Consider the following 144,179-nt stretch of genomic DNA (forward strand, 5'->3'; position numbering starts at 1 on the left):
AGAATTACTATTTGTTTTGAACTGTAGTGTTGAACTTAGTTTGCAACATCTGGTGCTACGAGCAATCTTGTAGAAATTGTACAAAAAAATATATTACGTTTCTTGATGTGAACCAGTCAACTTGACACCTAGCATGTAAGTTCTGATAAGAGTGATCTTATATAAGAGTGCTATCTAGTGCTAAGTAGGTACCTATTTAATCTTTTCGAAATAGTGACGACTCATGAAGATATAAGGCTGGCTGCGCACTGGTGAAGTTTTCAGAATAATATGAACACGTTATACTTATATTCAATTAGCGGCCCATTCCGGCTTCGCTAGGGTAAAACTATGATAAATTATAAACCTAAATCTTCCTCGGGATTTACACTACATATTGCTGAAAACCCTAAAGAAAGTTTTTCACGATCATACCGTCTGTGCCCTAATTCCTGTACTCAAAATGACTAATCTCATTCAAATAAAGAAAAAGAAGTTAATATGTTTATGATTTTTTTTTGTTAAGTTGGATCATGGTTTTATACGAACATTCAACATAAACTCACAAAATAAACATTTGTCTACTCGAAATCCAATGATTTTATAAATATATTTTCACAAAAACTTTCTTTGAAATGAACGAACATGTCTAAAATACACATTTCATTTTTCATTTAAGTGGCAGCTGTACCACGCCTAACAATGAATGCTCTGTTTTATTTTTATTGGTAATTAAACAATTAACCCTTTGTGATACAAAGGACTCACAAAGGACCCAATTCTCTGGCTCCCCTCCGAGCGAAATTTTATACTCGTTGAAGGCGTATAGTGGTGATTTTGGGTGTTTGTTCACGAGGTGAAAAGAATACAGGAACCCCATTTAGTGAATGAGGAAGTTTCGCATCTGGGTACTAAAATGGAGGCTTAAATTAGGTGTAGATCTTTGTACCGCCGAGATATTTTTCATTTTGTGCAACCCTTTGTGAGCTAACTGGATGGTAATGTTCGCAGAATGAGCATTAAATATGATTCCCTTTGTGGCTCGTTTATTTGCTTTTGTCTTCAATATATATTAAACTAGCTTTACCCGCGGCTTCGCACACGTGAATTTCCTAGGGGAACGTTTATTTTTTCTGTGATGAAATTCTTTCTATTTCAAATAATAAAGTAATAAATTCTCATTTCTTACCATAATCGTAATCGTAACGGGAAGTCGATAACTAATATATAACGATCACATGTTTTGGTAGCTTTGACACATTTTTTTCAGAACTGAAATGTGATCGAGTTATTTCTATACATTCCAGAGAATCTGTCTATCTGTCCGTCTTGACAGACGGATAGATATTTTCTATCAGAACAGTATTTTCTATTCTATTCTATATTCTTAAAAATAGTAATAAAACAGTTAGATCTGTATATTTTATGATTTATTTGATAAAAATCTCTTTTGACTTGAACACGATCACTAAATTACAGACAAAGAAATAATTATTTCATGTAACATTGAGATTATTTACGTTGCGTATCAGTCATATAGTTTAAGAACAGTAAAAATTCAAGTCGACTGTACATTATGATGTTGGTGGCCTGATTTTATTTTTATTTTTTGACATTTCTGGGTATTTGCTGGAAATATTTTTTGCTTGAAAATGGAAAAAAAAAACCTGTCAAAAAAGGTTTATTTTCATAATTATTAATGTATTGATAATTCAGTGCTACCAACACCCCATGATTTCGCAAAAGACTCCAAAAACACAATGTATCTAAATCGTTACCATGTCATGCGAATAATTTGAAATGTTGTACACTATATTTACATAAGTTTAATTGAAAATAGAGTAGAGTAGGCCATACAGATCAATGTGTACAGACAAGTGCGACGAATAACAATAGAATTATTAAAATTATTTTTTCACTTCTGACTAGTGAATGTATAACAAACGCACGAGCATTTGAATCTGGAGGATTGACAGATGTTCCACACTGTAGTTTACCTATAACGTGATTTACTTGCCCCGTGTAAAATATTTCGTTACGACTAAGACGAAAAGCAAAAATCAGTATTAACTCGCGCACTTGCAGTTATATCGGTGAAAAAGTAAATTAATTTCTTTTCATTTCAATTTGTTCGAAAATAATATCTTCAGTTAATGATTTATTTTATATTAATTATTAAGTAAAATGATTTTATTACGAAAACCACGGCGTGAATCACCTGTCAACTTTTTCTACAACCTGTAGATATTTCAAGTTAAAATGGGCCCTATTTTGCCAAGACAGCGTGAATGTAAAATAAGATTACATAGAAGAACATCGTCGAAATGAAGAAATAGGGGAGGGAATATTGTGGATGGAATACAGATCAGTCTGGGTGTCTGTCAGATGTTATATTGGGAAGAATTTATTGAGAATTGTCTCTCTCCAATCCATGGGGTTTTTGGCTGCATACTTGGCTATCTTATCTAGGTATCTTACATAGGTCTTTAAATTTTTAAGATCAACTCAACGTTGGCGTCAACTCTCTTTGTCAACAGATTGTTGATGTACGAACAGATTTCCGCACGCCGCAACTCCACCATTAAAAACTTACCTATATAATTAAAAATGTCAGGAATAATTTGAATTGTTTTATTTAATGTGCAGAAAATGAACAATACACACTTGTCTACGAAGATCTACGTAGGTTAGCAACGTATGTTCTCAACAGAGGTGATAAAAAAGTGACTATGAGCAAAAATATTATTAAAATGCAAACGAAAGGCTTTTACACTGGTGGTCCCGCGGTTGTTATAGAATGCGCAAACGAAACCGACAATAGAGCGCGACGAATGTCACTTGCTTTTCATCTAATTCAATAGATTTACCTCGCGGATTTACCATTGAATTATTTTCAAAGAACATTTTACAACAGAAAATATCTCTTTCTACATAGGGTTTGTAAAGCGGTTATAGGTATAGTTGGAGCTTACACGAAGCTGTAGATAATGGCGATATTTTGTTGAAGGTTTGTTTTGTTTGATAACAGGTTTTATTGACATACCTTAAGTAATGTCAGTTTTAATGTTTTAAAGGAAATTTTTACGATGAACATTTTCAGTGTTAAAGCCCAAGATTTTCTTGGCCTTCACACTTCAGATCAGATAGAAATTGTATTTAATGTAATGTTAGAATTATATTTGCTAAATGCAGTAAGGTAGTTGGTGTTATAGCGACATAGCTGGAAAATGTACAAAATTTAATTTGATAAGAAAATTAAACACGAACGCAGAGAAAATTTCATTTATGTAGTATCTATTCATTCAAGCTGTCATGACATTTAGATCAAATTAAATTTATCCTATTTAGCGGTCTATGAAACGAATAATCAAGCGAATTCAAATGTGACTACGTATATATATTACTGATCAAGTAACATAAAAAAGTGCACCATGTTTTTTTCAATAGATATTTACAAAATATACAACTATGTACTAACAATTATTAACATTTGCGTTATTTCGATGAATAACATTTTATTTATAAAACAAAGTTTATACACGGTTCCTAAGAGGTATTAAAAATAAATAGGTTGGACCATCTATATAATTATCAAATACATCAATTAAATACAGAATATATTTACTCAGTGAACATTGCGATATTTTTGTATATTTCACTATTGAAATTCGATAACAACTTTTTATATTCGACTGGCCGGTGAGATTTAAAATAAAAATAAATATTGTGGTAAAATAGTATATTCAAAACTGACTTGCTATCTCTAAACAACGTTATAAAAGGATGCTAATCTTTAACTGACCAAGAGTTTACTTCAATACATCAACAATACCATAATAGCAAACTTCATTGAACATCTAAAGTGTAATGAACAGTTAATTAGCTAAAATGGCAGCATTTATCATGTACAAAACCTGATTCAAATTATCAGCCTTTTCATGTACCTATTACTACTAAAAATTGATAAGTAACAACAACTTACTCCTTACGTTTCTATGAAACGATCCCAATAACAATACAAATTATTAATTAGGCTTTTCTATCACTTCACCGTATACACGCCTCATTACAAAAGTCATTTTGTTCCACCGCACACTTCCACACACCTGTTTGTCTTTGAGACTCATAAGGGTGTCGTCACACTGTAATTTATCCTCACAAAGTCATTTGGAATGTTTCCGTTGAAATGATTTACAAAGTTCTATAGTGATTTATGCAACTATTTTTGTATTTATCGTTGTCCCTTCGTGTTTAGCAGTCCCTCTGAGGAGTTCGAAGCGGGGATGGCGAGGGGGCTGGGCCCCTCAGCTCTGGGCTAGGGAATCCAACGGCACCACCAGTTTTCCGTTGGAGTAGCTGTAACAAAAGATTTTTTTCTATTAGAACATATTTTTTTGGCGTAATATCTATTATTGTTAATTAGAGAATTTAAATCATTAATTAGTTAGTATACAAAAGTGTAAAATTATGCAATAGATAGTAACCTGTATGGTATAGTAGTAGTTCTGGATTTAGCTCGGCTTGGCCTACAGGCTTCATCTGCAACCAAGAGATTTCAAATTCAGCCAACTGAGATGAACATTAATTTATTCTCAAAGTAGACGTTTGTCTTATCGACTCATCTAGAACTTCCGCTCATAACGTATCGACGAGACTTAATTAAGTGGTAGCGCATGCTTTTGTCTCGGTTCTTGCGGAACAAAACTTATCTCGAGTCAAAGTTTGCAGAAGTAATATCTGCAATACCTTAATGAGGCAACTTTGTATCGACTTTGTTAATCGCTTCTGACCCAGCCGCGGTGCGTTGCTTGTTATCGTCTCTCAGTATTTCGGATGTCTCGATCGCTTTTATTATACAAAAGATCTCATTATTGTGTTTTGTGGATAGTGATTAATGTGTAACATAAATCAAATGAATTGGGATTTTTAAACCCATAATGATAAAAAATTATTTTTTTTATGGACGCGCCAACGCCAATTGGAAAAATAATATAAAATAAAATAATGTCACTGTTTTGAATTTCACGAAAATAGTCTTAAATTGAAAGTTGTTTGAATTTGGTGTGTTAAGGGCCTTACCATAAAGCGGCTAACATCGTTGTGAGAGGCACGCATCGCATTTGACGGGCTCGGAACGCCGCTTGCCCTGAGAGCCCTGCGAGCCGGACTTACGCCGGAAAGTGTACCTAACGAGCAGACCTGCAATGCAAAACGCCGTACCGTTAACAAAATAAACAAAATAACCAAAACGAAAACAACAAATACAGAGCAACGCGCGCGTCCATCTGAAAAACGCCTATGGGCGAACGAAAGCGGGCGAAATAAAAAAGGGATGGTACTCCCAGAGTTTTCACGACTTGATACCGCTTGGATTCATTCACATTTTATGTGAGAAAAGATCTTTATACTTCGTGCAATTTTGTACTAAAAATATATTTTGTTTTGTGTGATGGCTGTATAATGTTTATAAGTATTGTCTGAAAGTTTTTGTTTGAGCTAAATACAGAAGTTAAAAGTTATTTTTGTAAAAGCAGCGCTTGTAATGCTAAAATGTTTAAAAACTTTTCATGCAAGTGAACAACTACTTGAATATAATATGAGCTACATTAGACTGAAAACAAAGTAAAATGCTCCATTCACTTACCAGTTAGTCCTGCTTTGTTGATGCTATTAGAGCTTGAAAACCCAGATATTTTCTTCCATGCCTTTTTATTCCAAAAACCACTAGCTTTAGCATCTCCACAGCTTGAACTTCGTGGAGAAGGAGCATCTCTTGGACCTCGCATTCCGCATTCATCAGCACCAAGTATACGGACACCAGCTCCTCGAGTTCCATATGCCACAGCAGGTAAGTGAGGTACCGATCCAGTTGGCTTGCGTCGAAGACTGCCTACATAACTTGCTCCACTACTACTGCCACTAAATCCGCTATCTAAGTCTGGGGGATTACAGCTTGCTGGTGATAGTAATTCATCAGTTGGACCTACTCGTAATAATTCTTCTATATTGTCTCTATCTTCTGCTCGTTCCGAATCTGGTGATTCACATTCGGGCATTAACATGGCCTCAACGCTAAGATTTAGTTCGCCTAAAATTCTTTTATGCCTGGACTCTACCCTGCGTACTTCTTCCTCTACCACACTTCGATCTAATGAGACCAGAGATTGTCGGGGTACATATCGGTGTTTTGGACACGTCCTGGAACCATCTGTAATTTCTTCATATATATTTTCTTCTGTTCCATATCTAGTTACATAGTTATGTCTAGCGGACCGATCTCGTGGTATTCCGCCTCGCCCACGTTGGCGATTTGCTTTCCTAGATGACGATGGCATAGATAAATGATGATCATAATATGCATAAGAATAATCAACTGGTTCAAACCGTTCCATCGTAGCAGCAATATTACTTCTATTCCAAGTCTGAGGTGGAGGCTCTCTAGACAAATTGACAGCTGCCAATCTCGCCGGTAAAATTTCATCCAAATCTCGAGCACACCTTTCGTCCAAAGACTGTGCACCATCATCTTCTTCTCTTCTATGCTTTCTATGAGGGCGCCTAGCAGTTTGTGACCGTGGATGAGATCGATCACAGTCTGAGCCATGGCCGTGGTTATAGTCAGGTGTGTGACTGCGATTATAATCAATCGGGCGATGTTTACAGTCTAGAGTATGGTGATATTCAGGTGTATGTCTCAAACTGTAACTTGAGTTGCCTTCATAATCAGATCTATCATAAGAAGGACTATCGTCAGCATTACTCATGTGTGGATGAGGACAATCCGCTGCGATGCCAGACTCAGAAGATGGGTAGTCATGTACTTCAGCAGTGATGAGGACGCGATCATCGGGTCGTGCAGGCTCGGAGGCCGCATGGCGGTGGTGAGGCCGAGGTCTGGTAGTTTCGCGGCAACTGGCAAACGTTCTCTGAAGAGAAGGCGTTGGATACCGCCCACAGCGGGAATCATACACCGCCTCCCCCGACTCGTCGGGGCTTGGCGGCGCACTTCGTGATTCCATAGTTCATCCTTTCATCTCCAATCAGAATCTGTAAATAATAAAAAAGGAAAACTGTAGCAATAAATTGCGAAACACTTTGTTACTAGGTAAATATTGCGAGTGAGCGCGTGGTTCCGTCTTCATGGATTTGTGGCAAATAACAAAAACGAATGTTACGGTAAGTCATATAGATAATACCTATTAATAGATTATGCTGTGAGGATATTGTGTATGAAATATTTTACTTTTAATAAAGGTCTCCGAGACGGCCTCGTTGCCGGAGTTGGGGGCAATGAATCCGAAATTACATGGTCCGTGATAAGGGTAGGGTGAGTGGCGATCAACACGGCACCCGACGTCGATATATCATCATCAGTCGTTGTTATAAATCAGGAGACGGGACCATACAGTTATTTACATTACATAACCGACTGGGATATAATCAGTGGCTCGTGGAGGTTAACTTAAGTTCGAGAGTTTGATATGCAGTTGAGTGAATAATATTTTTTTTTCTGGACTATAGAAGGACTGGAGAAGTTTTTTACAAAAATATCATTTTTGATAAGCGTTCATTTTGAAAATAATAACGAGATGAAGAAATTCATGACTCGGACGGAAATCAAGATTCTCAAATTTTGTTAAAAAGCGTCACACAAAACATGTGTGACAAATTTTGGGATAAACCATTTTTGACACAAGCTTTTGTAAAATAATGTCCATGCAGTAATTCTGGTGAGCTGATTCTGGTCCTCTTTTTTACAAAGCCTGTTTATGTATAACACTGCTGGGTGCCTTGTCCCCCCCCCCTCCCCTCCTCGCCACCCCTTTTGTTTTCCATAGGTTTATCAAAATATGAAAGATCCAAGTTATTCCAAAATATTGTTCGCAACAATTATAAACAATATTTATCAAAAAAATAATTTTCTTTAAACAATGAATGAATTTTTGCGACGAGAGCTTTTTCATCTCAATAAGTACAGAAATATGACTTATCATATCAAACAAATGAATGCAAGTATGCTGAAATTTTGGTATAATAAAAACAAATTACTTAAATTTGAAACATTGCCACAAATTCATAGTGAGATAAGCAATAAATCCTCCGTCGCGCCGCATCGCAATGAATATTTAAGCAAATCTGATCGCATCTGTAGTACAAAATTCCTCTGCAATTTTTGTTGCGAATTCTCTAAGCAGAAGAATTTCAGACCAATTTATTAGGATAACGATAAGTGTCCGTGAACTAGAGTGTCGCATGGCAAGGGCGGGACGCGATCCACAATAACGAAGATACAGAATCCACCCATCGTGAGTACGTTTTTATATTTTTATGCGATAGGATTTAATTTTGATTACATACAACGAGTTAATAGATATATTATAAAACAATTTCAAATTTCGTATTGAAATTCAGAGTTTAGATTTCACTATAAAACTTTTAAAAATCAGCCTTTCAAGAGTAATTTGGCGTAGTTGCAATAATGAACGTTATATTATACGTAATAATTTTCTATTTACATATAAGCTATTAAAATTTAGAAAATATGTGTGCCAATTGCGTAATCATGTTTATAAGAATAAATGTGACAACCGGTCGGTGGTCCCAGATACCGCTGGAGTGATGTAGTTAGTACGAGAGACCTGGTTGCTCTCCAAAGACCCAACTGGCATTGGCGCAGCATAAGAAAAAGTGGAAAGTTCTACACCTTTAAATATATTTATTTTATCTATGTTCTACATGGGGTTCTAGTACGAAAGAACGAGGTTCTAATCTGTTTCGTTGTTATCGCGTGTTCATTCCCCACGGTTGCCATGGCAACGTGTCGTCCCGCTTTATCGCGCTTCCGCCCAATATTCCTCGCATGTAAATCATCATCAGGCGAGCCTCGTAAAGGGCCGGTGACCGTCCGGTCGACGTAATTTGTTAGCCCGCAGTCTAGTCCCTCCCCTACGATTGCTCACATTGATTTTGTTAGAGATCATAGAATGGTTTCATTGAATATTTCATATTCATATTCATTCATGACGTGATATTAAAATACTGGTAGACGTGAAAAATGATGAAGAGATCCGACCTCAAAAGAAATGGTCGTCGCAAAGTGATAACAAACTCCCTCAAAATAGCGTATAGTAACTAGTTTTATAATAAAAGTAATCGTGAGCCGTGAAAAATATAACTTTTATTTTTCACGGCTCGCACGATTTTTAGGTTAAAAAGTTATCTTAATGAAACATATAAAAAATATTATTATATTTTAGGCAAGAAGAAAATTGACGACTTCTTTTAAATGCAAGAGAACGTGTATGTAGAACTCGTAATAGACAGTTTATTATTTCTATAAAGCTATTAATCATACTCATTACAATTATATAGGTATAATAAATGAACTGACTAACAAATAGGGCTTTTCTCCTTTCATAAGTTGGATAGGAAATCTATTTAAACCAACGAAAATAATTTTGACACGCCGCGTGATATCAGCACTTTTCCCCCTATCTTTTCACCCTCGCTATAGCATTAGAATATATTATGAGGGTGTAAAAATCACGCAATGGTCCTAATACTTTTGTAATTGCATTGAAATTTATAACTTAACCTTTTTTAATATGACTTAATTCGATTTTTTAACGGGCCATGAAGCGTTATCTCGTGATAATGGAAATAACAGTTTTATAACTTTATGTTGAGATTTGTTTAACGTATAACATTGGCGAACTTGTAATTTTTTTAACTTCAATTTCATTGGAACTGTGAGAATGTATCAAGTCATTCCTTCTTGGTGCTCCATCCTTGAAGCCATTAAATGTAATGTACGAAACAATGTCCCTTTTTAATTAAAAAATAACTTTGCTTTATATTCTTCTTTAATGCGAGACTCCAATAAAACGATCAAAGACATTGGAATTCTTCGACGGAGCAATGAAATCAGTATATTATGTGGGGGTCAACTTTTATATTTAGGTGGATATTACTTATACGAAGAATTTGATCCTGACATATTTAGAATGTTAATTCTATCTAATTTATTGACCAAGTATTTGCAAAATTCTATGTTGTGTATTGGGAAATATCCGTTTCATGTTTTGTTATAAACAATTCGTTAAATCTATATAAGTAACATGTCCTTGTCATTTAAGGGGAGGTCGGGGGAAACTGGAAAGCCTAAATAGCGGGTCTAGGTGGAATTGAGATGAAATGATGATACTTTGCTACTAAGTCATCGCTTCTGAAAATAATCACTTATAAAATAAATAACCCTATTCCTTGATTGACTTTTACAAAGTTTAAATTATGAAATATCGCTCACAGTACCCAAACGTAACTCACGTCGCTATTTTTCTCCTATCACACCAGTCCACAACAAAAATCACAGTTTTGACGAAAAAAATAAGGACAAGCAAACACAATTCCACATGCATAATTATGAAGACGGTATTATGGATTGTCGTAACTTTTTTATAGTTGGATTGAAAAAAAAATAAAAGCTAATAGTTTCGCACAAAATTGATTTCAAAGATGGCGTCATTCCCTTGATATTGCGCCATTATAAATAATCATCATCCATCATGAAACGATAAAATAATAAGTGTTTCATTCTCCATGCACCCTCGTGTCCATTCATTATAAATAATAGGTTTTTTGTGGCGTGGACACATGTGTTGTGCGCGTACTAAGTAATTGCCATCAATAGTGTATTGGGCACTGATGTAGCATTGAAATTATATGAATTATATGCTGTTTTGTATTTGCAATGTCTTATCTAGCAGGGTAAAAACATATTAATTAAGCACCTAAACCTTACTCGGAAATCATACTATCTATTGGTGAAAACCGCATGAAAATCCATGCTGCAGTTTTCGAGTTTATCGTGAATAAATATACAGACAGAAAGTCGCCGCAGAGGATTTTGTTTTATAATATGTAAGGAAGGATTTCAATATGAAAGTGTGTTTGTTTATTTTTCTTTATTTCACGCGAGGTCAACGTGTACTCGTATTTTGGTGTGGAGTTAGTTGGAAAATTGGATCATACGGGCTATTTTTAGCTAGTGAAACTATTTATGTAACAAACTCGGATAAAATATACACCTACGCATGTTTGTAGACTAAGAATATATTCTATTTAGATTTAAATCTTAAAATATTCTTGCCTGACAGTATGGATTTCTCAAATATGTACTATGACCAAGAGTAAATATATACTTAGATGATATGTGACTAAAAGTAAATAATCAGGAATGTATGACTGAAAAGGGGAAACGTTATACCACATATAACTAATAATAGAAATAGAAATAACTAATACTAACACTCGTAATAGAAATTAACATTCAAAACCTTTCTCAAATAGATAAAAAATAATTACCAATACAATAATGACTCCATTTGTGTGACAACAAAATTAACTTAATGACGAACGTGATTATTTGTATCAAAAGTTTAAATAGAATCAAATGCTTTCACACTTCACACAATCTCACAAGGGATTCAAGGGTCGGTTCATTAAAATTCAGTATAAACTGAGGGCGCATTAGGAACGAATAGGTGTGCTTCGCCTTAACAATTATCCCTCGGTGTAAACTTGGTTTATTGCAGAAATTAGACACAAGAGTGGAGGCGTGATGTCACGTGATACTTATAACTACGTGATCTTAGTTTAATATGCAAAACACACACAGAATCATGATTTATTTCTTCAAATTACAACATGAAAATAAGGGTATTAAGCACATGAATAGATCTTTTATATCGGGATAAATATAAAACATTGTGTTTTGTACTATAGCGAGAAATATGTCTATAGCGATATAATGAAACATGCTAAGAAAGTAAAGCCGGTAAGACATATTCCTTGGAAGTGATCCCGGAAATATGGCGAGGTTACTTTCAATAACGCATTTTTAAGGATTTGTGTCGGGATCATTTTGTTACAGAACAGGGAATATTTTCCGAAGTGAACGATGGAATTAGCCTTTACGATGACCTTCCATTTTAGCAACGAGTTCGTCCAAATTGTTATGACGGTCTGGTACAGGTGTGTAGCGATAGCGTCTCGCTTATTGAGAATGAAAGGTAAAAGTTTTTACAGCGTTGCATATCCAATTCTTTTTTCCTCTATTGGTTCTCTCTACAGAGCTCACTACTATCTGTGCTCTAAAACCGATTATTAAATAGACATGTATTTGGCATTTGCAGAAAATATTTTTATAATTATGTAACATTTCCTTTATTAAAATTTAAAATGTTAAGCACGACTAAAATCGTTTCTATCTTCAGAGCAAAGTAAATACAAATGTTTATGTTATTCCGATCCGTTTTAAATTTCACCGATGTAATCCATTTTGGACACTTAAAACGCTCGAAATGCTGTCGTAAACATCTTGTTATTTCAGTTAAATGTATAAATGATAAAATGCCGCTAAAATCGACCGTTTCTAAGTGAAAATTTGCGTCGACTGAAGGAAACGAGCCAACGAATTGGCTACCAACCCATAAAACGTAATGTCACATTCATTTGCAATTCCAAGAGTCCTCAGCCTGTATTATGCCTAATAAAATTTACATATTTAAATTAAAGTGCAAAATAACAAGATACTGAAACCATCGGTAAGACTGTCCGGGGTTTTTTTTACGCATTTTCTTATTTCATGATTCGTTGTTCTTTATGTATCTGATATTATTAATTAACCAATCATGGGTGTTTCAAAATCTATGGTTTTTAGGTATTACTTACAAACATAGTACTTCATTGTATTACAGGACATTTTATACTTATTTATAGAGATTAACCCAAAATATTGTATCCCATGAATAACAGAAAAAGATGCGAACGGACGACCGATATTTGTTTATCTCGAAAAACCGACATAAACCAATGATTGGGCGTTATATACACCGATAAGGATACCAGACAATGTGGATAGAAATTGATAAACGATACAACAACCCAACGAACTGAATCATAATTTGATTTTTTCGGATCCAACTTGCAACTAAGATACTCTGCATACGACATCACTAGCGGCCGTCCCGGCTAAAAACTTATTAATTAAACAAGAAATCACACTATATATTGGGGAAAACCGCATGAAAATCGTGCAGTTGTTTTTGAGTTTATCGTGTACAGACAGACAAACAGACGCGGCAAAGGACTTTGTTACATACAGCAAAGCCGTAGGATGCTTTGCTTTATGAAACTGTGTTTGATATTAGCATAGATAATGAATTTACATTTTTGTATTGATAAAATAAACGGAAAGCTGAGTAAAACGTCAATTTGCAGAAACTGATACCATATCTACATCGCATGTACCGAATGGTGTGAAAACAGTCAATAGGGGGATCAGTAATGGTACAGTCACCGCCATGCTCAATTTTTTGTAAACTAGCACTTATTACCACGGAAAATTTGTGCCTATTGGTTAACTTGACATGATGATGACTGTACCGTGCTGATAAAGGTTGGATTCACACAAATACTTCCAATATTCAATACGCACGTACATTACGGGAACTGAACGTTTGACATCAATCACTGCACATAATGCTGGTGATCTGTTCGACATGTTTATTATCAATATATTTCACACCGTTGCGTGTTATGTATCTGATTTTTGAAAGAAAGAGGTTCAGTATTGAAAAAATATTCGTTCACATGATTTAGGGTACGAAGTTATCAAATGTTTCGCCTTTGTATAAAAAGCTAAAATTTTATTACATAAGTATACAAAATAATTATATACTTTAGATTTTAATGAGAACAATAACCAATTAAATAAAAATTAGCTTTAAAATAAAGGTAGAAAGAAGAAGAGATCCAGGAAGACCAGAAAGGAAGCAGAGAGAGCAATGGAAGGAACTCTACCGACATGAAACAAATTGTCTAATAGACTATTGATAAATAATTGAGATATATTGAATTATCATTATTTTTGTTAATTGTCCTTCTCGTAGTATATTTAATTCGAAAAACCATTAAACCTAGCCCTTATTGAACATAAAGTATGGCAGCTTGAGAACTACGAAACTACAGGTAGTAACAAATTTTATGATTCAATTACGGAATGGTGTGATGGGGTGCCTTTACTGCTGCGTTATCGTTGATGTACTCATTTGACTGATAAGGTTCTTGCTTATTTAAACTACTGTGCTACTATCGTAACGAATAAACAAACAATATTGATACATATTCCATGATACCACCTCTGCCGCGTCTGTCTGTCCGTTCGCGTTAAAATCAAAAATTGCTGCACGGATTTTCATGAGGTTTTTCTTGCTCAAGTAGTAAGTAGTTACATTAAAATGTATTATTTATTCAATATAAATATTTATTATTATTATTGTAATGTAATTGAAATAAAATGAAGAAGAAACCAGTTAAATGCATTAAAGTAATAGGGTCTCACTTTGTATTTAATAACGGTGGGAACTAAGTAATAAAAGCTTAAATATCAATTTTATACGCGGTAACCATATAATTACCATATCATTGTTTATTTTATGTTGTTATTAATTAGGCAAGAATTTTTTATCGATTTACGATTTCAAATAGTTAACTACTTTTTTATGCAGTTTATTGTGCCAGCCATAATTTTCTAATTGCCTGAATACATTAAAAGATGAGTATAAAACGTAATTACACTAATTAGTGTAATGCATCCAGTGATTTGAGCCCTGGGTTTAGAGGCTGTAAAAAGGGCGTGTTGAAACAGGGTTGCCACTCGTAAAATATTAATTGGAGGAATGTGGTGTACAAAACGTTTTTCATGTAAACAAAACAAAACAAAACATTAGAAAGTTCGTTGTTATTTTTAAAAATTGCCATATGCGAGACTTTTAATCACTTTTAATTTATTTTTATGCTGAGGATTAGCTAGAGTACCATGTTACGTTAAAAAAATAACGATTAACATATATAAGGACGCTATACAAAAATTGCTCCAGACGTATTTTAAAGCCTCTCTCTTATTCCATGTTCCCGGTAGCAATCTGGTATAATAACGACACGAAGTACTTACGCGTAAAAAAGAAACCTTTAAAATTTCAAGATCATGCTATTATTTAGCCTGATTGATTCGTGTCAAACTTCTTTGGGAATGCTATTGGTACCTATAACATCTGTCAATTATGATAGAGGATATTGTGTGGACGTCTCCATTTTTTTTACTAAATGGCGGTAACCCTACTTCAAAGCAGGGAGTGTCCGGTGACATACGACTCCACGTCTGAATTGCAAGTCACCTGTACTAATGAATACACTCAATGTGGGCCCGGACCTTTGTACGTAAATTATTTAATCAGTCCGCCTCTTTTGACGTAACAAATTAAACTTGAAAGGCTTCACGTCTCTGTTGACAACTTTATACGGCCAACAGAACATCAACTTACATGAATCCACTCCAAATTCGATTTTGTTACAGTTACATTAGCGTCATTTGATATTTGGTTACCTACTGTAAAAGTTGCGAGGGAAATTTTGTTGTATTATCGAACGGAATTACGAATTCAAAGCAAATTAGAGTAAACCGATTGAAGGAAATATTTTTTTAAATTTGTTGAAATGTTTTATGCAAGATTCAAATAAACAAATATGCTTATAGGTACATTTATAGGTATATTGTTAATAAGTATAAAAAAATCCTAATAAATCCTAAAATACATAAAACTTTTTGGTAAACTAGGGTCAAATAAAAAAAAACACTTTAACATTAAACTTATGCCAATTTAATGTATTAGTTTATTCGAATCTTGATTTTTGGTTCTATTATGACGTCTACAAATCCATTTTCTATTCATAAACATGACTGTCAGTCAACATTTAGAGACGCGTATCCCGATCGTTACTTCAATTAGAGTAGTATATTTAAACTACCATAATATAATTTACACACAAAGGTGTGTCCGACCAACCAAATGCACGACGTAAAGGTAACATATCCACTTATATCCCTTAGAGGATTAACACGGGTACTCTTAACTTATTTACCTTTTCCTGTGAGCTTTCAGGTCAGTGTGACATATCATATGCCGTGTTAGTCTCTTCTGATTTAGTTAAGCTACTCATTAGAATGGGTTCCTCATTTTTATTAATGAGTAAAGAAATTTAATAATATTTCGCTAAACATATTAAATTATTTATTGTTATATTAATATATTTATTTAGTGTTTATTTTATGAGGTGTGTGTTTATTTCCTTCTCTGTATTTTTTCTTTCCTTAAGAGCAAAATGTATTTTCAGATATGCCAATTATCTACAGGACAATTTATCGAGAATCCGAAAATACTTTTAAGCACTTTGATCTTTGATATATATTATACTTACCATTTTCGAAGTTTCCATGAAAAACATTTCACACAAAAGTCGAAATAAGATCGCTTATTTATTGCAATACTTTCGCAGTAATACCAATTTACGCGTTTACTTTTCCCTTGAATAGCAATATAATACGTATGAGTCAACTTTAATTCTCTACAGAAAAGTACTTAGTTGCACCAGTTGATTTTGACGTTAATTTAACCTGGCACAACAACGCAAAATTCTCCATTTTATGTACGTGGTGGCACGATTGAAGTTAACGTTAAAGTTAACTGGTGCAATAGAAGAGGCTTGGTTTTATTAAGAAAATAAAGTATTATTTAATAAAGAGTTGTAATAAATTCAATTTTAAAATAAATTCATTTCGCCATTGCAGAACCAAGATCGTACAATACAATATACATTAATAAAATATACATCAGTTCCTTCTAACGAGAAGAACTCAAAGATGAATACTAATGAATGTTAGGGATTCATCAAATTCCAAATCTTCGGGGAATAAAAGCGTAGTTTCTTCGCCACTAAAGAAAAAAGTGTCTCCACGGTGAAAGTGTATCTCTCACCTATCCTGAATGATGATTCAATATCAAATTGTTCTTTCATAAAGTTTTTGCAAGATTTACATGTGACGGGGACATGGACGATAAAGTCAGAGCAAGTTCATACTATATCCATCATCGTAACGCTGTGGCGTGCTCTGCAAGATGCAAGTCACTGGACTAATGAACGTTTAGTTTTTCTACTCGACATTACTCATAGACATATTGTTTAAAAAGTAGGAAAGGGGTACTAATGAACTTTTCGTGAAAACAGTAAAATGTAAGAAACTATCTGATTATTTTTCTAGAATATTTAGGAACATTTTAGTAATCGAACTCTTTTAAATTTATGGTTCTATTCTAAGTATTTATGGTTTTTATTTATCAACAGAAATGTGAGCTCAGATTAGGAAAGGTTTTTCTCTTATAGAATATATATAAAGATATACATAGATAGGGAAACAGATACATCAGGTGTAGTGTAGGTATCTGTTTCCCTATATAGTGTCAAAATCTGGCCTGTACTTAGTTGTTTAGACATACAGGATAGATTACACGCGTAATATAGTCGAGTTTCTCCTCCAGGTCGACAACCCCTTACATTTAATTAATGAATAAATTCCTCGGTGGTCTGTCCATCCAGAGATATTTTAAACTATAGAAACAAAGTCCTTATTCCTTTTATGTTCCGTCAAATGTCTTCAAAGTTACAGCCCGGTGATGGACACGCAGATAGAGCGACAGAAAGCAATTGATTCTAAAATAGGCAGAGTTGAAATATTAATAGCAATATGCTCACAACGAACGTTTGAAGAGATGAACGGAGTGACGTCTTCTTTTTATTTATGTCAATGTTTAAATTTGAATTTAGAATGTAAAATTTTTTCGTTTGAAATTTTTGTTTTACTTGTATGAATATTAATTCTGATTGACCCTCTTTGAAGAAGTAATAACATAAATAATTACGGAAGGTAAATTATATAATATAATACAGTTAAGTATACTGATATTTCTAATTCAAATGATGCACTCCGTCGTAAATACACCGGTTTAGTGAAATTAGTCATACTCATTTATTTATAAGTACGTACAATTTCGATTAGTCGAGAAGCGGCATAGCTACTGGCTTTTGAAAATGGTCGAGGCATTAATCATTTATATATCAACTTCAAAATTTGATATGGTATGATTGATTGGCTGTGTTGTCATCGTTCCTCAAACCTTAATACATCACAACTAAATGAATTTCCGACATAGACTATTACCATATAAATCGTAAAGATCGTCTGAAGTTACGTTGACAAAACAGAGGAATCACGTCTAAAAAGTATTGAAAATACGTCTTGCTTCTATAACTTAAGGGTTGGGGACTATTTTTAGACAATTCAAATCAAAGAATGCTTCGCCACGACGGGAAATACTTGGAGATGTGTAGTGAATTGTCTATTGTAGTTCTGCATAAAAAAGAATGGAAGTTCAAAGTTCATAACCAAATCGAATTTTATTCAAATCGTCTTTTTCCGTACTTTAGTTTAATTTATTTTTTATAGCTAAAAACCAAATAGTGTGTTACTTTCAAACACAGACTGAAGCAATTCTTAATAAAAATATAGGTAACCGGTTTGCAACCATTAAAGATGAAGTATTATTTAATCACACTCAACTATATAGCTATAAGTAATAATGTCTATTATAAGAAACAATACAGTATTTGTAAAAGTACAACAAAATATGTACATATATCACACAATTTATTTGTATTTTATGAAATACAAAAAAGTAATATCTTTGTGTCTTATTTCGCAAATATGCTGGCAATTTGTTCAAAAAGAATTGTTCAGCTGGCGAAATCAAGTATTTGGCGTACAGTCGCGTACACAACGGTCAATTACGCATGACATAGTTGTTGGTTTTGTTCGTGTAACTCGCACGATCGCACGTCCCCGCGGAAAAATGAAGCTCTCATGAAATTTAATGTGGAAATGTCTTGAAACGACGCCAAACCCACGACTGAATTATTTATGACTCGCTATTTTAATGGCGTCCCCGGCCGTTCATTATAGTAAGAGTGTTTCTTAATTTTGAATGCGGAGTTGCCAGTCTCAATAATAAAGAATACATCGCGCGGAAAATTAATGAGTTTATTTATTGCATTATTTTTATTAACAATGTTTACGGCATATTTGAATATTACTTGTTAGATTGTGTTAGCATCAATCCAAACAAATGTACGTTAATACAGGGTATTATCTTATACCGCACTAATGTGTGCAGATACTTATTATGGAACTGAGTCTGTATCCAAAGAAATCGATGTAAAAAAAATACAAAAATATTTTGATTCTCATATAATTTGGCTGAACGGACTTAGTTACATAAGTATGTTGAAATTTTACGTTCTTCTTTCACTGTTTATTTTTTTCTGAAGTCGTAGTATTTCGTGAACTAACTATAGGTATAGCGAAAGTTCGCGCACTGAAACAGATACTTCGTGTAAAATGACTCCAACTAGACTACAATATAGGTGAATCCACTCTGCAGTACCATAAGAGTCCTGAGAAAAGAAACAGAAGCATTTGTGGAATCCATAAATGGCCAACAATATTTTTAATTTTGAAAATACAGTGTAACAGCATTCAATTTACAAAACAAGTTCCGACAAAGTGCGCGTAGAAACTTGTTGCAGCCGCCGCCCCACGGTATTAAGTTTCTTAACTCTTCGCAGGAAAACTAAAAAGTAATTCAACTACACGACTAATACTCTTTTCTAGATCTTTCTGCCACAACTTCTATCTCATCTAACCGTTTTTCTGGTTTCTTCCTCTGCCCTGAGATTCTTACTTCGCATTAGATTTTTCCATCAGTATATTGATATACATTTTCTGTATAATCATTTTCACGAAAAATGGAATTGAATAAATACATGTTAATATAATTTGATATCAAAATATAGCTTCGCCTAAATAATTACGTGGAAACGTCTATACATCAACAACATCATTTATTTGTGGCTTAGAATAAGAAACCCACACAACGAAAATATATATTATGTCCTCCTTTGTACTTTTAACTATATGTATGCTAAATTTACACAAAATTATTTACGTAGATAAAGCGGAAGTAACAAACAAACTAACTTTCGCATTTATAAGAATAGCAGCGGCCGGCCCGGCTTCGCTCGCAAAAAATATAATAGATCGCATGATCTATTATATTTTTTGGTTAAATTCCTCAGGAATCACACTCCATATATATGATTGTACCATACTATAACCACCCCTCTTCGATTACATCCACCCCTTAACTTTCACAGACAATGTCCACACCGGACAGTATACAAGTCATTGACACCAAAAAATCAATATTTCAGTTCTATTTGAAACTGATTTGCGGCCGTACATTCAGCGGTTTATGTTGTAGTACTATTATTTAGAATAATGTAAAGCTATGGCCGGCAATATATTGAGATTTGACGTAACAAGCGCAGACTGTGGGTTGCAAATGCGTTTCGCGTAGGATGTGTTTGTATTTTCGCGTTTCAAGTGCGGATCCCACTTTCTTCTATAATTTGGTATACTTTGACATTTTAAGAGAATAAACGATAGCAAATATCATAATTTCTTGATTTAATTCGCTTTGCTTAGAATTTTAATTGTTATGTAATATAATAAAGAAGGGATTAGGATAAAATGCAGTATTTTACATTGTCTCGATTTGAATGAGAGCAGAAAACACTGATCTAACCATACGATATGTATGGATTATGAATTTTGGAAGGTTTTTAGATGATAGTAAAGATTTCCATATAGCATGGAATCAAGGTCAAGATGTTGTTTTGAAACTTAAGATAGTAAAACCAGTAGAACAGTCACCTGTTTGCGCAAGTGCAATAAGAATTTTAGTAGCGGTGGTAGTTAAGTGGTTAAGACCGTCTGCCTGTGGGACAAGATTCGAATCCTACTCGTGCCTACATGAGTTTGTATACCAGTCTGACTCAGATATAGTAGTTGTCGTTTACCGCCACTTGCTTGCAGTGAAGGAAAACATTGTGAGGAAACTTGCACACTGGTTGACAATTGAAGTTACTAGTATGATGCGTCTTCTTGCCACCAGATGTCGGTGGGTAGTCGTAAAAGTTATGACAGATGGCTATTTAATCGTCAATTTCAAGAAAACGTCAAAGTCGACTGCTGCAACCAACTCTTACATTGTGAGATAAAAATAAAAAATAGATAGAAAAAGAGAATTCTAAGAATTCTTATTAAATATAATCAGTATCCGATCGAATGTTGTGAATCAAGCCCACTCGTGGCCATCCGAATGTCGGTAGGCTCGCATAACTCCTCACTGGCTGCAGGACTGCGCGGGCGTTACACAATAAATATAATAAAATAGCTTTCCTTATCTTTCGCGCACACTCTTGACTCTTATGCCGATCGATGCTATTGTGCTAATATATACTAAAAATAAATATCGGTGAAAAGTTTAAGATTTTATTCTTGAAAATTGATTTAACATCGTTTTTTTGGTATGTTGTAGCATATAAAGTTACTTCGAACAGTTATAATAGTTACATATTACAAATAGATCATTATAATGCGCCTATAAATTAATACCAAGAAACCTGATCGCAATTGTTTTCGAAAAGAAATTAATACGCTTTCAATTTCGACCAATTTATAATTTTTTAAATTGAGTTTGTCTGCAAACAATTCATAGTTAAAAAAATGCCCTGAATATTGGTATTATTTTGTTGTAATTCCATCAGGAAAAATCCTAAAAATATAGTTTGTTGTCATTATTTTTTTAACATAAAACTAGCCATGTACCTAACTAATATCTGACTTATTTTTTTAATTAATGTCAAAATTTTCAAACAAGGGTTACGGAAGACAAGAGTCTATCTTACAATTGTGCGCAAAGAGAAATGACCCTTGAGTGTTTCCAAGAATAGCCGAAAAGCGACAAAGGAACTCTTAAAGAGGGTCGCGAAGTATGACATTTCGCTTCCTAAATAAATATGGAGTTAATAAATTCAGTTAGATTCGGGAAATATCGGCTAGTCAACGCTCCGGCGCAAAATGTTACGTCAACAGAGTATCTCTAGCCCCCGGACCTATTGAATAAATAACGTAAAGCAAACTCAAACAAAAGCAAATTTATTCACCAAATACGCCGATTAATACACGATCTTACGACAGATTTATATTTGTGTTCGACAACTGCCAGAGGCACGAAAGTGTACCTATATAATTTATTACGCAATTTTCGTTATACAAACATTGAATAGTAAAAAGATTGCTGTTTTATGCCCTGACTGTAAAGGCAAACCAAAAACGTACTAGATGTCGTAAACCTAACAAATTTAGGATCTTGAAGATAGCGCAAATTGAGTGAGTGAGTGAAGTAGGAACTTTCTTCTCCGCGAGGACTCCAACGCTTTATTTTCAAGAAGACAGGTGGAAGCAGCGGCCAATTTGACACATTTCATATACGATATGTGGGATTGTATTCGCCATTTCTGCAAAGCAACTACTTAAATAATTGTAAACACACATCGCTCAACGTAAACGCTAACAATATCCAATAGAAAAGTCTTAGATATTTCGCCAATCCAGCGTAAATTGAGACCATCGTCGGCAAAGGACCAACTTGGAGATTGTACATACCGTTAAATGGGGCTATTTGGTACAAGATTTGGTAAAAAACAATTTTTTTAACGACTTTATGTTTAAATAATCCTGTTTTGATGATTAATTTGGACAGATTTTGAAGTGGCGTTTCCGGAACTATTATTTTCAAACGTATATTGATTAAAATTCCGAAGATAGCCTGTTTTATAAGCGCTGTTCCAATTTTCGCAATTTTGGGGCTATCTGGAAATCGACACAAAATGTTTAATATTTCAGTAAAATGTAGGCCAGTTTTAATTTGAATCAGTTTGGCGATAATCAGAACATTGATAGTGTGTACCTGGCTATATGTCTATAGTGCTCTTGTTCAATTTTGTTGTAAAATCTTGCACTATAAAACTATAGTGCCACTATATTGGGGTTATTTGGAAGTACGATGATTAATCAGTTGGACTAAAGGAGAGAATGTAGGATATATTTGGAACAATTTAAGGGGAAGTCATTATTTAAATGAAATTGTTGAATGTACTTTAAGTATGTTTATTTAAATGAAAAATGTGATACAAAAAAGAAACATCAAATAAGAACACTGGAAGTTTACCATATTAATTAAGTAGGTAGGAACTTTAATAATAAAATTGACCCGGTTAATAACACTTAAACTTTCATAAGTATCAAATAACTGTACTTATTTATCTAATCAGTTCACTCATCATCATCAACAGTCTGAGCAATTTAAAAACAATTTAACTTTTACTATACTAGTAATAAGGCACGCATATTATTAAACAACGTGTAAAATAACTAAAATCACAGTCGCAAAAGGGCAACTCACCCAATTATTTCAAACAACTTAATTATACTATGGAACCAATGTTGAGAACTCAACAACAATCACTAAAATAAACATTACAAAAATAAACCAATTCTCAAAATTCCAAAATGTACATAAAAAAACAAATAAGAACATTGGAACTGGAAGTTTACCATATTAAAAATTCAGTAGGTAGGAATTCTGATAATAAAGTTAACCCAGGTAATATAATTAAAACTTTCAAAAATATGTATCAAATGTCTGTACTTATTTATCTAATCAGGTCTCTCGGTAACTATAATATGTATTAAAACAACAATATTTTCTAGACATCAGCGGTCTAATTCAAACATAAACAAATACTTAATCAACTATCAAAGTTCTCATCAAAGTTTGTAAGAAGGTGAATGTCATTGCGGTAGGTAAACATTTAACAAAAAATAAGGCACAATATTTGGCATTGATACTTCCTTAATTATAATCATAACATTAAATCAGTCTTAATCATAGTCAGTCTAAAGACTTCGAAAATAAAATTTAAAATACCATAAGTCAAAACAGTTAAACCTATTGTACGTTGTAATTACTCAAATCAATATCAAATATGATTTGTCCTCGCCGAGAGATGTTGGGCTCTGGTAATACTAGAACAATATCATCCAAATGTCTCATGGTACAAATGTCATCTACTGTAGGATAAGTAAACACCGATCCTCTGTTAAATTTTGATTCCTTTACTTTTCTCACAAATTTGACATCAGGAATGTTGTTTTTTATTAATATTATCTTTCCTACGAAATGTTTAACGCTCTTTTTTGTAGCAAATTTTGCTAAAATCCAGGAATCAATTTTTAATGTATTATTATCCTCTGTAAAAAATTCAATTTCAGAAAAGCCAAAGGGAATTGATGGTTCTATATTTTCTTGTTCTTCTTCGTAAAATTCCGTGATTAAATCATCCATTGTTTCATATTCTGAATCATCAGAATCAGCCATACACATTATAATCTCAGATGAGCTGGAATCACTACTAGATCTCCTCCATTTTTGTTTTCGAGAAATGTGTTTCTGCGTCCTTTTTTTCACTTTAGTAGCTGTCTCACTTTTTATTTTTTTCTTAGGTTTCACATTATCTATTATTTCTTTTAATTCTTTACTTTCTTGTGTAATTTCTTCTACGACTTTTCTTTTTTCAGTTACTTGTTCTTTATTTTCTATATTTAATTTCATATTTAAAGCAAACTGCGTAATTTCAACATTTTCTTTTTGTAGTATAGCGTTTATTTTCTTACGATTACGAATATTTTGGGAAGATCCTGCTTCAAAAATAACTTCTGATGTAATTATAGGTTTAGATCTAGTAGTGGGTCTGCTATTTAGTAGGCATTCTGGTAATTCACCTATAAATGGCACGTTAGCTTCATAGTTTTTGGTTTCGTACAAATTTTGAATAAATGATCTTTGTCCGGATAGTTCATTGTTTTGAATTAAGTGAGTATTGACCCATCTGATACATAAATTTTTGAGGCTTTCGGGATTTTGGAGAGATGACTGTAATAATGAACCAGAGTTAACTAATGTATCATTTAGAGCTGTTTCTGTTACATTCTCACTTTGTTGCTTCTTATTAATCAATATTTTACAAGGTTTTGTTTTTTTACCGATCCCTTTTCCCATGCCCTTGTAGGATGTTAGTTTTGACTTAGGCATAAGAACAGACGCAATTTGATCATCGGAATTATCACTATCATGATTTTTATTGCTCCTTATTTGATGTAGTCCAGAAGGACCTGGAACTGAATCAATAAATGGGTCTGATAGGATGTTTGAAGTAGACTTCTTTAATTCTTTTCTTTTTCCGGACACCTTTAATCTTGCACTTGTTTTTGACTGATTTTGTACTAAATCGTCGGAAGATACGCTCTTTCCCGGTTCAACCACAAATCTCTTTTTCCGTCTCATTCCCGTCGGCTCATCGGGACATCGCAATTCCATCAACATATCCTTTATAACTGAAGTACTACTTGTCTCTATTTCTTCCTCGGACCTTGGAACATGAGATTGGGGTAATCGAGATTTGGGACGATTAGGATCAACAGGGTAAAGTCCGGATTTATTAAAACCTGCTATTAAATTTCTGGATTCGGCATCATTTTCGATTAATTTATTTTTAAGTTTTTTCAACAATTTAGGAAATGCACTCTTAATTAAGGTTTTGTGATGTCTTCCCTCGGTAATTTTCCATTTGGTAAGAATATCTCTCCAGTATACCTTCAAAGGAGCAAAAAACGCGACGTCCAGAGGTTGTAATAAATGTGTTGTTTTAGGTGGCAGACATACAAATGCAATATTCAATGTCTCACAAGTTTTTATTACACTTTCCGAAAAGTGTGATGATAAATTATCACCTATCAACACCTTCCGTCCAGGCTTATTACGAAAATAGGGAACTATAATGGTATGAAACCAATCTTCGAAGCAGGTTGAATCAAACCATCCGCTCTTGGAACGATTATATCTCGTCCCTTCTGGTCCTCCCTCCATCCACGTATCCCAAAGATTTTCCGATTTGTAGACAACGTAAATAGGTAAGAGATGTCCTGATGCAGTGCCCGAAAACATGAGCGAAATTGCCGTTTTCGAGCTATTTATGATCCGCTCTGGATACTTGCATCCTCTTTTATAAATATATTTTTTATTGCCGGGATCATCTGTTAAATTCGTTTCATCATAGTTAATGATGTGCGCTGCAGGAACACCCTCAACCGTATTAACATAATTCTCAAAAAAGGCATCAATATCATCTGACCTAAATCTGGCTCGGTCACTGGAAATATGTGCAGATTTACGGTTTGAAATTTGTAATCTATGTCTTTGAAGAAAGTTTCTGGCCCAATCATAACCTGGCATATTATCTTTTAGATTATACACATTTTTTCCAAGTCTGTCGAGATATTTCTTGGCAAATACACGAAGATCTGTGGTATCAAACGGAAACCCCCATTCCCCTACTATTAAAACAAATTTAATGAAGACTTTCTCTTCTTCAGGCGTAAATAATGTTGGATGGCCTGCTGTCTCTTGCGTACAGTTAATATTTCTTGTCTTTCTACTTAAGGTACTCTTTGGCACACCAAAAGTGTCTGCGGCATCGGTAAGACTCATTCTTCCTTCTTTTACACTCTCTATTGCTACTTGTAAATTTTCCGCTGAGTAATTTTGGTAAGGTAAAAAAGATTTGCCATTTCTGGAATTTGTATACTTCCTAGTATATGTACGCACCATGATCAATTGCACTGGAACAAAACAGAAGAACTTCGCCTTAATTACTCGAAAGTTACGTTTGGGGCTATTTGGCACATCACCTTAAATCGTATACAAATCTGTCATCGGACATAGAGGGGGCTATTTGGAATTATGTTTTAAATAGCCCCAAAACTGTACCAAAAAGCCCCGTTTGATAAATCAAAACAAATATGGCGAATCAACGTAGTTAGAAAAAGCCTATAGAATCCATTAAAATCACAAGGAAACATAAGATATAATACAAATATCATGTTCAACTTACCTCAAAAAATAACTAGTTACCAAATAAAAGTATGAGAGCCATAAATTAAGCAATATTTTTAATATTTTTTGCAAGCCCCTTTTGCAGCACACACATGTCATTTCTAACCTCAAAATTTCATTGCGTGGTGACAGCTTTAGAGTGAGTGTTGCCAGACGAAAACAAAATATCCAATTAGTAGAAAAATAAAATGTTATGAGGTTCCAAATATTTTATTTTTATAATTTCAATTAGCCCCATGAATTTTAAATAGCCCCGTTTTACGGTACTCGTAATTAAGCAACCGCACGCTTCATTCGTACGAACATAGAGATATAATATGAAATACGTGCGGTCGGACTCTGTAATTATGTAGGCAATATACAGAACTTGTATGTGGGAACATGAGCAAGTTTATGTCTCAAAAATACCATAATATATAATAGCTGTAGACTGAAATATAAAGAATTTCTACACTCCGTTTTTTATTAGAGTCCTAATATGTAAAGAGTAGTTGAATTTTGTAGAAAATAAATAAAATATTAGCTCAAACCTATGCATTCTAAAGTAAAACATTTATAAAAGACTTCAAAAAATCATAAAAATAATTTTCACAGACAAGAAAATACGGAGTTTATTTGAAAACATTGACAATACGACTCCTTTCTTTTGACGGGGAGTACCAAATAAGTATATTTTTATTCAAGTCAATATAGTCGGAAGGAGAAAAAAAAACTTTTCCTATTTTCCAATCCAATTACGAACAAACTAGCAAGTTAGCATAACCTCATCAATAAATGTCTTCGTTAAGAAAAAAACGGTGGCAGTGTTGCTGTCGTAAGAAAAAAAATCAGCTTCAGAACGGAAATTGAAGTTCCGTACCCGCGGGCACTGTTGCCCCTCTATTACCACAAGAGATGGGCAAAAAGACTGGCCACAATTATCTATTTTTTAATGTCCAATTTCAGCCCCTTTTATACCTAAAAGACCGGTTATACACTATGGGCTAATAGTGCCTAAAACTTTAGCGGATTCGTCATACATTGCCGATTTTGATTAGGTTTAATAAACAAACTACACAAAGTTCAATCATTCATACAAACTACACAATGTTCAATCATTCGCGTCGGCATCTGTCTGAGTTCGGCGATAGTGTGTATCCGACATTGGGATGATATTAAAAGGCCCGACTTTTACCCATTACTGAAACGACCACTGAATTTATACTGTCGATCATCTATTATGTCCATTGACTTAATGCAATCCCACTTATGATATTGAAAATAGATGGCGCTTTTGAATGACAGCGGTGTATGATTGATGGGATGGGACCATTCGGTTCGTTTTCATGTACCAGAAGATTCATACTATGTTAAATTAAATATATTAGGACAAATCACACAGATTGAGTTAGCCCCAAAGTAAGTTCGAGACTTGTGTTATGGGATACTAACTCAACGATACTATATTTTATTTTAAAAAAACATGTATAAATAAATGTCCAAGACCCAGGCCAATCAGAAAAATATCATTTTCCATCATGACCCGACCGGGATCGAACCCAGGACCTATCGGTTCACAGGCAAACACTTGACCACTGCGCCACCGAGGTCGTCGTATGTACTATGATAATAAAGAATTTATTCCAAGATAATAAAAAACGTACAATTATATTTCCAATAATAAAAAAATTTCGATAATTAGACATGTAGTATTAATTAATTAGTCCACACACGCTACCGCAGGGTTTCACACAAAGTTTTCCCACATATTTTTTTAATGATTGTAAAAATATTCATTACTCAGCCAACTCGACGATAATTTTGTTTATTGTTTTAAAAAATAAAATAGACAGTGATTCTAACCTAAACCGTCGGGTCTGCTGTTATCACACAGATAAAATAAACATTTTTTTAAGTATCTTACACCTCGAAACCAACATCTGTTGTTTTGTCTGTTTGTCATAATATAAATTATACTTTCCAGGAATAACACATGTTGTTATAGGATGTAAAATTATATTGCTTAACGGTGTATATTTATTTTTAATGATATAGATACAATATACTGTTTTGTACACAGCAAATAATCTTGTACTGGTTACATGAATTATACATATATACATCTATCGAAGTCATTGTAGATTAGTGCAAAATGGAAATACATTTGGAGTAGGTTCGTAAATACGATGATACGGAATTGTTAATCAACCAGTCGAAAATCTTTATATAGCGTTGCACTGTTGTCGTACCTAATAATGTTGCCATGATAAAGTACCTATGCCATACAATTGATTAATCAATAATCGATTACATGATATACTCTAACAAGACTCTTAGCTGTTTGATACAATGCAACGTTGTTTATATTGATCGTTAAAATATTTCTTAACTTAATGTAGAAAATAATCAAATAGACGAAAACATAATCAGTCAAATAAATACAGAAAATTAATCTCATGTAACTCAGAAATTAGATTTCTTTTCTTAAAATTTCGTTTGAAAATGGAATTGCATTTTTAGATATCAACGGAGTTGGGATATTTTAACGCTCAACTTTCCGGTTGGACTGTCAAAACAGACTTAAGCCGCACTTGACAGGCTTTCCAGCCAGCATTACTACGCTTAATACTGGCCTTTGTGATATTGCCTTAGTTTATCGAGTAAATCCTATGCTGAATAGTTTCACTACAGTTAAGTAAATTATTTAAATTGACAACGATATCATTTTATATTTAATTCAAAACAACAAACTACTAATCGATAATCGATATTTATTAGTTAATGAGTTATTAAGCGATGGTACTATAATTATTAATAATACTATTTTATATACTGTAATCTATCCACTTGTATTCATAAATTATTCAGTAGTAGTATTTAGTCAATTTTCTATGAAGACACATTCTGTTAATGTAAAAATGATTTAACAAGGCACGTCTTAACAATTATCAAATTGTGTGACTTTAGCACAAGATAAAAAAAATCTGAAAATTCCAAATCCAAATTGATTCAGCCAACTAAGTCCAACTGAACTCTGAAACGAGTGACTTAGGCCCAAAGCGCCAGATTACCGGTAATCTTGGAGCGCTGTGCGCAGACACGCGCCTCGCTCCGGCCACATTAAACCCACATTAGCTCTCCATCGATTACCACTTGTGACGTTTTGGTGAGGTTATCTCAAAAGGTACGTTTGACTCGAATGTGGATGAAATAAAATTGCCTCTTATCTTTACCGTTGTATTTAGTGCGCAGCAAAATGGGTGTGTAGTCTACACACCCATTTTTTGGGGATAAAAAGGTTCTGTGTCAGTAGTTTTTGTTTGAAGAAGTTCTGTTCCTTTCACATGTGCTATAACTTGAGTAAAACAATAAAAAGTTAAATACGATTTAAAAAGACAAGTCACCTTTATCGCTCTATTTAGCGAAATATCGTAATTTAACTTCTCTATATAACATGACAAATAAGAACGTAACTAGTTAATCATAGGCTTAGTGTACACGTGTGATGGCCTATGAAAACAGATTTAGGGCGCACTTGACGGGCGTCGTATTCTCAGCACAAAGCTATGAAAGCAGCTTAGTCCACAGAAGGGGATTATGCTACTCGTATAATCTGTGGCACAGTGGTTGACGTACGCCCAAGTCTGCTCGCTCGTTTGTCTATGGCAAATACACTCCAGTTTTTTGAGAATCCCAACGTGTGGTTTGTTCTAAATTTAAAATCACCTTTGAATAGCTTTAGCCTTAAACCTATACTAGGATCATTTTCAACAAAAAAAAAAACTGCAAATAACAATTGAATTAAGAATTATCACTGGTAGGTATGTCAATCAGATTTTTTCTTATTTTACATTGCGACGACGAATACAAGAGATTTGCATCATATTTCTATATTGTTTAAGATTTATGAACAGTGAAAGAAGACAGCATGATAAATGTAAAGAGTGTATCATAATTAATTGTGTGAACTAGGCTTTATGTGAGCCACAATCTCCATTCATATCTACGTAATGACACGTTTGAGTTACTAAGTGTGAGTAAACATGCTTGGTTACGCTTATAAAACGTATTTAAAAAGGGATTATAATTTTCCCTCTAATATTTTCGTACAATTTTTTATGAAACTAGCTGTTGCATGCGGTTTCGTCCACGCTAGAAAAGTGACCAATGTCACTTCCCATTGTTCCGTTTTAGCGTAAAAGAAGGATAAACAAACAAATACATACACTTTCACGTATATAAAATTAGCATGGAAGTATATAGCCGTCAGGTTATGGACGTTGTAAGTAACTAGTAATAGGTGTTGTAACTATAATTATATATTGAGACCAATATAATGTAATTACCTTACGACATTTTCAAGCAGTTGTAGTTTTCGTCCTGTAACAAAAAATATATGACATTAAAATCACAATATTAAATTATTTTTAAATCAAACACCTATTAAATTCTTATTCCAAACTAAATTTCTTGAGAACAACTCTAAAGGAGGTTTCATATTATTTAGCGTTTTTAACATTGTTCTGCTATTTGGTGCAAAAAAATGTCTAGCATCAAGCCCACCTATTAACCCACCTTTAGTTGTGTGATAAAATTAAATAAAGATTACTGATTGTGTAAATAATATGTATAATCTAGATAAAATAGATATATTTATATTATTATAATTTATATATTGATATTATGATAAATCATAGACTGTAACAATGCAGCTGTATCTAAATACGAAGATTTAAAGTTGGTTGGAAATGGTCCATTTTCAAAAAGTATGAAATAGTCATTAAATCAAAATATTGGCAACTAGCCTATTGTAGATATTGACGTTTATATTCTATTTTCGATTTTTCAAAATTAAAAATAATATACATATAAAAAGGAAGCAACTACTTAGATATGTGCATAACAATAGGATCATAAAATAAATTGTATTAAGCCTGTGGACAATGTTGCATTGGTCAGTACCCACGGCCAGTTGAGTGTCAATAAAAATGCTATAAAAATAACAAGTGCATTCGTCAATGCGACAGGGAAGGCGTGCCCCGAGCATTGTGACGATCACTGCGGTTACAGAATGAAGGAGTTTGCATTTTGAACATGTTTAATCGATTAGTAGTTTGTAGCTTTGAGAATTTTAACAGTAGATATTTTAAGTGTCTGTGGTGGTAGATTTCTTAGTAAATATTGATTTTGATTTTAGTATTTAAGATATCTGTACGCGATAAACTCAAAAACTGCCGGACGGATTTTTCTACAGTTTAATTCCTGAGAAAGGTTTAGGTTTATTATTTATCATGGTATCGAACGAAGCCGACCCAGGGCGTTAGGTTTGGATATATTTTTTTTTAAATCGTTATAAAGAAGATTTTGTCAAATTATCTATATATAAATTATACATTATCAAACACTTACAACGGTACAACGGCAAAGCAATTTATAAATTGTATCTCTTTTTATCTCTGACCTAAGACCGTGAGTCACTCAGTATTCACTTGGTCACTTGCAGTGACCAAATTAGTCGATAATGGTGCCTACATGCGGGCTATTGACTTCTTAGGGTTGCTATTCACGTCCAAGCTACAATTATAGAAAATATACAATTAAAAACAATTGCATTTCTTTTCTTATGTTGTAAAAATATCATTTCAACTTCATTAGCGGGCGATAATGATAAAAGTTTATAGACATTTGAGAGAATTACTTTAAAGCTAGTGAAAACAAATAAAATCTTAAGCGAGCCATGTCATGGACTAAAATATATAATTTAAAATACCTGTCATATTAGAGAGAGACAGACAAGTACCTCCTTATTGTATAGTCAACATCAAGTTACCCTGCATGAACATGTATGGCGCGGTAATGGGGGTAATAGTTTGCAATGAATTTGGCTAGGTTAATGTACTTTTGACTGTACCTATGGAATACATTCGAGGCGTGACTATAGCAAATATAACAATTACTTATTATCAATAACTTTCTTGTATGTAGACGAGCAGTAGACAGCAGTGAGTAGACAACATCTTAGGAATACTGCTATATAGACGTAGTCGGAAACCGGAAAGTACATACTTAAATATTCAAACAACATTTTCCGGTGTCACGCCAGCCCTGCTTACAATGCGCGTCAAATATTTCTCAATATAAACACTTAGGGAAGTCAATTGGGCAGTTGCGACACGCACCGTCTATTGTAAATACAGAATGTGTGCACCTGGGTTATATGAAATCCACTTTTTTATGAATACGAATAGACAACGGCAAATCAATATACTCATATTAATTGCAAAGTCACCGTTGTTTTCATAGTATAGAGATAGTGAACAGTAACTTAAACTTTCTAAAATTCAAATTCAAATCATTTATTCCGAAATTAGACCTTCACAGGCACTTTTTCGCGTCAATTTTTATATTTATAGTTATTTCTCACAAACTACTAACATTTCGGAACGACCACTGCTGAGAAGAAATGCCGAAAGAAACTCATTTGAATAGTGTTGGTCCCTATCATGCCAGATCGGCTTACCATTATTGTTTCTTACAATGTTTTTTTTAAATAATATATATAGAAGCACATAATGCACATAGTCAAAAGGTATATCAAAACAGGTTATGATTATGATGATATTCTACTGAGTTGAATATACTTAAGATTACCTACTTAGGGTATGTTGTTATACTTTAACCTGCGCAGAAATACGCGAAGTACCTACACTATTTTGTCTAAATGAAACATAACGGCAAAGTTGACTGTTGCGATTCACCCTTAAAATTTATCAGATGAGGGAAGAATTAATGTGCCTTTTTGAAGCCGTTAGTTATTACTCATTTAGATTAAGTCATAACATATATGTAGGCTTTATATATATTAGTTTTTTTATTATATTTTGTTCTTTATTCGTTTTAAATGCAAAATATATATTTTACATTTCTGTATACCCATACATATTAAATAAACTAAAGTGTTGCGTAAAGCGACCTAGAAAGCAACTGGAATAAAATTTAGTTTTTCGTGCATTTCGAAGAGAGAGAGAAGAAAGAGATAGATAATACTTACTAAGAAAGTAAGTAGAAATATGGTGCTTATGTGATTTTTTTTTCCAGCAGACCCATGAAACGGGAGTTCAAAAGAGAGGCAGACAAGGGTATTACAGAAAAATATAAAATGAAAAATAAGATTAAGTTAAATAAAACCTTAGTTACTCATAGATTTCTTATCAGCATTAAAAATGGAGGCTTTTTCTCACGTATGGCATGAACAGCGCCGTCGAGTGGATTACACCCACACGCTGTAGACTTTAATCGCTCATTGAGATTACAATTATGTGGACGAATATGTATGAGACGTTGTGGTATGTTCTCTCCGGTGCTTTGAAATTAAAGCTGTTCTAAATTCAAATAACATTTGGAATAAAATTTATTTATTTTGCTGTTGATTTCAAAATTTTGAAATTAAAGCATTTTGGAACATTTTTTGACGTTAATTTCCAAAGATACATTAAGTAACTGTCCTTTAATGATCGTATTCATTATGGCTTGGTTTATAGCAAATACGTGGAATAAAACACACATCATAACCACTGGACTGTTAGTACGAATGCGTTATAAAAAGCCTCTTCTATATAATAGAAGCGGTGGTGGTGTAATGGTTAAGACGCCCGCCTTTGGATCGAAAGGTCCCAGGTTCGAATCCTACTCGTGCCACATGAGTTTGTATACCAATCTGACTTATGTATAGTAGTTTTCATCGTCCACCACTTGCTTCCGGTGAAGGAAAACATCGTGAGGAAACTTGCACACTGGTTGATTCTTATTAAATGTCTTATTAAATCCATTGTAATGGCAAACCACTCCATTAATAATGCCAAGAAAGTTGTTGTGTGTGTGTCATTCCACGTAACAACCACGACCCTCAGCCATGAGGAATATGACTCATATTCGAAGAATATAATATAAAAATACATTTAAATGTAGGTTATAAGAACCAAAGTAGACCAAGTAGGAACACACCAATGGCATCACACCATTGGTTCAGAATGGGATTAATGTTGAAAGAAATAGTTTAAATTACCATTGAGGTGACTAAACTGTGTTGTGTGTGATAGATCGCCTATAAAAACTATTTTAAGCTGGGATTATACAAATCACTTTTGCTCCGGTGAGTTTACTAAGGAATCACATTACCAATATCTATCTCGATAAAAGTAATAACAGACTATATTCAGTTTGGTAAACTTTCTTTACAAAATTACATTATAAAGTTAGTCAAGTCAGTGCAAGTGATTTTTATCTCATAAAAAGCAGGCGAAGCGAGCGGTGGTGGTTCAGTGGTTAAGACCTTCCGCCTGTGATCGAAAAGTCCCAGGTTCGTATGTATTTGTGCCACAAGAGTTTGTATACCAATCTGACTCATGTATAGTAGTTTTCATAGACCACCACTTGCTTCCGATGAAGGAAAACATGGTGAGGAAACCTGCACTCTGGTTGACACGTACAAGTCATGTCAGATGGCTTTAGCCGACTTCAATCTAACACCAGTGTTAATAACAACACATACGATATGAAGATGATCTCATATTTTAGTTTTAAATCTGTGCTTGACATCGAACAATTACAAATACTTTCTAAAATATACCAGATACATAGATCCTTTCAGAATGGCTATTGTTAATATCAGTGACAACTTACAGAGGTTCTAATAATAGGAAGAACCGAATTGAACCGTTAGTTCCCATTAATCATAAGAGAACAGGCTTCAGGCGCAGATCTTCGCACAAAAGGGTCTGGTCATAGATGAGTTACGCCCTGTATTTCACCCAGTTTGTTCCCAAAAAGCCCGTGCATAAACCCACCTGTTAGTTGGGCTAGTCCCGGACTGTTTAGGAAGAAATTGGGAAAATACTGGACGCAAAACCATTGATTGGCTCCGGCTACAATGTGGACCAACTGAAGGGCCAACAATGAAGGGAAATGCCTGCCAACGAAGATCTTAAATGACACTGTTACCAACCGAATCGGAATAATTATACTGTCGTTTGTGTATATGAATGGTTTGATATTCAATCTGTAGCTGTGATTTCTAGATATTCAGTCACAAAGACAAGTGTTATTTCTACGAAAAAATTGCAGTATTTAAAATTCACTATTTTAAAATTTGAGTCAAATACCACATTTGGTCGAAATCAAAATCAAATCATTTATTCAGAGATTAGGCCTTCACAGGCACTTTTTCACGTCATATTCTAAATTAAATGATGTTTACCAAAGTTACAAACTACTAGCATTTCGGAACAACCACTGCTGAGAAGAATTGCCGAAAGAAACTCATTCAAACAGTGTTAGTCCCTAGTATGCCAGAAGAGCTTACCATTTTTTAAATATTAATTTATGTATAATTTTTTATCAGTAATATGACAATGTAAGTACAGAATAAAGTACATGGTCAAAAGGTATACTGAAACATATTATGAAGATGATTCTGTTTCGAAATGAATGTTTCATTGATAAATAATACAGACATAAATAACAAGCAGAGCTATTATACGTTAATTCTATGATATATTATGATAAAGTAATTCCTAACAATAATCGTTAATTCTCAGGTGCTAATGTTTAAGCTATAATAAATACTTACAAAGATCGTTATCATAGTATTTACAAAACGCTATAATTTAGCTAAATGGTCTTTGTTTATAACAAAGCTTTTAAGTAAATACAAGAATATATAAAACATGTATCGTCTAACATAAAGTATAAATAAACATTGTCGAAACGACAGCGGCGCGCAGGTTGCACTTAACGTCAAAGTTGACAGTTTAAAACCATTTAAGATTTTTTCGCATTCAAAAAAATTCATATGTTAAAACACATACGTGTTTTAAAGCCTTTTTAATGATTGTTATATTTGAGTTAGTCGTTGTGAGTCCGAGCACAATATATCAGAGTGCGTGACAAAAATCAGTAACGCCATTTTTATTTCAATTATGGCCGAAAGGTATAAAAGTAAATCTTACTGCGTCTTAAGAAAGTCACTACCTACAGTTATAATGATGTTGAGTGATTTTTTTATGAGTAGAAAGTTATAAATCGAGCCATATAAATTCAACAGTGTAAATTAAAATGTTACAAAACACATATATTATCATTTCTTTCATACTGGTTATTTTATCCCTACAATATTATTTCGAAGAATATTTTTAAAGAGAGCGTATTGTACTAGACTAGGACTTAAGTAATAGGAAATTTCTCATGATCCTTTCGATCTAAACTATCTTTTAATGAATTACGGTTCTTCATCGTCACAACGCATGTTCTTTGTACTATCTCTAGTGCGATTTTTATTTACCTAGATCGGTAGTGCGATTTTATTAACGGTTAGCCGTTAATTTCGTAGATCTCGGTATAAATACATTTAATAAAATATATTAATTTTCTAATATAGTGTCTTAACAAAATATGTTTCGAAATATTTTTATCATGTGACGTGAGTCTCACTGTTTTCATTTCGATTTATGCTATTCAAAAAATATAACATAAGGAAATTATGTATATTTTTCAGTTTAATCCAGTTTTCGTTCAATTATGTATGTATTACTATTTTAGAATATTAATACTAAGTACTACCAATATCAATATTAAAACACTAGTAACCATCAAAGCTGCAGACATGTTTATAAGCTCAATAAAAGCTTATTTTTATGCTAAACTCTTTTAACGACTCGTCTCGCCTACTTGGCTTTATGACAATTTTTATATCAGTTAAAACCTCAAAGAAAAGCTCGAGAGATAGCTTGTTAAGAAGCTTATAGCGCGAAACGATCGTCGATCTAATAGATAAATACATAATGTACAAAAAAACAATTTATTCTTGTCTATCAGTGTTCTTAGAAAGTTCATGAGAAGGTATAGTTTTTATTAAACAACGTACTAGAAATAATGTAGATAAATGATTAATAAATTAATTAATTATTTTCAATCGATTTTTGTCATTATGCATCCCCGTCCCTATTTCAAAACTGTCACAAACACTGTACAAGTGGTAAGGCGTATTACAATGTCCACCAATAAGGAGTGACCTCATTTTGAGAAGTGGATGCCTCGAGCCAATAATAAAACCTGAGTCACATCACAGCCCTTCGTCGAGAGCCCTTTACCTTGATGATGAAACAAAACGAAACAAAAAACGCATATTACCCTCTTCTGTTCGAGAGATCATAAAGGCTTGGCATGAAATAAAAAATAAGTACAAAAATAAACCTTATACTGAAATCACCTTTGTTTATTAATCTTTGACGGCTTTTGATATGGTAGATATAATGGTAATCTCGAAGTCTGGATCTTTCTTTTTTTTATTTAATGTTGCGCAGCTAATAGCGCTCGTCGACCCAGAAATTATTTTATTCCGTTCTAAGCAAGCATTGTTAAATTAAATTGATATTTAAATATGAAATAAAACGACTGGCCTAAAATAGTGTTACAATAGAAATAATTTAATTAATTGTACAGAAATGTACATATAGGATACATCTTTTATACCTATGTATACAAATCCAATATATAAAATATCACACTACATTCCGGTCAGTTCTCAAATTTGAATGACAATGTTGTATTTTATTTCGCGTTCCACCAGCATCTGATGAAAAAGAAAGTACAAATACAAAACAAATAATCATTGTCGTTTATTCCGTGCAATGTGTTATAAAAAAATATGGGAATCAGGCTCCTTCCAGTAGACAGAGCTATGGAAATATTGCATAATATAAAAATGGTAGGCTTGTCAAATTCCTAATTCAAATGCGTAAAGGAACAAATGAACTTAGGCCATACAATCGACATATAAATGCGTTTCCCACAGGATCAAACGTAACAGATTTAAAATATTCCGTGTAAGCATCGGCTCTCAAGGAAAAATGTGTATCCAATTTGTCACACAACTCACGTCGCGTACAATTTGAGTTGGATACGAGGAGTGCTGGTTTCGGGCATATGTTACTGTAAAAGCTTCGACGGTAAAGAATTCCGAGTTTCCCAACATCCTCCAATTTTTAATAATGTGACATGAATATTGGATTCACTATATCCATACCGTATAATGATTTAGATTTCTTTTTGTAGTTTTTCAGCTTCCATTTATAACTAGCGACCCGCCCCAGCTTCGCACGGGAACAACCATAATAAAAATAAAACATATTTACTCCTGAAAGTTTCATCTATCTCTGTGCTTAATTTCATCAAAATGAGTCCAGTAGTTCTTGAGTTTATTCATTACAAATAAAGAAAAAAATATATTTTCTCTTTATAGTAATCTTTTTAACATTTTTTTGGAATAATATAAAAATTAATTAGGATACTAGGCAAATATGCTTGAGTAGGCTTGGCAACCCTACATTCATGAGATCTTTGGCTCTGACGAAGACTTGGCCAAACAATATTGAATAGTCTCTCAGCTTGTTGTGTTATTAAGCATAATAACACAAGCTGAGAACCTATTCAAAATACATTTTACTTACTATTCTCACCGCAGGAAGCGCCCACAGTGAGAATAGATAGTGAAGTGTATTTTGTTAACTGTGTTAGCGATTACACGGAATAATTGCACGCAGCTTGTCGGCTTTTCATGACGTGGAATTTAAACTCAAGAAACAATTAGTAATATATAGAGAAGAGTTCACATGTATAAATAATATAATCTAATATTGTAAATGCGAAAGTGTGTCTGTCTGTTCCGCTTTGACGGCTAAACCGTTGCAACGATTTGGTATGTATGTAGTTAAAGACCACCGTTCAAACTTGGACTACTTTTTTTCAAGTCAACCCACAAAATACTATTGGAGGGTGAAAGTTTGCATGAAACTCATGTCTGTTTCGCTTTCGCACAAGTTAATAAAATAATTTGAGTTCACAAAAATATCACATTAGAAACATGAGTACATACAAATTAGTGTTTATAATTTAGTAGATTTTTAGTTTCAATTTTTAAACTTGGTCTTGGGGATCTTTATGGTGAAACATGTAGAATAAAGTTCTTCTTTTAACACCACATTGTAAAAAAAATTAAACTCATGTTTTTGCAAATAAAATCTTTGTCTAATTTAACTTACTTTTTTTATTATTATTACAATGTTATTTAAATTAGTGTTAAATGATTGACATGTTTTATCAACGGTGGGTATGCAAAAATATTTTTGCTTACCCATTTAGTTTCATCATGATAAAATATCACAGTATAAAATTTTGTCAAGTTTGTTTATTGCGAATCTCTGTAGACTAATCTTGACGTCTCGCGGCGATACTAACCGTCTTTACACTGACAGTAATTGTTTTATATTAAGAGTTTATTCAAGAAAATGTCCCGAAACAAATTATAATTTACGCCCCCCTAGGCGGAGGTGGGTGTTTTAAATTAGGGGTCAACTGTGTACCCTGCGAAGGGCACTTAGATGGAGTAAAGAGGAAATGAAGTTATTCACTGAATAAACTGCATTCAGCGTTTTCTTTGATGTCGGGAAATGCGTTTTTTTTTGTGAATACACAAATGACGGAGGCAGTTAGGCTAATGAAGTTAAACATTTAGGAAACTTTAAAAGGTATTTACAAATGTATTTATATGAGTATAATATTTTAGAGTATTTAAGCTACTTACTACTAACATTTTATATGTGTAAATTTGAGTCACTTTGAAATGATCTCGATTAAATTTTGATACAAAGGTAGAATAAACCTGGAATAGCCCGAAGGGTACTTATTATCCCAGAATACTGCTATTCCTCTTCACTATCATAATTATATTATTCGAACATGTGTTATTGAATACAAATTGTCGCTACTCTGCAGTTTAGCGATATGTGACTGAGTTTACACCAAATGTACCTACTCAAATATTTCGACTGTCTAATGATAAATATTTAAAATTAATATTATTCACTTTTAAAAAAAATTAAAACGTCACTTTATATAGTCAGTGCACTGAATTAAAAATAAAACATAAAAATATACTTCATAAATAAATTCAAATTTGGAATATTAGTATAACATTAGGGCGCCTCTACACAAGAGGTTTGGTTACAAGCGATGGACGCGATACGAACAAAACGTTTCCTGCTTGCGACGACCCAGTGCACAAGCTAATTATGATCTACATTCAGCCAATGTTAGATTGAAAGCAGATTAGCTATGATTAACTGCCCGCTGTTCACTTTAGTGATAGGAAACACTAGGTTTTTGACTTGATTAGGCCGTGTCGACGACATTTTCGGGTATTAATTTGATCATTTAGAGCTGCCTTGTAAATGAAAAATCTAATAAAAATAAATTAGGTACTTCCTAATTAAATGAAATATAATGGCAAATATGTATTAGTAAATATTTTAACTGTATTGAACTGTACTAGTAATAACTAGCTAGGATGAAACATTTTACTTTTTTAATCAGCATAATTATTATTGTAAATCATCTTCGAATTCTACATAAGTAATATAATTATATTATGATAATCTATCTTAAAATTAACACCATATCGAATAACCACCAAAATTGTTTGCTTCAGCTCTTTTTACATGTGTTCACAAAAGTACAAAATAATCCTACCAAATTCGAAGACGTTGTAAAACACGTCTGGACTATTAATCCCTATCGCAAAGTACTCAAGGCGCGTCACTCCTGAATCAGGATTACTTCCCAGCGAAGGCTGCCTTCTCAGCTGTTCTATTCGCTTTACATATTCGTTTAACCCCCGCATTAAGGCCCGATGATTAATGAACCAACCCCTACGGCCTCCAGCCCCTTTTTCGCTCATAAATAAACAGAAGCCAAAATTATAACGGTAGTCGTAATTTTGTAAGTCTAACCGCGTAATATCAGACTATTCGTCACAAGTAATAACGTTATTTTTGTCAGCGTTATTTGATTGCACAAAATCTGTTCAGTTTTGTAAAAAATGGTAGGCGTTTAGTAAAATATTAAGTAAGAATATGAATATACATAGAGAACTAATGTCTTATCAAATCTTTATAAATTACCTAGAAACAAATGTAGAATATCGTATTTCTATTTACTAATTATTGAAAACTGCAAAAGTATGTCAGTCTTTCCGTTTTCACGTCTAAACCACTGGACCAATTTTAATAAAAATTTGGAATAGATATAGTTAACGAAGAGTCAAGCATAAACATAGGCCATCACGGGTAGAGCTGTGGGCAACAGCTAGTAACTAAAGGTATACTTTTGTTTCTTAGGCATTCCTAGGTCTATTAGTAGAACCAAATAGGAAATATATTTCCTAGATATTATGATATCTAACTGTTGTAATTCATTTGATCAAACCGCATTCCTGACCTACTACGTCATGATCAGTGTTGTGCCAATAAAATATGGTAAGCTGAGACGTACACAATTAGAATGAGCTACACTCTTATGCGTCTCGTATAAGAATTGTTTGTTTGTTTGGTTACGGCGAACTTATCTCATGAAGGGATATCTCCGGCAAGCGAAAAAAAAAATACTTAAAATTAAAACAGAGTGATGAGGCACCCCATAAAAATAAATACATTTAAAACTGAAACTATTTTAAAATGGATTTTGAAAATTCTAAACTTCAAAATACTACTAATTTAGGAAAAACGAAATTCCTAACGAATGAACGATATTCACGCAGATGAATTCGCTGAGAAGGTGAAATTATATGTATGTAAATATCTAGAAATAAATGACGAAAATAAATAAGAAAAACACAAAAATTATAATAAAAATACACCTAGATTACATTTACTTTACTATAACATTTTCTACTGAATACGTCTCATTTGCCTTAATTTTCAACAGATCTTATGTACTTAGTTAGAATCAAAAATATAAAACTACAAAATAAATATAAAAATAAGAAAAATTACCTTGCACAAACCCGTGTAATCATATTTATCGTGGAAAGAAATATTTACTCGCTGTAAATAGGCCTTTATTTTAACCACACTCCGGCATTAATACCCATTCATATCGCGTGCATTCTAAGCGTAAGCATTTGTAACCAAAAGCTTTTCCTCCGTCCCTGTCAGCCAGCAAATTGAATTCAATATATCATGCAATACAACAGTTCAATGACCTTATATTTTGATACGACGTTTAGTTAGCTGATGATAGTAACGATTGATGTGCTCACAGTTTGCGGCGGCCTGTTTTAATCATTACTCATTTCAAATTTCGAAATTATATACTTGATAGTAATTTTATCTTTTTATGATTTGTAAAGTTCATTTTTGGCCAGAGCTGTTATTCATAGCCTCTTTGATGTCAAAATAATTTCGCGTTTATCATAATATGCTTTTATTTATTTACAAATATTTTATTTATTTCCTTTTTGACAAAAACATAAGGTGCTTTACAATATTTTAAACTGCTTAGCAATTTAACGGCAACCTGGTCTATTTATTTAATTAACTGCTGCTATATTTGAGGATTAAAATTGATTTCGAATCTGATTTTAAGTCTTTCAATATTATTAAGAACTAACATCAAATTTTATGTCCGCCTTCAGCACCCAGAACGTAATTAAATCGCTTTTGTTCTCTGTAATAAAACGAATGCACGGACGAATACGATAATTTTGCTCTTTTTAATTAAATTGAATCTCATAAGGAGATGTGAGTATCCATTTTAAATACTGTTTTATGGCGTTTTATAATATGACTATTTCTTATTGTTTATTCCCATTGCTACTGAGCAGAAGTATCTTTTTTTGCTAGTATTACACTTATATTACCTACCCAGGACAACCTCTCATGACTTTTGATGGATATAAATACTAGCTTGTAATACGGTTTTTGACTAAACATCTTAGTAAAAACTCAACTTGAAAGAGAACGCTAATAGAGACTCTTCTAATGCATTACCCAACTGCCGGCAAAAGGAAGTAGTTCACATTATGTCTATGTGACACTTAACCGCAACATTGAGGTCTAATGGGTGCAGGCCCTTAACACATTCATAAAAACGCAACTTTCGAAAATGTATTAGCCATTTTTACAACTATGTACTTTGTTTTATTTTATATTTGAAAAATTGAAGTGAAAACTTCTTTAGCAGCGTTGTGCATTTTTTGTGATGGGTAAAAAATGTTAAACTCGAGTCAGGACACGTGATTGATCTAAAATTCGTAAGACATCTAAAATGCACAACGTTAATATTCAAGTTTTCACTTCTGCCGGTACTCCCAGAGTGCAACCCGTTTTTTTTTTAAATTAAAATGGGAAAAGGGTTAGCGGATGAAGATGTATTTTATTAGGTCCATAAAATATATGCAATTAAATATATGTTGTTATTACAAATTACAATAAACATCTTAATGATCACATTATAAAACTATGTCCTTAACTATAATAACTGGTGGCTGTCATGAGATACCACGAAGATGTATGCATTGTAAATCTACAGTGTGTAAGTTAGGTATCTGTCGATTCATATTATAAAGCTTTAAAATATACTAAATAAATATATAAAAAATGAAACAGCAACATTTCTTAGTGAGACATGTGTGAAAAAGTATACGTACAAAACGTACAAAATTGAAGTGAAGAGTGACGAGCTATATTTCCGGAATGCCTGACAGTAGCGGCGTTTGAAACGCTCTCAGATATCATCAGACGAGATCTAGTGTGTAGTAAAAGGTACAATATCTCAAACAAAATGGCGTACTTTATGTTGTCTGTAAAATGAAACATTACTGCAAGTCTTGAAATTTAATAATTCTACCGTAGTTGTAGTCGTATTTAAATGTGAAAATATATGCTTAATGATTAATGGATTATACTTGGATGTTTGGTGTATGTACTTTATTATGAATTTTCCGCAACTGTTATTGAATATTGAATGCGTGTTTTGTTATACAAAAGTGAAAATTATGTAAACGAAATTACACGTAATAATGTGAATTAAAAACTATATTCGTGTGGGACAATGATCGAGACACAACAGAAGTTTTATTCTTATAACAGCTACTTATACCAGTAGGTATACTCTGTCCTGAAAAATGTTAGGCTAATAGAGCTAGATGATACAATTCAACTAATCGATTATAATTACCTTAACGATGATTGACAGCGAACCCGAGGAGATCAAATATCAATGATATGTTTAATTGGTCGAAAGTGTTTTATGTAACTGTTGGTTTCACAATAAGAAGTCATTAGACGCTAGGGAGCTACTTAATGGACCATAAAACAACCTATAAATTAAACTTAATCGTGACGAATTGGAGTGACATAAGGGTGTACACATACAAGTAACAAAATAACCGGGTGGTCCCATAAACATCGGCATTTACACTCAGATAAATAGGAAGCTAAAAGGTTAGAATAAAAATTAAGATACTGCTGGCATCTTCAAATGGGCAAACTAAATAAAACCGTCGTAAAAACGTATCTGTTATCAAAGTCACCTTAATGTGGGTGACATAAAAATTTGAGATAAAGAGTTCAGTCATATTTTAATGCTTTTAACACATTTGTCCATCAAATTAAAAACCACTTTACCTCCATTGAGTTAAGATACAAATTAACAAAATGAAAATTTTCCTTGTCTCGTTTTGATAAAAATCCCACGGGTATAAGATGAAACATCAAAGTACAAAAGGTAAAATATTAAAGTACGTACCTAGATTGATTAGCATTTTATTAATTCCCCTGACAATACGGTTCGATTAGACGTCAGATGAGTTTTAGGAATATTTTATGCGGGAAACGAATGATTTCTTTTCAAACAACGAAGCTCTAGGTACGTTATTAACTGAAGCGGTGGTGGTGTAACGGTTAAGACGCTCGCCTATAAACAGAAAGGTCGCAGGTTCAAATCCTACTCATGCTACATGAGTTTGTATGCAGTTAAACCCACTCCATGAATAGTGCCGAAAAGTCGTGTGTGTTTCATTCCACCGATCACGACCTTCAGCCATGAGGAATACTACTATGAAGAAGATACGTTACTGAATTGAATAGAAAATGAACAACAGAAAATCAATTAAACTTGAAAATATTTAGAAAATGTGTAGAAAACATTTCGCCGAGGTTTAATAGAATCACCAATCAAGTTGATTCGTGTAGAGGATCTCAATCCCGGCAAAACCCTTCATTAAACTTATCTCAGTCGGATCTAAGCCTGAATCCATGTAAAATAATCGATTTCGGGAAGAGAAACCGCGTAGGACAAAGTGCGGTCACGAATTTACATATAAATTCGGGATTATTTTAATTTAAAACGCATTTGGAAAGTTTATTTACATATATATGAGGCTCTACGATTTCTTTGTCGCGCCCTACTAATATAGCAGTTCAGTGAAGCATGAGTAATGTTTTGTGTGGTGACCGCTGTGCGGAGATTATGATGTGTACAGTCAACTGCGCGTAAAGTCGCCCTGAATGACCTGCATGTGCCTGTAATAATTAGAGTATTGACGATGGCTTTCAGTAAGGTCCATGTGATGTTCACCGTACATATGAAAAAAGGCATACGCTAGAGACAATATCGTTAACTTTGTATTGAATCGTTTTTGTAATTGGAATTCAGTGAAGATGCAGAAATATTATTTACTCATATAACCTTGAATCCACATAAACACACTTCCGAAATGTAAAAAAATGTTAGATATTTAAAATAATATTTATTAAATATGCTAAAGTGGTCAACAAAAATAATTCCAATTATTCAAACGGTCATTAATATGGTATGCTCATTAAAGCCCCACAAAAAATAAAGCTAGTTTCCATAACAGCTCCGTCGAAACATTGTGGTGAGCACTTTGTGAAATTAAGTAATTCGTCAAGTGTGTACTGCGCCTATGTTTGCTTGCTCAGGGTGTGGAGTCATTAGCACCGCTCATTAAACAGATTTTCATAATGGAATTGAAGTGTTTATTGCACTTGCAACTGTGTTTTGATTGTGTTTGAATTAGATTATCTTTGTAGTTTCGCTCACGTAGAATATGCACTATATACATAGCCTACCTACTTATAGTATTAATATATGTAGTGATAAAGTATAATTTCGAACAATTTTAGAGCATATTTATATATTATTTAAAAACTTTATTGCACAAAATTACAAAAAAAGTAAGTTCCTATAAAAGGTGTACTTAGCGCCAATAATAAATTGTTAACTGTCAAACATTGTCATATTGTCTATTAGTCATATTGCCTATGTAAGCTCTGGTATTATTAAATTATTTTAAGTATTTGTACCTCTTAAAAGGTAACATCTTATTTAATCCTATACAAAACACATGCCAAAGTTTACCACACTATTTCGATCAAGTGTTAAAAAGACGACCAACCATAAAGGTTAACTTCAAAGGACATTAATTAGGGTTTTAATCCTGCTGTAGTATTAAATCAGACGTTTTGTGAAAGCGAGATGTGAATAGTTTCGTTCTTGTTGTGGGCATTGGTCGTAAATACTTCAACGAGCGAACACATGCGCTTGAGACAAATAGTCTCATATAAGATGTATGTGCGCCGCCACGTTGTTGTGTTTTCTTTTGGTCTGCTGGTTTAGTCCTGATATATTTGTTTATTTATTTACCCTCTATTATTTATCTATTTAACTTCGTTACAATAAAGAATTAAGAAGTGGACTTTTTTTAAAACTTAGGCTTTTTGGATCATTCTCGCTAGTACTATGGAGGAGGGATCTTTATCGAATCCATATTTTTGAACAATTAATTTGTATGAAAAATGATATGATTAATGCAAAATTTACTTTAATAAATGGAAGTATGTTTTCATTTAAATGCATGTTTTGTATACTTTTTCTACGGCTTTCTGGTTTATCCTTTTGGTCATGTAGCACTTTATAAGTATCATATTTTTCATAGTAGACTTTAAATTACTGCACCTCAATTTAAAATACTATTTACGATCCTTTATAAAGCTAAACGAAATTTTGGCCATACTTATATTTTTTGTTATTTTGTTCTACATATAAGCATAACTTTTCCAAAAAAGATAAAATTAAAGCATACAACTGATTGAACCTATACAATTAAATCTAGTTTTATTTCTGGGCCAGTGATAGAGGCAAAGGGAATAAACCTTGTCACTATGAGCACACATTGGCTACGTTTCCAAGTTCCGACGACTGAAATAACAATGGCTGCCGCTGAAGAGTTTTAAGGAACGGAAACGACCCACCATACATCAACTTTGCACGCTGCCCGACAAATAACAGCTGTTGGATCACGTATTAACTTTTTGGACAATATTAATAGGATTTAATCATGTACAACAAATTCCTGTGATGCCTTTGATCTGAGTGTGGTGTTTGGTTACTAAATGGTATCTCTTACTTTATTACTTTGTCATTTTTTTCTGAGGCCAGTAATTTTACCTTATTTTTGAATAAACTTTTTATTTAAGACTGGCCAGTATTTTTACAAACGAATGATGGCAAATATTTTTCTCTAAATACAGATAAAATAATCTCGTCTTCTTTGAAATCGAACAAGTTCATTACAATTTTATTCACCACAGCAAATGATAAACAAAGTTGGCCAAGTCAATATAACGGAGAAATTAATCTGAGGGCAAAAGAGGTGGCACTTGCAAGTTATTTTTTGTATAAAGTGATTACGGCACAGAAATATACGAATACATTTTTATATCAAAAATATTCTACATAAAAAATAATTAATTATGTGATAATTTTTACAAGAACTCTAATATTTCGTACTTCAATTATATTAAATACAAATACGAAAGTATAAATATATTTGTATTTAAAATTTGTAAAGGCTAGTACTATAAAGTGTTTTGTGTGTATTAAATTATCTTACAACTAGTAAGATATAATCGTACTTCTCGTGGCAAAGTGTTGTGTTCATTATTGTGGACTGAAACACACGATGACTTCATAATGGAGTTGAATGTTTGATGAAAAAGTTATAGTGAGATTTACTCCTTATATATCTGACTACCTTATATACAATATAAAAAATAAGAAAAAAAACGCCAATACACTTATACGCTGGCTGACAGACGAGAATTTCGTACCTAAGGTCCGTGCACACCGCAGTAGAGATTGTATATTTGTATTCTCGTTATATTGTGCCTGTGGGGAAGTGAGGCGGCATGACCTCACAATCAAATGTCAAACAAAGTTTTATCAGAACGAAGTTGACAAATAAATCCGTCCCGCCGCAACTTTTCTCATAGTCTACACAAGACGTGATTTGGCCACAACAACTAATATACAACATCAGAGTGTCCTGTTAGTGTCTTATGGTTAAACTACATAAAAAAGTTGTACATTTAGAGGCCGCACCGATTTGTAATGTATCTACTAGTATCTTCTCCAGCCTGTAAGTCAAAACTCAATTTTACATTAATTACGGTTAAAAGTAAAAATATAATTTATTATTTGGAGCCCATAGAAATTGGGGTCCTTAACGGGAGGGATCACAATGGAGAGCCTCAAAGAATTCAATGTATCACAGACAAGTTTGTAAAAATATCTTTGGATGTTTCCAATGACAGCAAATTTTATACACGGCGACATTCTGGTTGGTATTTATTTGTGAAAAGTAGATAACTTTATCAAGCTCTTAGCGGTGTTCCTAATGACGTGCTGAGTTGAGAAATACGGTTATTTGCTGTATCTGATTTTTGATTAGGTTACAGTTAATAAGAAGTTGATGAAAAGAATTAGTAGTAGTTATTTACGTATATAACATAAATTACGTATATTTTAATTTTAATTCCTGTCAAGTGTGTCAAGCCTAATTGTGATCTAGAATACAATTTCTAAAAATGTCTGCACTATTGTTACTAAAGGGTATTAATTCCTAGTGCTAGATAATTCATACTAATATATTATATATGGGATAATTTTGTGGACTTGATTGCATCCCAGCTTAGTTTCTTGCCTGTTTTAGGTACGCATAAGAATAAATACAGGAGGTTCGTATCAACCATAAAGATTTATGAAGACGTGCCTTTAGGATCAACAAGAAACTCGTTACCGCGGATCTCCTGTAATAACAATATCTTATGTTAGAACGGTATGCTTAACTGATTAATGGTTTAGTTAATTATTGCTTCCGTTCATAAGAATAGGCACAGCTGCGTCAAGAGTGCTTCTAGAACAATAATTTACGGGTAGTCTGAAATAACACAAATTGGCGCCATTGTTATTCCAATAATAATTCGAATTCTGATTTCAAATTAACATTGTTTTGTCTATGAGCTAAATAACAGAATAGCTTTTCAGTAGTAAAATGATATTTTTGCTAATTGGATTTATACGAGTGTAATAACAGTTCTTTGTTTATTAAAATAGATTAAATGTAAATGTTTAACAGCTCAATGCCCTTGCAAGTATCAATCAAAATGCACTAATTGATGTCGCCATTGTTGATGTATGCAAATTGAAAAATAATTAATAGAGACTGCGTTTCATTAACGTAGCTTTATGCATTACAATAAAAACACGCATATAACTAAATGATAGATCAAAATAATGGTTTCAAATCATCAAACTACACTGGATATCAAAATTTTAGGTCATTACATTGAATACATATATAATTAGTATGAACATTTATCAGGACAAAGGGCTATTGTTACTTATTGTTTCATTTTCATCGAACACAAACAAATTAGATTTAACAAAGATAGCAATTACTTAAAACATGTCCACGAATCACAAATTTTCCACTTATCTTCTACTACTTACTCTCTTCTTCTTTACTTTTTGTAACTTATTTAAAAAATGTAAAATATATTTTAGTGTGCAATTCAGGTGATATCGACGTTATATTTTTCGCGGAGCGCATGTACTGCGTTCTGACGTATGATTTAACCCTAGCTCACATGGGCACATACTCGATCAAAATGGTCTTTTTCTAAACCATCTAATTCAGTCCTATGTCAATCTTAACTTGGACTTAAACTGGGTGATTTTTAATAGCCCTATTTCGGCCATTCAGTGGTGTATTCCCGCACCAGGAGCACCGAGATTGAGAACGAATTAGTATGTCCCCCCCTCATACAAATCTCTTAAAAAAATCATGAGCCTTAACTAATATTTATCATAGATATGTATAATTAAATGACACAATCAGAAAGTACAATTGACATTACAGTATGTTGCAATAGACGTAGGTACTTCTGTTTCAAACGAAGTCGTAGTTATAAAGTTTATTAATTCTTTTGGTAAATTATTGTACGTTAATACATTTTTCATAGTAGGTTAATGATTTATTTACATGATCGCGGGCGTCTACCACGTCTCGACGGAATGCCTGGAGCTCGGAACTTGACAAATCGTCAGGCGTTATTTCTGTACTAATTAGACATACGGTAGGCGTCACCTTCAGATATAAGTCTGTTTATTCATTTAGAAAAATGTCTTTCAGTGAAGTGGGAAATACTATATTCCTGTTTGACGAAGTATATACTTAACTCGTAAAAGAAGAATAGAGTATTTTTGGGTGTGTGCAAAATGTCCAAATCTGAAAACTTTGTGACTCTATTCTACCTGTTTGATCTTCACAGTTCTATAAACTTATTGGTGAAATAAGATAACTAACTATTATATTTCATGATTATGAACGATATTTTTTCTTTGTGGCATAATTGTATTTTTTTTTAATATTAATAAGTCACCCACTTCATTGATTCTTTTTAGAGTGTGTTATTGCTAACACTGGTGATTGTATTCAACTTGCCTGTAGATACTGGTTTTATTAACCGCAGACTAAATCTACTGTGTAATAGTGATGTTAAGCTAAAAATGTGAAATAGAAAAATCTCACGTTTTTATTCCTAGAGACGGCACCAAAACACACCATACCTGTAAAAATAAGAATTAACTATAAGTACACAATTAATATTATAATCAAATTATTATCATTTTCATTATTGAGCATTCAAACATCCATACCCCATGCATAATAAGAAATAATCAGGCAGACTATCGGTCATAGAATCACACCTGAATCTTCAAAAAAGATTATTTTTTACATGGATCTGAAGGCTACGGGCATCACATAAAATGATGATACCAAACACACGCGAGGATGAAACACGAGGAATATAAAAATACCGGGCAAAGTCTCGCTCCGCCAATACAATAATATCCTACACAAATATACTTTCCTACATTAAATTAAATGCAATAAAATGTAAGTAAGTCAATAAAATAATGTGTTAATTCCGAATATCGATGATTAATATGTTTCACTCGAATGAAACTGCTCGATTACAAAAGGTTACATCGGAATCGAATTGCTTAATTTTATATGCACCGATGATTATTATCAACCTGATATTTAAACCAATGAAATAAGCACACATACGATTTTCATTCATATTTTAAAAACCACAAATAATTCACGAACGTATGAACAGATAACTGAATCAAACAAATGTTTCGTTTATGAAAACCTGAGTATAGTACTCTTTTACTTTGTGAATCATAAATAACTTCCAAATAATATATTTTTAAAATATTCTTGAACTCAATGATTGAGCTAGTGATAAAATAGGTACAAACTAGGGAATTAAATTCAGAAAAAGTTTTTTAATGAGTTGAGTTCTAAGTGTGTAATAACTGTACATTTTCGGAATCATAATAAAGACGATTTCTAATATTACTGAAATATGAAAATGTGTCTCATAATATTTATTTTATGTATGATGGCAGTATTGACACGACACGACGTATTTGCCTAATAACTTGTTATATTTCCCATATTAAGAACTTTCGGCTTGTTACCTCCAAAATTATGCTCCATAAATTACAATTTTAACACCGTAGTTTGAACTGTATGTAATACATACAACTTGTTTAGAAAGGGTAATTTCATGTAGAAACGTAGGATTAAGTTATGATACAAGCGTTTCCCTGTTTTCGCTTTGTCCAATCTTACCTACAACAAGCTCCCCATTAACAGGGCTATTATACTGATTTAATGCGAAAATTTAATTATCTCAAACATTAATTTAGCGTAAAATTTTGTTACATGAACTGGCTTTTAATCAATTGGAATTTTACGGTATTCCCTCATGGAACGTTGTGAATTAACACAATAAATATATCTGTTGAATAAATTTCAGTGTTAATAAATGTGATTCATTGAAGTACCTACACAGAATTTCTTACTCTATACTCTATTATGAATGAAATTTGCACATCATTTATTTTCAAGTTCCGTTATAAAATAGTAATGAATTCAAAAACGTAGAAATGAAAAGTAATTTTAATAAATTTTGAGTCAACTCTTAACTTTCCTCTATGAAGTAGTTATAAAGGTGAATTGATTTAGGTTGATGTGCTGTTGACTTTACTATTATAACACCAAAAATTAAACTCGACAGTTAATTCCCAAGATAATATACGGCCACAAAGAAGCTGAAATTGCTGAAACACAATTATTCCCGCAATTACGAAACAAAAGCTAAACGCTCATTTAAGCCGTGAAATATTACCGAGCTTACCAATTACGTTGCGGCAAAAGGCTCAGCACCGAGCAAGAAATGTCCAGTTGTCCGGTAATGGCTAATTAACTGAGTATATGCTCAGTAAGTATTAGATGCTCAATTAGAATCACATTACGAGGAACAATTTACCGCTAACCGGTCAGGGGCGCCCGATGCGCTCGGAATAACAAAATGGCCGGCTTTTATAATGCTTAGGCTTTAGTATGATTAGAAACGGCTTTTCATAAAAAAAATCATTTGGCTTGACAAAAAAGGGAGCTGTGATTTTTAACAATTGCAAATTTTGAAGAAACCAATAAAAAATCCTTCTTATTAAGTATAACAATTAAGGATTTTTGTATTGTATTTTATAATAATATAGGGAAATACGTTCTGATTAACCAAGTGCTATTAAAATAATTTAAAATTCGAATTGGTGAAATTTGAGCGAGTACTTAAGACTCGCACTATAAATTACGTGACGTTAATCTTCATTAGAATTTAAACCAACACAATAACAGAAGAACATACTATCAAGAAAGACATGAATTTGGCAAAATTCCTAACAAACTCGGATACATCCGTCAAAATACTACGTTTAACGTCACTCATACCAAGGCGTCTACCAAAACATTACGTCTTGGAATCACGCCAAGCATTCTCAAGTAATGAAACGGATATACTTAAACTTAAGACCAAATTTAAATTTGAGTGCATATTTGACAAATGTTTACGAGAGATGTAAAATATAAAGAATCAAATTAATTTAATTAAGTCGACCCATTATTATCTCATTACACTATTGGTAACGATGCGAATAATTTAAAACGCCAGTTCGTGCGATTTATTGCTCTGTGGTCCAATCAGTGGAACTTATTGGTGAACACCGCATCCCGAAAATCGTGATCGGACCACCCACCGATGCTGTGAGAAGGTAAATAAAATAAAACAACGATAAATAACAGTGCTCGCGCATAATTGATCACAAATTAAAACCCGTGCCGCGTCCGAAATGTTAAATGTACGTCGCCTAAAGCAAAATTTGTATAGTACACGTCCACACAACCCAACTCACACACGTGAACCACAGGGTTGCCCCATGAGATTGAATTTTCGGTCTAATAATTTTGATTTCCTTGACATTCAGTTTAAATAGGGATTACGGCGGCTACCTAAATTATTTAACACATAAATCGTCTGAAGATATCTGATGCAACGTAAATTTTAATAGGACTGGCTAATAACAACTAGGTAACTATGTGGTGGGTGACATGCAAATGATAAGTATATTAACAAACTTTATGATATTCAAAAAGATATAATAAGGCATTTATCACTAACTTACATAAAAGTGTCGTGCAAATAATTCGATAAATATCAAAAGATCAACCCTAACTTAATCAGTACGACTATACGAAAAACATAATATTCTTATTCTTTTTTCTATTTCATTTTAATGCTAATCTTAATGCTAACTGTAATTTTGTGGCCTAACCCTTATTTTATAAATGAACTAGCGGCCTGTTCTGGCTTCATTCGGGTAAAATCATAAAAAATTATACACCTAAACTTTCCTCAGGAATCACACTATTTATTGGCGAAAACCGTACAAAAATTTGTCTTGTAGTTTTTGAGTTTATCACGTTCATACAGACAGACACGATAAGGGAACTTCTTTTCAAAATATGTTTCCGTGAAAAATTACTGAATTCATGATATTTATCATAGGGACAATATGTCATAAAACATTCGGTTAGGACTTCAACCGAGTTTGGATAATATTAATAAATAACTTGTTTTCGTCGAGTTTCAAACATTAAAACTTATGTCTGAGCCAGGACTGGTAATAAAAATGTCTTCGGAACAAACAAAGACTTTACTAATTCGTGAAAGAGAGGAATACTTATTTATATTTGTTTATTTTCTACTACAAATTACTATCATTAATCAGGGGCTGTGTAGACTGTACCACTGATTATTTAATATTTCCAGTAACTATATCGTGTCATAGTTACTTTAAATAATGGCTGTTTATGATCTATTACATTAAGCTTCATATGACATAATTTAGTATTTTTTTTATTTCAAACCAGGTATAGATTCGATTTATAGATCTTTATTCTATTATGAAATGCATATTTCACTTAAAACTATATAAAGACTATATCTTACTATTAAATTACATGCATAAATTAAATATTAAGCACAGGTTGCGATAAAGAACTTCAATTTATTTGGTGTTACAAATTCTCAGTTCATTCCGCAATTTATTATACAGTTGTACTTCCTCAAAAAGTATTGATTTTTTTGCGTAATTACTCCGTGGTAAAATCAGGTCAAGTTAATTTAGAATTCGAAGATTGTGTATTTTTCTTTGTTTTAGCTGTAAGTTAGATTTTGTGGTATTGGTTGTAAATCAGATTACATGTGTTGTACCGTTATATTTAAGTAAATTAAATAATTTTGTGTGCAAACAAAAACGATAATGGTACAACGCTTTAATAATTTTATTTTGACATCTCGGTAGCACGTTCATGTTAGTTGGTGCAGCAATTACGACAAAATTAACCAGTACTTGATTACATACATGATTATCGTGTAAGATATCACCTTTCATATTCACACAAAGATAAAATAAACAAATTTCTTCGAAATCGTACTAAGGTAATCATTCTTGGACCGGACAGATTTAAAGAACGATAAACACTGCTCACTTGAAACTACTTACTGGTTTCTCTGGAATTCAGTTGCGCCTGGGACACACTCTCCGAGACGTACTTATACGGTCCGTGCAATTTGAGATGTCTTTGTGGATGCCAAGGAAATGTGTGGCTTGGTTGTCTCGATATTTGTAATCTTGATACCAAGACTAAGGGTGCCAAGATCAGGGAATAGACAATAGCAATATATAATTTTCCATTCAAACTGTTACGGTATATTTTAATGTTTTTGATGTTCAGATATCTACTGTTATTGATGAAGCGATTGAGTGAAATAATTTTTGGGAAGACATGATTTGACTTGTCCTCGCTGTCAAATGCCATTGACAAAAAAAAATGTACCGATGAAATGTATTGATCTTATTGATTAATTTTGACTGGAAGTAGAAGTTTTTTTATAAAATAAAATATGTTACAAAAAGTATCTTCGTATTTAATGTGGGGAGCGAAGTAGATGTATGAAACAAATTAAGTAAACTAATTGTGCATAAGAAAAATAAAAAGAATACGCCAATAACAATTTCTCTCAAGAGTTCAAGCTGACATGTCATGAAAAGTAAGTTCGCAAGAGCAAAAATGTCTGTATGAATGGACTGAACAAAGAAAATGCGATGTAATAACTTTTCCATCTCGAGTTAGTTACTAGACTACAAGCAGTTTAACAACGCTGTCTTGTTAGCGGCATGACATGTCTTCAGAACCATTTCTACATTATAGTAATTAAATTCTTGTAGATATGGGAAAATGACAATTCTGCCAACCATGAAATAATATTGAACTAGTTTACACAAGTCTATAATACAGACGTTACATGATTCTGAATTTAGTCATTTGCACAATAAATTACGGTAAGTAGTGTTATTGAGTTATTAGATTGGCAAAGATTTTGTATGCACGGTATATACCTAAAGATATATGTGTTCATATTTATGTTTCGAAAAAGGAATATTTATCTCTGCATAGTAAACTTGGCTCTTTCATCACTGTAATAAAGCAGAAGACATGAACATTTAAACTACTTTAAGTGACAGTAAAAGAATCGATAAAGCGTTCGATAACCAACATTCGATCAATCACTTCCCACAATCGATTCAAAGGCCTCTTCTGTCCAGAGTTCGCATTAAAATTCATTGAAAACTTGTCTAATATGGTAGTACGTGATGTGGTTACCGGTGCTCGTCTCCCTGAGTGGAATACCAAAACTTACATCGATTTAGCTCCTTAAAAAGAAGTGATAAATTTACAGAAACAAGAACATTTTTTGGGATAATTTTGTAAATTATTAAAAGAAAATAGTCTTAGATAATTGTGATATTTGGTAATGTGTAAGATCTTGTAATAAACTCTTGTGAAACAGAAAGACGTCAATTTTTAAACTGGGTTAACGAATCTCGATTCATTGCTTTTCTTGATAATTATAATTATTTCACAGTTTCTAATAAATTCTATTAGATAATTTCACGCTGATTTTATTATTGCCAGTAAAATTGATAATTGATATGCCATTTTACATAATTTTCTACACCTTGAAAATATCATTGAAAAGTACTTTAAAAGTATCAATAAAATTTTATTGTTATAGTTATAAAATAAAGTTTTGTCATCATAGAATTTTAATTTATCGGTAGCACTTTTAATGAGATTGAGTCATCTGGAAGGTAGTCGACCACATAACCGCTTCAAAAATTAAATCGTATTTGAATACAAATAATTTAAAAGTTGCAATTGTATGAACTATAAGTATAACATCGGTGTAATCGTTTCGTTTGTTTAAATGTTTAAATTATATTGACAATAAAAATAAATGAATAAAAAAAAATTTTAGAGATTTGAGTTATCAAAATAACTGAGCCATTAGGCAGGACGCCGGTTATCTCCGAGAATAATGTAGTTTTATTTCTGCCGTGTCCTTGCCGCAACCCGCAACCGAGAGCATCTCCTATCGCGACAACAAATCTCAACCTCACAACTTCCAGATAAAGAAAAAAACAGCGAAAAGCAATCCTAACCCGCCGGTTTACGATCGTAATTTGCACGGCCGAGATAACAAAAGGTAGAAGTACCTCGTTCTATGCAGTCAGGCGAAGCTTATCGTCCTAGCAATCTTGCGCGGCCACTATTTTGTTATTTTTGCAGAAGTAATGCAGATGAGGGAAGAAATATTACAAGCGTTGCCCATTAAGAAGATATTTATGATCTGTATACTGTTTCTCTTGGTGGTGTTGAAATTATTAATGGTAGTCTGTATTATATTGCACTTAAAAAAGTTCAAATCGCGAAATCATTTTTGATACAGAGTCTGCTCACAAGTTTATTATGACCCATGAAATACATGAAAGTAGGTTAAAATAAAGAACTGAATCACTTTCCACAAGTTCTGCCTAGAATCCTAATTACATTTTGCACTTCAAGAAATTATAACATGCACAAATCAATACGGTATTTGCCTTAAACTACTTTTACCAATGATTTTATTTTAAGAATATTGTTCCTCAATCAAAATCAAATCAGTTGCTTTCATCGGTTTAATGTTTGATTACACGTAACAAGTGACAAATTGAAAGCAATTAAACTTCGAACAAAGTTTAATAACAGCTAATATCTTAAGCGCACACTAAGTAATAAATCAAAATAATGTCACGCATTTGTTGTCTGAAAGTGAAATTTATATTTGTTAAACATTTGAATGTACTATAAGATATATTAACTACTAAGTTTTATTAGGGTTCCGTACAAAAAAAATCTAAAACCGGAACCCTTATAGGATCACTCGTCCGTCTCTCAAAGCCAGTTTACTCCGAATATACTGGTCCAAATCAGATTAAATTTGGTTAGATGGTGTAAATCCATGACCCTAACTTAGAGTAAATATTTTTTTCATATAAAGGATGATTGTCGTGGGGTAAATTAGGAATTAAAAAAAAATAAAGTTTGACAAACGTTATTGTATCATATATCATCATATAAAAGATGAAATCATGAAGATCAAATAGTTTTGTTGTTATTGTAATATATACATATTTGTTATTATTGTGAAATACGCTAACTACCATTTTCGATATTTAACCTTTTTGAATTTAAAAACTTTAAAAATATCATTATCTTCTCAAGTTAAGTATATTTGTAGTCGCACTTTCGTACCAGACCAGACAAGTTTTTGTCTCGCACCGACAAAAACGACTTCAACACCGTTAGCATCCACATCAAAATATTAAACGATACTTATACAAACAACATTACTGATCACCGGTTCTCCTACGGCCGAGACTGACCCCTCACTGATTTGCTTAATTATGTTAATAGAATCAAATTTGAAATTAATTCAGGAGATGAAAAAATGGCTGCCACGCTTGTAATGATTAAATACGCTCCACTTCCTGTTCTCCCGTATTTTATTCTCGTAGGTAAAAAAGCATTCGAAACTTTTGTGCAGGGTCGAACGGCGAGTGATTTTAACGAGCTTTTATTTGCCGACTTTTTATATGAAGCTGGTGGGTATTTTTATTAAACTAATGAATGTCAAAGAGATGTTGATTTACTTTCATTCTTCATTGATGACCATTTTTCTTTGACAATGTTCAAAGGACTATCGCTTAAATCGTGAAAATCGTATCTCTGGAAATTACTGACTAAGCTATGAATTTATTATCTAAATCTCGTTTTAGAAAACACGTTTTATCAAATATATCTGATTCGGATTACGACTTTTCCAATTCATAGGATTTTGCTGTAGTTCTTTGAAGTTTCATAGCATTATTTCTGATGCCGTTTTTTGGAGTTACGTAAAATTTACTATACAACAAAATATTATTATGGATCTTTTTTGTATTCAAATATACGCTAATACCTAGAATAAACGAGCTCTTGAGTTATATAGCTCTTGAGAAAAATGTAGTACATACAAACGACCAAGACATTTCAGCAAAATATATCAATATTTCATAACCACGAGGTCAATATTATATTTGACCACGTAGTCATACCAGAATAAAAAGAAGCTACTATAGCTTAAAAGCAAGGGCAGTAAACTAAAAGGAATAAAGTGAAATTCGATTTAGTGTAATTTCAATCCATATACACATTATACTGCCATCAGTTGCAGCACGTTCAACAAATCGCTACGGTCCAAACATATTCAAGACTGATCAAAACTCAATTATAATCGCATTATATGGCGTCTACGTAAAACGTGCGTTAAAATTTAATTCTACTGGGGCTCCCGAACGAAAATTATGGGTTCTCACTGTGGAATAATTCGAAGCATTATACTCGTAGTTGTTGCGCGTGGGCACGTATTTAGTCACGGCTGGGACCGTCTTAAGCCTGCTTTACACATTGGTCCAACGCTACGACTATTCAACATTCATTGCTTAGTTCTATCTTGTATCAACAACTAACTCACATTAAAAGTAAGCATTGTACGTCATTTGGCCGCGACTTTATATTTAATACGTGTACTATATAAGTTCACGCTTGGAACTATTCCACTGGTATAACCGGTTTTGAAGCGGGTAACACTTGCTTGCTGCTCTTTTTACCGTCCATATTCCCTTTGTGTTGTGATCACATCACCACTTTCAATTGCTATAAAATGTTCGAGTTGGATTACCAATACGTTATTTTGAAATATAAACACTGCTAATATATCTAATATTGACCCTATATTAATAAAATTCCTACTTAAATATAGTCAAATTAACGAATTAAAAAATAGCTTATGGCGTATCAACGCCATAAGCTATATTTTAATAAAAAAGACAGAAGATAATTATAATAAAAAAGACTAGGTTAATTAATTGATTTAATAAGCAACGATTAGTTAGAAAAATATACCTAAAAACAAAAATAACCTACTTATTAACTCTTTTTTATGAATATAAGAGGCACTACTTATTTGGCCACATGGCACTACAAAAACCCAGCGGGCAACTTAAAAACACTCTACTTTTTGTCATAAGACCGTAATAAGCCGATGGCGGCCTAAAATGGCGCGACTGTCGTGTCGTATACTCGAATATGAAAAAAAACTATGGCATAAAAAGCTGTCTAGAAAATGTAGTTTGGTCGAGGTGGCTATAACAGAAAAGCTGTTTTTGCGTCTAGAGGTTTTTCAGAAGGCATTCGTGCTATGGTGCTGCTAGCGCAACAATGATAAACGTTTTTTTCGAAATATTGTTAAAATTGTATTATAGTTACCTACATTAGTTAAATTCAAAATAAATCGAAAGCGTTTAAAAAAGTTTACATCATTGCGTTCAAACCATTCCTTGTGAACATCTGTTGGATTTCTTCCCGTCATGATATTCTAGAGAAGTCGGCAATGCACCCTCAACTCCATTGTAACTGATACGTACCTACATCGTCAAAGTAAACGCTTACCACCACGCGGGGCGTTTGTAGTAAAAAAACAGTAAAGTATCATAACAAAAACATGCCACTTTCAATATTTTGAGAAGTAACAATCTGTCATCTCGAAGGATAAACAAGAAGGGGATTCAAAAAATTAAAAAAATAATATAAAAAAAACAGGTTTGTCGCTGTCCATCGGGTTTTTTGCCCGAAGTTTTTACAAGCACAGGTGAACCGTCGAACCCACACTTAGTCGGCGCTAACCTGTAATCTAAATTCATTTCTCGATCCGACCCACCAAGCCCATATCTCCGTTTTATTATAGTGTTAAGGCCCATTTACAAGTTTTTTTATTCGATACAAATTACCCATTCTCATGACGGTCCGATCTTATTATCCAACGACAAATGAGTCCTTTTGGGGAAGCGAACACGTACAAAATATATTATAAATTCGATTTTGCATCGGCAATCGACATCATAAAGCAGCGATTGAATCGATTTGCGTTCATTGAGTCGAGTAATTGCAGTGATTCCTTCGAGGAGACTGAATTTATTTTGTTCCACCACGAAAGCGCTTCATTGCGTCTATTATGGTGAAGTCATATCACAACATGACGAACCTTAATGATTCATTTTTTTTTCACATTACCGGTGTAGATGTTGAAAACTCAGAGGTGTGTTGGCACATGGACTTGCATCCTAAATAATAACTATCGAACTAAAGAACCGACTTATTAAAATTATCATGTAGAATAGAATTACTACTTAATTAGTTGTATCTTCTTGTATATTCCCTAATTCTTTCTTTCATTTATTAAGTGTTGGAGCTCAGGGACCGCTTTCTTTTTTTTCCCTCTTGTGTGCCGTATGTAGGAAATGCATCATGAATTCAAATATCAATATTGAAATATTAATTAGTACTTACTTGTCTTAGCTTTTTGAATACAGTTGTATTTTGCTTTGTTTTTATATACGATTGCATCTTTAATACAAATACATTTACAATTAATACTCTAACATAATTCAAGTACGCTCAAAATTACTTCGTATCATTTGACGGATCTGGATCAGTCGGCTGATTTGATATTCCAATAAATATATAAAGTGCAACGATTTACTGAGGATTATTTTTACAGCTTTCACAAGAATAGGACAGACCCTTCAATCAGCCACTTATTTTACCTCATTTTTGACCTTACCCTTTTAGGAATGTTGACTTAATTCTATATTTGGATTATTTCAGCCATTTATTTGACTGGAAATCCCACATTTATCAGTAGGCACCCTATTAAAATCTCGTAGAAAATAATGAATTTCTAGTTTGGAAATACTAATCACTCTAATTTAAATTATATTTTCTCAAATATCAATAAATACAAATAATTCTGAACATTTAATAATGACCTATCTACGCTATACATCTACACCTATAATCTGTATGATTAGTGCAAAGCAAGTAATATTTTGTGTATTGAATCCATACGCACATTTCTTCAAAACTTGACATACTTTGACATATTGCTATTCTTTTGTGTCATAGATCAAAAAAGCACATCATTATGCTCCTAAAATCTGAAAAAGTTGACCGTGTCGGCGATTGTCATTATGTTCCGTCACGGAAATGTTAAACTACAATAAAGAAAGTAAGGGTGTAATAATGCTTATTTTTTTATTTATATTCATCCAAACTCGCATTACTTTACTATATTTTATTTAACATTTTATCGAAAGCTGCGATTTTTTCTAACTAAAGATATGATTAACATAGACATCACATTGACGAAGACATTCATCAGCAAACAAGATCTAATTAATGTTGGCTACCGATAAGGCACTGGTACTGGAATTTGAAAATCCTTGAATTCAAAGAAAATTAGTTTGGTTTTGGCAAATTACTTTAATATATCTGAACTTCAAAAACCTTCGGATTAATTTATTGAACATACCTGGTAATGACGAAATAGCATTTATATAATGATGTTACAGTTTGTTGATGTTGTACATTCAACAACAAATCTAATTACCAAAAATCGTTGAAAATTCGCAGCTATTGCCGTCGCCGAGTACCAAGCACCCTGCATGGAACTTGATATGTTTTGATGGTACATAAAATAGAAACGTACGTACTAAATGCAACGAGGTCATCAATTAATTCCTACCATCACTTCTAAGACATCATAAGTAGCCATCACGGATGACATGCGTGCAGCACGCATACAGACGAACACCCACGAAACTGCTAAACGGTTCTCAGGAAATAATTATGAGAAATGTTTTGGACAGAGAAAAATATGGATGGACGAAATTGGATAAGCTCTGGTTATGACATCTTTTTTTATTTATATTTTATTTTAGCATCTCAAAAGATAGAAATGATAACGTTTTCTAAATTACAAAGCTCTGAAGATGGGTTCTCGATCAGTTTGAAATAAGTAATTACAAAAAATATATACGATTGCAATTTCTATTTTCTAATTTGAATAACTATTAATATCGGAAGATATAGATAGACGCCATTTATAGTGCGTTTAAAAATGGAGCGGTTAATATAAATAAGCGGTAAGAAACAAAGACTTGATGGACCAATCAGAGGCCATATTACGGTGGAGGGGCAGGTAGGGGGCTGGGCTAATTCGCCATAAACTTAGCATGCCGCGAAACAAATCACGCGCATTCGAAAGAAACCAAAACAATTAACCGAATCTCTGTAGGCTTTAATTATGAGGTCAAAGGGCTTAGCCGACAATTAGCCGACATGCGAACGATGAATTTTATATCAGTTATAATTACTTGACTGTTAATGCATAAATAAATAATAATAATAATATAGGGATGTGACGACCCCATCGCCCGCTGGATTTCCAGTGCAATCAGTCACCGCAGGGCAGCTTGTGGCGAGCTGTTGGTGAGCGGCGTTACCACGGACCCGATCTCCAGGGGACCACACACACATGCACCTACACACACATACACACAGTAACACGTCCCTGCCTCTGTCTTGCCTTAGCCGGCCGGTCAGAGTGGAGTAGCAAGAGCAGAACATTCGCTCCAGGGTGGAAGTGTATTGCACGTAATGGCGTAATAACGGGGAAACCCGCTCTCGGGCAGCCCCGTGATGGTGAAACCGGAGCCGCACCTCTCGACACCCTCAGCCGCTCTACTAGTGTTGCCCTCTTTGCTGCAATTTTGCATCGTGCAGCTTTTTTCGGGGGCCCATTGACAGAGCTGGCGAGTCACCGCCTGCCTATTTTATCCGTGTTTATACATTGGTCAGGCAGGCGACATAGTTTTGTCTCATAGACCTGAATACACATACACAAGCCTATTCAACCCAATAGCCCTATACGTTGTAGTATACATTATATTCCAATAGTCCTGCACTTTCTAAAAATTGTTCGCAAGTACATCTCCGTGGTGTGCTTGGCGAGCATGCTTTGGATTGTGCCCCACACCATTTTAGATCAAACATCTCACAAGGCCTCTACATGTTGGACCCATGTCCCCATGCAAGCCTCAAAGGACCGGGCTACGGCCCGTGAAACTTTTGAGAGATACAAATAATAATAAAGAAAGACTTTCGTCAACTTTGCAATTATGAGTATTTAAGTTTTGTCGTATTTTTAGAAAGGGGTCGTCGATGGAGAGGCTTGTGGTACAATGTTGAGTTGAGGGCAATTTATCTCAATGCAAAAATCTCCGACCCGTTTGAATTATACTATGACAAGAATTATTATTATTATTCTAATGATTGTTGCTGAGTATATTGTCGTCGTCAGCACCTTGTCTATTCTCTGTTTTATCTTTTCCTTTCTACCTCTCTATCTTCAAAACTTAAAAAATATATTTTAAACACAGAGTTGACCTCCAGTGGCAACTTTTTGTTTATTAAGAGTTTAATTAGGCTGTGAATAACGTTGTGGGTTACATAATTATCTATACATACATATTTAATTTATATTTTAATTAGGACTTTATTTTGTAACTGTTTGTTATTCCGTTTGTTTTAAAATAAATAAATAAAAGAAATAATTAATTTTTATATATCTATACTATATATCTGTCCAAAAGTCTAACCCATTCCTCTATAGCCAATGTACCACAAATGCATTTGCAAAAGCAACAGCCTTTACCTAGGGCACAAGCAATCATTGTACGGGCCATATATGTATTGCCTAACTGTACAATCACGACCGCTCAAGCAAGAATTGATCGATTAAGAAGAAGACCTACATCCAAGGAGTTAAATTTAAATCCTATAAACTCCACTAACAAAATATAAAAATGAGATTTTTGTACCCAAAGTGATAAAAAAAGATTGTTTGTGAGAATGGCAGCACACTGTTTTGGATCGGAAATTATTAAAACAGTAATGAGTAGACACCGGTTAAGTAAGTTTACCATTGATATTGTTCATGAATATTCACACACCAAAACACTTCCCACCTCCATAGATAAACTTTCACAAGGAACGAACAATCCATTATCCTACATCATATTACCTATGCGCATTATTACGATGCAAAATGTCGGATGATTCATCTGTTTATAGCTTTAATGGCTACTTGCCGTTGTAATCACCACTCCCATGCACTTTAAATTAATTTCCAAGAGCAGTGAACCGACGGACAGCCCGCTATTATCTTTTGATATTACTCCATGATATACTATTAATAAGCACTATCCCACCTCCGCATTTGCAGTGTCAAAAGTTCCTTATTTATTATAATTACGGGCTTTCCAGGTTTTTTATGAAATTATTATTTGTTATTATTTTAGATCATGAACCATAACAAATTAAAACATGATACTATGTTTGTATAATGTCATCATTGAAATACAAGACCATTAGAAAACTATACCTATTATAATAAATCTTAGATGGATATGATTTCAACAAGAAAAAAAGGAAAGGATGGCGTCCACGTAAATACCTAATATTAAGGGTACTTACCAAAATGCAGGAAACAGGATGTTTTTTGACCAACATTTACTTTATCATCGTAACTGACATTTTAACCAATTTAGTTAGTATTAAGAATTTAAATTTCATTATTTAAGTAAACATGGTCGATAAATATTTAAATCGAATCGAGATCGTGACCAGTTTGGGCTATTTAAATTTAAATACCTAAATAGTTTCATCGATAAATTGTAATGATGTCCGACCATTAGAGTCAGACTGCTGTAATTATCCGATGAGTTTGAAAGAGATGGGTTTACGCCAGGAAAAAAGTTTACGCCCAATTCATGCCCAAATGCATATTTATACATGTTTCCGACGGCAAAAACGGTTATATCCAGTCGGACATAAACGTCCAGGCTTAAACCCATTTATTATTTGACCACTAAACTACAGGTGGTATTTAATTTTGTGGTTTGCCACACGAGTTCCGTAATGTAATCGTAGTAACTGAGAATCAAATACGTACTCTTTTTTACCAAATCGATTTTTAACAGTAACGATTACTCTCTCAGTTATATTTGTGCTAAATTATAGTTTAACTAGGATAAATAATGCATTAGTTATAATCAATATTTAACAATTGATTTTACCTACTGCTTTTGAAATAAATGGTCTATGACCTAATTTGCATTCAAGTCAAAAATTGATATTTTCAAAATAAAAATAAAAAGTATTATCAAAATAAAAATTTTTATTTTGATAATACTTATTGCATTATAGTAGGAAGCGGTGGTGGTGTAATGGTTAAGACGCCCGCCTGTGGATCGAAAGGTCGCAGGTTCGAATCCTACTCGTGCCACACGAGTTTGTACACCAATTTGACTCATGTATAGCAGTTTTCATCGACCATCACTTGCTTCCGGTGAAGGAAAATATCGTGAGGAAACCTGCACACTGGTTGATTTTTATTAACTTGTGTGAGAAATTGAGAAGGCAATGGCAAACCACTCCATTAATAATGCCAAGAAAGTTGTTGTTTGTGTTTCAGTCCACGTAATAACCACGACCCTCAGCCATGAGGAATACGACTATGAAGAAAAAGATTGCATCATCATATTAATAAAAAAAAAATTTAAATACACATATTCTCATTTGAAGATTTTAAAATAGGATACAAACTTTGCCGGAACACACACCTTTACCGCATAATGATATGGAGGTATGTATTTTATTTGTAACATATTTCAGTCTTAATGCACTTGAGTCTGATATAACCACGTTGAATGGTTTTTAATGGGCTGGCTACGCATTAAATTATAACTCAAAGCGTAGGGCTGCCCCAGCCGTCGGCGGGCTACCCCAGGGATGACTATTACGTGTAATTTATTTGATGGACGCCTAAAAAACTACATTCGAGTGTCAACACAAAGTCGTTTCAAACGTGATAAAATTTGTTAAAGAGAGATTTTTGATTATCATCTATGGGTGTGTTTTTATTTTGTTTACTGAGCATAAATATTTATGACTTGAGGTGGAATGGAGGTCCCGGTGGGATCTTATTTGAGTTCATAAACTCAACTTATTATTAGAAAATTATTATTAGAAGGAATCGGAACTTATTTTATAATCAAAGTATTGATATTTTAATTTTAAAAACAAATTAAAACATTTTCAGGATTTTTTTTTAAACTTAAGAATTGGTTACAAATTTATTTCATGCTATTCAAAACGTATACAGAAATGTATCCGCCACAAGCTTCGTCAAAATATACAACAGTAAAATCCGCAAGAAGCTTCGTCAAAATGTTTACATGAAGAAATCTGCAACATGCTTCGTCAAATATTTAGGATTAAATCTATAAAATATTCAGATATGAGTTGCTACATTGATTATATAGTTCATAATAATTTTGACAGCCCTAATTATAAAATATATGCCGCTATAGGTTGATGCGTGTCTGGCGTAGGTGGTGTGAAAAGAAATTAATTTATACAAAATGTTCGCTTCTGCCACCATATATCATCGTGACAAAATATTTGATGACACCCCAAATTTATAATTCCAAGACATTGCCGCAAACTATTTTAGAGATTATGGTCATAAATAAGATATTTCGGCAAAATCTGATTCATGATTAATTTAGGCAAATGTAGAAGAATGTTAGGTTGAATTTGTTATGCTTATTTTTAATTTGTTGACAGAATAACCTATAAATAATATAATAGATATATCTACTTAAAATATTTTAAATCATAAGTTTATTGAGGTATCCTTAAAAAATGAATAAAATTAATTCGTTTCGGACATTATGTAACCATTTCCATGTAATGATTTTTTAAATCCTTTTTACATTTTTTGAAGATTGGGTTATCGGAATTTTCTCTAGACAAGCAATAAAATGTCGACTTCCCATCGCCAGTAAAGTTCCGAATTAATTTTATATACTTAATTCGAGTTTTCGTTAAGTTTGACTTATAAAAAGGCCATAAAAGTCACATAATCCAGTAACACGATCTTCATTGGCCTGAATGGAGGAGTTAAATCTGATTTTACATCGAATGAATCGATGACATAGTTTTGATACATTTAACTATTTAATTTTTTTATCGAATTCTTTTAGATAAATAAAGCACCTTTGCCAATATCATATGAAATATTTTTATAATTATTGCATTGACAGAATTTGTTTGGATGCATTTTCATGCTCATTTTAGCCCTATCTCATGCTCATATTCAGCTAAAAACGATATATTTATTCATTCATACGAAAATTAAAATACGCAAGATATATACAATAAATAATATACAGTGAGTTATACTATTACTTAAACTATATCTATGTACATAGAAACAAACAATTTATCAATGTGCGATATGATTTAGCTAACACTTTTTGGCTTTCCCGTTACGTGAATCAGTTACTCGACCCTTGTAACAATCCAGGTCGTGGGCTGAGCACCTCATGCATCATAATCTTAATGAACGAACCATCAGGTAGCGAAGACCATTAATAAAATTTTCTATACCATTCGACGGAGAAATAAGGTGAGGTTTAGACGCCTCATTTAAACAGACGAACGAAAATAAGTGTACTTTCTACCGTTTTGGTTATGTTTGTTTCGTGCGTGGAACATTTCGAGTTGTTTATGGGATTTTAATGGTAACTGTTTAATATATATATTTTAATAAGGATATTGCACAATGACCGAATACCGGATGCTATTCAGTTTAACTTCTACCAAATTCGGTTTTGATGCAGGATAAAATCAATTATGTATTTGAATTTTATAATCACTTTTTGTTGTCATCTACTATTTCAACAAAAAAATTATGATTAAACATTTTGTTAAAAACTTACAGTGAAATATAGATTACCAAACACATATTCGATACATCTCTATCAAGATATAAAATATGCATGTTATTTGGACATGATATAAATGAATTTTCCGTTTTGACTTTAACGGCGCATTGTCTGAATGTTAACGCATCATTGTCATGTCACAATTTTAAAAAGGTTTTAGACGGTAACTGTATGTTAATTTTGTAGGGCGGTTCCGGGCCAAGTAACACATGTCGTCGGCGGCAGCCATTGTTAAAAACTCGATACCGACAACCAACAAGAATGTTCGGCGATAGCATCTATAGCGGTCATTTTACTCGATTAAGTATTCGATTTGTTGAAATCAATTTATTTGTGTTCGAAACTGTTTCGATTTAACATGAGAAATTTATTGTCTATAACTTTTATTGTTCACTTTAAATTTGGAATTCAATTTCTAGAGCGCGACAAAAAGAATAAACATTTTCTAGCGTTTTGTTTAAAGTGCCACAGAGAAAAATACAATTCTATTTTCAAACATTAAGATGAGAAACGATGCGACGAAGTAAGGCAGGACATCGGCTAGAATTAACATAAATGAGATAAAATCGCAATTAATCAAGTTCTCGAAATAGAACATGAAATAACAGAGATGGTAGTGGCGAAAACTTCGAAGGCAAAAATTAATTATAACCGAAAACAGATCTAAAGCATGATAGCTGGTTTAACCAAAAGACATTTTGATGTAGATATTCAAAGTTAACTCTCGCGAATGCTGTATCTCTTAGGCATTAAACTGTCAAACAGAATATAATTTGAGCTCTTTACGCTTGTTTTACGATTTAGCTTTGTTCGAACAAAAGTTTTAAAATATTAAAATATTAACTTTGTGAATAGGTATATCAATTGTTTTTTAGGTTTTGTAATGTTTTTCCCAGTAAGGAAAGATTATGTATGACATTGGACTTGTGGAATAAATTCTGGTGCATAAACAACACAGTAATCTGTAAAGAAAAATAGAGATATACAAAAACAATACAAATAGAAATATAGAACTTAGTAGATATTTACGTCGAGAATTCATTCCCAATCCGGATTCTGGAGAAACTTTGAGAGCTGGGCCAAATCCTCCCAAGAGGGAAGTTAGATCACGCTTGCACTCAGTACTTTTAACTAAATTGAAGTTGTGGCCAAAGAGAGCGCCCGTTGCACCAATGCACGTGACGCATCAGTCCGTCTGTCCGATTGCGCTTTACGTGAGTGGATTGCAGACTTCTTTATTCTAGGACAGGGCTAGCGCATACTATAACATATTACAGCGAAATCTGAGTTGATTATTTTTAGTTAGTTTCAATTTTTTTTTAATACTGGCCGGATAGATTATGTCCACTTTAAATATTGCTTTTTAGAAAATATTTTGGTCAATTGTGACACCCCTATCACAAATTTTGGAGGACGTTAGTCAATCAGAATGATAATTTTCGGTTAGTCATCGGATCACGTTCGATGCATTTGACAGCTCTGCGGTTAGGATAAATTTTGTATGGGTTTGAATTTTGAATACTTCTCAGAAATATGTCCGTTGATGTAAAAAATTTAATAAGCGTGGTGTGTAAAATTAAATTCAATTTAAAATATTTCGTCAATGCACTATTTGCAATGATGTCGGCATAAACCTAGATCTAATTAAATTATACATTTTATTGATTATTTTCTGTCTAATTCTACTCAGTATTATTATATTCTATTATAGCTGATATAATACGGGTTTTTAATTAATTGTGTAAACTAACGCGATGTTCAATCATTAAAGTAAATAATTAATTTCTGCATGCAGTACGCTCATAACACACGTCAAAATTGTAAATTCAATAGTAACAGATCGGTGAATGTTCAAACAGAAATTGAATTACCAGTTACGCATACAAACACAACTAATCTGATTTCACATGAATGCGAATGTCATTATTCTGAATAATATTAAACAATTCATTTAAAAAATATTATATATTGATTTGAATAAGTAGTTCATACAAACGTAATATCTAAATAATATCTAAAGCCTGAATAAAATAAAAATAACAATAATAAGATTAAATATTAATAAGATTATTAATTCCACATTTAGATATTTTCAAGTAGGTTAAAATTTTGGAAAAGATTTTTCAGAGATATCAACCTTACCTAAGTTAGTATAACTACTGACTTAGTCCAAATTACATGATGTGGAATATTCAAGCATTGAATACTATTTTGGTATCACATTATGTATGGGTATATGGGAAGTCTTTTGTAGTCATGGAGTGGATGGAGTAAGGCAGCCCATTTATTGTTTACCACAAGCCATTTACTATCAATTCGCTTCTGTACCTGTAACAAAATATTATCTGTGGTTAGAATACAACAAAAATATTAGTTGTAACACTAAAAGCACGATCCGAAACCTGCGAGATTAGTATAAAGGAAAAATATGTTACGCGTGCGTTATATACAATATTATATACACCTGTACCTGATCTTTACATCTATGTTTAAAAATATAAAGTTAGTAATTGCTAATGAATTTTTAATTGGCTTAGGCTAACGTGAAATGCAAGCGAAGTGAGTTTTTCTTAGAACGTTGACAATTTTTTCTTCCAAGGTAACAACGTTCCTGCCCTAGGAATATTCCCAGTATATATCTGCCCGTAGATCTTATACGAGTCGACAAAATACACAAAAAAACAACCTTTGCTGATACAACTGGGCACATTCAGATGATATATAAAAATGTTCAGTATTAAGAAAAGTTTGTAATGTTACCACGAGAAAAAGTAATTATTCGTAGTCACACTGGTGTTAATAAAACGATGTGACCACGCGTCCGAGGGGAAACTTTTTAAAATGTTAGCCGTTACTCGCAGCACCACCTGTGGTAGTATATATTTGATCGGAGGTTATTAATTTTAATTAATTAAAATCATTACTGTCAATGTTTTTGCTGCACCACCGTACCTCAATGACGGATTCGAAAGCGATGTGTTTGCACTGGCATGGTATTCTAATTGACACTAGTACACTAGAGCCTGACGGTCCATCGATCGGACTGGTAGAGCACACAGTTTATTTTTAGCTCGCCTTTGCTCCGGTTTGGCTAGCGTAAATTTGATGATTGGCTTTTCTATTCATATCTCTTTGTCTTTACTTAAGATAAAGCCTGTTTAGTTTGTATAAAGTAACAGTCCATATCTTACAAAACAGCATAGAAGAATCTAATGGGCTCTAATGGGCTCTAATGGTTAACGAATATGCAGAAAAACGCTCTAATAGCATAGAAGAATCCGATATCCTACATCCTCGTATTTGTCATGTACTATATTTGGGCACATATAGTACACGGCGACACGACATACAATTTTAAAACGGCGTTTTTTTCATTTCTATTAAAGAAAGTACCACGTATCATGCATTTTAAATTAATTTCTGAATCCAGTTAAATATAATTTTTAACTTAAACTAGCAAATAAATGGTTGAATGAACTTCGAATGCTTTAAACCGAGATTACCCGCTGTATAGTCTACTACATTTCCATCTACTCTACACAGACGTTTATATACGAGTTTGAGTAGCTTGTTGTGTTGTCGACTGTACCCTCAGTCTGTAATGTACGACTACCCCCATCTTACGTAATCCTTGCACGTGAGCTTTCACAGTATAAAGCAGTGCAACGTTTTAGAATGGCCATTACTATGGAAATGACTATACAACTACATATCCGTCCTTGTTGCATCGAATACTGAATACTTTCGAATATGATTGATATTACAAGAGTTATAATGTTTAACAATGCCATATCTCATAGGCATTGTTAAATCCATAGAATCCATAGTTCAGTCATATTAGAAAGTAATTAAGTTGAATCTGGATGTGCGATATAGCACGCAATAAAGCATAAACAAAACAAGCGTAATAAATCAATTTGAGACATAGGATAAATGGAGTAGAAAGCTTTACTTTTCCAGAAATACAGCGTGGTATGCAAATTGACTAAGAAGCTTGTGTACATGCGTTTACTTAGTGTGAGCAAAGTCAAACAATTACCTAGGTTGGCTCCGCGAATAACAATAACATTTATCAAATTACTCGGCTGAATGAGTCGGCAATACGAGGGAGAATATCCAGAAATATTTAGAGAACAGAAGCACGTACTTAAACGTAGTTGTTATGTTTATCGTACGGAATGTTTACCTAAATGAGAGGCTCGCATATTTTAAATAGTTTAACAAAATCAACCAATAGTTTGGTGGGTACTCAAAATCATAATAAAAAGTTAAATGATTAGAAAATGTTTACTACTTGTTGTTATGTGCTTTTTTTGAGCAACCAAAGGCTATGCTACTAGATGTGGATAGTAATTAAACAGTTTCACCAACCGCATCTGTGTGCAATCAATTAATTTATCAGTCATATCATAATTAGAAGAAATTCATTCATTCTTCTGGCGCGAAACCAACATGATTTGGATGTGATTATTATTATGATTTATATATATCTCTCTCCCATGAACTGATTTCCTCAATTCTGCATCCTCATTATTTTGGGACAAAATTGACAAAGCAAGCAAAGCTTTCAAGGCTGGCTCGCGTGTTGCCCGTGTTTGCATCCATAATTTGTTTGTTGGCGGCATACGGCGGGATACATTAATGTATCTGAGCAGTGCACGCGACCAGACAACCAGACAAGTCTTGACACTCGACTTTGGATGTTTACAGTCTGCAAGATATAAGGTTAAATATTAAAGGTAAAAGATATTACCTGTTTCATCAGTTACTGATAAAGTTACCGATATTTGTAAATTATCGAAGTGTTAGAAATTGTGTTGGATAGGGCTAACTCACAAATTACTTCAGGCAAATTTATTGACCAGTTACTTTATCAGTCAAATTACAATATGATGTTTATTAGAAAGTGGCCCTTTCGTTTTAAAATACTGTCAATCTGCGTATGTATTTAGACAAATAGATAAGTGATGAGAATAGCTTATTTCAATTAAAACTCATTTTATGAATAAGTTCTCTCACATAAATATATTTGACTTAATTTTCAAATTTTAAAATCAAAAATATATTTTACAAAATTAAAAAGAAATATATATATATAGACATTTTGAAATAAACTCAACCCAGTAAGAATAAGCGAAGATGTCCGACGAACGACGTCCTTGCATTTTATAAAGTTAACTCTAAAATTCATAATTACTTTCTAGAAATGTTATAAAGTAGTGAACTGCCAGTTCAACTTTAACCTGACCACGCTCCAGATCGTTACAAGGTTCGTTGACTTATAATAAGAAAGTTACTTTTTCTAAGTACTATTTTATAATAATGGAACAAAAGACAAACCATTTATGTTGACAATAGTTTTTGAAACCAAAACCAAAAAAGTAAATATACAAGCGCAGGCTGAGTTCCTTTAAACATGATAGGATTTTTTTTATCCCCTGACGACAGAATGAAGAGAGTTATAAATTTATCGTGTTTGTATCTTTATGTCTATCCGTGGAATCGTAATAGTCCAACGGCTAGTTATTTTATTATTTGATAGAGATAATCGAGAGTTTTCTTAGATAATATGTTTATTTTTATTTATGGAGAGAAAAGACATATTGCGCCTTCTCTATTTTGTGTCATACCCGCATCTACTCCTCTCTCCTTCATATCCCCTCTTACACAGTCCATCAAGCCTCATCTAAAAACCGTATTGGTTCCCTTCTTCTGTAACTTCATATTCAATGTTCTTTTAAATGTTTGTTTTCTCTCTTCATTATAAGTCCATACCAAATGAGTCTATAACTTCTTACTTTTTCATTTATAGCCGCTATCTCCAATCTTCTGATCAAAAGACCATTCATTGTTTGTTTCATAAATAGTTTCGGGCTGATCCACTTGTGCCCTTGTGCCCACACTGCCCATTTAAAACTATTATTGTCCTCCAACCAAGCCCAATGGCTTTATTGATTTGGGTTATAAATAAAAACTATATCAATTGCAATTTGGGTATCAAATACGCAATATCTCTGTGTATTGATGAACCAAATTCAATGTTTCAGTTTTGCAATACGAAAATGCCTAGTTTGCATAACAAAATAAATATTTCAGTTAAAACTTGTGTGTTATCAATAAAACAATATTATTCACACGTTCCTATTATACATACATTTGTCAACTGACAACGCGATGAAGATGTATATATATATTGCACATAGTAATATTCTGTGGAATAAGAGTTTATCAAACTATTCGATAGAAAGATACTAATTACTATGTTGGTAGTCTGATCATAATATGTCATCAAAATGTATAATAAAGTATTGATAAAACTATAACTTGTCGAAACGAAAATAAACCAACTATTGATATCTAACAAACAAGTCGCCAAATAGGTAGTGTAATAAATAGTGGCCAACCAAATATCAAAATAAATATTTCATAACTACTATTTGTCCCAATATATTTATTTATTTGTAAATTTTCGCCTTGCTGTTAATTGTATACTAAACAACATATTTAATACCCTGCTGTTTAGTATATAATACTCCATAACTGTAGCTAATTTTAAATATTGCCAACGTGACGACATTAGCACAATATATTTTTATTTATGCGTCATATTTAATATAAATATGATTAATATAATATAATTCTGCTTTCAAAATATTTCACATCAAATCTATATTAGATATTGCAAGATGCACGAAAATGCATAAACACAACGTGCACTTTCGTTTATTCAAACTCTATACATTTGTATAGCATGGTGCCTTATTCAAACTTATGCAAATTTAAATTATGCAGTTTCACCGCAAGCTATTAGTATTTCTCTAAAATTGTTACCTGCCATTTCTCTTCGTCGGAGTGAAAATGGTTGCTCGGATACTAACTTTTGAAGCTGAATTCAACGTTTATAATAGCTAAGTTTTGTGTTATAATCATTTCTTAGTCCCGTTGAAATTCGACATTAGTAGTTTCATTTTGGGAATTTGATTAAAAGATTTCAATGCACTGTGTAATATTTGTTGTATAACATGTAAATACGTTCTATAATACTTTGACCAATGTTATAGGGGAAACAAAGCAAATTGATATTAATAATTAATTAGCCAAAATATGTTTCTTTTTCGAATATACACTAGCAATTTTGTCGATGCCAGATTATTCTGTTTCATGTCAAATCTGCATTTATGTTTTAAAATGTCGATATATATTTTTATATATTTTTTGATGGATTAACAAAACCACGATTTGTAAAACCTCAGACGCTGTGATAATAAGTAGGGTAGTAAATGATAAAATATAGTCAACTAAGCATCACTATAAAGCTGTAAGTCCACGAAGCACACCATACAGTTCGTTAAGGTGTCTTATCTTAGTCTGCAGCGCAGCACTCCGCATACTTGCCTCGCGTGACTCCACAATTTACGTCGAGACTTCCCACAGGTAAGGATTTAAATCCTTTTCACCTCTCACTTTGTAAGCGAGTTTTGTATGTTAATTTAGATTAGTTTATGTTTCATGGATTGGTATTTCGAAAACGTTTCGTAAAAAGTAAATTAATCAATTCTAAATTATTTATTAATAAAGAAATCAACTATTGTCAATTAATTTAAGAATTAATTATTTTTGTAAACAATTGATTACCATAATATGTTATTATTAAAGTCATATTTCCTACAAATAAACTTTCGGAAAATCGACATTGTTATGTAAACGAAAGAAGCATATAGATAGTAGTAGAAAAAACAAATGCCGAAATCATACCTATTTATCTTTGCTGACGATTACAAAACAATAACACAAAACTGTATAATATATAGGTTTTATTTATTTATTTTCAACCTTTACTTTATTAGGTATACAAATTAATATAGGTATAAAAGGTGGGCCTAACGCCATACCTATGGCAATCTCTACCAGTCAACGTTTTAATGACTTTTCAAATTTAAATTTAACATGATTTTATTTCTCCTATTCATTTTTAAACGAAATGGCAGTTTAAATACGTTTTAAAACCCTACATTATACCGAACACAGCGTCACGCCCACAGCGACTTTAAAGATTAACGTTTTAAATGCTACTTTCTGAACAAATTTATTTTTAAAAGCAAATCTTTCTTCGTAATCCGTATCTATTCACGTAGTTCATTCATTTTTAACTCATAATCATGTACATTATAATTTACAATACAATATAATTGCAGCCATGATATGGATATTTGAATTAATTACAACTTCCTATTCCATGCAATGTACTACGCATTAAAACCTCAAGTTTTTAGTATGTAGTCAGTATGTACTAGCTCAATATGTTTTAGAAAATACTTTATTTTCGTTGTGGTATTCCTCAAGGCTGAACCTATTGTATGGATGTGGCCTCATGGCTGAACCTATTGTATGGATGTGGCCTCATGGCTGAACCTATTGTATGGAAAGTATAACACATAATGACTTTTTAATCAAAATATATAACATACAATATTTTGCTATTTTTATCATTAAATCAGAAATAAATATAATACCTATACACAACTCGTTGGCTAAGTAGAGATATGCCTAATTTAGTAATTCTTCGGGCGAGTCATGAAAGTTATAAATAGACACTAGGAAAATTCGGAAAACCACAAATTCTTTTGAGTAGGTACACTACTAAACACAACACTTTTATCGCTTAGCGCTATCTTGGGAAGCATGACAGGACCCATAAATTTGTGTGGGCAACATTTTCCGGTTATCTCACCTTTCCCTTATCACTGACCAGTGAGGACGAAATAAAACTGATATTGCATGAAATCCTAAAAATACTGGAATCCGAAAATAGAAAAAAGGAAGAAAACAGCTAAATACTAGCCAGGCTTGGTACGGGTCTAATAGGGTGTTTTGTATTTATAAACCTTCGTTAATACATTGTTTAATCAAATTCAATTGAGTGGTTTAAAAGTTTTAGTTGCACTTTATGGCAAGGTGGTGCCACCTTGCTATCTCTATTTGGTGTTTATGATTGACTGGTAGAGAATGCCATATGGCGTTAAGTCCACCTTTTGTATATATATATACATATTGTAATTGTATGTAATAAATTTTTTAAGTAAATAAATAAAATAGTTTCATTCTGACAAATTGTAGTCTAATTAACAATGAATTAGGTAATTACATCATGATGCCGTCATCTACAATTTAATCAATGGTGACAAAATTACAATGTGTGCAATGCAAAATTACATTGAATATATTAATAAACCTACATAATACAAAATAAGAATAATTTTAGTATCTGAGCAAATTATTATTCAACTCCAATCAGATTCATAGCAAAGCATACTAAGATACCAAACTGTTATTGTTTATATCGAGAGAGTTTACCCTACAAGGTATTTGTTTTTTATCCAGTGTTTTCTGCGTGCTAATGAGGATCGCCTGTGACAGGTACAATTTATCGAAAGATATTAATAAATATTCCGGATCTTTGTCAATATTTCAACACTTCCCATCAGTTGGGCCGTATGCCTGTTTATTTTCTGAGTAGTATTTAAAAATAGTAGAGCAGCATGCGTAGAAATAATCCACACACTTGAAGTGTCTGACTGAAATTACAAAATAAATGCAATTTTTAAAATGCATAGTATATTTTTAATCCGTTTTCATTACCATATTATTATTAGTGTTTCTATCCAGTTACTAACGTAATCTTTAAAACATACTGCACATGTTAGTTCTATTTTTTTAATGAACAGAAGTTCTTGTAATAATAAACGATACAAATATATTAAGTAGGCAACCTACGAGTTATTGTGGGTCAAAGGCTGGGCCAACCATTTGAACTTCGTTCTGATAAAGTATTGAGTTATAAATATAAATAATCACAGCGATAAAACGTAAGCAGGTCAGGCTTACAAATTAAATAAATACACAGAATTGGACCTCTGTATTATGACATAACTAATTAGACCGGTGATTATATGAATACATAAATATAAAAACCTACTTAATCATGTGTAATTTCAGTTGTAAACATTAAAATCTGTACCAATAGGCAATTATTCGCGGTAGAGTTAATTTTTCTATATTGCCACTGTTGAAACGCTTTTGACCAGATACTTTCGACATTATTATATTCGACATTATTATACCAGTTAACTTTGACGTTAATTTTAACCTGCGCAGAAAAAAGTGAAGTATGCCATTTTATCTAAACGATGGCGGCGTGCAGGTTAAAGTTTATGTCAAAGTTGACTGGTACAACTCCTAAATCTACTACACAATGCTTAGTACATACTTAGTATTAATGCGATTTAAATTACAACCTATTTTCAATGTGCGTTGGAAAAGCGCTCATGTGAACGAGAAGAAATCAATTTGTAAACAATGTCTGCTCGTTTACATGAGCTATGATGAACGAAATATTCTTCTGTACTACTGTATTTTATATCATTATGAAGTCATCGGTTTGTTGGAAATAAAACGAACTCTCATTGTGTTGCCAAACACCCTTCCATAAATCCTTTAAATGAACTACTTATATATGGTTTATTTTTTATTTGCTCAAGTATACACTCCACAAGTCAATAATCTTTCTTTTATATATATTTTTTCCCAGAGGTGTACTGAAGAAACCATTGATTGTTTTGTGATCGCGCAAACTTCTAAAACCACGAGTCGAATAGGAAAATTCTTTTTGTCGAGAGACGGCCGCGGCTGGATAGATTATGAGGAGACTATATCAAGCTATCCAGAAATTCCCACAGGCTCTGAGCCTTGCTGTTGAGGTATACATTGCAGAATTTATTTCCAACCTAAATGTTCCATTGTGTGCAGAAAACCAAGACGAAATAACTAAATTTTGAACAACAAAGTTCTGCCTGCATGACCTTATGTCACGGCAGGTTGAGACTTGAGAGTGGCCCGTAAAAAATATTCCATTGTTATAAAATACGTAAAAACATTACTTATAGGCACATTCATGGACATAACATATGTACGTTTGTTAATAATGTTGTAGTTTTTCGACCTTTACTATGCATAAAAATGAATGTTATTATTATAAAATTTATATAATTCCCACTCGTAATAATTTGATACAAGCAAGGTTGATGCCACAATATTTTAGGTATATCATACGAACGACAATTTTGTATATTTGTTTGAACTACTCTCACTTTGTTTGAACAACTCAACTATGAAAGTACTTTGAAACTCAGAGTTCGCTGTTTTCTTCATCACTTCTCATGATTTTCGACAGCTTCAGACATTAGCACACATATACTAAAATGTCAAAATGACAATTCACATTTTTTTGTTTAAAAACACAAATAATCACATCTCTTTTCGACTGAGATTTCACTGTCGAATAAACGTTAACAAGACTAACAACTATAAGTTTCCTTACTTGCAAGAGCAAAGTCGGTCAACGTGGTCAAATCTTTGTTTTATTAAGCACTTATTAGATGTATCGACTATATTATCTATTATATAGTACGACTAGACATAAGAAATTGTGTAAAGAACAAACATTGCGCCGACTACCCATTAATGGGATAAAGGTAAAGCAAAAAACTTTAACAAAATAGACATAAATTTAAGTATGGACTTAACCAATAAAAATAAAAATATATGCGCTAAATATTTAGACACCGCATTTCACGGCCATTTGGTTTACCAAAAACAAAACAAATGAGCATCACCACCGAAAAGAATGAAAATTGTATAGTTAGTGCAAACTGACAATAGTTTAAGTTTCTTTCACGCACTAAATACACCATTGTGATGCAAGTGTAGCATTAAAGCTCAAGGAAATAAACAGAATACAGATGGGACACTCCGCGAGTACATTTATTATACAAGAAACATTGTAGGAATTTCAGGATAAAACGTACACTAATAAGCCTGGTCAAGGTCCGTTTAACAAGACATAAATAATAAAAAAATAAAAATATATTCATGTGATATTAGTAAATTATTGTAAGTATTGAAAAGGGATTGTCACAAAATAATGTAATAATGACATTACAGTTACTTTGTGCTGACATTCGCCGTCTAAGAACTGTTATGGGAACTTCAATTCGTTGCTAGTTACAGATAAAATGAAATAAAGTGAAACTTCTGCGCACAAATTATTTTGAGTCAGTGGAGTTAAATACGGCAATTATTCAAAGAAGCCAGGTTCATTGTTGGGCGAGCTGTGCGGCCATAATGCTCACTAAATTTGGATTTTCATGCCTTATCATCCTACATAAATGTTTCAGTTCAGTTTTATTTTAATACCATTAAGCTTGATACCTCTTATTTTTAAATAGGTTGTAGATAAATCATTTATACAAATAATCGTATTCTGGTAATAGTCTTATAGATCTAATTGTCTTTGTTACAAAGATTTATTGCGAGTGGAGTAAAGATGAAAAAAAATCAAATACCACAGACAAAATTTACAGAATTTATGAAAAGTATTTACTTATATATGTAATTGCGAATAAGGGACACATGCCTTAACAGCTTATGGGCAGCAATAGCATCCCCAAGGAAGGTTGACCTTCCTTGGGGATCAAAATTCAAAATTGAGCTTCAAGACGTCGCAGCTCTGAATAAAACCAGGAACACGCGAGTATAAGACAGAGACATGTAATCACAATAACTTGGAGAGAGTTCTTATCATGAAACAAAATTGTTGGAGAACCAACGCTTCAATATATTGTTTTATAAATCAAAAATAACAAAGACAAACACAATTAACAGACTGCCATCTGCAGATAAAATAACTGAAAGCTGATTGTACTATTTTGATTTACCACGCAGTCTAGTTGCCCTCGCCTACGGCTGCGCTAACTGTACCTCCTAGGTATGAGGTTTGATTTCTGGTTGAGATAAGAATAACATTATACGCACACTCTTGTCTTTTGTAGAACATCTAGGACTAAGGAAGTGAAAGTCTAAAGTAGGTACTTGTTACCGTATTTTTTGTATCTTATAACCGATATGTTGAAAATATTCAATAAAATCCAAAAATATGAAATATGATACATAAATACAATAGAGCTTTAAAATAACTACGTTACCATTTTAGACGGTTTTAGAATTTCGTCAGCGCATCGCATAATAATTGGAATTCTGTGAAATCATATTTTGCCCAAATTGTACTTTTTATTGTTTATTATTGTTTAAAATAGTAATATAAAAATACTATTTTAATGGACGTCAAGATAAAAAAATTGGTTCTCCAAATTGTTATCTTATGTACATTAAAAACGTATAACAGTATTCTATTTTCTTTTAAAGAAATCCAATATAACAGTCACAAAAATTTTATCGAAACGAAAAGAAATACTAGACGGAGAAATTTCAAAAGATTTCATTAATAGAATTGGATACTTCCCCTCCGATCGGCGAGAAGATAAAGTATCGTAACCAGAGAAATGCTTCCCTATTAAGGCTGTGTTCTTGCCAATATTATACTTACAACAGCGAGAGAACAGAAGTCTTTCTTAGACAGCTTCTTTGCAGGTCTTGCTATCGGCTGACCAAACTTTGGCGGTTTTGACGTACAGTACTGGGCTCTTCTTGCGGTAAATAATTAATTTAATTTTGCTTTCATACAAAATAAGCAATAATGTATAGGTAATACGCATTAGATGTCTGAGTTCGCCTTATCGTGTAGTCGGCACATGGATTTAATACGGAGTAGGTACCTAATAATTCCATGAGTCGGCATTATAATATGCAATTAGATGGCGCTACAGTCGCTGGCTACAACAACGAGACGGATTTGTTATTGATATTGCCACGTAATTCACCAACGCCGAAGAAATTTCGAATAAATCGTCAAAAATATTATTTTTTACGTTCTTCATGTATTGACCAATATCTAATGTTATTATTATAAACATTTCATTAACATTAAAAAATATAGTATTACATCACCTAATAAATTTATGAGTAGCAAGGAGATAGTAATAATCTAATATTGTTGACGTAATAATAGTAATATTGTTGACATAATTCTGTTCCGCTAATATTTTGAATTTCAACAAGATTTATTCACAAAAAAATTGCTCAGACTCAGAGATGTTTATCGCATTAATATAATATAGCATTAAGATCACAATGGGTCGGCTCAAGAGAGGTCCAATATAAGGAGCTCATAGAGTCTGGTCTTTGTTGTGGATATAACTTTATGCCTCGAAAGGCGGGGACAGTATAAAGCAAAGACTGCTTTCAATAAACCCAATGGCCCCTCATACTTTTGTAGTTTAGCTTTTGTGCAATGAAATGGTCTATTATTTGGATTTAAAATGTTTGAAGGTTTAACATAAATAAGGGATGTAATTGGAAAGTAAACCTTGCACATACATAAAATGTAATCCTTTGAGATAAGTTCTGTAAGAAAATATGCCATCATTTTATAAACTCAAGCTGAATTTGGGCTCATTAAATATTTTTGACATTCACGATATACTCGTCTCACCCCGGCTTCGCTCGGGTAAAACCATTATAAAATGTAGCCTGTGTCACTCCTGAAGGTTTCGCCTATCTCTGTGCCAAGTTTAAAATTGACCCAATACTTTTTGAGTGAATTCATTACAAACAAAAATACTAATCTTTCCTCTTTGTAACATTAGTATGTATAAGTATTCTCTTATTCATAAATTTTGAGTAGGTACTCTGGTACTATACTTTAGTATAGTAGAAAACTTCCATGTTTATTTTCACATTGCATTAGTTCACAGATTTGTGTGAGCGTTTGTTTCGCGTCCGGATGTAATACTTTAGTACCTACCTGTGTCTCCATATTGTGGTGCAAAGGGAACATGAATATGTTGCGTGTTTACACGTATTCATGTGTATGTGTTAACAGTGCATTCTATTGAAGTTTCTATTTCAAATATTTTGTTACAAATATTTTTCATAAGTAGATTTTTGTGTAAATAATGTTAGCTTGTGTGTATGCGTCCCTTGCGGGTGTACCCCATGGACAATAAAATCGAACTCAGTCGTCATCCGACCACCGTCGCGTGTAACACCTCTTGGTGTATTAATTGCCGTTAATTAAGTAGTATAGTTTTACAAAAGTACATTTTCTTTTTTCTAACAATAAAAACAAATGTTGTATGTATTTCCATTATAGAAATTCGCTGATCGAGGAGTGAATTGCTTAAATTACGTTTTCGTACAAATACAATTGACTATTTTTATATTTTCTCCTATAAATAATTTTTTATACTATCAATATATTAGAACCTAAGGCCCTAAACGATAAACGTGGCTGATAAACACATTCGTATTATAATTTCGCTTCAAACACTGCTACGTGCAATTCTGACACATTAGTCTCATTAATGTGAATCCACTGTAAATTTTCCAATCCCGTTGTCAGAGCTGTATGAATCAGACAGGAATCAAAGTCCCCTATATCCAGACGAACGCAAGCTAACAAATGCGAATGGTATAGGTATAGCAGATCCTCCGGGAGATACCGCTATTTCGATCCACAGGATTATGACCCTTATTGCTTTGTTAATTTCATGGTTATTAGTACATTTTTCTTGATTTAATTTATTCTTGATCAGTTGCGCCCTGACGCTTGACTTCCATGGGAGTTTTGGGAAAAAAATAACCTTGGTGCTATTGTATCACATTTCATAGATTTTCTTTTAGAGGAATTTGCATAATTGAATGCTCGAGCGTCAGTATTTTAATATGAAAATGTATTTATATACCCGTTAATTTGAAACAAAAGTGTGATGTATGTATTATCTTTCATAAACCCTTCATCTATAAACTGATATCAGCACTTTATTGTGCCGAAACTCGCACTGGCGAAATAGCAGAGCGGTATGAAAAGATCGAATTTATTACTTCATAAGTCACGGGGTTAGTAATAATCGTCGACAATGGGCAATAAAGTGTTTATAGGCACTAAAATTCGATCTACTCTCACGTCGGGACTCGGAAGTCAACTGTGCGATTGCCATTTGGATTATGTGCGCCGTGCCCTGCCAGTCAAGAGGTTTTTATTTTTTAATGATATTAAAGGCATACACGCTCAAATTCAAATTCAGATAATCACAGAAGCGGTGGTAAATATAATCGAATGGTCCTAAGTTCTTAATGAGACAAAGAATTGAAACAACGCATTAATATGTTTTTGTATCACTACAACTTAGGGCTATATTTTTAACTTATACCTTTTATTTAATAAACTGTTTGAATAATATAATTCGAGTAATCGGTGTAAATTTCATTGGATAATATTGGTAGGTACTTATTTAGACTAGAAAATATATTTTATACTTACTAAAATACATAATCACATCAATATACGACAAGATATAAAAACAGAAACACCAATAGGCATAAAATTAATATCAAAATGAAAGATAAGATATTTAATAGCATTAACGACTTAAATTCAAACCAGCTGAGAACATTGAGAAATTATTTGAATATTTTAAAAGTGTCAAATCACAGTGAAGTAATTATGTGACTTCCTATAGCATCGATATCAGTAATCTTATATCGATAGACAAAACATAAAGTTTCGACGTGAATCTTTTCCAATTTTAAATATAAATTACCAGAGCGTTTTCTAATGCCTATTGAGAATTTGGAACCAGTTATGGGACCATTTCATTAACAAGAAGATTGCTTACAGCCATTTTAGCCGTTTACTTATATAATGACAACCCTATATGGCCTATCATTTCGAGTTAATAGATATACATTTCTTTCCAAGTAATTTATGTAAGTAATATAACTCGTAAAGCTGAGGAGGTAAATCATGTAGTATAATCGTCTTGTCTACTTGCTATGAAATATTATAAGGTATAAAAAGCTAGTTGTTAACCAATCGATATGAAATTGAATTTTTGTAAGTATTGTTCGCATTCATCGTCTTTTAGATTACGTCTAACGAAAATAATTTTTCTTCTGAGATTTGATTAGCTGCTGGAAAAACGTATTTCATTTGAAATATTAGAATGAATTCAATACTAAGTAAACAAAGCTTCAGGTTATTTGTAATTTAATAAAGAAATGCATATTATAATTCTTACTCAGCTAATTAATGCTCTCTCCAACATGAAATTGAAACTCGACCTTATACGAAGTTTACGAGGTCCCAACGTAATTACATATTTATTTGGACCCAAACCGATGACAGGCCCGTGTAAACATTTTGATGGACCTATTGTCGAACCAGAATCCGGAGAACGGCGAATTACTGCTTACTAATTTCGCATAACAGTATGGGTTCCCAGATACAGAGTCAGTTTTGATCCACGTCAAATGTTATCCGAGTAGCTTGTCCACCCATGAATTTTGAGCGATTTACTATGTTGGACTGTAAAACTATCATTTATGTTTATCCTAGCTATTTGGATAGAATCACTTATAATATACTAATTAGATAGAATCATATTGTTTCTGTGCTTGTGAATACATTTTAGAAGGCGAAAGGGCGAAACTTCTTCGCTAAACACTTAGTCAAATAAAACTTCATGTTTGCAAATAGATATTATTGCAATATTTGAATTTCCCAACATCTTAATATTCGTTACTAGTAAACACAACTTCAAACCAATCTTTGTTGAGGAAGACAGCTAAACAAGAGGTAAAGCAAATAGACCGCGGGCTAAACATTACAAGGAAGATAATTTTCCTGGTATCGATGAATGTATAAAATAAACAGCTGGCCGCGGCATCCTATCATAACATCATTGTTTTGGTAGTCCAGCCAGCCACCAGCGGCCGGTATCTGAACCAACTAACTCGCTATACATTTATAAGACATAGATAACGAGATTTAAAATTAAAAGAGCCAAGATTCTATTAATATTAAGTTTCAAACAAAGCTTCAAGAGATAGGGTTCAACTGGCAACCGGAGCCCAAGAGATTCGACTTGAGGAAAAGTGGATTTTTGTTCTGAACAACATCATAGTATTGAATTAAATATGAGTATTTCTTGGAATTATCTTCATGTTATTATAAGAACACGATATCTATGTAGAGAAGATAATAAAAAATATGAAATGTACTAATTTTATAACATTGGAATACATCTTATTATGGAGACCTTGAAACGACAACGTTAAATATACTCGTATATGCATTGCTTTTGACATACTAAACATAATAACCATCTTAATGTTCAAATTTAGAGCTGTGTTAGTAATAAAAGCTAAATTAATAAAATTCTCACCGACCTATTTCACAACCAGTATTTATGATCGCCATGGTAAAATGTGTAAGAAAGCAAATTAGCAGTAAATTTTATTGAGCATGAGCTGACAAATATCGTACTGTATGGAATATAGCTACGTTATTGATTTCCGAAGTTACCAATAGAAATATAAACCTAATACTTTTAATTGCATCTATAATTTTAACAGTTTAAGGTTACTTTAGCTGAAATCTATAAATTTGTTTAACAAATGTTAAACAAATTTATAGATTTCAGCGTGCATTTATAAACATATCCGGTTTATTGGTTATAACTGCTCAAAATAAATGTCTTTATTTTGAGCATTTGACTTGATTGAGACTGTTTAAAAATATTCCACGTCATAAAATGCACATACTTTTAAAATTCAGTGTGAATCACACCCAATGTATAAATATTTGTACTCTAATGTCTCTACTACTAATACTCTAATGTCATGATTAGACGAACTCCAAACACGGGCATTCTGTTATTGACAACATCACAAAATTTTACGCGCTGTGACTTTATTGTTTATTTTTGATGGATACGTATTTTTTATGGACTGTCAAATGCAGATGTTGAGAAATTACATACGTTTTGTTTGTAGGAAACAATTTATTAATTAATTACGCCAAAGTTCCTGGAAGCTAAACAAAAAACGGACAGCAGGCTATCGTAAACATGAATATAAAAAGCGGATACCTCTCATACGTATTCATTAGCCATAATGTAATCAAAACACCGAACATCATTCATGCATCCAGGAAATAAATCGTATAAGGTAAAGTCGGCGCAATAAAGGGTTGCTAACCGATCAACACCGGTCTACCAACTTGAGGTTAGATTAAAATCCACCCTGTTCTCACTAGTAATAATGCCCACATTTGTCGAGGCAGAAAAGAAAACAAAGATTTTGTACTTCCAAAACATTGTGTGAGAACGATTGTGAGATTTCAATGCTATAAATTTCTCCTTTACTGGATTGTAATAAGACGTAAAGTCCTTTGTACGATTGCGCATATTCATTTACTAAGGATCGTAAAGATTCGCTTACCTGCTTGTTTGTTGTGAGTAGGAGAAGGGCCGTCGCGTCCCGTAGAACCTTTTTTTACATTCAATTTTATGTGTGGGAATTTTAATGTTGGCCTAAAATGGCACGTTCTTTTCTCCACAGATGGTCTCCATTTGGCGCTGCTTTACGAAACACGTGTCGCATTCCGTCATAAAATTTTGAGTTGGTACATTCATAATTGACGGGCCTTGGAGACCAAATGAAAGAAACACATTGTGTTCCTTATTTATTGTTTTGTCCGTAAAGATCCAGCTGCATATTTTCAATAAGGAACTAATGATTGATTTATAAAACAGTTTCCACACGCAAACGAGCTTATCGTTGCTATCGGAAAAGATACTATTAATTTTATCCACGAAGCTGTGGCACTATGCACGCTGGGAATATGAAAATGCAAGTCATCAATCTCATGTTGGCCGCGGGCCGTGGTCTTGATCCTTTCGAATTACTCCAATCATTTAAAATAAACAGAACTTCTCCGAAATTTGTCTAGAGGTACCGTCTGAACGTGCCACCGCAAGGTTTTATATTGATTTATGATATTTTTTGCGATCCGGGCCTCTTTGTGCATCTGCCGATATTTTTTTGTAGATCGTGTCGCACCTTGAGTAGCAAATTTAAATCTTTTTTTCATTCTGGTATTAATTTATAGGTTGAAATGATGAAAGTAAAAAGGTATAAATACAATTGTATGTCATGAATATACATTCATTCTGTAATGTTATGTAATTACATAACATTACAGAATATTAAATTTTATGGTATTATTATAAATGTAGTTTAAATAGGTATTAAACAAGCTATAGTGATTTATCACCATGACTATTTTTAGTCGCTCTTGCATGTTTCATCATTAAAAGTAAAAATGTACTTTATATTTAATTTAATTCTTAATCGACCAATAAGAAGTAAGTAATGTTTGAAGCAGCTGGAATTCTAGCAAGAAATCCGACGGGCGCTCAGCGGGTCGCCTCGACAATAGCAACCAAATTAAAAGAAACCATAAACGTTTCGACTTGAGCCTTGCTAAAATTTATTGCTCCAAGATTTTTTTCTCTTGTTTCAGTTGCTAATGAGATTCGAATGCTGCAGCTGTATTACTGGAGCGGGCTGAGATTAAAAAATTTGCTCAGTTCTATTTACGGCGGAGATGTCTTGACGTAAATTAAAATCCTTTCTTTTTCTTGTCCGTAATTGTTAGTTCTCATACATTTTTAGCTCGAGCTGGACGAGCAAGAACCAATATTATTCCCTCTGCACGCGTATTAAAATTCGCGCGAGTAGATTGTAGGGATTCACTGCAAACGATAGGTTGGATGAACTCGCCTGTTGATTTTCATTTTAGAACTTGCAGTTGAGAGTTAAAGTCGAAATCACGTTGTTAACATGGCTTCGCGGGTGGTCCTAGGTTGTTGTACTATGCCGGCTGTCGAAGCGAAGCGAGAATGCAAATTTCACTAGTGTTTCTGGTCTACTCTCTTGGACTTTGTTGCGAATAGATAGTCTATTAACGGTAAAATTAACAAGAGAATTAATTGTTAGAATATCGTTGAATTTGAAACGAATTTGGTTGATTTTGGTTATTGTTAGACAATGTAATATGTAGGGGAATATTACAATTCCTTGGAGATGAATTTTAGTTAATGAAACATTATCCAGAACTTATTTACGTATCTCCAAAGATAGTTAAAATATAGTTAAAATAAAACAGTGGATAACAAATACAAAGTGAGCGCGGTAACACTTGTTAGAGTTACTGAAGCGATCAATGTCCACTAAAAAGGAAAATGGTGTGGAACGAATGATGCAATACGAATTAAGTGCAGCAAACTAGATCGTGAAATAAAGAGGTTCTTTTGAGGGTCTGGAGTTAAGGACAAAGGGACAATAGTGACTAAAGTACCAGAGCGTGGCGATCCAGCGCCTGCTTCCGGCAACGTGGGAACGCCTTTTTGTTGTTATCGATAATATTTCTCTCGATATCTGATACTCGATCATAACTTACAGATGGTGTTAGATAGCGGCAGTGTAGATAATTAAGGGTTTAATTACATCGTGAATGTAATTAATATTGCTGTGACATAAACAATGAACAAAGCGAGCCGTGAAATGGACGGGCAGCGATTTAATATTGAGGATGCAACTGCATAACATGTGTTCTGTTAATTTAAATTTCTTCAGTAGGTACAATAAGTAAAAAAAATAACACACTTTAGAGCGTTGTATAGCGCATTGCAGAGAGCACCCTATATCCCATAACTTACAATAATTCTTAATTTTAAATTAATAAGCACAAAAAGTATAGTATAATTAATTATCACGAAAAATGTAGGCCAATGAGCCGTGAAATAACATGTCGCAATCGAATCGCATTGACGAACTATTGTTTGGTGCGCGAATCAACTCGGCTCTCACTTCCATAGAAATCCGGGGATATTGCAGATCCGCACGGATGTCCTTATCTTTAATTACGCGTCCATTTATCACAACCCGCTGGAAAAGGACTTATGTGTTGGCTCAGAGTTGATATTAGTGTTTAGAATTTACGCTTCGAATTTACTTCCAATTATTAATTTGTATATTATAACGGCGCTTGTTATCTATCCCACTATTATATTTATCTCTATTTGGTGTCACCGTTTTGTGTAGGATAGGTACCTATCTATTTAGGAAGAAAGAAATGTAGAATGTTTTTTTAGCCAAAAGAGAACAATGGAAAAAAATATATAATACACGAAGGAAGTTGGCAGAAAATGATTGAAAAGATGAAGAAAATAAATGTAATGCCAATACCCCAATATCTCTTAAAGTGCACTGTTTAGATTTTTTTAAATTATATAAATAAGAGGAACTACAGACTGCATACAAATCCGTATTCGCCCTATCTTTGCCTAAACAATAGCTCATCAAATCGCCTGAACCGAAACATCATTTCATGGCCCATTGGCCTTTAGTCTATTTAGCACTTCCATTTTCTTGACGAGACCGACAATATCCAACCGCCGTCTTCAATTACCCGCTTGGCTTTCCAGCGTTAGCTGGGTATTAAACGTCAAACACGTGAAAGGGTTAACCGGTGCTGATCGAAATACCGGAGCGAAAATAAACTGGCGAAGAATTTGTGCCAACGGTTGCGATCAATTTCAAAACTTGTCTTCGCATACTTTAAAATTCTTAGTGGTAACTATGATCTGAGAAATGGTTGTATTATGTATAAAAATAGAATCATTGAAACTAAAATTATGTATAACAATGAATTTATTTTATTACTTCCTTTTTCACTTATCTAATACATAGGCAATTATAAAGTTATAAGTATAAATAAAAACAACCAGTAAATAACTTTAAAACATGTGACTAAAAATGTATGTGAAGAAGTAGCTTGTTTGATGAAACGAAATCGAAGCAGAAGCGCAGTTTCGGCAGCCGATCGCAGACTTGCGATAAGTGTATCAGACCAAACTAACATGCGAGGGGTTCCCAACCCGGCTAGGAGAGAGCTGCTCAGGGTAAGCATGATTTATCGGCAAACTTCACCCATTACTCATCTAACCATTCGTTACTCCAATAAAAAGAACGTCTTCCTATAATTTATTGGTACATGTATGAATTTTTATTACATTCGTCTATTTTTGAATGCACTCGATAGGGTTACTTTAAATAACCATACCTATCCGAACTTCCATTACAATAGAGTTATGACTCTGATGAAAATCTTTTAAAGTAAATATACATGTTTTCTTAACAGTAACTTTTTACCTGGATTCGTTATCTTAATTGACATTTTTGATATCTTATTTGGAAATTGATATTTTAAGCCGGTTTCCGTGTTTGAGACAGCTGATGGTGCGCAGGTGAGAAATATTTGAAGACATGTTTTTACAATCTTGTAAGTAAATGTATGCAAGAAGTGAAATAAATTAAATTATACTTTCTAATTAATATAGTAAAACAAGTGTAAACTAGTAACAAATAGTTAAAAGCAATGATAAATGATGTACACTTATTTCTAGGATGCAACAAATGTTTAAAAGGCAAATTGGAAATGAAAATGATACAGCAAGTAAGTACATAAGCTAAAATAGAGCAATAAATACCTGTAAGTTTGTAATCATAAGACGTTATTCTGATGTAGACTCCTCAAATAATATTCTTCCTTTTATGAAAATAAACTTCACGAAAAAACTAGCCCAACAGAAAATTTCAACGTTACACTCAAAACACAATACAGCAGTTTATGTCACTTCGAAACTACACACCACGCGACGAAACAACTTCGCGCGAACTTGCACTTCACAGGAAAGTATTTGAATTTTCACAGAAGTCCAAAAAATATTAGTATTAATATTAGGTCCACTGAGCTGAAGACTTTCAAAAGTGGTTCAAGTACACTGCACAATTATATTTGTCGGGAACACACACCGGGCAAACCGGTTTTCGGGAGTAGAGCGAGCGTGGCGAGCGCGGACCGACGTGCTAACTCCGCGGGCGCGCGAGCCTCTCTGTCTAGAGAAGCCCCGTAGCGGGGGACGATAGACGAAAATGGCTTCACAAGTTAATTTTTTTCTCTTTCCTCCTTTAATATTCCGCATATGCCGTGCGCGGCCGACAATGCACGCGCATGCGTTTCGACCCCCGAACATGTAGGGGATGTAATATTATCCTATGCACTGCACTTTACATAACTTATTGGGCCGTTTATTGAAGCCACTGTTTTAATACCCTTACCATGTCGGCTTTGTGTGTAGCTTCCTGGTTTGATAGACAGAACATTAATCTTTGTCCAAAATACATGAGGTAACTATAAACTTTACTTATTCCGGATATAAACGCCTATTCAATGTGAACTTTACAAAACATAACATTTAGTAACAGTTAGTGACAACAAACTTTTCAAGTATCCTTATACACAAGACGTGAAATAATGTCGATGAAAATAAATTTTCACAATATTCTTGCTCGAGTATTTATCTATGTATTTTCCAAGAAAAACGTACTCTCTTGTTACTCTACCTTATTTATGTGCAATATCTACATTATATGAAGATTATAATATCAAATTATTAAATGTACAGAGTACAGATATATAATAAAAATAACCTTTCCAATTGGATCCACCACAAATATGTGTTGTAACATGTTAGAAATATTTAAAACAAAACAATAAATTCCAGTTCAAAAACACGTGTACACACTTTTAAAGAAATAAATTCATTGCTAGCTACAACCTACAACTAACAAAAATCCTAAACCTGAAAGGTCTGCTTATGTTCAACACGTTAACAGAATTATTTATAACAGAATTCAATTTGATAAAGGTTCGGCGTTTACCAAACCAAAGAACTCGTAGCAGGCCCTTTCGACTGTGGAGCTTTTAATACTTTAATAAAAAATGAAACCCCGAACACTGATACAATAAATTATTTACAACTTGGCACTTGAACTGCCATTAGCACGGCTATTACATTTATTTTGGAACAACCGAAGGTTCCGTTCGGAAATTTCAACATTCCGACAGCATCTGAGATTTTTAATTAATTATTTAGGTAGGGTGAGGCGGAGCATTAAAATGATCATTCAACAACGGACCTTTGATAACAACAAGAATTATGTTTGGGATCACACGAAAAATATTTTGATAATTTTCAATAATTTGTCTGTTAAAAAGCAAAGAATGGTACGAGTGTGACAGAATTCTTTAAATTCAATCAAATCGACATTATATACTGTAATGTAAAGTACGAATTTTAAGAAATAAAAATAAAAAAGCAAAACAAAGTATACATATTTAACAATTACACAAAATTTAGTTCTTAAAATGCCCAGGTTCTTAGGCATTTACAGGCATAGTCTATGAAGCAGGTGTGACTAATTTATATGATGTCAATAAAGCAAAATGTCTAAATTATTAAATGGCTTCTTATCGGAATGCCTTTACCGTAAAAAGACTAGCATATAAAATGACTAAAAATTAAATTACTTCTTTAAGAGTGACACAGTTCTCTGGAATTTACTATTTATTTATGAACTTATTAAGTAGGTAGGTATATGGCTTGATTATATTTGTTAACAACTTTTAAAAATAAATTGAACATTTAACAATCACACTGTGATTCACTACGATGAATAGAACTAACCGTACTATTTTGTATGTAATCGTTTTCTGTATATACTGATTCTGTATGATTCATAACATGGAGACATGAAAATGAATTTATATGAGTTCTTATCACAGTTATAATAATAATATAGAATTGTAAAGATCATTTATCAGTCTGAAAGTCCGATAGGAATGCAAAACAAGGACATTTGGAAACCATTGACAAAAGTCCAAAGTGTGCAAGCGACTGTGAAGCTTCGGGGAGCGACAGCACGCATGGGAACTGTATGCAAATTGTTTTGTCTGGGAGACCTTCGAATCTAATGGCATTACTATTCTAGGATTCATAACTACATATATATTTTAACAGGACTTGCCATCGCACTAGTGATGGGACTCGATTCACATTTAATTCGAATGATTTGAATGATCAGTCGAATGAGCAGTTAAAACTCCATTCGAATAAGATTTTATGTTAATCCAAATCATCGTGCTATTCGAATTGTCAAATTTATCCGAATCAGCTCCCAGACTCGAATTGAATAAATTTCTTTGTTTACAATTTTCATTGCTCGGCAAACTTACCTTAGATATAGGTGATTAGGATATATTCAAGGATAGGATATATTATTGTTGCGATTCAGAAAATTTTTATTAAAATAGTGAGTTTGTGTCGACCGACAACTTAATGGTAAATTATTTCTTTGATATCTAATAATTATTATTTATTTTTTCTCAATGTTGCATTTTTTAATTTAGGTATATATTTTTTCATTTATATTCGTATTGATTAGAATCATCATTTCGATGTGTATTGATTCGAATTATTTTATCGATTTTAATTATCTTACCAATTAGAATCGAGGGTTAATTCGAATAACGATTCAATTTTTTCCATGTGATTCTAACTGATTCGAGTACAAATTTTCGATTCGACTGCACCGCACCATCCACAGATTATGTAATACTTCCAGTAGCACTAACCAAGATTCTTCGATTATTATACGTCAACAGAAAATGCTTATCAGGTTTGTTAGCGTCACTTGTTAGTGTCTTGTACAAATGTGTTGATGTATCGATTATTATATATGTATTTTGTATGCATGTGTGTATTATTAAAACCAATCATGTATGTATTAGTATAACCAATTAAATAAAATAATAAACTGTTACTGGTTTTGAGCTCCGTGTACGTGGTTCGGAAGTCTGTCAGTGAGTCTGGACGCAGCTCATTGTGCATACTGAAATATTTGACAGTTTAGTTGGCTGCCACAGGATATGAGAGTATCATCGGGTCCGACTGCCAGTTGAGACTTAAATTACATATCAATATCAAAATTCATTAATTATGTCAGACATGATTACATTGTAAATCATATTATACTATACAAGACATACATATTCATAGTTGTATACAACTATATTTTATGTTAGAACATAAATATAATAACATAAATAATAGTAATGCATGCTGCATACAAAAAAAACATACAAAAAACCAAAGAAACGCTCATCTGCTCGTTTTTCTGGATTTTTGACCAATTACTTTTGAGGTAACTAAACGAGCTTATAGCTTGTGAGAAATAACTGTAAATATAAAAATTGACGAGAAAAAGTGCCTGTGAAGGTCTAATTTCTGAATAAATGATTTGAATTTGAATTTTGAATTTGACGAGCTATTGCTCATTTGACAATAACATTTGCCTTTATTGCCTTTGAGGCAATAAAGGCAAATCTCATTGTCAAATGTCGTCGACACGCAAAGAAAAGGAAGGTTGAATAAAAATAAACATTAGATATGTTTTCGATAAAATAAATCCTAAATTAGTTTTTACGGTCGTAATGAATAGAACACTAACTTGATCCAAATTAAACTGAAAAACAAAGAACAAAATCGACTTCTACGTAATACTGAATGGCCGACTAAAAGCACGAAAGGTGAGAAATGACAGTATTATAAAGGTGCTAAAACAGAGTTTAGATATGCATTCACCGCGGTCGCCAGCCAGTGATTGTAGAATTGCGTGCCCCGACTTGATAACCAAGTTAAAAGCGGAATCTATGCGCAAATGTGGACATGACTCATTATATAGTTAGAAATGGAAGAAAATTTGAAATAAATATAAGATATAAGACCTACACTTAACGTAACGTGTACCGTGTGACCCTAATATTCCCCTTAAATTGAAAGGAAAAATTTATAAATATATAATTTAAATTTATAATTTATAATTCTGTTCATTGTTACCTATCATAATGTATGGATCTGAATGTTGGGCGAGGAAAGTGACGGACGAAAGGAAACTTCATGTGACAGAGAAGCGAATGCTGAGATGGATGTGCGGGGTAACTAGATTGGATAAAATAAGGAATATATATGTAAGATGAAGTATGAAAGTAGCACCAGTTAATGAGAAATTACATAGTTATAGGTTGGACTGGGACGGGCTTATTTTAAGAAGAGATGAAAATCACGTCACTCAAAGGGCATTAAAGATGGAAGTAAAGGGTTCCAGGAATAGAGGAAGACCTAAGAAGAAATGGATGGAGTGTGTCAAGGATAGTATGAACAGGAAAGGAGTATAAATGGATATAGCAAATGACAGAACGAAATGGAAGGCTCTTACATACTGTGCCGACCCCACGTGTGATAGTGGGATAAGGTCAAGAAGAAGAAAAAGAAGATAAGACCTACACTTGTTAATTGACGTATTTGTGAAGTTTGTCACGCCGTTTCTTCTTCATCTACGCTTTGGAAGTCGGCAGTAGGACTTAGTTTAAGCAATTTTTAGTTTAATTTAATTAAGTTTAAGCAAGACGTGAAATTTATTTCTAAATTTCACGTCAAAATATAATATTGACGTAGAAATAAAATATTGAAATTAACTACTCGTATAAGGGTAAAATATATTCAAGTAGCGGATAGGCACTTTATATCCTGAAATTTCTAAACACATCATGTTTATTAAGTAAAATGTTTTCTAGCGAATTACAAACCTACAAAAATGCTGAAAGATTCCTAAATCGAATACAGACTTTAAAATAATAAAATTATCCATAACATTCTGTCATTGAATAGCGAAGGATTTTAATTCGTCAGCGCGGCTGGTTGCACGTAAACACAAAATGCCATTAACAGCTGAATGAAGGAGCTTTCATTGCGGAATTACATTTATTTTTTTCATTCGTATTCCATTAATCTAAAAATACAAATCGAGAAACCAGAATTATTATTTTTTCCATTAATAACCATTAATAACATTGATAACCTTGGGCATAGTACTACTGACAAGCAGCGTTGGCAGAAGTCCCGAGTTTGGCGGGATGTCCCCATTTTCATTTTTGGTAGTCATAGAAGTCATTGTCACCCATTTTTGGTATTCAGTCATAGAAGCAATAAAACAGGACATCGGTATACTTTTGCATAAAGAATAAATTTATAAAATAGGTATATTTACAATAAAATTTTGCTATTGTGTTTTTATTGAAAATATTAAAAAAACTATTTAAATATATAAATATGCATTATTTATTCTATTTTATGTCGCGTTTGACGAAATAATCCCGCTTTTTTTTACTTATTTTCTAATTTATGATATGATCAAAAAATAATCAATAATCTGCCGATACATTTTTCAGGCAGTAAGTAGTTCTGTGCTAAATATAGAATTATTAAAATACTTAAGGTAAACTTCTGCTAGGACTTTAAGTGCCTTTCTTACCGGAAAAAATCACTGTTCCCATGGGGCGCCCATCCCAATAAACGCGGGCGTAGCCGTAGTATTTTATATACTTAAATTTGAAAATTACTTGAAACTGTGATGTAAGTAAATTACCAAAATTACAATATCAAATTTGATCAAAACCCTTTCAGTTCTCAAAACATATTTTGAATGAGAAAACTACAAAAATCTTAATATCGAAAAGTCACAAACTTTGTCATTTACAAGACAAGATTATAAATGTATTGTATTGTATAGAAAAACAAATCTAACAAGTCGCATAATTTTGCATCCATGGTCTAGTTTTCTAGCATGCTGCACGTAAGTTGTATATATTATTGGAAGATATCAACTAAAACGTGTCAATTAATGAGATTCTAATAAATAACGGTTGTTTTTAATGCGCTGCAAAAGCTGTTGGACTTCTTGTAAGCTTCTCATTAGAACACTACATTTCAATAATGTCGCTTCATTTACATCGACTATAATGACACCATCGCTGTATACTCAAGGGATCACGTTTCGGTGGTGCATTTTGTAATTATGCTACACAAATTCATACAGAATCTGTCGTTGTATGCACTCCAAAATGTATCATTTCAGCCTGTGCTTTTCAGCCTTCTGCTGGGCTATACAAGATTTCCCCCCACCAATTTCTTTATATAAAGCGAAGTTAAAAAATATTGCAAAGTTGGTTGATCGTTTGTTAGGTATGAAGCCTCATGAAGAATACTGTTTTTATTTGAGGATTAAAATAAAATATGTAGGTATATTTATCTGAAATCGTAAGCCCATAGTTGCATTACACTCCTTAATCACGTTATTATATATGCCTATTTCTATGTGAAACATTGGCATTATTAAAAAGCAGTGGTTAGTACAAAACCGATATCTGCTCGTAAAGAACTCCATGCGACAACTGGATCACACACGTTCTAGAACTAATTAACTGTGGGTGTATTCAAGTTGATACATAATGAAGTAGTCCAAGAAGTGAACGTTCCTTACATTGTAGTTGTTTCGTTACTTGTTCATTAGCTTGTTTATTTTACAGCAGTGGTTGATGAGAAATATAAAATATATATTTGCATTTCTAAAATTATACATAAATGTAACTTCCTGAATGTAATTTAATGTTATTACAGTTTTTATAAACATTATTCATAAATATTTTACAATGTCACAATGTTCTGAACTAATAATCTCATTACATTTTCTTTCAATTAAATGGAAACAAATGAATAACACAAAATAAATATCGAAGATAAACTTTAATATGGATAAAAGATTATGATAATAGACACAGAAGCAATCCATCATTGATAAATTAAAATAGAAGTTTAGACGGGAAGTAACTTCAATAAGCAACTCAATGGACTTGCCCCAGTTATTACAGTAAATTATACGAGTCAGACTAATGATTGACACAAAAACATAAACAAGACGTAAAGAAGCCACTAAATGAAATTGCAAATAAACGAAAATGTCAAGTTATCCGAACTTTAGTGTTTTCCCCTCAGTTTTAATAAACAAACAAAGAAATAAGGAAAGTTCTAATGCGTATTGTTTCCGTTGGCCTCGAAACCAAAAAATTAGACCGCGAAATTTGACGCAAAACAAATTTATTACAGCATTGCAATTAATTTTGTAAATTTTTGCACAGAAAAAGGTAAGTAATTACTTTAGATTGAGTTGGTGAAAATTGAAAGGGGAGCTACGACCATTTGTTTCTCTTTTCGCATTAGGATTTATAAAAGTGTATTTTCCAAGTAACATTCGATTTGTTGCATTTTGGCCGAGATTATAAAGCATTGAATGCCATGATTGCTTGTTCGCGTGTATTCTCTGGTGGTTTATGTCCGGTAAAAACTACGCCGATTATCTACTTTGGTAGACGAAATAAACGATTGTCTAGTAAGGAATGGTTCCGTAGCATATTATGATGCTTGTAAATATATAACAAATATAATGTCATAATAATAAATATCAGCATGTTTTTTCAATAAATGTGTAAAATTTGTTTTTAAAATTTTCGTTCTATATTCAAATTCAAATGTTTTCGTCCTGATTTAAATTTCATTTACTTTGTCCAACTACTTTTAACTTTAGTATGGTGTGACTTTAATAGATAAAATGTTTAGGCATTTAATTCAACTAGCTATCCATTCTTATATTATAAATGTGAAAGTATGTTTGTTTGTCCGTCTTTAACGTCAAAACTTTTTCAGATTTTTGGTGTGGAGGTATTTGGAGACCTGGCGAGTGTCAAGTTTTTACGCAGGCAACAGCTAGTCTATAATATTTATTTACATGACAAATACTAAAAAAAGTTTTTTTAAGATGTCGAAGTTTCTTTTGTGCATTGAGACGTGTGCTGCAATTGATTCGCTCCTTAAATATGGTCTCGACGAAGTAATGCTTACTATATTAATAATGGTATTCGTGACTTGCTCCTACGTCCGTTCCATCTTAGACGGTGCTATGATCTATGAGGCTTTGAATTAGACAAAGAAATGTCATTACTATGTCGCATTAGTGCGAGCGAGTTTAATGTTTTTGGTATATAATGATTGACAGCTATAAAATTGAATGCAAAGGAAACAGGAAATGGATGTAAGTACCTAGAGGTATATTTATATGTACGTATATCAGGGTATAGATATATCATTTTATAATTTACTAGCGGCCCGTTACGGCTTCGCTCGTGTAAAACCATGAAAAAAGTAACCTGTGTTACTCCTGAAGATTTCGTCTATCTCTGTGCCAAATTTCATCAAAATCGATAGAGTAGTTTTGAGTTTCTTCATTACAAATGAAAATACGAATCTTTTCTCTTTAATATTAGATTAATTACAAAAATACGTATAATTTCTCTATGGTATTAGTATGGATTTTATTACGTTCTTCAAATTTAAACACGAAAGTGATATAACAAAATGCGTAGTCTTTTGGGCTAGGCTTTCAATTGCTTTCTGAATTACAAACTATGCAATTTAAATTTTGTTATTAAAAAGTACCCGTAAACTTGTAATAAGTAATAAACTTTTGGCTAAAGGAAGACCATGTTCGGAATCATTATATTTGAGCATGATTTAATTCGAAATAAATAATATTGAGAATTATTTTAAAAATATGACTGGAGTGCACTTTAAAACTTGTTGCATTGGGTAATGCTGACGCTATCTACTAAAAATAGAGTACAATAGGAAATAATGTCAGCAGTTAGTCCTCTACAAGACATTTTATCCGAGGCCTTATCACAATGGCTCTAATCTGTAGAGGCAGCAAAACAGATATCACGGCAAAGGGTATGTTCCGCTTGTGTCTCTAGATTTTACGGTTATATTGCAGAATACGCGTAAAAACTAGAGACACAAGCGGGTCATACATTTAAGTTCCAAAACCAAATTCAAAACTTCATAGAGAAATGTTAACGTCTTTCCTGAGGTCGTAAAAATGTTTTTGATAAAATTACATATTATGTCAAACCGGTATAATAAGGTTATCTATTAAAGAAATAAAAAACCTCCGACTTTCAGTATTCATTTCGCTAAGTACAACTTTTGAACGGCTGAACCGATTTTGATCAAACAGATCTAAGAACCACCGCATAAAAATTCATCGCATCCAAATCGGTTCACCCGTTGATGAACCACGGTGCCACGTACGCAGACAGATAGACAGACAGACAGATAGATAGACAGACAGACACACATAGCGGTCAAACTTATAATACCCCTCTTTTTGCGTCGGGGGTTAAAATATTATTTGATATACCAGTGAATCCCGGTTGATGCATCGTGCTGGTTTACTCACGATGTTTTTCTTCATGGGTTGGTAAACAAACACTTATAGCACGAGTAGGATTTGACCTAGGACCATTTGATCATAGACGGACGGTCTTTAACTACTGGAGCATCACCGTTTCATCAAATATAGCAGATCCAGAGGGAACAGACAAACACACGCATTGTCACAGTCGGCTTGGGGTCCGTTGTTGTTGCCAAATAAGTCGTAACAGATAGCAAATGCACGGCCAAGATTTACTGCCAACTAGCTTCAGACCGCTGGTTTACTCGCGTGATTTACTATGAGTTCGTCGGGAACCCACTTCAATTAACTCCCGACTGGAAGTAGTTATTTTATAATGATACTGATCAAAGTTAATTTAAATTAGATACATTAATTTATAGGTAAACGTGACTATTTTAATTACCGGCACATGCAGTCCCATAAAATATATTGTCCGCACGGCGCTTTTTTAACGATCAAAAATATGGAAAATGGACAGCGCCTCTTTTGACATAAAATAAACTATTATTAATCATCGTCTTTATCATCATTACTTAGTATAAAACTAAGTCGCTTCCCGCTGTCTATCTGTCCCTATGTATTACTTAGAACTTCAAAACTACACAACGGATTATGATCCGATTTTTTTTTTTAATAAATATCTCTTAAATCAACAAGAAGAAGGTTTATACGTGCGTAATACGTAATACCACATAATTGTGCTAGCTTGATTGAAATCCATTATATATTTATAGTACAGAAAACCTCGTTCCACAAAATGCGACTAACTTTGACACTTGTAAAACTTGACTTACTAAGGGTGGGTTGCACAAGTCGACTTTGACGTTAACTTTAACGTGCACAGAAAAACGCAAAGTAATTACACATACAAAACGTAAAGTAAAAGGCGTACTTTACGTTTTTCTCCGCAGGTTAAAGTTTATGTCTATGTTGACTGTTGCAATGCAACCCACTCTTAGGAAATTTAAAGCCAAATATTTGGTAGAATTCGGCGTCACAGATTTAGGTCATCATGTTTATTTATATTGGCCACATAAATCAAGCCAGGCAGAGATATATGACTTCTACTAGTTCTTCCTCATATATTATGGATGTGCTCACGTCAAAGGATTCGCTAGTTTCGTAACGGTGGTAGCTAATTTTATTCGGATTAAAAGTTGATTTTTTAGATTTACACAACCATGACTTTTGAAAGTAACGCTCATGTTTGTTAAAGTTTAATGCTCAAAAACTATTTGTCCTTATAACTTTAAAAAATCTTGTTAGCATCAAACGTATTACGTCGGTGAAATAAATAAAACAATGTTTGTTTAACAATTACATGGCATGGTATAAAATTATCTATTACCATTAAGTATGATTTGGGAAACGCATTTTTTTGAAAATAATAATGATGCTTAAAATATGTTTCTTTTGTACGATGGCTGGCTGAAATCGCATCGAATTGAATCGAAATTGAATCGCATGAAATTGAACCGGATCACGCATGCGAGGTGAAGAGATTGTAATACTAAAATCCCATTGAAGAGGACGCGTCCAGCTGGTTCAATATATATATTATTGCGTGAGTAAAAGGTTAAAAGCAAATAAATAAATTAGCCTAGGGATGGAGCGGAACGACTCAAATAGCAATTTACAAAATCGTGTAAACGTATCAAGCAAAACCGTTTTAATTCACAATTCAAACTTAAAGCACCGCATCTGTCGTACAGGTGACGGGATCACATTTTCCGCATAAACCTAACATATTATGGAGTCCTAGTTGAGCGACATCTTTACTGATGCATGCTGGAATGTGAGAAATATTTCTGAGTGATTACAGCGACAATATAGACGAAGTGACCAAATTAATATGGAACTATCACTCGGATTGAGCTCCCTGACTTCAGGTAAGCACTTATTCCGCTATGCTCAACAGTATAAATTATCAAAATCAAATCATTTCCGAAATTAGACCTTCACAGTCAGTATTATTAATACATAATAGACATCTATTATCCATGTAAATTTGAAAAACGTAATTTTCCACTCTAATACTTACCACTGAGAACAGAATACATGATTAGGGCCTATAGATTTTATCGCTTAACTATGACACTAGGTAACGTATACGATCACAAAAAGGGAACAGACGTAGTCTGCATGCATAGTGTTACCGTTCTAAATGGAATTGATCCGAGGGTATATTTGATGAAATAGGTTCGTGTTTGGACACACTAAGAATGTGTTGCATCAATCAAGCGGACCTTGGGATCCGACGTTCAACGGCTAAGGAAACAACCGGTAAATCGCTCAGGTAAGATACTGAGAGGAGTGAACCAATCAATTTGACGATAACTTTAACCTACGCGCCGCAGTCCTTTAGGTACAATGGCATACTTTGCATTTTCTTGCGAAGATGCATTGAACACTTAATAGGCACATGTATATTTGAATAAACTAAAAAAACCACGCGACCATGGCGGCAACTATAAAGCCGTTGAAAGGTCATCTACATAAAATAAACAATTGTTAGTGCTATATGAATCATTGGATAGAATGTCAATTATAAATGTCGAATAGGGAAAATGTTGCAATTTAAATAAGGTAAACCTTTATACTTACTTTCATATTTACTGACTGTGTTAGTCTAGTCTTGTATCTCTATATGTACATAAACTGTTAAATAAATGAATTATATTATAGCTTAATTGTAAGAGTATTCCCAGGCGTATGCTTTACAGTTAGTAGTTCACTTTTAAATCAACAGATGATTTATAATTTATTTTCGTGTAATAATAACATAAAATTAATCAAAGTAAAAATAAAATATCAACACAACAGTTTCACTGGTATGCTTTTTTTAAATGTTACCTAACTCTAATATTTTTAAGTTCTTCACATGCATACGCAGTACTGGGTGTTGATTCCGATAACGTTAAATCAAAATCGAGTACCAATGGTTTTTAAATATTGGTTCTTATTTCCATGCAATATGAACCACTATTTTAAAACCATTCAAATTATGACTTGAGGTTAGCGGAATCAACACCCAGTTTCAGTTCACACATCGCCTCATTATTTCGCTATGACTTCGAAAATGTTATTAAAATGCGAGTAATATTTTTAAAAGGTTAAACTTACGTCGGCTTGTGCAATTAAGACTTTTACATGTTTTTCTTGATGAAATGGGTTTCCGTAAGAATTTAATATACAGATGTTTTCATATTTTTAACAGAGTGGAAAACATGCACGTGTAAATATGAGGAGAGCACTGAGAAAAGTAAGTACATTTTAGTAAAGCCCAAGTTACTATTATAGAGAATTTCATAAAAATGTAATTCTATATTTTTACTAGTTTTTTAATAAATTTGTAAGGAAGTTGGATGATTACCCATGATGATACTAAATAATATATTAGTTAAGATTCCTTGTGCAATCAATCCTAAACAGAATAATCTCGTTAAATTTATTTTTACGAAAGTCGATAAGTTGGTTTGGCATATTGAACGAGGCAAGAGTTGGAAAGTTCCAAAAAGAGCCTGATTGGCATAGTAACTGTGGAATAGTAATTAATTTCCTTGGGCGGAAACCCGGAGGTTTTCATAACGGGGTAAGTTTACTAAACTTGGCGGTTTCGGGTTTTATCGGGGTTCAGATGAGATGACGCATTACGCATATTTTAAGAATAACTATGTAATGAATGGCCGAAACTTATTTAATATCGACGAACGCGGGGAATTAGATTTTCTGTAAACAATGGCTGTCTATTTTGGTACTTAAATTATATTTATATGAGCTCCTATGATGCCTACGTCTCATCGAAATACACATTCTTAACTCAGTGAAGGGTTTGTCGATTGTGGTGCAAGCGAATTTGTCACAATATGGAGATGGTGTGTGAGTAGTGTAATTATATATTTCAATTCACAATATTATAATACTCCTCGTAATTATTTACAGTTATACTGTAAATCTTTTTTTCTAAACATTTACTTTCGGATTTATTCAAAAAACTTCGTAATCAGCTGTTTTAAAAATACATTCAATAAATATTAGAGATAGCATTCTGCTGGATAATATCCTTAAAAATAACCATCCAATACAAACAAGCCGCTTCGACAACTAAATCCACATTAACCTTATAATCGATCCAGCCCGAGTGAGTCAAAAAACTTAACTTGTCCAAAGGCGACCATTTGGAACAAAAAGCGGTGCTTCCTTCCCGACAGAAGAAAATTCAATAAGAACGAATTTCCCCTGATTTACGACCACTATTTCCTCGTTAAGAGTTCTCAGCCCCGAGGTGTGTCCGTGTACGAGATTTCATTGTGAAGACAATTCTGTCCTTGAGGCACGTATTCATTAGGAGCATTCGATTTATTGACGCTGGCCATTTTTATTGCTCGACAAAAATGTTTTAAATCTTTATATAATTTTGATGAATTTATAAATAACATAACGAGTTCATCCGTAAGGACTTACTTCGATGAATTCCTATTAACTTTTTATAGGAGATTTTCTTTTAACATTTTAGTCTACTGAAATAGAATCTCTATCTCTTTCTCATCTGAGCGTTTTTCCAGTCTTTCCTCATTAACAAGTAATTAGTATTAATTAGCGCAAAAAATTGTCATAGTATAGATTTACTGATAACCTAATATATCATAATATATCTTTGGTAGTATTTTCATAACTATCACATCTTTCAATGTGTATTCGAACTCTAAACAAATAGGAATTTTTTGGTTAATTGAAAAATTAATCATCAGAAAGAAATATCATTTATTTCCTAGTATTGATTACTCGAATTCCATTTTTCTCTGGAAGCGGAACATGAAAGGGACTGCATTAAAAAAGATAAAGAAATATTTATAAATTAACAAAAATCATAAATGATTTTTCTTTAATCAAGTATCGAATTAGTAAAATTAATTTTAAAATTTGGGACGAATTGAGAACTTCTATTTTTAAAGTCGTTCAAAATTTCAGATCAAGCTCAAACTATTTTTAAAGAAGCTGACCATTTAACATGCTAAAAATATTTTTACTTTCACGAAAATATTACATTTTAAGTAGACACCCTAAAGACAAATTAGGGTGCTCCAAAACCATTGTAAAAATGTACACAGGCGGAAACTTTACTCAGACCAAATAATGGCGGATAAGAACGTATGTGACGTTATTTATGTCCAAAATTTCCTCGTAAAAACTTCGCCTGTGTATTTAGATTTGTTTCCTTTGGACCCACAATTATTCATCCTATCTTAATGTTGTGCTAGGATAAGGATGGATCTTATAAGTTGACATCTTGTTGACACAAAATATATCGAAACTTGATGATAAATACGTGAATAGACTTCTGGAATAAATCATGAAATGTAGGAAAGTGAAAATACGCTCAGATGAAGATAATTTTAAATCAACAAAATATCCACTATGATGAATTACGGTTCTGGAAAGTAGTCAAGGTACATCTCTGTGACTGATGGACAAGCAGCGAATGCATGCTGGTAGCTTTCATGTATACTATAAGGAAATCAAATATCAGTGTTACGTATATGTATCTAAACATTTCTTTTTATATTATTATCTGATTATTTCTTCACATTTGTACAGGCGACCAGTGTAAATAGGAGCGAAATGAATTGAGTCAGACAGGGCACAATTACGTTTTTCGTAACATGAAGTCGCAAGCCCCATGTCGTGGTATCATTAAGGGCCTGGTTCTAAAGCGATTGAGATTATTTTTTATGTTGTTTTAATATGTTCAGAGTTCAAGGACGTTGGTTAATGCTATAATAATGTGATGTTTAGTTGTGAACTGTTGTAAAATTATAATGAAGTACATTTTATTCAACTCCTGTTCAATTTCTAATTAAGGAATAATTCTTCGTTGAAACTTTTTATAGGATCTATTTCAGGTATTACTGAACCCGAAAGAATAAATTACGTTATAACATTTTTAAGGTATTTATTTTTACTTTACCTGTTACTTATTTACTAAATAAGTAACAGGTAAAGTAAAAATAAATACCTTAAGAATAAAGACGTCAAAATACTTTTAGTCCGAGTCTTCAAACAATAATTTAAATATTTTATGGAATAATAAAAATAAGTCAACGTTCGCTCTGTCAATTAAGATGTTAAGTCTAAATAAAAAATAATTGATTAATCTGAGTTCTGAGATAATCCCACTTACAATAGCTAAAACTGATTTTCTTTTATTAAGAAAATTCGATGTCACAATCCATTTTGTTATTTTTATGAGTTACTTCGATTTTATTCTCATTCAAAGTGTGCCAGTTCAACTCAAACTTATAGCATTAAATCAACACGACAAACGGAACAAATCTTAACAAATCACTTTGTTTTATTACGGGCAGGGCATGCATGGAACTACACGAGTTCTCAGAACTTTCCACAAACAAGCGATTGTAGTTCAAAATCTAAAAAAGATTTACTGCCTTGAAGCAATAATCAAACCGACTCGGTTAAATAACTAATGTTATTATTTTAAAACCCTACTTTTTAACTGCTTCATCGTATATTAGCAACTCGCCTCAGCTTCGCTCGGGGAAAACCATTGTAGGATCTTGTCTGAGTATATATTTATAAATAATTATACTCGGTATTTGACAAAGATTATTTTATTTAAGGGCTGGTAAATTACGAGCAATACATTTCAAAATCCAACAGCCAAGAATCCTCCATGACAGCATTTGTTTTTTAAAGAAAAGAAACATCGCGCAGGCGCGAGCTCGTCGTCACAGCGCATGCGCGTAGACAGCACTCCCCGGGTTGAAGATCATCTGAATGAAGGTCTCAAGGACCTGATAAGCATATGAAGCTTCAAAGTTACATCAGGTCATCATCTAGAGGAAGAGCACATAGGTTATTCCAGCCTCTTCTTATAGTCCCTTTCATGGTTTTTACTTCGGCAACACGGTTAATACCATCCGCTCCAGGATAGACTTGAATGACACGACCGAGAGACCAGAGCAGAGGCGGCGTTGACTTGTCTTTGATCAAAACAAGCGAGTTCATCTCGATATCATTCTTAGTTTGTTTCCATTTTGTCTTCTGTTGAAGAGTGCAGATATATTCATTGGTAAATCTATTCCAAAAATGTTGTTTTATAGCTTCGACTCGCTTATGACGCTGCAGCAATGTGATATTCACGTTGTCGGCGATTTGTGGATATGGCACGGAAGTCAGAGTTCGTCCAATCAAAAAATGTGAAGGAGTCAGGACAGAAAAGTCATTAGTTTCTGAGGAAAGAGGGATTAAAGGCCGCGAGTTTAATATCGCTTCGACTTGAGTGAGACAAGTTGACATTTCTTCATAGGTTAAATGAGTTAAATTCAGTATTCGACGTAAATGATGCTTCGTCGATCGGACAGCAGCTTCAGCCATCCCATTGAAATGAGGGGAATATGCAGGTGTAAAAAAGAAAGTAATACCTTCATCGGCTAAATCCTCAGTAAGGTTACGTTGAGAAAGAAAACTTTCTAGTTCATTGCATGCGCCTACGAAATTGGTCCCATTATCTGAGGTTATCGTTTTGGGTTTGCCGCGACGACTAATAAAACGGCGCAAAGCAGCTAAATAAGAATCTTTAGTCAGGTCCGTGACGAGCTCCAAGTGAACTGCCTTCACTGCTAAGCATACAAAAATACACAGGTATGATTTAATTTACTTGCAACCACGACCTTTTCGATCGGCTATCAAAATTGGCCCGGCATAGTCAACTGCACAGTGAAGAAAAGGAAATTCTAATTTGGTTCTAGAGACAGGTAATTGGCCCATGATGGGCTGTAAAGTTTGACTTTTGTGCCTAAAACATGTGACGCATTTTTTAACGATAAACCTAGCCAGATTCCTACCACCTAGAGCCCAGTATGACTGCCTTATGTCCGAAAGTAAAAGTTGCGGACCTGCATGTAAGAGCTTTAAATGTTGTCTACGAAAAATTAATTTAGTTAAATAATGTTTACAGCATACAAGAATCGGATGCTTTTGGTCATATGAGTAAGGAGATTTGTCAAGCCTTCCTCCTACTCTAATTAAATTGTCTGAATGAATAAACGGGGTCAAAGACAATAGTCTATTTTTAGATGGTAACTTGCCGTTATTTTTTAAGATTTTATATTCTTCAGGAAACATTTCAACCTGACCCTGCCTAAGAATAATAAATAAAGATTCACGTATTTCATCTGAAGTTAAACACTCTTTGCATTTGTTATTTTTATTTTTACAATTTTTTATAAATCGCTGTATGTAAGCGAGAGTATGAATAAGACGAGTGAGATTTGAATATTTGTGTATAAGTGAAGACACAATATTCGTATTCTCTATATCAGAATTGGACTCCTGACTTAGATGACAGACTACGTCTGGTAGATCTCGTGTCTCACTTGAGTTAGGTATTTTTGGCCATAACTCCTCATTATAGGTTAAAAACTGGGGGCCAAACCACCACAGTGACAAATTGCTGACAAAATCAGCCTTCACCCCGCGAGAAACGAGATCCGCGGGATTATCGAGGGAAGGCACGTAGCTCCAGGTGCAGTTCACACTATTTTCATTAATTTCGTTCACGCGATTGCGAACAAAAGGTTTTAAACGATGTACAGGGGTTTTTAGCCACCCTAATACGATGGTGGAATCACACCAGTATCTGCAACTAACCTCTAACGTTATAGAATTCCTAACTTTAGCGCATAACCTTGTTGCTAAGAGAGCTGCACAAAGCTCAAGGCGAGGCATCGTTGTTGGTTTCATTGGTGCTACTTTATTTTTGGATACAATCAAGTTAACATATACAACACCATCTTTAGTTATAGAACGAGCGTAAATACACGACCCGTAAGCACGCTCAGAGGCGTCAGAAAAAATGTGTAATTCTACCTTACAGAAATCATCTTGCAGTACCCATCTAGGAATTTTAATATTATTTAAAAAAGTTAACTGTCTTGAGAATGAAGTCCATTGTCCTTTTATATTTTCTGGTACTTCATCATCCCAACCTAACTTTAATGACCATATTTGTTGCAATATTATTTTTGCTTCTACCACTGCTAGGCCCACGAGCCCTAGGGGATCAAAAATTTGACTTATTACTGAAAGAATATTTCTTTTAGTGATTTTATATTTATTTTCAATTTTTATTGAAAACGACAACGTATCACACTTAGGGCTCCAAATTAAACCTAAGGTTTTTGATGGAGTATTAGAATATTCAGATATATCTAAAAAAATATTTGAACTTGTTTCCTCTGACAACAATTGGTTTAATATTTCTTGACTATTTGATTTAAATTTTCTTAAATTAAATTTTGCTGACGATAATACATTAATTACTGCCTTCGTCTGTTTTACGACGTCCTCTTCAGTAAACCCTCCACTGAGATAATCGTCAACGTAAAAATCCCTTTTTATAGAATTTTTTACAAGTACATCATCAACAGTTTCAGACAGAGAAGAAAGGCACTTGGTCGCTAAATACGGGGAGGATGCAACTCCGTATGTAACAGTATTTAAAGTATATGTCTTAAGAGGTTGGGACGGGTCTGATCTAAATATTATTTGTTGTAACGAGCGCTGAGAAGGGTTAACATCTATAGCCCTATACATTTTCTCAATATCACCCGAAATCACATATTTATGTTGACGAAACCTTATAAGTATAGACACAAGGTCGTCTTGGACAGTAGGCCCTATCATTTGGATGTCATTGAGAGACAGCCCTGTTGTAGTAACTGCAGAAGCGTCAAATACCGTACGTAATTTAGTAGTGGTACTTGATTCCCTAATTACACCGTGATGCGGTAGGTAATAATTTACAATACTACTATCACGTAAAGACAATGTATTTTCAGTCATATGACCGAGTTCTTCGTATTCACGCAAGAACTCCAAGTATTTATTTTTAAAACCAGGATCTCTACTGAACTTTCTTTCGAGAGAAAGGAAACGGATCTTAGCCATCACGTAAGAATCTCCTAATTCGTGAGGATCCTTTTTTAAGGGCATAGTCACAACGAAACGGCCTTCTTCATTACGGTAAGTATCTAACTTAAATTTATTTTCACAGGCACGTTCTTCAGTCGTAAATGCATATTTAGGCGAAATCGAATCTAATTCCCAAAATTGAGTTATACTATCATCTTGATTTATGAAATTACACTGGTATGATTTAGTTTTGGCACGTGCTACATAACCTGAAACTAACCAACCTAATTTTGTTTCGTATAACTTTGGCATATTTTTACCCAAATCAATAGAATTGTTGCACATGACGTTCCAGAATACCTCTGCACCTACCAGTATGTCTACAGCGGCGGGAATATTAAATGAAGGGTCAGCCAACTGTACACCTGAAGGTATGAGAATGCTATCTATGTTTACAAGTTTGGACGGCAGTGCTTTTGTAATTTCGGGCAAAATAAGACAATTTATATCGGTTTTATAATCACTATGTAAGGACTCAATAGTAAGCTGACACGAGTATGTAGTTTTACACGTTTGATTACAGATACCTGATACCGTGGAGCGTACACCTCGCCTCGACAATCCCAGCTTACCGCATAATTCGCTGGTGACAAAATTTGCTGTACTCCCGTTATCTAAGAGGAGGCGAACAGTGTGTACGTCGCCCTTGTTATTTCGCACCCGCACGAGTGCTGTTGATAAAAGTACATGCGGAGAAGTATTATATGTAGTGTTAGCCGACAGAACGATAGAGTCTGTCAATTTGTCAGAACCTGACTGAGCAATGTCCGTCGTCAACGCGACAGTCTCTTGCATAGGCATAGATGAAGTTGAAGTTTCATCATGCTTGTGTAAATGTAACAATGTACTATGTTTGTACCTACAATAACGGCAGTGTGAAAGTCTGCATTTTACATGAGAATGGCCTGGGCGTAAACAATTTAAACAAACCTTCAAATCTCTTGCCTTCGAAATACGGTTTTCTATGGACAACTCCCTAAACTTATCACAATGATATAATAAATGACCAGATTTACACATAGGACATAAGTTCTCTTTGCGTGTATTAACTTTATCTGAACCACTGGATACATTTAGGAAAGATTTGTTTTTCGACGTGTCAGGGCATTGACCTTTGTGCATTTTATTATTTTCCTCCAAGGATTCTAGCAGGTCTGCCCTGTTTCGTACAAATGTACAAAATATTTCGAGTGTAGGCGGTTCAGACAAGGTATTCCTGTATTCCTCCCATTTCCTAAGAGTAGTGGAATCTAGTTTCGTAACCATCATGTGAACTATAAGAGTATCCATAGGTCGCTGGTTCAAATCCGGCTCGAAGGACCAAACTGTAGGATCTTGTCTGAGTATATATTTATAAATAATTATACTCGGTATTTGACAAAGATTATTTTATTTAAGGGCTGGTAAATTACGAGCAATACATTTCAAAATCCAACAGCCAAGAATCCTCCATGACAGCATTTGTTTTTTAAAGAAAAGAAACATCGCGCAGGCGCGAGCTCGTCGTCACAGCGCATGCGCGTAGACAACCATAATAAAAAGTAGCCTATATCATTCCTGAAGTTCGTCTATCTCGGTGCCAAATTTCATCAAAATCGGTCCAGTAGTTTTTTTTAGTTTATACATTACAAACAAAAATAAAACAAAAATACAAACCTTTTCTCTAATATGAGTATGGATATGTTAGTTAATGTTAGTTACGATTACTCGAATTTGTCTATAGATCTATACAGATCACTAGAAAGTCATTTAGTTTATTCGTGTTTGGTATTTTATGACTTTGATATTTCGTGAAGATTTTTTAATCTAGAATTTGAATTATTTTTCCAGTTATTTCCTATAAATGACAAATCAACGATCACGCCAATCAATCAATACATATGTACATTTATTTTAAAATCGTATCTATCAAACCAGTGCATATATGAATAAAACTCACAAAAATGCACGGTTAAGTGTGTCTTATTTGTACTATATTTTATTTCCAATATGTTCGACTGTAAATAGTTGAAATTCGAAGAAAGATTTAGTGCACCGGAAACTAATAGTGTTGGTACGATGGATTGTCCAAATAATTTCGTGTGGAGCCTCCGAGGCAGCTGGTTTGCACATGATTCTTGGCAACGTCTCCTAGCGCTGAATTTACATGGAAATTTTGTATTACCCCCGACTACAAGCAGTCACGGAGAATATTAAGCAGGAGGGAATTCCTCGCAGTGATATGTTTTGACTCACAGTTTGAATCATTAAAAGTTGGTTGGTTGTAAAGTGTATGTACATTTTTTGGTGCCAAAATGCGACACAGATTACGAAAAGTATCTTGTGATAAAAATAGCGAGAAGCACTCCTTAAAGTCTTTGAGTCATTCACACGTAATTATTAACATAATGTAACAACATGAATATGAACAAAAAAAAACATAATATAACACAAACACAGAAAAGGACGGACAACTATAACTATGCCATTATTATACCTAGTTACCCGTATGAGGTAACATTACGAGTACATATGTAAACAAAAAAAACCTCAAAACTTAGCAATCAAATAAGTACCGTTTCCACTGAACAAAATAATTAATAGAAATTCTGTCTAGATTCATCGAATAAAATAAAATTAATTACATAAATTAACATGTAACAGAGGCTGATAGTTCAACGCCTAATTCTCTCAAGGATACCTCACTAGTCAGTACACAAGGCAAGTTAATTGTTTGGAAAGCATCAAAGTTCAAGCGGGCTGGCTTCTCTTGTAAAGTATCTACTTGAACAAACGCTCATGTTAAAGCTAGTAATGCGGTGAACTTGCCCGAACTAAGTGTAGCATGTAATTTGCTTTCAAGTTTGGGCAATCTCAAGTGGATTAATTTGATTATTAATATGGTTCGAATTCAGAGATGATTCTTGAGATAAAGCAAGAAAAAAAAATATACTAATCATCAATTTCTCTACATAAAAAGTCATTGGTCTTAATCATAAAAGTTTTATGTCAACCATTAAATAAACATAAAAAGTATGTTTCGATAATATTTAAAAGTAGGTAAGGCGCTATTGTGTCATGAAACAACATTGTTCACTTTTCCCTTTTTCTTCAACTGTCCCTCAGGACTTTAGATAAACAAAATGTTCTGAAATCCCTCCTTAAGCCAAGTTTGCGATGGAGTGACTCGTTATGTCTTCCGATACATTCCAAATGTGACAGCTGTGTATGTTCTATAGAGAAATAGATATAAGCATAGATATAGAAAGTCTACGAGCACGCATCGTGTTATGTATTCGTATTTAGGTATTTCTTGTAATTATGTTTTTGCCAATGGTACGGAACGGATGATGAGATTTGGAAGCAACAAAGCTATCTAGATAGATATAATATGAATATGTCTAATTTATACTGTGTACAATTTATTTAATATACTTAATGTATTAAATAAGTAATGATATTATTTCAATAAAATTATGTTGTTTATCAATATCATATTCAGCCAAATCTAAAAGTATTCAAATTTCTTCCATAAAATGATTTATTTAAAAAAATCGGAGCGATGCGATGATATGATTGATGGACCGAAGTTTCATTGAGTTCACGGAAGATGACAGTTATAAAAGAAATTCATTTGTATTTTTTCCTTCTCTCGCAAAATAAAATATTTCAGGATATATAAGGATTATTATCTTTCAGTTATGGAGACGAGATTAAGTTTATGTTCAGAGGTTTATAGCCATGATCATACTCCATAAAGGGTACTCGACATACGTATAAACATTTATGCAAACCGCAGTATTACTTTTTGTTGTAAAGAATTTCTTCTATTTTGGAATTATTTATAGACTTTATATGCAATACCAATATCGATGCATTAAAATATTCATGATTTATTCTGTTTACATATTTCTAGATTTTTAAAACTGTCTAGATAGACGTGTGTTGTGTTTAGTGACTTTTGAATCTGTCTATCATGATAGAGAAAAACACGATATACCTAAATATTTAAAACAATAACCATAATCTACGTAATGATACTGTATGCTAGTACTAAGTATATTTATTATCATGTCAAGTTAGGTAACTTAAAATACGGAGTCGAGTATAAATAAAATATGGATTAAGGGCGAGTTTGCAAGGTTTTTAGGTTGAGTTTGGTAGGTTGATGTGCTGGTGAATGTACGTACTTAGATATGAAAGATAAAGTTCTCTCCTATTCTTTAAAAGTCATTTAAAAATAATAAATATATAAGTAGTGCACGCAGTATTTAGTACAAAACAGACGTGTCGGCGACACGCGAAAAGCGTATTAATCATAACAGGGTAGGACAAAGGCGTTTTTATCGGCGCCCTGGAGCCCGGCCCTGAGGGATTCTGACGCATTACTGATATTCACATTTGTCTGTCTCATCTTTTAACTTTTAAACGTTCGTATGTAGTTTTTAAGCAATTTCCAAGTTTTTCTTACGATTTTTCGCTTTGGTCCTCTTGGTTTTCTCAATATCCCTTACCAAACCCAAACCAGATGGGCCAATACACAGACGCAAATATTGAGTGTTCATATAGAATTAAAAGCATACATAATTAATTCGATACAAGCATAAACTCAACCTTAAAGTTGGCAAAATCATCGTTTTGGCGAACGATCGATCCATTAAAGCACAAGAAAAGAAGAAAAACAACGAAATTTAATTTACAGTTTTTTTAACTAGTTCCAAAATTAATGTTAGACTATAATCATATAAATCATGATATTTCACTTAATTTCGTAACTTCCATTCTTCAACTCACATGCAACTGTATTTCTAAAAAATGCTTTGACAGGAAAAGCTGGAAATAGAATGCACATTCCTTCAAAAGGTCAGTACAGAGTGTTCATAAAGGATACGAGCCACTTTTACATAGTGCTAGTGCCGAATTGCCTTCAATTTCCTATTCCAACTGCCTCTAAAATTATTCATTCTATTTGAAGTGTGCGAACTCTTTTCCGAGTTCCTTTAGATGAAGTAAAAATATTGCAAAATTTACTGGACGGATTGTTATGAAATTTGGTAGACAAGAAGAATTTTATATATTGTTCTGCTAGTTCTGCGAACCAAATACCTATACTAAAATAACGATCTAGCGGTTGGATAAAACCTTTAAAAATTTGTGCGGTTCAAACTATCCAAATTATTTTAATTTAACTTTAAATTGTACGTATATTGTAGTGATTTCCATACGTTGGAAACTTGAGACATGGACGTGCTATCTGGCGATTGTTGTTAAGTAAAATTAGTAAATCAACAGACTGAACTGACAGAAAAAATTCTAATGCACGTAATATTTTTCGCAAAGCAAAGCAATAAAAAATACACAAGTAATGTTTTACCGTGACAATTCACATTTGCAGTTGATAATGACTTGTCAAACAAATTAAAAAAACATGCAAGCGATTATTCCCAAAAAAAAAAGAAAATATTCGTCTGACGCGGCGAACGGGGCGGTCGCAATTTATTCCGAGCACAAACTCGAACGGCAGTGATTCAATATTGACACTGGCTGAAAACCCTGCCTAGGCTATTCCCCCGTGCTTCAGATAGAATCTAACTTCGGAGATACGACTTTGTAGCCGCTTTTTAAGTCGCAAACACGCGGCTGTCCTTGCGGGACTGCTCTGACTTCCATATTATTTATCGCTTGTGGACACGGCTCAAAGATAAACTTTTGATTTGTGTTTACGTCACTCTTTTCTCTCTCTCTCTCTCTCTCTCTCTCTCAGTTAATCATCTTTTCATCATCTTAGACCTAGAACATTAGCTCGCAGAGATAACTCTTCTACTTTTTACACTTCGCACGGCCTCGACATCCTTATTTGTCTTTACGTCAGTATCGACTTGCATATGTCCATTGATGTCCATGATTGCAAATAATCCATTGCATACTTTTAAAGATCTAAGCATATAATAAGGACAGAGAGCGGAAAGTGACTTTGTTTTATACTATGTAATGAAGAACTTCTAATCTAGTACGTTAAGCTAGAGTTAAGACAAATAAACCACTTCCTCACAATAAAATCATTTCACAAGAACATTATACAAAAACCTGCAAACTGATAGGAACTCATTGAATCAATGCTGAAATCTTGATCCGGACTGAAAACAAATTCTTATCGAAGTTATTAATTACTGGTAGTTAAGGCAAACGCAGGGAATCCAAGTGAACTGATCGCCCTTTTCGCATCTGATAGTAGCTCGTTCATAGACCTAATATCTTAATAGACAATATCAAATCATGCATCTATAATGCAATCATTCTTAATTTTTACGTGCGTAAATTAAATTAATCTGCAGTTAGTCTTACTGTAAGACTATTAAAATTCAAATTTGAGAATTTCCCAGTGGTCTACAAGAAAGTCTATTGAGAAGAAATTTTACTGTAATTAAATATCGTAATTTAGTAACCGTCAATACGTTTAACAATTCCTAAAATATTATGGTAATTTCGATCTATTTGGTTAGTTACCAATGAGATGTTCAGAAATGGATGCGATCGATCAAAGTCAGCTTAATCCTGTCTTAATGAGTTCTGAGGAGCAAAGGATCCAACCCTTGCCTAGATCACAGTTTGAGGGTGTCATTGCGCAAATGCTGTAAACTTATGGACGGAACTTGTATAACAGTTCAAGGTGATTCTTGTTTGAGCTCCACATTACATCTTCATATATTGATCCAGCAACATTGTTACAGTCTAAATTATCACAATGATCTTATATATGCCAATTTTATCTAGAGTATTATATACTATTTTACTATTTATTCGGCATTTCTTCTCAGCAGGGTCGTTCCGAAATGCCAGTAGTTTGTAGCCTAAGAGAAACTACTAATTCATATTAGTAGTTAAAAATTTGCGTAAAAGAGTGCCCGTTAAGGTCTAATTCTAAATAAATAATTTAAATTTGAGTTTTTGAATTTAGAGCATACATATTTTTTACAATTTTCTGACCTAGTTATCTACCATATTGTTGCGCTGAACGGTACTTCAATTATAAAGCTATTTTAGCACAAATCAACGGTTGTATTGAACTAAAACCTGCTTAACTTGAAAAAACTATTTGATAGGATTGTCGTATCTCTCTATTGTGGTTGTGATAAGTATCATCATTAACTGTAGGACCCAAAGATTATCCATTTAATTAGATATTGCTCTTAACTTGTACTTTTACACATGACGAAATTACAAAACGTCTCAATCAAAACATACAACCCTACAGCGATATTTCAGACTATACGCTGTATACAGTGGTCATAAAAGCTAAACGACCCGGTATCACTTCCAGGGCATTTGATCCGCTATGACGTCATAAACGAACCCGACACATCCACCGTCGCTGTTATAGTCGATACGTACTGAATTCACAGTTGTTATTACTTGTAAAACATGAGCTTGATTCAACATTGCATAGCTAATTGTTTCCAACATAAAGTACTAATTGCAAAAAGTACCTACTCGTATGCTATCCAAGTAATTTTTCATCAGAATTTTATGTCAATTTTTATACTTACACGGACAATTTTTAATGGTTTTCGCGTGATGCTAGTAAAAATATGCTAAAGACAGTGCTAAATGGAAGAGAAAAATGAGGGAATCTGAGTCTGGATTTCCACGCAAAACCAGGAAGACGCTCAAGTATTCGTACATATAAGGGAAAGAGAGATAAATATATAAGAACAATCTGCGCAAAAATATTTTGTCGTAGGTAATAATTATATTTTTACTAAAAAATAATTTCATTATTAGGATTAAATCATACTTGATGCCATTTCGTCAAGATAATAAGAATACACCGTGACGATATAACTGTACCCTACATTTTCATCAATATGGATATCGAAGCTATTAAGCCGTGTGGAAGAATCATACAAAATCGTTAGTAGACACTAACACGCACTAATAGTCGTATTACAACATTAAAATGGCAATAAACAGGTACACCGTAAAATGACATGTGGCGGAAACTATGGCCAGCAGTTTTCAAACTATGTTGTGAACACATTGTCGTTTAAACGCTTTTTGTTAAAGTACTTTATGAGTTATATTCTTTGTAGTTTCACGCCTATGCCTGCGATATTGCACTGTTTCATAGCCATCGTACGTCCATTGGTTTTTGATTATAAAAATGAAAGCAGAATGGATCAATGAATTTCATTTTAAATTGAGTGATGTATATCATCATAAGTTGAAAAAGGTGGTGTACGAAATAAAATCTTTTCTGTCAAATCTTTAGTGTCATCAAACGTAATAATCCAAATAATCGGGCAAAACCTGTAAAATTTAGTGTCAGAAATTAGATCTTATCATGGTACTTTTATAGCCTTAAAACGAAATTTTCATGATATAATGGTGCGTTGAGACTTCAGACACGCTTCTATTCGTTCTACAAAACGTTTTCTATTCGTTCACAAAAGCGACTGCGATTCGGTCTCGCCAGCATAACTTTTAATTAAATAGAAATGCTCTTACTTGCACTCGGAAATTTGTAAAACACTCTAAAGATAACAATGTTTAACTCGGGAATACTTAGACTGAAAGTCCGAGTCGCATTTGGAAACTTTTCTCGGGAGCAAATCATTGCAATAAGTTATTTTATCATCTTTTCGTTAATGAAATGAGATTTGTCCTAAATCTATGAATATTTTGTAACTTTTTAACAAAAATAGTAATTGATTCTTCTTGTTGCTTACAAATTTATGTTTGTGTGATCACTATAATGACACCTTTTTTAGATCATTTTAGAAGGCTCTAACTGTCATAGACTTAACGAAACTTGAAACCGTAAACGTTTTTAGGGTAAGTTGCACGAGTTAACTTTGATGCTGACTTTAATCGACTTTTGGCGTACTTTGCATTTTTCTGTGCAGGTTAAAGATAACGTCAAAGTTCACTTGTGCAACCTATTCTAGACTATCTATATTTGAAGCCTAAATAATAAAATTGTACCTACTTTTATACTGGATACATTTGTATATTCTAAGCCTGATTAATCAAATGATACCTAATTATATGGACTGCAAGTTACATGTAAAGCCTCATGGCTACATCTGTCAGCTCATTAACGGACATGAGTGACAACCACGCCTCACGTGCCAGCCCGGTTTCGGAGATAATAAGCATAGTGCGGACGACGAGTACATTCATATTATTCGAATCGTCCAGTCGAATTTAAACCACATTTAGCGACATTTTCAGGTAGCTTTCCATATACTTCACCTACTATTAGAGTTTTTTAAATATACTTTATTGAATGGTATTCATAATGTCAAATGAAATTGCAAAATACTTGGTAAATTATTTTTCACTGCAACATGAGGAGATTCGGATGATTGGTTTTCTAAAATGGAGCTTCGTCAAAATATTTTCATTTGGAATTTGAGGTATTTTCATGTAATGAGGATACTGTTAAAATTTATGTATAATATTTTAAAAAGAAAGCGTATATAACCAAAATCCTTTTCGAAAAACATTTTCAAAGACCAATAATGCCCAATAAGAATTTTATAAAAAAATTAAAGGAAAATAAATTACTTGTTAATAAATAGCTTAGTTGAACGAATGCAATAAATAAAATATGCCAATAAAATAAAAGCATAAACGTAGACGCGAAGAAAACCGATAAATCTCCAACGCAGGCTTTCAATTAATCCGCTTAAGATTAGTTAGAATAAGAGCCAATGAATTTGTCCAGATTTGAAATTCAAATGTAAAGCCGTTCTCATTTCAAAACTACACTTTTATTTTTATCTCGGCTCTTTATAAAGAAACTACGTATTAATTTCCCTGAAGATTTCTTCGTTCAGTTATTCTAGACGTATATAAAACTTTTCTCTCTAGGTGTAGTATTATTGTTCACAATTCCCGTAAATGGTAGCAAAAGTTTGATATCTTTCTTAATGTTATCTTAAACAATTACGTCTAACAATACGGTGAGTAAAGAATCCTCGAGATCTTGAAGCCTCAACTTCTATTAGCGTGAATATTACGTTACCTTTGTTATTTCTCTACTATAAAGGATAAATCGAGATTATCTAACCTCAACCTGAAACGGAGAATTTTCTTAGTTTGTCACTTAGTGAAATTTTAGAGCTTAATCAAAATGTATTTTTAATCTATATCATTCTGAGAAGGCTCTATGCATTGTTTGAAATAAACATATTTAAAATGAATATACCTATATAAAAGTTACAAATCGATCTTGATTTATTTTCGCACAGAGAAATATTCTTCTGTAGAATCTCTATCCTAGAAATACACTATAGATTTATACTTTATCACATATCTGGAAATGCTTAAGAATCTACTACTACTTTTAAATTAAAATGTAAAAACCTTTTCGTTAAAAAGTAGCGTGTTAAAAATGAACAATGCGAAAATTGTGAGGCTGTGAAATGTGTCTAGATAGACGATAGGCTAGACACCTATCACGTCGGAGCTGTAAAAATGTGGGGGGAAATGGAGGCTGAGTATAAAAGCCCTCCGACGTTAAACGCTGACCTCCTGAGACGGGTCGGGAAAATTATTTTGCAAGAATTTGTCATTATCTATAACTATATAGTAACTAAAGAAGAATTGTTATAAGGATGACGAAAATTGTGCAAAATGTAGAAAAAAATTGACCCTGACCTCGATTATCTCTTGTTGAGAAAGTAATCGGAGAAAACCTACAAATGAAAAAAAGAGAGAGAAGTAGGGATGACTGTGCTAGTTTATGTGAAGGTCAGTACTTCGGAATTGCCAATATAGTACAGTAGGGCCAGGACGTATACTAATTATATATATATATAACAATATAAATTTCACATGCTGTATCTACTGGGTATTATCGCAGTGGCCAAATTTCCACAATCATCATCGGGATTGACCTATTTTAACATTTTTCAACTGAGAGTACATCCACACAAGTTTCTGCTGCAGTTAATTGAGTTATCTCAAATGAAAAATTTGATTACGTGCAGACTGTAACAGGATTTCGATTTTGATTGAAATCTTTATTGCAAAAAAGTGATTTTTTTTTTAGGAATCTTATGCGGTTTGATTATGTTTTTGTTTTCAATTACTTGCCTGTTCTTCACATTCTTCAATTAGATTGTTAGGTACTTATTAGAAGACGTAACGATAGGGTACTTATAACTCTTAAGCTATAAAGTACCCTATCGTTAAACCTCTGTTTTGCCTCTAAATGTTCGCATATGCGTATAAATAGCATATATATAAAAGAACAAGCGTTTTTTAATAATCAACGCCCAGCCTAAACTATAGAAGCTATAAACACGAAATTTAGGCAGTAGCTTTAGGTTATTACGTAGTACTCAGTTAAGAAAGGAATTTTCAAAATTCGATCCCTAAAGGGATAAAAATTGGGTGTAAATTTTGTGTGAAAAATAACGAAATACTTGAAAATTGGCATAAATTCTACGCAACAAAAATAATTAAACACGTGTTTCAGGATTTCTTAAAATTTTACCTTTAGGGTAGTTAAATGACGGTGAAAAGAAATAACGAATAATCCCATTCAAAATTTTGTGAACTAAAGGTATGAGTAGACAGCTCAGCGGTAAACACCATTGAATTCACAATATTACTGTTGATGGTTCAAATCCTGAACTTCTATTATTTTACATTAAATCTGATTATCTATAGGGTATTAGGGTGATTTCTATGAAAGTTTTATTATGGTTTTACCCGAGCAAAGCTGGGACGGGCTGCTAGTAAATTATAAATAGAATTAACAAAGTTTCTATTTTGAAAAAGGTATATATACATTTGTATGAAATTCATAAAATTTCATTTTAGCGTGATTGAGTTCTCCATATTTTAATTCAACAAAACGATATATTAAAAAAAAACGTATAGATAATGTCTTATGTGCGTATACTTAAAAGATTTTAAGTTTAAGATTTTAAGTTTGAGACAGTTTCTTAAAAGTTTGAGATTTATGGAAAATTATTCGAATACAAACCAAATTGAAATGTAAAAGAAACCAAATGCCAAATGTAAAAGATTGTGGAAATAATCCTTAACTACTTAAACCTAAGCAGCATAATAAAGATACACAACACAATAGCTAATATGCTTGTTGCTTCAGCTATAAATTTATGAATCTAATATGAGTTTCATTTTACATGAAACGAGTTATTTCCTAATAACGTTAAACGTCCGGTCGGATGTGCCAAGGCTTTGTACACGAAATATAAATTTAATGCGTCCATAGAGTTGAGGCTGAGCTGAACTAATGAAAGTGAAGCCCGGAGTCGGTGTTAGTTATCAAAGTCAATTTTCTAGTTTGTAGAGTTAATTTACTTCGTCAATCATGCGCCAAACTTTCATAGTTATAAGATTCCATAGACTAAAAAAATAAATAGAAAGGACATAATTAAGCTGTGACTGAGAATTACATGACTACTTACTAGACATATATCAATAATACATTCTCACACGATGATAGAAGCAAAAATCATCATTACAACTAAACTTAGGTATATTTTTTGTTAAAAACTTGTTGACTAATTTAATATTTATTCAATGCCTCATATTTGGATCCAAACCGAAATATATTTTGATAAATATAGTAACATTAAACTTTATCAAAGTAATAGTGAGTTGCACTAGACAAAATTGACATTAACTTTAACCTGCGCAGGATAACGCGAAATACAAACGTCTCGGCAACGTGCAGGTCAATGTCAACGTCAAAATTGACTTGTGCAAATCACCCTTAATTTTTTTTCCATCTTTGTCATTTGTCACCGTCTACCGCTGTCGCCTCGCTTACTACATCTATGAAGGTCGGAATCGCGTTAAGGCTCATTTACATTATGCAAGTTTCTTACCTATTGCATACAATTAAATTGAAGCAATTAATGACTTGCATAGTGTAAACTATTTATAACATTATTGATCTATTAAGTAAATTGTATTTCAATACTTGTATTGGTATAAACTTCAAGCACACTCTTATTCAAACGTACAACAATTGACTAAAAAATTTGCAGACACAAATACTTGCAAAACTCGAAGCAACTCGTCAAAAAATGGTACATATTCATACAAGCTTGCGTTTAGACAAGTCAAAACTTGAAAGCAATAGTATCCTAAATATAATCATATAGGTGTAAACAAAAGTCGCTTGCAATTGTTTCTTGTCAAAACTTGCATGCGTTAATTGCGTTCCATTTTTTGCATATAAACAGTTGCTTACAATTTTTGAAAAACAATTATTGCACAAATTGATTTCATTTAATTATTGCTCTTGAATATTTGTATATTCAAGAGAACGAAATCAATTAAATGAAATCGCATTTCCATTATGCAAGTTTCTTGTGAAACTTGCATAATGTAAATGCGCCTTTATATTTTGATTCGCTTCCACTGTGAAACTTGTAATATAATGAAGAGATTAATGTAACTGAGGATCCATATAATATAATCCACCGTAACTAATTACTATTATATTTAAACGTCAAATTGAGTAGGAGTAGGTATGTAATATTATAATTAAGTAATGTTATTATACACTAGCAGCCCGTCCCGGCTTCGCTCAGGTAAACACATAATAAATTTTACACCTAAACCTTTCTCTGGAATCACAATATCTATTGGTGAAAACAGCATGAAAATTCGTGCAATAGTTTTTGAGTTTATCGCGAACAGACAGACAGACAGACGCAGTAGAGGATTTTGTTTTATAATAAGTAAGGATATTGACTAAATCATTGATCTCAGAGCCGGTGGTTCGTAGAAGATGGATTTTAAGAAGTAGCCATACTGTCTGTCGTCATTTAAAAAGCTTCAGAACAATTGTGCAACAAATATAGCGATTGGCATCTAACTTCAGAGGCCATTAGGTGGTACAGTTGACGGTAGAAATACCTGTGAAGATCTAAACCTAACTAATATTATAAATGCGAAAATAACTTTGCTTGTTCCCTCTTTTCGCATTATCTACTCAACCAATCTTCTTGAAATTTTGCATACATGTAGATTGAAGTATAGAGAAGGACATAGGGTACCTTTCATCCCGGATAAATAACTGTTCCCGTGGGTAATTTACACAGGCGAAGCCGCGGTAAAAAGCTAGTTTCTGATAAATGCTTTAACTTTGAAGGAGTCTTTTTTTTTGTAAAAGTGGACGGCCTATTTCAACTAGAATATAACATAGAGGTGGCACGTTTTGAAAGAGCTAACAACACATACAAATTGTTGGCTCCCAAGTAAGTAATATTTCACCAAGTTTGCATTTCTGTAGCAATCAGCCGCCGTAACTCGGCAATATCCCGCCGATTTTTCGAAAGGAAACCAAACAAATTGGGAGCGCTCCTCCCGGGCTGAAGTAAATCACATGATCCACCGCTCCGCAGCCTCGCACTCACGACTGGTCTTGACGCAGAACGTCATATTCTCAAAATGTCATCGTGGAGCATTTGGCCACTAACGCGTTATGTCACTTTTCAAAGGACATTATCACATAATATCACTTTCGCAAAACTTTACTTGCGGCTAATTATACTTTTGCATAAAGTCATATTTCTTTTATTCACCCAATTCTGCAACGACCGACACTACATGTTAGTGTCGCTCTCGACAATTTAGTTAATTTCCATATTCTTTCCATTCTTTGTTCTTTTAAAATGAAGTAAATTATTAGGCATTATGCGCAAAAGGTTTCGAGATGACATTTTGCGAAAGTGGCGTTCTGCGTTGAGAGCCCGTGACCAATACAGAAATATTTTCCGTTTAACTAGCGCTGTTCGTGTCACCGGCGACTAACGTGATTCCGAATTTATTCCCCGCAAAAAACCTCTATATAGTCATGTATGCAGGCAAATAGACCAGTTTTTAAATAAAAATATAGTTACATTTTAATGCTACCGAATAGAATGGTTGATTTAGTCATACTGTAAAAAATCTTCTAAATTTTGTGTGTTTCTTCTAAAAGTCTTCTAAATTTTGTTGCACTTTCATATTGAATATTTATGGTTTATGTTTAATGGTAATTAAACACTAAGTGAAAATAATGCGGTGATAAACATTTTAATCAACATGACAAGTCAGTTTCACGGATCCCGGTTAAATGGAGCGATATTATGCGAAGAAATTAATTTTCTAAACAGACAATCTCGTTGCAAATTTAATCGACTTCCACGTCGCCCGTTCCTTTACTTTCTAATTTTATCACTTGTCTGTTAATAACAATATTGACGGTGATGACCGTCATAACATAGCATCTGTATAACTTAGCAGTACAATCAACTTTGTAAAGTAATGTAAGATATCGTAGTATAAAAGCCAATGGATGGCGATACCGGCCGACCACCTTAAGTGCATATATCCATTTCGAAGTAATGGAAGCTTTCATCGTTTAACCGGTAGATAAATGTGACGTGCAATTCTCTTTTGAAGTTGCAAACGGTAATGCACTGGAACTGCATTGATTTCAATTTACTTTATTTATAGCTGTAAATGTGTTAAAATGTAGACAGGTGAGGATCATTTTCAGTATCGTGCTGTTGGTAATATTAGGAATTATTTTAATAAGTAAAATGTAGTAAAGTAGACTTAGTTCGCGCAAAATGTAGAATTTATAGTATGTTTTTACATGGCTAATGTGCAAAGCTAAGAAAAAGCCTGGAGTTAAGTGAAACTAAATTCTATAAAAACGTTTAAAGATATTAGTAACTACGTGACAATACTCGAAGAAACTGAAGGCTGAACCGAGTTTTTTACAAATTTAACTGCAATTACTTCAGCTCTCCAATTCACTATTATTAACTTTAATGGAACAATCAAATCAAAGGATTTCGATATTAAAACACGAATAAAAGAAAACATGGTGGTAAAGAATTTTGAGATGTGAAAACTAAACAAAAAAATTACGAAAACCTCCTTCCCTTGCTAGCATCCTCATATCTGCTATAAAAGAGCTGACGACTTCCAAACGGCTAAACGCACATTTTCCAAATAAATCTAAGAAGGATCTCGATTAAAATCTCTTTCAATTACAAAAAAATAGATCAAAATCGGTTAGGCCGTTTGATTGCTACAATGCCACGGACAGACGTACAGACACACAGACATTAACTTTCAACATATTCTGTCGTCGGGTGTTACAAATACTTCAAAGGACTCCATATACCTCCAATGCATGTCTTTGTGTATTGATGACTCGAATATAGTAATGCGTGATGTATTCCTCTACATATTTAATAACATGCGTCGAACCATGCAGGTGTCCTCGTTGATTGGAAACAAAATTGCGATGTATATGATTCACGGCGCGGACTTCCCTGTAAGCCATTTCGCTAGTTTTCTGAGAACTGTTAATAACTTTACCGATAAAGTGCGGCAATTTATGGTAAAGGCAACTTTTAAATTTATAATGAAGAGGGCAATATCTTTTCTAAAACCATTTTCTATTATAAACTATTGATTTTATATTTACCAACGCAATGAACACTTAATTCAATTAAAACTTAATTTATGTACTTAGTTCTACACGGTTCTACAAGTTTACGCCGATACTATGCATAGCCGAAACAATATACGTTAGTAACTAGTGTCTGAAATCACTCAGAAATGATTAGACCTATCTTTGAACACCATAGAAAGCATACCCAATATTTGTAAGGGGCGTCGACTCCTCCGGTTTATTTTCACGTTGCCGCGAGTCGAGATTGCACTCGTGTTGCGATTGCAAACTTACCGATGCGCTTACAGATGCATCAAATAACCCTTATGTGGTTAACCTGAAGAGTATGTTAAAATAAAGATGTAAAGTTGCAAAGTCGTAGTGGAATGATGCATTTCGCGTCGTTCACAAAACATCCGATAGTCGAGCATAGTACAGTGTAATTTCCCCCAAGTGGGGCACTCCGCGAGTCAGCCGAGACGCGGTGGCAATCAACTCACAAGTGTGAGCTCCCCTTCTGTTTTAGAAGCGATACGGGATGCCCCTCTGTGTATTGGTCTTACGCCACATAGCTAATTAATAGATGATGTGGAAACATGGAAAATGTTCTGACATTTGAGCACGTATACTTGAGTGTGTGTTGTAACACAGACCCGACAATCATTAACAATTTGCTAGAGAGAACCGAGTTGACTTGTTAATTTTGCGTTATTCGAAGCAAACACCATAATTTTGTTATTGAGGAATGAAACGATTGTCGTCTTTGTTTTAAATATGATACAAAAAGTTTAAACAATAATTTGTGTATTCGCTCCTGGTGGCCAAGAACATCAATGAAAATGTTAATCATGGTTTAAGTTATAATTTACGAACATTTAGGTTCGGTTGCACCTGTCAATTTTGATGTTAACTTTAACCCGCGCAGAAAAACGCAAAGCGCGCAATTTTATCTAAATTATTCAATAATTTAGTTCTGGTAGATTTCAACCATACAAATGCGTAAAATAATGATTTATGAAAAAAACATGATATAACTTGATATCGTCGAACAATGGCATCATATAAAAGAAATCAAAGAAGAAAAAGTAGATTTTGTCGCAAAACAAGCTGAATTGCCGGAAGCGTAAGGCACTATGCTCCCGATATAGAAAGTCCGCACCCACCTAACCCACACGCCTCTTGCGAATCAAATCAGAATTGAAATTTCATGTGTATATAAATAAGACGCTTGTACAAATAATTGAATCAAAGTTACAAGATCTTTTTTTTGTATACGTACATTAGTACAGTCAATTGTTACACCTGTACATTAAATTGTTTCAGTCCGTAACTTTTAACATTATTAACGGAGTATTTTTGATAGTCCGATTCATTTATAATTAATTAATATTTTTGATCTTATAATTAAATTTGAAATGATAATTAGTTATGTAACTAGAGAAATATGAAAATTACAACGTGAGTATGAGTTCTTTTTGTTGTGATGGGTGCTAAACCGTTTTAGAAAACAATATAAAGCTGACGATGGTTTCTCTTCCAATATTTTCCGATAACGATGTTTGTATAACTTCGAATACTGAGTTAAAGCGTTTGTATGTACTGTTTGTATGTCATTACTGCCTTTCATTTTATACATTTGTCATTCTTTGATTTCAATTGACATGAAGTACGTTACATTTGTTTACCTACACGCGAACTCACTAACCCCAAAATGATGGTAATGATAATAAAAATAAATATTGTTTGAAGTTTCGAGAGTTGTGTAGGAGAGGATCGCAAAATCGTTGTGCGTTCTGTCAATACAAGAAATCTTATTTATACGTAGATACAAAAACAAAAGTCAAGCGAAAAAAGTGGTTCTAAACAAATTGATAGCATTGTTTGATGCAGCGACCCAAAGTGGAACTTTGACTCCGACACAGAGGATACCATTTCTAACAGCCTTTGTACCAACTCTCTTAAGACATCAACTCTGAAGGCTCCGTACACGTAGATCCTTAAGAACCTCAAAATTCAGATTGTATGAAATAAAACAATATAGATAAAAAAATATTTTATAGCCCTTTCGATGTAGTATAACAATTTAATCCAGAAGTTGTTGTTTCATTCACTTGTTTTTCCTGTCTTGTCATTCTCATCCCGCATTAGGTATTCAAATTATTAAACCTACTTTTCATCTAGACATATTTACAGCCAGTAGCATTTTTAGCCTAGTAACATCAACAAGATATAGTAATTCTTTAATTCTGGCACAAATACCACACGCCTTTCTGTTCGCATTCGCATTGAGCTTTTTTATTTTAATATACGGAAACCCCGACAAGCTCATTTAGAAGCTTCTTAAAACTCGCTTTGTCTGCTCTTCGCTTTGTGTGCTGATTGCAAGCAAACACGATAACTGAAACTTAATGGCGTTTTTATACCTATCTAAGATGTTGTGGATATATAATTGAAACATTGGGTTTTGTTTTCAGTCGTATGGTCCAAGATTGAATAAACTAAATTAAGTTAAACCCGTGTATAGAGAAGAATATTGGAGAGCCCCTTCCCTGGAAGAAGATACAATATCATTATATCGTTTCTAAATAATGTCATTTTAAAAAATTGAAAGTAAAGTAAGAAACATTTCAAGTATTTTCTAGAAAGCTTTATTATAATTATTTTTAATTTGGTTTGTGTTTTTATATATGTATAACCGAGAATTTTAAAAGACTTGCGTGGGTGTCCATTGACCAATATGCTATTAAAGAATAATAAATTTTGTAAAGCAATGCAATTTATATTATTATATTTCATGAAATTGCCAAATATATTCGAGAGTTACGCCAACTTATGTATTTTACATTTTTTCCAGCATTTTGTGGAATAAAATTGATATTTTCTACGAAAGGCGACAATTTCACGCTTATAAATAAAATTTTATTGCACGTGCTGTTTTTTGTAACCTCTGGGTAAAATATATGGAAAAAAGCTTACCTACGAATTGGAATATTTGCGAAAACATTCCCTACATTTTCACGAAAAATCTATAACAGAATTTGTTACACGATAAATTTGAAATACCTTTAACAAATCTTTTCAAAGTCTCTCTATCTCTATACTAGCTTTTGCATGTGAGATATGTGAGATATCGTACGCAAGCAAAATTCCATTTTTCCAGTTACAGTGAGAATTTTGGAAAATCTTCTTGCAAACATATACCAAATTTCTACGAGCAGTAGTTTTAGCTCTGCGTTGACCGTCGCGTTGTCAGTTGGTTACGGCAGAGCTATATTGATATACACATTGCAAATACCGAAGTAGGTATATAAAACAAACCATTTACCTTACTAAATTAAATAAGTGTACATCCCCAGTTCTATCAAAAGTACATCTTTTCCCAAGCGAAAACGACATCAAACCTGTGACCGAACAAGTCTAAGCTAGTCGATCAGCGCCTGAAAAGGTACATTCCGAATAGGGCATCGATTCAAATTGAAGGACATTCCAATACACGTAAAGTGGGTAGTATTAAAGTAGTGTCTAATTAAATTTGTAGGGTGTCAACATAAAGTTTTGTCCGCGTCCGACGGCTAACATTTGAATCGGGAACGCGGCTCACGTCTCGCACTGAATCAATTTCGCGTCAGCCCTGGCTCGGCGCTCGACACTGTCACCGGCACTCGCTGTGCTCACAGAGCGTTTGATGCTGTGGATGATATTTAAGTATCGGTGGAAAATTATGACTAAAAGCTTGTTGTTTTATTCAACCGCCTTTTCTATTATACCTTTTCTATTATATTATATCGAAATGCATCCACTATCTGCTCCCCGTCTGTTTCCCATGAGATTGTAGATCCTCAATCAAATTTTATTTGATACTTTATTGTTGAAACATAATATTGTAAAATACCTAGTACCTAAATTATCTCATTCTGAATTATGAATTTGCATTTGCATTTGCATTTTGAATCGGCCGGAGGAAATATATAGGAGGATAGGAAATTCACAAGTACTACCTACGTTTATTATCGTTCTAACTTATCTGATGTATGTATGTAAGCTGAAATAAAATCACACCCACAATAATTCATAATAAAAAGTTAAAAACGTAAAACACATAAACACTGACAGTATTTACAATTTTACAATTTTTTAGAAATTTACTAAATCGAAATCCACAACACGAGTGACCCGAGATGGTAGCTGGGCTGCACTTACCACTATAACGGGGCAATAAATTTCGAATAGCACCACTATCTCGTATAATGTAAACGTTCTCTAGTTAATCTGAAAATATTCGCAACTTTCTTCGTCTTCAACTTGTGAACTATATAAGTTCCACAAGTATGTGATTTAGGTTTCATTTGCCTCATATATCGTTATTATTACTAAAATTTTTGAGTTTCGAAAGAATTTACTCGAAAGTTGAGTTTAGGGGAAATGAAAATACCTTAAGTTGGTATTATAAAGTTAAAGTTGGCGAATATGTTTTATGAAGTTTTATATTTCAGTAAAAGTCATAGTCAGTCATATATTTGTAAAGTATAAAACATATCGGAGCTGTTATCGTTAGAGCACAATACGCATCCCCTAGGAAATTCACAAGTATTGCGCTGAAACAAAGGTACATGCGTGCTTACTTATGAACAATAGATGCCATCGCTGCAGTTCAAGTGTTAGAGCGGCTACGATGCTGCTTCTACTTCATTTCTGAAAAAAATCGCAGTGAACCAATCACTCTGCATGGAAATTTGCTTTATTTTCTAGATATAAGATTTTTTTTCAATTTGGATTTTAGTATGAATTTTTATCAACAAGCATCGATAATGAATAAATAATTGTAATATATAGGCGTATGTACAAACGAGGATGTTCGACATAAAAAAAATTGGGTGTGAGACAGCGTCCAAAAAAGATTTTATGAATGATTTGAATAATGTTTTTTTTTGGTAGGTCTAACGAGCAAAGCAGATAGATTTAGATCTTTACATGCGGTTTTTCACCTGGTACTCTAAGGCGAGTACTATAGACCGGTTCTAGTTTTCAGATAACTGTTTATTTGGTATCTCTTACCAAGTGCGTATCGAATGCGTTTAGCACCATTTTAGCCCCAGCGCAGTTAAACATGCAAGGTACGCCGCCCCTGGCGCACACGGCAGGAGTAGCCCACTTAAGCAAAATTAGCTTCTTCTGTAGTCGTAAAGAACACTATCGGATGTTTTGTGCTAAGTCTAAGTGCGCCGAGCCAACCCTATATGAAAGGGATGGGTTAGGCTAGTTTGCCAATACGCCTCGTTAATGCCTTCGTTTTTATAAGTGGGGCATGGGTACGTAGGTTTTATATTGTTTTATATTCTAAAGCAAGAAGGGTGGCTTTTTTTTTTATATAATCGATATTGATATTTTTGTCTTTAATTTAGTATGAAGAAATTCGTTATTAACTTGACTCGAATACAATTTATAATATCGATTTCTATAGCCACATGAAAAAATAAATAACATTTTCGTGTAGCGAGCGCGGCCAGGTCAGCATTTCAATTTTATTTAGTCTGAAAGTTTTATTTGAAATAAAACTTTTATTTGAGAGAAAATTCAATTTTCAATTTTACGTCGTTCCAAAAACCTGACGTAAAGGTTTTTGGAACGACGTAAAATTGAAAATTGTCACTCGTCAACAATAGGGTCAACACAACAAACGAGTCATGATCGTCTACTTATTCTTTTAGTTTTGATCATACTTTAGCCATACTAATCTCACTTCTTAATAATTTTATAAAGAAACATCGGTATTTTGTTTTTATTTGTGATAAATAAACACATTAACTACTGGACCAATTGTGATGAAATTTAGCACATTAAATTAAATTTCAATTTGACCTTCCGGAGTCTAATTTGCCAATAAAGTGCCAATGGGCACGGAGATAACAAAATCGATAATAATATAGCACTTTATTTACCGAGGACGAAATCACGAGATGGCTATTTATTAAAGCTAACTTGACAGGATTAAATCCAATAACAACTTGCAGTGTAGGACAAGTTAATAAGAGTAAGCTGCAAGCTAAACTTAGCTGAGGTGGCTCAGTGGTTTATGGAAGCCACAAATAGTGGTTCATTGAGTAGATACAGTCAGAGACAAAATCTAGCAGATTAAACATTTTGATAGACATGAAGAGGTTTTAAAATTTCAATTATTATTAAATACTGATTTATCAATGATTATAAATTAAACATTTATGTACTAATAAAATACATTAGATATTATGACATTATACTGACATAAAATTATATTAGTTTATGTTAAATGAAATCATTTACTTATTTATTTAAAAAGTTTACCAAAATATCTAATAATATTTTATGACTACATAACAAATCATTACTTATTCTTATTTCATAAAGATAAAATACTTTGCAGCAAAAAAAAAAAGTAATTAAACATGCTTATTTCCACAGGCAATATTTGCGGAACAAACGAATAAGATAATCGCCCAATAACAATATTAATATAAAGATAACAGAAAAATTGTTCAAACAATACGATGTCTCCTGCAAACAAAAATTGTATTATCTTCGGGGGTCGGCCTATCGCCTTGAGCAAACTGGCTCTGTTTGAACAACCATTTTTAACGTCTCCGACTTGTGTGCCTATACGTTTTATGGATTAGCACGAGAAAATTAAAAGCAAATATATTTTTAGATTTTGAAAAATGTCACGTTTGCAAAAGCGCAACATCAAGTAGGGGATCATCGAAACGAAGGCGCAGCTCTTTATAGAAAGTACCAAAACATTACTATATCTCTCTTCAAAGTCGTACCTATTCCTCATGGCTGAGAGTCGTGGTCATTATATGGAATGAAACACACATAATGACTTTCTTGGCACTATTAACGGAGTGGTTTGCGTTCTCCATTTCATACACAAGTTTTCTTTCACCGAAAGCAGGATTCGAACCTGGGACCTTTCAGTTCATAGGCGGGGTTCTTCACCATTACACCACCTCCATTAATTAGGTACTAAGTATTTTGTACTGATATTGTATATACTGTAGATTTTTTAAAAATTCAAATTATGTCATAATAAACCTAAAATAACATTTTGTAACGGTTGAAATACTTGGAATATGAATTCTACCTACGTCTTTAATCTGTCACAAAGTGGCGTGGTGGAATCTAATTCCCACGGGCAAATATGATAAAGGAATTAAGTAGGTAAATTACGTTTTCAAGAGTAGGTAGGTAGGAATAAAATCAGTGAAATCGGTGAATTAAGTGGTTTACGTGTAACTTCTACAAAATAAGAAATACTAATAAGTAGTGCAACATATTATTCTTATTACATTTCCATTATGCATATACCTACATGTTATGTAGAAAAACCATATTAATATATTATTCATTTGGTATCTAAATCCAATTCGTCGATTCCAATTATTATCGTTTTAAAACAGATCCAGAAAATTGGAAACTGAAGCAAAAGCTGAAACGGTGTGAAAACGCGCGATTTGAATTAAATACTTTGTTGGAATTGTACGTTTTGAGCGCGGTGGCGTCAGGGCGGCAAATCCACATTTAGAGCAAACGCCTGCGATTCAATTACAGGCAAAGTGCGCCAGCGGTGCGTATTGCATCGTAAACTGGCGGCTATAAGGCGTTATGACTACGTTCCTAAGAAATACTCTTCCTAGAATAGAACGTACTGTACTCATTTTGTCTAATACTGAATGAAAGTAAATATTATACTCTTATTAACTTTCGCCCGGGATTACAATCGTGTAAATATAACATAGAAACGAGACTTCCCTTGTTGATTTTTCAAAGTTCGATTAAGTATAAGAAAATTAGGCATTGCAAATTTTTATAACGAAGCTCAAATAAATCTCTTTCTTACCCGTTGCAAAATAAAATAAATCATCACAATAAGAACATAAAAACCAACGGCTCACGGAGTAAGCACTTAACATACTAGAGTAACACAGCTGGTAGATACTAGAAGCATTCTAGCAATCACAAAATTCAAAATAATAAATGATTAAAAACCCAGGATCGGTGGCCTCTTTATAATTATAGGCATCGGTTTCATTTAGGTACTAGTAAATATTTATGTGAAATATCTCATCATCATCTCATCTCTATCAGAATCTTGCGACCTACAAGAAGTAGACCGTCGTCTGCATGAGTTCTCACTCTCATCTATTTCAATCAGTACCTACTGTGGCAAAATAATATAGCCACAATGTAGGCAACCCTGACATCCCTGGTGTTGCAGGCGTTGATGGGCTGTGGACTACTTAGTGCATGTGAGCCGCATGCCTGTTTGCCTAATTAGTAGTATAAAAAAACCTCTAAGGATATGGTATTTACCTATAAACGAAACGAATGATCTAAAAAAACGCGCTCCACTTCATAAAAATAGGAAGTGTTTATGGTTGTTTAAAGTTCAGATTTTTGTAGAGGTTTTATTTTCTACATCTTATAATCTTTAGTCACGCGAGCCAAGAAATGTGTCACTGTAAATAATAATGAACTGCTGCTTTACGTGTGATAATCGCAATTTACACCTTATTAAAATTTTATATTTTTAATGCCAAAACTAATATCACGTATTTAGCTTTAATATAAGCTAAATACGTGATATTAGTTTAGTAATGTAAGGAAATTTGTCATTAATGACAATGTTTCACATTGCTGAAAAATAAAGCAGTTGACATCGTCTTACCTACTCATAAGATATCTATTTCTATAATAAGACATAAATAAACTAAAACCTGAAAGTGTCTATCGGAGCAAGTAAGCCGAGTGCCACACAAATCTTTTTTTAGAGGCTTTCTATCTTTCACGCATAAGCTATTTTGTATTCAAATGCTATTGAATGAGATACTGGGTACAGTTACTGGAAGTATTGTATAATCTGTGGCACAGTACCTAGTAGTTTACTTGTTCTCAATTCGAATGATGTAAAAATTTTAAAGTTTTTAACATAATTCAAATTGAGAACAGGTAAAACCCACTATTTTTACATCTTGAAAAAAGATTATAAGCACATTTGTTATTAAGTACATTATTATATTATTTTTAGATACTACAACGCCAAAAATAGTTACAAAATCTGTGCGAGCGAAGCCTCGGGCTAAAATATATTACTTACTTACGGGTAAGTACTTATTTTTTTACAATAGAATAAATATCGAGTCTTTTTCATTTCAATCAACAATATATGACACCTCAAAACAGATATCATATTTCCAAAAAATAATATTGTACCCCCAATTTAGGCTCAAATGTTGCCGAATAACCCAATTGACCTTAACATTGGCTGCTGTAAAAAGGTCGACAGGCCGATAAATTTTCAATAATCGTCTGGATTTTGTTACACTTCAGATTTACTATGTAGGACAAAGTGAAAATTCCATTTACATTATGATCTCTGCGCACGGCTGTCCCCTAAGAGATATACCGTACTGTGCACCAATTCAAATAGCAACATTCAAAAATAGCACCTTTAGCATTCATTCGGTCATTTCATGATTCAAAAAGGTAAAGACTATTTGTTTTTAAGAATTTCAATCATTTTAATAATCAGTAATAGGAACTTTTCTTTAAATATTTCAGAAAAAGTAAATTAAAACGTGTTTATTGCAATATTTATGCTAATAGTGAGGTGGCTGTAATTGAAGTGTAGTCTCTATCTCTACACATTGCTCTTTCAGGTATGCAATATTAATGTATGGCCCATCACTAACAATACCTAGCTCTATGTGCTATAGGAGGGTTGCCGACTATATCCTACTATTTTGTCACTGTAGACAGAGACACAGAATATCGGATAATAACTAAAATCATCGTAAAATACTCTTTCAATACTAATTATTCCTCGGATCGAATCTGAACATTTTTGACTAGGGTTCTCTAAATGGAACCGAAAGGTCAGCTGCTATATTCGGTGCGCAGAACGGCACAGCTCATCCCTAAGGACCCGGTGGCAATAAACTCTTGCTATTGTAATTTTGTTTTGTTGCAAACTTCTCGCCTTAGGGCCGGACGAAACTTTCAACATTTGCTAGACTACTGCGATTCGCATAAATTTATAAACCCCAAAACGAAATTTAATTCTAGCCAACATGGCGCCGCGCTCAATCTTGAATAACTATTGTAACACTACTTAGATGTGGATTATAATATAAACAAATATATAGGAACGAACCAAACAAACTATGTTAGGGCAAATATCAGACATTTAGGTACATGCTATATTATATATATTTTTTGACATCTTGACCTGAGCGAGGAACCAATCCGTGGTCCGCAGTTTTCTAGATAGCACCTTTTTTCTAACGATCCAAGTTGATAAATGAAACAAAATAATAATGCACTAGAATAACTAATATTTTGCATCAGTCATCCCAATTGTCAATTCTAAAGTCAACATATTTATGTAGCTGTTCAACTTACGAACGAATAAAAAATAGTCAGAATGGACACTATTTTTATGCAGAAGTGTAAAAATAAATATTTTCGGCGCTCGCTCGGTATAACTCTTCGAATAGAGACTAACAAATAAAACGAACGCCAAATTTCACAGACTCTAAACTAGACACGTCGCGTCGTTCCAATAGAATTGAACTCTAAAATCGAATAAATCTAACTGATCCCCGGACAAATTGTTCTGACTGGTCAGTGGCCGAAGTTTTAAATCGATTCAATAGATATCGGTGTGTGGAGTGGTTGTAATTCGTCAACGTCGAGACATAATCCCAGCTTCAATGAGTTCTAAGCCCGCTGCGAAGGATGTCCCATCATCCATCACAGGCGAGTGGTACCCGGGTATACGCCGAGTCATCTCATAGAAACTATCGTACTTACTTGAAAAAATCGATTAAGTTAATGCTATCGATTCGTGTTTCGACATTGTCATTGTTTACGGTGGAAACAAAGGCGGTCTTTGACGAACCACTAGTAAAGTAATTGAAACCGATATGTTTGGAGATTAAAAAATAAATAGGCAATTTATTATAATAGATATCGATAATAAGATTTTCGCCCTTATAGCATTTTCGATCCGATTTGAATACAGAACAGTATTTATGTTTTAGGTATTGCATTAATTATAATATAAACAATGGAAGTAAGTATTATACTACAAACGAAATAGATTTACAAATATAACAATGTATTTAAATAAAACGTAAATATTTTAATTACCTTGCGTGCCTACATAAAAAATATAATGAATGTTATATTATAACATTTCTACTATTCTTGATAAACGTATTTCGACACATTACAAGATATTCAACCTATTGAAATAAAGTTTCGCCCTGCACAATAGCGACATAAAGTATGTCGCAGTAACTCGGTTAAATGACCGAATAAATAGGCGTTCAGAAATTATTCGAAACAGTCCAGGAGCGAAATATTCGGTCATGTAGTGTCGCATCTGCTCCGAATTCAATTTATCGGAAAAACGTGATGTTCGCGAACTGAATCTATGTCAATGAAATACACCAAGGACCGTGCATTATTTCATTTTTTTTTATTATTGAGCACTAAAAATATTTATCGTGAGGCTTATCAGACTATGTCTTAGGCTACTGGTATATTTAAATCTGACATCAAGCTAGTGTGTATAAACTGACCTATTTTAAGTCTCAATTATTTAGATGTCTATTTAGTTTGGATGAAATTATCAAAAATGAAATTTGCAAAAAACTTATTTACATGATAATTTTAAATCAATGCACCAATTCAAAAAAATATTTAAAAAATATGCTTGTCCACTAAATGTAAAAAATAAAATAAATGCTAAGTTTTATTCGTGAATAAGTGGAAGTGAGAAACAAACTTTCCACCGTTGCGGGGGCAAGCCTATAAAATTTCCAATTACTTTCACAATTTTGTGTAAAAATATGAAGACATTTCGAAGAGTTCAGTTCAGAGTGGAGACATAAACGTGATCCTGGTTATAAAAAGGTGGCATTTATACTATTTGAAGAAGCATCTAAAATATTACGACCCTGTGCCCTTTCACATAATAGAAATATAATATTGAGAGATTTCGAGCATCCGTGAATGTAATTTCGGAGTTTCTATCCTTTCGTTTTCTATTTAGCCATGTTGTCAGAGCAATATAAATTACATGTTGTTTGTAAAAAAATAGTGGCGGTGACATACGGACGGACGGACAGACAGATATGACGAATCTATAAGGGTTCCGTTTTTGCCATTTGGCTACGGAACGCTAAAAACTCGAAAGTACAATAATCGAAGTACTTATTTGTCATTTACCAAACGATTTACCAAATGTATGAAGTATGCACGTTAGGAAGATCGCAAAAAACATAGACTGGATTCCCAGTTTCAACATTGCTGGATATGAGAGCTGTAAAAACTCACAGCGACTGTGCTATCTAGTCATATCACTAGGTACATTAAAGCGATGTTATGGAGTCATATAAATAGCAATATCGAATAAACTGTCTACACACTGTGTCAACCATAACCATGAATCTTTATAGATATAGGTCCGTACAATCCAAGCCGACAATATACTGTGCATTTTTTTTTACAATATTCCTAATTATTACTTAGAATACAACCTTTCAAACAAACAGAATTTTATAGTGAAAAATAAAATGTCGACTTTCACATTAAATTCGAAGGAAAAAAATATTGATGGAAAGCTATCTCACCTAAGTTGGATAAGTTTACGAGTAATTGTCGACCAACTGTATGTATTCTACTATACTTCAAACATCTCGTAAAACATCACTCAAAATGCAGTGACCATTAATTTACCTATTACTTATCATAACATGTCATCCTAACTAAACGTGTACCTCTTTTTTTAACTTGTTCCGTCCCACTGCTGGGCAAAGGTCTAAATACAAAAATTCAGCTCAAACGGCTGAAGATATCTGATTAAAAATTGGGTTGCAAAATTCCATCCGAACAAACACACACACACCAAACAAAACAGGCAAAATCCTACCCATATAGTCTTCTCAATCAGTCACAAGTAGTTGACCTACTAACCAATTGTCTATACATTTTAATAATTTGTCTAAACTGTATGCTCCTCCCCGAAATAAACATAGTTGTACATTGCGTATAAGCATTTATCATAAGCAAGTTTTGCGAATTTGACTAGCACAAAGACTGCTCGTTAGTAGTGGCTTTGCCTTTGCATAAATTCTCGTCAGTTTTCTACAAAATAGTAAAGTATAATTCTCTTAAATATCTACCTATTCCATAGACATTTGCATGTTTCCAATTACATTTTCGATTGTGGCATCTGGAAGCCCGAAATAAAGGTAATAATTTTCAAGATTCAAAAACGAAAAAGTATTTATTACACAGCAATTCAGGATAATCATCAATACATATAATAAAATTGTAGAAAGGCCAATGTTGTACATTAGATATTTTTTTCTAATTCTTCATGGAATACACTTATATACTTAGTTACTGATATAGATGACGAAAATATAATTTTGGAAATTTTTGTGTCTGTCTGTCTATCTGAACGCGCATCACTCGAAATTTACTAGACCGATTTGCTTGAAATTTGGAATGTAGGTACCTTATATACCGAGTTAACATCTTAGATACATTTCATAATTGAAAAACTAATTATGAATCGAAAATGCCTCGGAATCACGGGATAACATCTTATAGACATTTCATCCCGGAAAATGAGGAGGGTCCTGTAGGAAAATTAGATACATTTCATTCCGGTAAATGGTCAGGTTCCCGTAGGATAATTGAAAAACTAATTATGAATCAAAAAATCCTCGGAATCCCGGGTTAACATCTTATAGACATTTCATCCCGGAAATTTAGATACATTTTATCCCAGTAAATGGTCAGGTTCCCGTAGGATAATTGAAAAACTAATTATGAATCAATAATTCCTCAGAAACCCGGGTTAACGTCTTATAGACATTTCATCACTAAGAGAGGATTAATGGAAATTCTACCCCGAAGGGGTGAAAGGCGTGAAAAACTGTAAATATGAAAGTTCGTGACCGTTGCACCGTTGAAGTTAGTGACTTGAAAATTTAGATTTTGGTTGTTTACAAAAAAGTAATGAATGTGTGTTTCAGATTTTTCTGAAGATTAACCCTCAACCCCTTCAAAAGGGGGCTGAAAGATTGTATGGGACTTAATACAATTTTCAAAATAAAAAGCTGAAAATTGGCACACTTACTTTTTGTAGTAAATAACAGTAATAGTATGTATGTAATATGTTTAATTTACGTTTGTGATTAATAAAAAACCGGGACGTAAAACGTCATGGAAAATAGGACGGCACGCGTTGCAGAAAGCGGTAGTGGGATTCGGAGCGGGAAATCGGAAGGAGACACGTAATGGGAAACGAGACGGAACACATTGCGAAAAACATGATGGCACAATATGTAGGAAACGGTACGGGATATCTACATTACATAGCAGGAAGCGGGACAAGTTTGCGGGACGAGACACGCAGCGGGAGACAGGAAATTGAACTAAAGATGAGAAAAAATGCGAATGTGAATCAAATATGTTTACCAGTCTTACAGAGTACGCGATAAAAAATTAGTGAGATTTTGCTATGAAATTCACGCGGGCAAAAGCTAGTATACATATAAATTAAGTTTTTCTTAGCACTTGGTATTCATTTTTCAATTAATATAAATATTAAAATAAATAAGAAGTTCTTAAAAACTGTAAAGGCTATCAGAACATATTCTTTCTATATCTTTTAATTTGACGATTGTAAATGATAAAATAAAGTCACGTAAAAACAGTTTGAAATGCTGAAATTCAAATCGGCAATAGCGTTACCGTGTAGCTTTATTCAATTTACAAAAAGCCGCCATTGGCACTGACAATATCCTATTGATTAATTAAATGCTTCAAATAGCTGAGTCTGGACGTGTATCGGCTCCAAGATTAATACCAGTTTCATTGGCTTACAGCCGTAGCGTAACTAGGTATGAATTAGCCCTGGTGCAATAAATATCTGGGGCCTCACACTAAGTTGATTAAGTTTGTTTATATGAAATGAGCGGTGGGGTCCAGTGCTTAGACGCTGCCTGCGAACCGAAAAAGATCCAAGAATCGAATCTCGTGCCACATGAGTTTGTATACCCATCTGTCTCAAGTATATACATAGGTGATTTACACATAGTGATTTTACTTTAAAATCTTCCTTTTGGTGAAGGAGAACATTGTGAGGAAACCTTTAGTCTATTTGAGTTAGTGTTTGAAATGGCACACCATTCCATTAATAT

General features: G+C 33.3%; 2 protein-coding genes across 7 annotated transcripts; both read right to left on the reverse strand.

Moving 5' to 3' along the window:
• Positions 1 to 1,396: 1,396 nt before the first annotated feature.
• On the reverse strand, positions 1,397 to 93,375 carry LOC128674606 (uncharacterized). Of its 6 annotated transcripts, XR_008405182.2 has the most exons (6): positions 92,972 to 93,112; positions 31,175 to 31,208; positions 5,624 to 7,026; positions 5,059 to 5,178; positions 4,464 to 4,518; positions 3,704 to 4,335 (listed from the first exon to the last, which is right to left on the reverse strand). XR_008405182.2 is itself a non-coding variant. In XM_053753293.2 (5 exons), exons 3-4 carry the CDS (start codon positions 6,996 to 6,998, stop codon positions 5,069 to 5,071), a joined length of 1,485 nt encoding a protein of 494 aa, XP_053609268.1. In that variant the 5' UTR covers positions 6,999 to 7,026; positions 31,175 to 31,208; positions 92,972 to 93,112; the 3' UTR covers positions 1,397 to 4,335; positions 5,059 to 5,068. The 6 variants fall into 6 exon arrangements, 4 of the variants coding, with proteins under 4 accessions (XP_053609268.1, XP_053609271.1, XP_053609270.1 ...); XM_053753293.2 differs by lacking the exon at positions 4,464 to 4,518 and having other exon boundaries at positions 1,397 to 4,335; XR_008405183.2 differs by lacking the exon at positions 31,175 to 31,208 and having other exon boundaries at positions 92,972 to 93,108.
• LOC128674605 (uncharacterized) lies at positions 23,703 to 26,958 on the reverse strand. The gene is made up of 2 exons (XM_053753292.2): positions 26,848 to 26,958; positions 23,703 to 26,575 (listed from the first exon to the last, which is right to left on the reverse strand). The coding sequence occupies exon 2, from the start codon at positions 26,562 to 26,564 to the stop codon at positions 23,847 to 23,849; it is 2,718 nt and encodes a 905-aa protein (XP_053609267.1). The 5' UTR covers positions 26,565 to 26,575; positions 26,848 to 26,958; the 3' UTR covers positions 23,703 to 23,846.
• Positions 93,376 to 144,179: the final 50,804 nt, after the last annotated feature.

This window comes from Plodia interpunctella, chromosome 13, assembly GCF_027563975.2.
Source record: "Plodia interpunctella isolate USDA-ARS_2022_Savannah chromosome 13, ilPloInte3.2, whole genome shotgun sequence".
NCBI classification, from domain to species: Eukaryota; Metazoa; Arthropoda; class Insecta; order Lepidoptera; family Pyralidae; genus Plodia; species Plodia interpunctella.

What these genes read in the sequence shown, in the direction of transcription:
- LOC128674606 (XM_053753293.2), bottom strand. Translation starts at nt 6,998, where the DNA reads ATGGAATCACGAAGTGCGCCGCCAAGCCCCGACGAGTCGGGGGAGGCG. An exon ending in CAACAAAGCAGGACTAACTG is followed by an intron (nt 5,179 to 5,623) that starts GTAAGTGAATGG and finishes TTTGCATTGCAG; the next exon opens with GTCTGCTCGTTAGGTACACT.
- LOC128674605 (XM_053753292.2), bottom strand. Translation starts at nt 26,564, where the DNA reads ATGGTGCGTACATATACTAGGAAGTATACAAATTCCAGAAATGGCAAA.